The sequence below is a fragment of the Ochlerotatus camptorhynchus genome, unplaced genomic scaffold (assembly GCF_037179485.1).
Source record: "Ochlerotatus camptorhynchus isolate MF236.1 unplaced genomic scaffold, CSIRO-AGI_Acam_v1.1 ptg000596l, whole genome shotgun sequence".
Taxonomy (NCBI): Eukaryota; Metazoa; Arthropoda; class Insecta; order Diptera; family Culicidae; genus Ochlerotatus; species Ochlerotatus camptorhynchus.
In genome coordinates this window covers 126,915-271,093 of record NW_027041076.1, presented here as the reverse complement: position 1 = coordinate 271,093, position 144,179 = coordinate 126,915, and the positions used below count along the sequence as shown (strand labels likewise).

General features: G+C 42.2%; 5 protein-coding genes and 1 pseudogene across 5 annotated transcripts; 3 read left to right on the top strand and 3 right to left on the bottom strand.

Moving 5' to 3' along the window:
* Positions 1-153: 153 nt before the first annotated feature.
* LOC135713941 (uncharacterized) lies at positions 154-8,800 on the bottom strand. The gene is made up of 8 exons (XM_065237159.1): positions 8,543-8,800; positions 8,408-8,473; positions 2,480-2,578; positions 1,830-1,856; positions 1,656-1,694; positions 1,170-1,240; positions 967-1,090; positions 154-377 (listed from the first exon to the last, which is right to left on the bottom strand). The coding sequence occupies exons 1-8, from the start codon at positions 8,763-8,765 to the stop codon at positions 154-156; spliced, it is 873 nt and encodes a 290-aa protein (XP_065093231.1). The 5' UTR covers positions 8,766-8,800.
* A 22,881-nt stretch (positions 8,801-31,681) lies between these two features.
* LOC135713940 (uncharacterized) lies at positions 31,682-32,962 on the top strand. Its single transcript, XM_065237157.1, has one exon. It carries the CDS (start codon positions 31,682-31,684, stop codon positions 32,960-32,962), a length of 1,281 nt encoding a protein of 426 aa, XP_065093229.1.
* Positions 32,963-35,242: 2,280 nt separating this feature from the next.
* LOC135713943 (uncharacterized) lies at positions 35,243-59,831 on the bottom strand (annotated as a pseudogene).
* A 27,307-nt stretch (positions 59,832-87,138) lies between these two features.
* LOC135713939 (uncharacterized) lies at positions 87,139-90,564 on the top strand. Its single transcript, XM_065237156.1, has one exon. It carries the CDS (start codon positions 87,139-87,141, stop codon positions 90,562-90,564), a length of 3,426 nt encoding a protein of 1,141 aa, XP_065093228.1.
* A 716-nt stretch (positions 90,565-91,280) lies between these two features.
* On the top strand, positions 91,281-93,303 carry LOC135713935 (uncharacterized). The gene is made up of 2 exons (XM_065237152.1): positions 91,281-92,872; positions 92,934-93,303. Exon 1 carries the CDS (start codon positions 91,314-91,316, stop codon positions 92,508-92,510), a length of 1,197 nt encoding a protein of 398 aa, XP_065093224.1. The 5' UTR covers positions 91,281-91,313; the 3' UTR covers positions 92,511-92,872; positions 92,934-93,303.
* A 35,545-nt stretch (positions 93,304-128,848) lies between these two features.
* LOC135713937 (hexamerin-1.1-like) lies at positions 128,849-131,099 on the bottom strand. Its single transcript, XM_065237154.1, has one exon. The coding sequence runs from the start codon at positions 131,057-131,059 to the stop codon at positions 128,927-128,929; it is 2,133 nt and encodes a 710-aa protein (XP_065093226.1). The 5' UTR covers positions 131,060-131,099; the 3' UTR covers positions 128,849-128,926.
* Positions 131,100-144,179: the final 13,080 nt, after the last annotated feature.

Sequence of the window (144,179 nt, the reverse complement as noted above, 5' to 3'; positions counted from 1 at the left end):
CAACAAGTGCGTTGCCCTCTGGTGTTACCCCGGCTGAGATGTGGTTCGCTATCAGACCGGATCTGGACAAACTTCGTGTGTTTGGCTGCAAGAGTTTCGTGTGGATTCCGAAGCAGCAAAGGCGTAAGTTGGATGCGAAGAGCAAGGAGATGCTCATGGTTGGGTACGCTCCGAACGGCTACCGCGATGGATCGAAAGCTTACGATTGCTCGAGACGTCAAGTTTGATGAGTCGTCCTTCCCGTACGCTGTGATGCAGCAAGAAGACGATTTCCCATTGACCGTTCACTTCCCGTTCGAGCAAGAGGGGGAACGTTGCCAGCCGTCGCTTTCCCATGTTACGTTGTTGGGAAGCCCTCCCTTGCAACGACCCGTTACCTTTTTGTGAAAATCAATAACTGTTCATTCCACAATCGCACTTCGTGTAGTACAGACGCTTAAATAAACTTTTCTCCGTTTTTCCTGTTAAACCTTATACTTCGTTTGGAGTCTCCCTCCCGTTTGTACAAGCGTCAATTTTGACATAAAATTGAGTTATAACAGACGCGAAATTCAACACAATCAAACGTACTTTTCGTCGAGTAACGAACTTTTCAGTCTAAATTTTACATGAAATATTTGTTTACGTCTGATCCTTTATGTCAAAGATGGATTCTGCCACGTGTAAAATTTCGCGAGATTTTCAGCCTTAGAATGGTTCATCTCTGAAAATCTAATGGGGAAAAAGTTAAGCGTAGTGAAAAATGTAAGGAAGGGGCGAGCCTGGACTTGAGCGTACGACCTTCTGTTCGGTAAGCAGAAACCGGTAACCACTTAGTAATCGAGCCATGCTTCGAAAGTAGATTAAATCAAGTCAAAAATTATTCGTGAATCAGTAACAAGCATTCGAACAATGACACGTTCTCTGTGTAGTAGATTTCTTGATATCTATGAACGCTATCAACCAATGGCAAACGATTACACTTACCGATCGGAGTACTGAAGCGCCTGATGACATACACATACCGCAGATTGGGATCCAGCTTGTCTTCCGGTATGAATCCGAAGCAAACGTGCACAATTGGCGTCTTTATTGAGGTTGAAACGATTTTCTGTTGGGAAAGAAGATTACCAGAAGGGTTTCAGCAGAAAGTGAAAAAAATGGAAACCAACAAAAGTAACAGCACTTACAGTAACTTCAACGAGCTCATTATCGCCGGAAGCCCCGGCTCCCATGGCAGTCTCCGGACCATGGTCGGCATCTAATTAGAGAAATGGGCGGGGGTGAGGGAGTGAAACAGAAAGAGAACCATCATGGTTTTGAACAAGGATATGCAACAACTGTTTTGCTCCTGCTGGCTAACTGCGCGAAGGTCCTTACAACAACACAATACTTGTGAAACAGAAAAAGAATCTGTAATGCGCTACAATTGAAGCGGGCAAGCAAGGAAAATTGTACAAAGAACGTGCTAATTACTGGTGAGACTACGCTACCGTTTTTTGTTTTAGATTTTTCTTGTTGCCTACTTTTATTTAATATGATTACACGCCGTTTCTTTGAAGGTAGGTATTAATGGTTTCGCCTTTTAACTATAACTGTTTGAAAAGTTGTTTTGCATTTGCCAATCAGTTGTTTGCGCAATTTCTTTCAACATAAAAAAAAAAAACATTTCTCACCTCCTTTCTTCGTTCTCTTTGGTTTGGTCTTCTTCTTTCCTGTGAACGAAAATAAAAAAAACAAGCATCAGAATAGTTTTTATTTAATTTGAAGAGAATCAGTGCGTCATCAAAGGCTCTTTCTACAATGGTGTTAAAAATATCCCATTAAATCCGAACAACGAAAAATCTTACCAGCATCATCCGCATCCTCGGCAAGGCCTAGCAAATATGCAGATTACAGAGAAAAATAGGGAGGGAGAGAGACAAGAAAAAAAAAATCATGTTAAACAGCATTCCCTTTGGTAAATAAACGCCAGATTTACTCAACCAGCAGCGTGACACCCAGAACCAAAATCGCACTCGCCTAACTCTCACACTCAATGACACAATGCAGCAATTCGCGGGAAAATTTAAATTTCAAATTTGAACCACTCCAACAGAAAAGCCATTCTTCCGTTCGCTGCTCTGCTCGGTCCACACGTCGTCGTCGTCGTCGTCCTTCGGGCAAAAGTGAGTCGAGCTATTGTTTCTGGTGTCGCATTTCTGGTTTTCTTGTCAGTGTGGATTCACACCCCGTTTCCAAGAATCGCAGGAGGAAAAAAAATGCCACTTCATCATGCAAGTGGAGAACCTTCGAAATATGATAAAAAGTGTGTTTCCTTCCACGCTCAGCTAGCTAGCTGCTGCAGCATCGCGTCCGTCCTGGCGCTGGCAGTGCATTCGCCGTGTCCGCTCTCACTCACGTCCTCCTATATGGAGACGCGGCCAGGGGGCGAGTTAGGGCGGGCGACCGGTTGGTGGTCGGAGGTTGCGAAAACTGTAAATAAATCAAATTAACTTACCAGAACGTGTTGCCTCGAGGGTATCTCCAGTGGCATCCTGATCCGTTTTCCCATCCGGTGGTGGTTCATCCTCTTTTGCATCTTTGCCTTTTTTGGCTGCTGCTTCGACATTCGGTTTCGGGAGGAGGTCCGGGAGTTGTACGTGTCCCCGTGTGTGTGTATTTGTTGTTGTTGTTGTTGTTGTTGTGTGTGATAGTGGATTAGTGTGAAAGAATAACAATGAGTGAAAGGAAGTTGAGCGTTGAGTTGATAATGGATTGCATGAAATCATTATGGTAGTTTTTATAGGAAAATTAGTGCAAACAGATAACAACTACCTGATGGTGGTCTACGTTTGGTTTATCCGTAACGATAATGAGAATTATCGTTCACTTTGAAACTTATTCAATGATTAAGAAATAAAATTTTGAATAATTGTAATAGCGTACACGCTATTTCAAAACTACCCAAATTTGGGTACAATCCACCCAGATCGGTCAAAACTGAACCTACCCAAAAATGGGTAAACTGTGTTGGGAGTGACAAGTTGACAAATGAACAACATCGACATGAATCCGATCGACGTTGTTCATTTGTCATCTTGTCACTCCCAACACAGTTGACCCATTTTTGGGTAGGTTCAGTTTTGACCGATCTGGGTGGATTGTACCCAAATTTGGGTAGTTTTGAAATAGCGTGTAGAGGACTACACTGATCCAAAACATCCGCAATACTTCGAATGATTTTTGCATTGCTCGAGCCCTTTAACAATATGCATTCGAATTTCGGATGATTTTCTTATGGTTGAATTCGTCGTCAGATGATGAACATCCATATGACTGTCATCCAAATACAGGATGATTGAATAACCATTCCATTAAGGATAGAAAATTTTTCCGTGGTGGAGGAAACCTCCTCCACCACGAATTAGCCAAACATTGGTTTTCATCCTTTACCTATGTTCGTAACAGCTCTGATAGCGATGCATATACTTCCACCTCGTTGTCAGCTCAGATCGGCAAATGACATTCGATAGAATTATTTACATCATCGTTTTGAATGATTTGCGTTAAGGGACTGAACCAATACCAAATGCATTTCAATTTAAGATGACTATCATTCTGCAGAGAGCATTAGGCATTCCAACTGAAGGCTCTATTCTTTTTCATAACAATATTCATCCTGTATTCGAGAGGAAAATCATCTGATTTCAAAACAACCGTCGTTCGGTTGCAGCTTTCGTTCGAAAATGCGATTTCGATGTTTCGATTTGAATGGTCTGAGGTTTCATTCGATCAGAGGATGATGTTTGTGTACAGTGTACTTCGGCCTAATAGCACCGACGAAACGACTTACACTGAACGAAAACATCCGCAATACTTCGACTGATTATTGTATTGCTCGAGCCCTTTAACAATATGCTGTCGAATTTCGGATGATTTCCTTATGGTTGAATTCGTCATCAACTGATGAGCATCCATATGACTGTCCTCCAAATAAAGGATAATATTTATTTGAAAATTGGCTGTAAAACATACTGGGCTCAGAGGGCAACAATTTAAGGATAAGATGACTTGCAAATGCTTTAGATTAGATTATTAATTTGATTGTGAATAGCCTGTAGTGTTGGTAGAGGAAACTTCCTCCACCACGAAATAGACAATTAACGGTTTCCACGCTTTACCAATGTTCGTAACACCTCTGATAGTGATGGCTATGCTTCCACCTCGTTTGTCTACACTGGACACAAACATCATCCTCTGATCGAATGAAACCTCAGACCATTCAAAACAAAACACCGAAATCGCTTTTTCGAATGATACCTGTAACCGGATGACGGTTGTTTTGAAATCAGATGATTTTCTTATCAGATGATTTGATACTCAGAGCAGCAAATGACCTTCGACGGAATTATTTACATCGTTTTGAATGATTTGCGTTAAGGGGCTGAACCAATACCAAATGCATTTCAATTTAACATGACTATCATTTTGCAGAGAGCATTAGGCGTTCCAACTGAAGGCCCTATCCTTTTTCATAACATCCTGTATTCGAGAGGAAAATCATCTGATTTCAAAACAACCGTCATCCGGTTGCAGCTATCCTTCGAAAATGCGATTTCGATGTTTCGATTTGAATGGTCTGAGGTTTCATTCGAACAGAGGACGGTGGTTTGTTACAGTGTGACAGCTCATACAAGCTACTTTTGCTGTCGGTTTGTTTACCAACAATAGCTGACGTTTTGTTTTAACCTAACTTTTTTCCTAACCTGAACTTCAGAGCTAGGATTAATATCATTGTTGATGTTGATCAAAATGGAATCAGTTTTATCACTTAATTGTTGGGGGTCCAACTAGAAATCATGCAAGGCGGACCCAGGTACGATCCTTGTGTAGCGAGGACCGAATGGACCAGATCCCGCCAGTCAGATGATTGTCCGCAGGAAGATTGTTCAAAGGAGGATTGTCCGCATGAGGATTGTTTGAAGGAGAATTGTCTGCTACCGACGAGTCAAGGAGTACGTGGAGGAAGAAAATTATCCGGAACTCTGAAGCTCTTTATATGTTCCAGGGGGAACGATACATTCGGATGCATCCTGTATCCCCATCAAATTTATCCATAAAATTCTGCTTATATATCCAGAACATCAGTCAGAACTTTTTTTCTCCAGACATGCTTATTCGATTTTTTGTCTATTTTTCAGTATGTCCTGAATATCCCTGTTGATCCTTCTGTCTATTCCGAAAATTCTTTCAATTCCGCTCGCATGCCGTCACAGTGTTGCCATATCTTTTTTGAAGCAACATGCATCAGGATGAGTGTCGTTCCCCAACGTTTTCCTTGAACGTCATTGATTGTCTCTGAAGATCTTTCCTGGAACTATCTTCCTGCGGACAATCGTCCAGTGGACAATCTTCTTCTGATCAATCTTCCTGCGGACTAGTGTTGGAAAAGTTCGCGATATTTCACGAATTTCACCAAGGGAAAAGTTCGCGAGTCATAGGGAACATTGATGAACTTTTCCATCACTGCTGCGGACAATTCTCTTCCTCCAGATAATCTTCGTGCGGACAATCCTCTTTCGAACAATCCTTCTGCGGACAACCCTCTTTCGAACAATCTTCCTGTGGACAATCCTCCTACGGACAATCCTCTTCCGAACTATCTTCCTGCGGACAATCGTCCTGTGGACAATCTTCTTCTGAACAATCTTCCTGCGGACAATCCTCCTTCGAACAATCCTCCTGCGGACAATCCTCCTCCAAACAATCTTCCTGTCGACAATCTTCCTGCGGACAATCCTTCTTCGACAATCCTCTTTCGAACAATCCTCCCGCGGGCAATCCTCTTCCTCCGGATAATCTTTCTCCTCGACTCGTCGGTAGTGGACAATATTCCTGCGGACAATCCTGTTGATAATCCTCCTTCGAACAATCCTCCTCCGAACAATCTTCCTGCGGACAATTCTCCTTCGTACAATCTTCTCCCGAACAATCTTCTTGCGGACAATCCTCCTCCGAACAATCCTTCGAACAACCTTCTCCCGAGCAAACTTCCTGTGGACAATCCTCCTTTGAACAATCTTCCTGCGGACAATCCTTATTCGAACAATCTTCCTGGGTACAATCGTTCTTCGAACAATCCTCCTGCGGACAATCCTCCTGGGGACAATCCAAATATATGATGTTCAAGGGCCCTGGAGCTAATGAACTATTAGATTAGATAATTAACTATTTTAACTAGTTCCGCTTTTTTTTTTGTTAGCATCCATGCCTCTCACGCCAAAGTCACGAGTTCAAATCTCAAAATGGTGAAACAAAAAGAAACGTGCTAAGGGATATGACACACCTCAATCTGACTGCCACGGCAGCGGGTACCGCGCTTTTTTTTTTGCTGGCGCTTTTGCTGGCAGTTGTGCTGTCTGTGTAACTTTTGACACCTGTTCTGGTACAAATTGCTGTCTATTGCTCTAGTACCGGTTGCACCAGGTACACAAAAAAAAAAACACAGCCAGGTGACCCGCATAAACGCGAACCATAAATTGACCTTACCTAAAATGGTTAAAAATTGTTTATAATCCCTGCTAAACTTTAACTGAAATGGTTATGGAACTTTACATGAACGTTTAATGATAAAGTTTCAACCTTATGTATTATGGTTTTTTGGAACTGGACCTTACAAATAATGGGTTGTTAAGAACCATTACCATTCCAAATTCTTGTTTTCTCCATACATTTTCAGAAAGAGAACTATATAAGAACGTTTTTACTTATGATTTGAGAACATTAATGGTAATGGTTATGGTAGTCAGTAAGGTCCATTAATGGTTTTGTATTATCGCTCAACTTTACGTGGAATATATCGTGAATTGGTAATCAGTAAATTACAGGCAACCAATTCGCGATATATTCCACATAAAGTTGATCGATGTTATAAAACCATTCGTGGACCTTACTGACTACCATAACCATTACCATTAAAGTTCTCAAACCATAAGTTAAAAGGTTCTAATATAGTTCTCTTTCCGAAAATGTATGGAGAAAACAAGAATTTGGAACGGTAATGGTTCTTAACAACCCATTATTTGTAAGGTCCAGTTCCAAAAAACCATAATACATAAGGTTGAAACTTTATCATTAAACGTTCATGTAAAGTTCCATAACCATTTCAGTTAAAGTTTAGCAGGAATTATAAACAATTTTTAACCTTTTTAGGTAAGGTCAATTTATGGTTCGCGTTTATGCGGGGAACCAAAAAAAAATCGCGTGAAGGAGGTCCTTACCCTTTGGGTCCATGGTACCAGAGCTGAGCCAATAAGTTGAGCACGTTTCTTCGGGACCTACTAGTCTTAGAGTTACCTCTATGGTTATACCATAAAGGTAACTTTGAGACTAGTAGGTCCCGAAGAAACGAGCTCTAGTTTTTGGCTCAGCTTTGGTACTCTCTTCGGTCCCAAGCTAATCAATTCACCCCTCGAAACATAGAAAATTCATAGAACAAATATAGATGTAATGTCGGCCTAAATGCCCCTAATTTGGGCCCATACATAAATTCAGCAAGCGACTAAATTTTCAATAGCGACCAAAAATATCCATTAGTACCGTCCCAATGACGCGTTCATCTAGATAAAATTAATTAATAGTAGATTTTTAGCGATGGGCCCAACCTTAGATCCATAGGCCAACATAAGAGCCATTTCCCCTATATGAAACAAAAGTTTGGTGTTCCAAATGAGCTAAATTTTGGAAAGAAAATCAGGTCCTGATTTTGAACTGGTAGACAACTGTGCTGCTGTGTGACAGCAAAGTGACGTATACGCCACTATGGCGATTATTTTATTCGGGCTAGTGTTACAAAACCCCATATTCACCTATAACAATGAGTTATTGGTAGTTGCCGTGATTCCGATCAAACTTACGTCAGTTAAATCATACCAGTTTCTAAAGCAAATGTCACATGTGGTAACATCATTCGATCTCATCTCAGTAGATCCTTATAAATTACGTAAAAAGAATTGGTTTTTGGTTTAGAAGCCAGCTTCTTCACATTCCCGTTTTCTGCATACCTATGAGCTACCAGCATGTCTCAGAAGGCAAAGTAATATGGGAAAATCCTGCGAAAAATATGGAAATCCTCAGGAACGAAGAAAGATTTATGTCCTCAGAAAAACGACGACGACGACCAGCCGAGCGCGTTGAAAGAACGGAGGACGTGCAAAACTTTTGATTCATGCCAGGGGTTTACCGCCGCGTGCTGGCTGCACTAAGCTGCACCACCAAGAACAGCTTCTTTCTACTTTGAATTGAAGTGGAAACTTCCAGAACAACTTGAAATTGATATTCTTGTGGGAAGCGGAATTACTGGAGTAATATTTATGCGAGGCTAATATCTTTTCCCATCCACCGTGGTCAACTTGAATGAATTTTGAGGAAATAATTTATCATTTACCTTTCGTCTTCTTTCCCTTCTTCTCCTTCTGGCCTTGCTCCGGTTCGGCAGCCGGCGGCGGAGCGACTGCTTGGAATAGATATCAATTAATCAGTCAAGTTATTCAATCAAATCGAATCCCAAAATCCAACTCACTCGGTTCCATCGCCACGACCGCTTCCTCCACCAGTTTGTCGTAGAACGTCCGGTAGGCGAAGAAGATCCGCTTTTCGTCGTCCCGGTGGTCGTTGATTTCGTCGTCGAAAAACGCCACCAGCTCGTCGTAGAACTCGTTCAGCACCGTTTCGATGTAGCGCGGCTCGTACACTCCGAGGGTCCGGCACAGATGGTCCCGTATCCAACGGAACCGGAAGTCCATCCTCGTGAAGAGGTCAATAAATTGCTGTTGTTGAGGTAAAAATGGAACCGTTTTCAATCGACGCAAACAGACAATGAAAGACGCGGCGTCAGTAAACAAAACGAAAACAGAGGGGTCGTGCCATGGTAACGCAAACGTGGCTTGGCAACGGCTAACGGAAGGGCTGCTAAACCGAACAGCTGACTGGTGGTGGTCGAGCGCGTGAGCTCCAACTCGAAACCACGTGGTGGTTGTGGCAATCGTGTTTATATAAGTGAAGCTGCGCTCTTTATCAGCAGGAAAATATCGGGATTTAATGATTGAAGAGCGCGAGGAAGGAAACGGGAAAGACGTTGAACAGGTGTTGGAAATACCTCTTGCAGTGAATTTTCAATAATTAATGATATTAAAATTTATTGCGATCGGTTGATACCAAATATGTATATACAGTCGATGGTGGTTTGTGGGATCGTGACAGCAACTGTAAAAATAAAAATACTGGAAAATAATAACACAAACAACACCACCAATAAGTATGGGTGCTATAACGAGACTAATTATTTTTTCACGCCCCGGCGGAATTAATTTCTGCGGATTTATCGGTTGGTGGGGCGTTAAAGGTGATATCAATTGCGTGGTTGATTGCAGTTAAAGTGATATTCTACGGAAATTATAATCGGCTTTAATCTTAATGTGTGTGGATCGAAAAAGGATATATTCGGGAAAATGTATCGCCTTGTTTTCACAACGTGGTACCAACAATCAATACGAAACTAACGATTTTAAATTGGCTCACCACTTTAGTAGCCTATTGGCAAAAAAAAAACGCAGTAGGCTCTGCCCGCGAACAGTTGGTTTTGTTTTCGCTGGCGTTGATTTCATCTGTTTTCCGTTTTTTTAATTGTACCAAGTCAAAAATATTAGTTTTCGCGTGTGGATAAGCGTATATCACGTTTTAATAAGCTTTTAGTGATATTGTAATTAACGTGAAAACTCTGGGACAATTATTTGTTCCGAGTAGCTGTGTTGCTGTGGCGTCGCGTTGGTCGGTTTTTCTATTCGGTTGTTCTTGGTGCTTTGCCCCCCTTCCAAGGTGCTAGCGTTTTGCCTTCCGGAAGATGCACGCAAATGAGGTGTAAGGCAAAAATTCAGTGCAAATGAAAAAACTTTGCATGTGGTTCAATATGTTGTGTTCGGTTGTAAAAACAACGCGGAAGATTTTTTCGATTACCGCGAGTGAACAAACCGGTGCATTTCCGGAGGCAGAATTTGGTGAGATCCATCTGATTATAAATCAATCATAAATGCATATTTCCAAATATTACTAAATACGCGCCAGATTTCGAAACATCACATTTCGAAATCTGGAAGTGTGTTTGCAGTACCATTATTCATATGATAACGGTAGTGTTTACACGCGGGGCTTATTGTATGTGAAAGTAACCTCGGAATGGACGTGAATTACCAGGCATTCTGAAATGGGTTGCTGAATCTGCAGTAGAGCTATCGCTTTCTAACTCCCGGACTAAACTTGCTTTAACTTATTACATCGAGGATTGTTATAAGCAAATTTCTTCCATAATACCACTGCCGGCCAGTGGGGGTTAGATTGAATACACACACACACACACACACACACACACACACCACTTTAGTAGCCTATTGGCGTTGACGGCGACTCTGTAACTCTTTACTCCTATGAGAAAATCCATATGCAAACGTCAGACTGTGCGTGAAACATGGCGAACTTTGTACTATCCATTCACTCCACCGAAAATTCTCATAAGAAACTGTCTATATTTGCTGCAGCGTGCGTGACGAGTGCACGGATGGATTTGAGTTCACTCACTCGACAAAAAGTTACACAACAGTGGGGCCCTGTTTACTAAAAATGAACACATGAATAATACTCACGCAACATTTGAAACCGGCCTATCAACTTTCGTACACAAAACTTGTTAAGCCTTTTTCGCGCGAACCGAATACGCCCACGCAAACTAACAACACCATCGGGTAGGGGAAATTATCCCCTTCCCGATAGTGCTCTTGGTTTGCGTGGACGTACTTCGGTTCTCGTGGAAGGGACCTAGCAAATTATTTACAAAAGTTGTTAGGCCCTTTTCAAATGTTACGCGAGCATTATTCATGTGTTCATTTTTAGTAAACAGGGCCCCGCTGTTGTGTCAATTTTTTTTCAGTAGATGAACAAAAGTTCACCCGTGCACTCATCTATATGGCATTTGGTATAAGAATAATAAACGAGAATTAGGTGTCGCATGTTGCTTCTCACAGCACTCACCACCAGAGGGCGAACAGCCTTCAATAGTGGAAAATGGACTTCAAAATGTATGGCGAAATTCGATTTGAATTAAACATATCAATAGAGTTCTCTACCACCGTTAGTATTAGTGAGAAGTTTCACTAATACATGCATTTTACTGGTTGAAAATAAAAAAAACAATCCGCTGTCAAGTCGAACACTTTGACAGCTGATTTCATGGTTGAAAATAATAAACAAACCGATTTTACAGGGCTGCGCTAGCTAGGTTGTATAAGTGAGATGTTGCGTCGAGAAGTCAATAATGGTGCAATTTATTCGATATAAAGGCTGACTAAAAGTAAATTGGTACGCCCCTTGCGCGCCGCTAGCACGCCTCTAGTGTTGGGAATCGAAAATCTTTGACAGTGGTTTGTTTACATTTCTATAGAGCTTTTTGACGTTTAATCGGCGCACACTACTGCACCATTTAAATCGAACGAGTGCGAGCAAGAGGGAAACAGATTAGTGGGAAAACAAACCATGCATTCATCCATATGTGCTAGATAGAGAAATACGATTAAACGTCAAAAGGTCTATGTCTATTGACAAATCCAAGTTTCAATCGGCCACCGTGGCGCTGCAATCGCAGCGGTGATAAGTCCGAAATAATGTGTCAAACTGAATACATTTTTGAAATTTCAACAAAAAAACTATTATTTTGTATTTATTCTAGCGAGTTTCTGTGGGAGTCAAAACATGATCCGAGCAAAAAAGTAGTACTCGTAATAATGGTATATAATTCTGAATTTTATCGTGCTTTGTTTCGAAAATATCTTCCAAATAAACAAACATCATCCAGATCACCCGATTCGTCCACCGACTAAATCTATTGCCACTTAAAAATTTATTTCAGTCGGTGTATTAATCAGCAGATTAAATCGTTTTTCGTCTGGTGCTACACTGAGCAATCGGCCTATTTAATAGTTTTTCGTCGATGGATTTAGTCGGCCAACTTTGTCTGCTGTTTAATCGGCAGATAATTTCAAACCTTAACATGTTTTCTGTAATTTAACTGTCTTGAAGTAGCTTTTTATTTAGGAACAATGCATTACAAAATAATTTTATGCATTTTGTACAAGGTTCATCCATGCTGACAAGAAATTTGCATGAAATTACATTGAAATTAAACAATTTTGCAAACAATCAATGAAATTGTCAAGGGCTGTCACAGACTTATCACCGTCGGTTAGTGCTTATTCCTGCCACCAGGCGCGCAGGAGTTTAAGTTGGATTTCTCCATTAAACTGGTGCAAGTTTGATTAAAGTAGTCGATCGCATTCATAAATAACGTCAAATGGAACTCGAAAGAAGAAAAAAGTATTGTGCACAAACACCTGGAAAATCCGGAGTGGTTCGGTTCCAAGCTGGCTAAAGTGCTGACGATGCCGAAAACAACAGTTTGTCGAGTAATCAAAACCTACAAGGAAACCCTGAGTGTGGAAAGGAATCAGCGGACTTACTAAAAAACTGGAACCAGAGATCGTGCGTTAAAGCACACCCCGGTCTTTCGATCCGAGATGCGGCCAGAAGGTACAACGCCAACTTTCAAACGTTGCGGAACATCCTTGCCAGGGAAGTCGTACAAATCCAGTAAACAGCAGAATTCCGTGGCCAAAAAGCGTGCAAGGTGCTTTTTTTTTTTTTATAATTACTTTATTTGTACAGGCTCAATCGAATAAACTTTACAGAGCCGAGTTATCCTTTGCGTTATACATTATTACTGTCTTAAATTTAAAGTTAAAGGAACTGGACCGAGTACTCGCGGTTGTCTCGAGGTTAGTGGAGATTTACAATTTTTGGATGGGAAAAAGGGAAGAAGGAGGTTTGAAATGTGGTTTACGATACAACTATTTAATTAATCCTAAAGCATGAAATTATTTCTATTCATCTTGGAAACAAACATTGAAAAAAAAACCCCACACGTACAAAATACAAACTAAACACAAGGTTAATCAAACTTACAATCTAAGGTTAATATCCTTAAAGTAAACATATATGAGTTTCATAAACTCCAGATCGCGTCTAGCCAAAATATCCCGAACTGGAACATTAGGTTGTCTACCTCGAGCCCGAAGGGAATCATAAAAATGTGATCTGACTCCACGATACTCCGCACAAGACCAAAGGATGTGATCAGCGTCCTGGTAACCTTGTCCACATTCACAGAGATTGCTGTCTCCCAACCCCACACGGAACAAGTGAGCGTTTAGACAATAGTGATTGGACATGAGACGAGACATCACGCGTATGAAGTCTCGACTCAAGTCCAACCCTTTGAACCATGCAAACTTCGACACCTTAGGGATAATTGAATGTAGCCATCGTCCCAAGCTCCCTTCACTCCATTGATGTTGCCAGCTAACGAGCGACTGCTGACGATAAATAGAGAAAAATTCACTATAGGCGATCTGTCGATCATAAATGTCGCCTTCCATAGCGCCCACCTTTGCAAGTGAATCCGCCTTCTCATTGCCCAAAATTGAGCAATGCGAAGGGACCCACGCGAAGGTGATGATGAAAGAGCGCACGGATAAAGTACTAAGCAGTTCTCGTATTTTCAAGAGAAAATACGAGAAGTGCTTTACCGGCCTAATGGAACGGATAGCCTCGACAGAACTGAGACTATCCGTAAAAATAAAGTAGTGGTCTGGAAGAAGTGAAGCAATAGTTTCCAAAGTGTAGTGAATTGCTGCCAGTTCAGCCACATACACAGAACAAGGAGCTTCAAGTTTTCGAGAGGCGCTATGAAATTCATTAAATACACCAAAACCAGCGGACTCCTCTATTAGAGATCCATCTGTGAAAAACGTTCTTGCAGAATCAACATGGCCAAACTTTGCAGCGTATAATGACGGAGCAATCATAGGACGATGATGCTCTGTAATTCCGCGGATTTCCTGCGTCATAGATAAATCAAAATTCACTGAATTGCCGAAATCGGAGAAGACTACACGATTGGTAATATTTCTTGAAGGGCTGACATCCTGTGTTAAATATAGGTAGTACAAAGTCATAAAACATGTTTGAGGATTTAGCTCCAGAAGCTTCTCAAAATTTTCGATCACCAGTGGGTTCATTACTTCGCAACGGGTGAGGAGCCTCAGAGATAACTCTGAAAAACGGACGGATAGTGGCAACATGCCCGCCAGCACTTCGAGACTCATCATATGAGTCGAGTGCATGCATCCTAACGCGATACGAAGACAACGATACTGGATCCGTTCCAGCTTGATGATGTGGGTTTTAGCTGCCGACTGGAACCAAAAACTACCATATTCTAGAACCGATAAAATCGTTGTCCGGTACAACGTCAGAAGATCTTGTGGATGAGCTCCCCACCACGTTCCGGTAATTGTTCGGAGAAAATTGATCCTTTGTTGGCATTTTCGTCTCAGATACTCAATGTGGGATCTCCAGGTGCATTTGGAATCGAACCAGACCCCAAGATATTTGAAAGACATGGAATGAGTGATCGGTTTACCCAAAAGTTGAAGCTTCGGTTGTGCTGGGCTATGCTTCCTAGAAAAAACGACCAACTCAGTTTTCTCCGTGGAGAATTCGATACCTAGCTGAATAGCCCAAGTAGACAAATTGTCCAAGGTATCCTGTAAGGGTCCTTGCAGGTCAACCTCTTTTGGCCCTGTGATAGACACTACGCCATCATCTGCAAGTTGTCTCAACGTGCAATTGTCACTAAGACAATTGTCAATTTCTCTAACGTAGAAATTGTACAAAAGGGGGCTTAAACATGAGCCTTGGGGGAGACCCATGTAGCTAAATCGAAAAGCTGTAGAGTTTCCATGAGAAAAGCTCATATGTTTTTCTGACAGCAAATTGTACAAAAAAATATTCATTAATGGAGACAATCCACAAGCGTGGAGTTTCTCTGAAAGAACTTCAACGGATACTGAATCAAAAGCCCCCTTGATATCCAAGAACACAGAAGCCATTTGCTCTTTCTTAGCAAAAGCTAACTGAATTTCCGAGGAAAGCAACGCGAGACAGTCGTTCGTTCCCTTACCCCTACGGAAACCAAATTGAGTATCTGAAAGAAGGTGGTTCGTCTCAACCCATTTGTCGAGGCGAAAAAGGATCATTTTCTCCATCAATTTCCGAATACACGACAGCATCGCGATGGGCCGATACGAATTGTGATCCGACGCGGGTTTATCAGGCTTTTTAATGGCTATCACCCTCACTCGTCTCCAATCGTCGGGAACAATATTGAGCTCCAAGAGCTGATTGTACAAGTTCAACATGCGCCTCTTAGCGACGTCTGGGAGGTTTTTCAGCAAGTTGAACTTGATTCTATCAGATCCCGGGGCAGAATTGCCACACGAAAGGAGAGCGAGTGAAAGTTCGACCATTGAAAAAGGCTGACTGATTTCGTCTACCGAATTCGCGGTTTCGCGAGGAATCAACTGCGACGGCACGGAATCCGGACACACTTTTCGCGCGAATTTAAGAATCCATTGATCCGAGCATTCCTCGCTTTCGTTGTTAGTAGACCGGTTACGCATTCTTCGCGCCGTACTCCAAAGCGTATTCATAGACGTTTCGCGCGACAATCCGTCTACAAACTGCCGCCAGTAACCCCGTTTTTTGGCCTTGATGAGGCTCTTGAGTTCGCGTTCAAGAGATGTGTATGCGTCGAAATGCTCGCGTGTTCCGCGTTTCCGAAAAAGTTTAAACGCGTCGGACTTTTTACGGTAAACCTCCGTGCATTGTTGATCCCACCAGAGCGATGGTGTTTTCTTACGAATAGACGATCGCGGCACCGGTCGTGTTTGAGTTTGAAGTGCGCGTCGACGATGAGATTAGAGAGGAAATTATATTCTTCCAACGGCGGAAGCTCTTCCACTGACGATAATGTATCGTCTATCGCGGATTGGAACTTAGTCCAATCAATGTTACGGGTTAGATCATACGCGACGTTAACGGATTCTGACGAGTTGAACCCACTGGCAATCGAAATTTTGATCGGCAGATGATCACTACCGTGCGGATCCTGGATTACATGCCAAGTGCAATCCAACGAAAGTGAATTAGAGCAAAAGGTGAGGTCTAATCTGCTACCATTCGAGGATGGACCAGCCAAACGTGTTACTTCTCCATTGTTAAGTATTGTCATGTTGAAGTTGTCGCAGAGATCATAAATCAAAGTAGAACGGTTATCATCGTACAGCTCCCCCCAGCCTGTACCGTGGGAGTTAAAATCTCCCATGATCAACCATGGAGCGGGAAGTACCGCACATATGTCGAAAAGTTGTTTGCGATTAACAGAGACTCTAGGAGCAATATATACAGAAGCAATACAAAGGCTCTTACCTTTAATGGTAGCCTGACATGCGACAACTTCAATACCGGGGAATTCGGGAAGATTCACTCTATAGAAGGAATGGCACTTTTTGATCCCCAAAAGTACCCCTCCTCCACGTGAATCCTCACGATCCAATCGAATAATGTTAAAATCATAAAAAGGGAGATCAATTTCTGAAGAGAGCCATGTTTCACAGAGGGCAAATGCATCGCAATTATTGTTATGGACTAAATACTTGAACGAATCTAATTTCGGAATAAGACTTCGACAATTCCACTGTAGAACAGTGATCAAATCCCCGACCTCGTTTGGAAAATTATCCATCGAAGGAGATGATAGCTGCAAGAAGGGGCCATTTTGAAGTCAATTGCTTCAAGAAGGATTTCACAGTCGGAAGCAATGTGAGGACAATGCTTTTCAGAGGATCAGAAATGTTGAGGTATTTGAGAATACCGTCCACAATGTCATCAAATGAGAACAGCCCAGATGAAGAAGGGGTTTCTGTTCTTAAAATTGGGGCATCAGGGGTTTTGGATGTCCCCGGAAGAGGTGGAAAATCCTGGGTATAATCAGTTCTGCGGAATCCAGGAGGAGTAGAAGTCTCCTTTTTTCCACCACTCCTTGATTTAGGCAAGCTGATTTGGGGTTCTTTATTTGCAACAATCCGCGAACGGATGCGCTTTCGTTTCCGTGCAGAACCTTCCGGAAAACTGAAAGAAGTTCCCTCCTCAGCCAAGTCAGAGTCAGTCTCGTCATCTGACAAAAGAGAGAAGGGATTTTTGTCATTGGTCGATGACGTGGCTGTCTTAAGCATTTCTGCAAAAGACCGCCTGGAACGTTCCTTAAGGGAGCGTTTCATTTTGTCCCCGAGCTGTTTGTACGCCGGGCACGACGAGAGAGCATGAGGAGGAGTTCCGTTGCAGTACACGCATTTTGGTGCAGTAGCTGCGCAGGCGCCATCCTCATGCTTCTCCCCGCATTTGGAGCAGCGTGCCTTGTTGCCGCAGTGGGAGGCCGTATGTCCCAACCGCTTACAATGCTGGCAGTTCATGACCCGAGGTACAAACAACCGCACAGGAAGACGAAGTTTTCCCAGCTCGATGTATTGAGAAAGGGCAGATCCAGAAAAGGTCACCCGAAACGAGTCTGTGGGGGTAAAACTCTTTTTACCCTCGCTGAGCGATACTGACTTCATTCTATGAACGGCCAGTATCTTTACCGGAGGAAGCAAGGGGTTCTTGAATCGGCCAACCGCTTGCTTCTCCAGTATCTCGGGGTTCAGACTCGCCTCAGTGACCACGCCTTCGATCTCCACATCAGAGGCTGGAATGTACACCCTATATTCCAGTGTGAAAAACTGGGAAACAGCAATTTCATTGGCCTGTTTCAGGTTAGCGACGGTCACACGAAGTTTGTTGTGCCTAACCTTCGTTATTTCGGTCACGGCAGAGAATCGCTTTGTCAGATCATCAGATATCTGAACAACATTCAAGGGTTTGTTTTTGGGCTGAAAACAGACAACCCATGGGCCAGTCGAGTCATTCGGGTAGGCCCGCAATCTGGAGCTTTTCTCAGCCTGCCCATTGTCAGACTGAGACGACGAACCATGGATGACATCATCATTTTTCTTAGATGAATGGTCATCCATGTCGTCTTCTGACAAAACATCCATTTTGTTCAACTAGTGGGAGCGCAAAACGCTCTCCCACTGAACGCACAGACACAATACACAGAAAACACTACAAACACAGAAATACAAAATGAAAATGTAACTAATGGGGGAGTAAAAGAAACAAGAAAAAAAAAAAACAAAAACTTATCTGATAATCCTATACTACTACCACCGAGCGTTATATGTGTAGGCGTTTACACAGATGGCTGGGAAGCGACGCGCAGCGTGGATGACCTTCGCTGTGGTGCACTTGATCGAGGCGCGGCACTCAGCGCACACAGGCGCACGATGAATGATGAACGATATAGATGTAGAAACGGGTGCTCACACTCGATGATGATGATACGTGAGCGGGTACGCGTGAGCGCGTATGCGTGACCACGCAACGATGATGCCCAAATTGGTTTGCGAATTACCAATAGCACGGATTAATCGTTCCGAAAATGACACTTTCTACTACAAAAAAAACTCACTTTTCGATCAATTTACCGGGAACTATGCCAGGAGTCACTTAGTGAGAAAAAACTGATAATTTATATCAAGCGAATACCGAGAAAACTTCCAAAACAACGGAGCGCGAAACAAGTCGACCGTACTTCTTGCTAGGACGCAGTGGGATGAATGGCATAGTTCTCCTGCTGCATATAGAATTGCCGCAATGATATTAGGTTAGCTAAGGTCAGTGAACTGACTGGTGGGAAACGGGAGCTTCAGCATTGACTAATATGTACGCATTTTTATGATGTTATCTAACAAGAATGGTGTGTAGTGTTAACACGATCATGTTTCTAATTCCAATGTGTTGTAAATATAATTGAAAGCATTTGAAAAGTAAGATTCTAATGTTTTGTATATCTAAAAACATTAGTAAACATCTACGTTTGAAAACATTCAAACAACGTTTACTTTAAACGTTCTGTACATCTGAAAACATCAGAGAACAACAAACACGAGGTACAATTGAAAACATCCGAACAACGTTTAGTTCTAACGTCATGTACATCCGAAAAAAATCCCTAAAACATTTGGTTCTATTGTCAAAAGATTGAAGTTCTTGACGTCAGAACGACATAAGAATAGCAACAATTTGTTCCAAATTTTTTGATGTTTACACCATGTTACCATAGAGGTAACTTTAAGACTAGAAGATCCCGAAATAACGTGCTCAACTTTTTGGCTCAGCTCTGGTACTCTCTTCGGTCCCAAGCTAATAGATTCACCCCTCGAAACATAGGAAAAACCAATAACCCCTCATTTTATCTGTCAAACTTTCATAGCGAATCAAAACAGACATTGCATAGTACTAGAATTTCGACTAGAATGGGATACGTTAATCGTTTGCTTGGGACCAATAGGCTAGTCAAGTAGTGAGCCAATTTAAAATCGTTAGTTTCGAATTGATTGTTGATGTTACCTTGCTTAAATACAACTAAATCATAATGTTTTCTTATGTTTGACATCAGGAATACATTTGATTTTGATGCTGATATAGACATCAAACTCAAACGTTGGACTAATTTAAATTTTTATTCGGGGGTGTATTCAAATTGGCCAGATAAGACAGAATGCAAGGCTTCCATGAAGAGTTTCCTAAAAGGAAACATTAAAGGAACTTACATGAAAAACAAACAAAATTAAATACATTTAACACACCAAATTGATCCATTTACATTTCTTTGCTCCGTTTTTTATTTCAATGTACATTTCTTTCAACTCTGATCAACCCACAGGAATAAATTTCAATAAATTCATCAGAAAATAAAATCACGATCGATTGTATAATTATGTGGTTTCGATTGCTAATTGATACCGTTGAATTTTATTGTAATTCGGAGAAATGTTCCCATCGATATTTCAGTTCTACGGCACCCCAAGTCCGAATTATGGAGTGCAATAGTCGGTTACCGGCATCCCAAGGGCTTTGGGGTGGGAACATGCAATACGGTCCAATCCGACACATGCCATCAAATATTAATAATATTAAATAAAAAAAAATGCAAATAAATAAACGGAAATTCTTGAAATGAATGCTGTTTAATACCGATTAAAACAATATTCCCCCTCCATCGCTTCATGCCCCGAGTTCACACCGAGGCAGATTATTGGTGCGTCGCCTTGGGCTTCCAGAAATACCGATTTATTTTCAATTGCCATCGCATTTGCCTGATGTTTGTACAACACAAAATTCATTCCAGCTGCAGTGCCGGCAGCAGCACTCGAAAGCAATCGAATGATCGATGTGGCAAACATTTCCAACTTAATGAAATTCTCAAGAAACACGAAAATTCAACATTGATTTTATTGAGTAAATACCGCTTCGGGAAAAACGAGAAAAGGCTGTTTTCATTCGATCGCCTGCCTGCTTTTCACAAAATGCTTTGTCTCCGAGCATACACCCAATCCAGAACTTCTCCGGTGATGATGATGATGATGGCGTTCCAATGTAAAACTCGTCGTAAAATGTGAAATCGTTTTCTGTTTGATTTCGAATGTTTCCCCCGTCGCCCTCCCGCGTCGGGTCCTTGGAAAATTTAGCTTTCAAAGAATGCTTCCTGCTGCTGCTGCTGCCGGCAGCGAACGTGCGAACTAATCTTATTTCGATTTTCTTTTGGCAGCTGGGGCCCGCGTCCGGGCCTGGAAGCAGCCAGCGTCCCGAGATTTCCGGGTTTGGTTCGCGATGAACGTCGTCTTTCTCATCACGAATTGTCCCAGAATGTTGTGCTGCTGCTTGGTTCTCTTCCTTGGCCCAAACCAAACAGTCAGTAGTGCATGCCTTATCCAGGGCGGCCATTGTTTCCGTTGCATTTCCGCTGGCGGGTTCCCTCTCATGCGCTCGTGTGCTGAGCGTGTTGAGCACCCGCAGGGACGACAGCAGTGGGGTCCGTTCGGTTTGGGTGGCACGGTGAAATTTGATTCGATGGTTTTTCTCATTGGATTTGAAAAAAAAATTTGTAGTTAGGGGCGAAACGTAGAAAGGGGAAGTGCGGGTAAAATTAATGTAGAAAAAAATATATATGCAAAGTCAGGCTTTCCATTTAAGTCCACTACCTTAACTGCTTATCCTTGACAGATACGCGTATTTAATCATCAATGTGCAGCCGCTCTATTGTCATCGTATGATTCGCCCCAGCCAGTACCGTGTGAGTTCATATCGCCCAGTATTAGAACTGGAGATGGAAGGATATTAACTGAACTCCAAAGCTGACGGTGATTTATGGAAGACCTTCGAGGGACATATGCAGAAGCTATGCAATAGGCAATATGTTTACTGTTTCAGTGTCAGGTTTTTACTCTTACATCAGATCAAGGGGTAATCAACTCTGCATACTGTGCCGAAACACAGCATGGCACACTATTAGACACGTTACGGTACACGTTGACAAGTAGAATAGAAAAAAAATAATATAAAATGGCATCACTGTCGAGCGTTCACGATTTGCCAATTGTTGCTGTTGGCACAAAATAAGATGTTGGTCACCCTACACTAAATTGTTATACAGCTACACACTATCTCTGTTATCACCATTCTTATCACACACTTCACACAGCAATAGGCACTCACTCTCTATTTCTCACATCCCATGTACACGATCGCAAGCAACAGATAGGAGAAGATCGAGACGGTTTTATGACAGGTGTGCAGAAACTCACGGTCTCCCAGTGTTGGTGAGTTCTTTGCCGATAATGTTCACGAAAAGTTCACTATTGTGCTATACAGAAATTCAAAACAAAATTTTTTATCTGCGGATTTGGACTGTTTTGTGTTGAGATGGCAACCACTGCACCTTTGGTGCCCCTCTTTTTCCTACACCACTGTAGTTTCTTTTGCTGGTGTTCATTATTCATTTTTCATCACTTGTAAACAAAACACGAGAGAATACACATTAACCTTTTTATCGCTTCTTGTAAATCGCGTTGTTAATCGTTTTATTCCTCCTGGTCCATCCGAAACCCTCTTTAGGTTGTGGGCCCAGGTCGCTTCGGAAGTGTCGGGAACCGAGTAAAGTGTAACGGTGTTACGATGGTGGAGGAAATACAGAACGATCGGTATCATCTGGCGTTGTTCGACGGAAGCAATTATTCGGCGTGGAAATTCCGCGTGACGGTGCTGCTTGAGGAGTACGACTTGCTCAACTGCGTCGAGCGGGAGTTGGCTGATATTGCTGAAATCAAAGAAGAAGCCGGTGATAATGCAGAAGTGAAGAAGCAGAAGGCGGCCGCCCGTGAGAAACGGGCCAAGCAGGAGAAGAAGTGTAAATCTCTCCTGATATCGAGGATCCACGACTCCCAGCTGGAGTATGTCCAGGACAAGCGTACCCCCAAGGAGGTTTGGGACGCGCTGAAGAGAGTGTTCGAGCGGAAGAGCATTGCCAGCCGGATGCACATCAAACGGAAGATACTTGGTATGCGTTTCGAAGGTGGGCAACTCCAAGAGCATTTTTTGCGGTTCGATAGACTGGTTCGGGAGTACCGCGGCACAGGTGCTGTGATGGATGATTTGGACGTAGTGTGCCACTTGTTACTGACGCCTGGACCGAATTTCGCTACTGTTGTGACTGCTCTTGAGACGATGCCGGAGGACAATCTGACGATGGAGTTCGTCAAGTGCCGGCTGTTGGACGAAGAGACCAAGCAGAAGGGAGCAGATATGGAATTGTTTACCGCGAAAAGTGATACTGCGGCGTTTTCCGGTACGAAGTCGGGAGTGAAGCAACCGAAGAAACTGAAGTGCTTCTATTGTAAGAAGGAAGGCCACAAGATGGCCGAGTGTCCGGAAAAGAAGAAGAAGAGTTCCGGTCCGAGTGGTCACCAGAAAACGAAGGCGAACGTTGCGGAAAGCTCCGACCGAAATGGTGTCAGTTTTGTTGGCGTGAGTGGCGGGATGGAACCGCAGAAGACAAGGTGGTTCATTGATTCCGGTGCGTCTGACCACCTAGTGCGCGACCGGGAGTTATTTTCCGAGCTACGTCCGTTGAAGAAGCCGGTAGAGATCGCTGTGGCCAAGGACGGCGAATCGATCGTCGCGAAACAGTCCGGTACGGTGAAAGTGGTATCGGTGGTGGACGGGAAGTCGATCGATTGCACTGTCAACGATGTGCTGTACGTTCCGCAGCTACGGTGCAATTTGTTCTCGGTGTTGAAGGTGGAAAAAGCTGGCATGCGGGTAGTGTTCGAAGACGGCAAAGCTAAAATCTTCAACAACTCCGAACTGGTAGCTTGTGGTGCGCGCCGGGACAAGCTTTATGAACTGGATTTTTACTCGTTGGACCAAAGTGCGTGTGAGACATCGTTGGTTTCGTGCGGTCGAATCAGCAAAGACTTCAAGTTGTGGCACCGCCGGTTCGGCCACATCAGTGAGAAGAATCTCAAAGTTCTTGCTCGGAACGGATCGGTAGTGGGTTTAAAACTGAACCCGGATAAGAAAAGTGACATGATCGTGTGTGGACCCTGTGTCGAAGGGAAGCAAACCCGGCAACCGTTTTCGTCGCGCGGTGAAAAGCGTTCGTCGCGAGTGCTCGAGCTGGTCCACTCGGACGTATGTGGACCGGTTACGCCAGCAGGGCTGTATGGATCGAAATACTTCGTGACCTTCATCGACGACTGGAGCCACTTTACCGCCGTGTACTTGATGGAGTCAAAGAATGAGGTGCTGGAGTGTTTCGTGGCGTATGAAGCCATGGTGACGGCCAAGTTCGAGAGGAGGATTTCCCGCTTGAGAAGCGACAACGGCGGTGAGTACTGCGGAAAGCGTTTCAAACAGTTCTGTAGGTCGAAAGGGATCCAGCAAGAGTTCACTGTGCCGTACACCCCGGAGCAAAATGGGGTTAGCGAGCGCATGAACAGGACCCTTGTCGAGAAAGCGAGAGCGATGCTGCAGGATTCGGGAATAAGCAAGGTTTTCTGGGGTCAGGCGGTCCAGACGGCTGCGTACCTGATCAACAGGAGCCCGACCAGTGCGCTTGATTCGAACCGAACTCCGTTCGAATTGTGGGAGTCGCGAAAGCCGGATATTTCGAAACTTCGAGTATTCGGATGTCGAGTGTTTACTCACATTCCGAAAGAGCTGCGGAGGAAATTGGATCCGAAATCGTTGCAAGGCATCTTCGTTGGCTACTCTCCGAATGGCTATCGGGTATGGGACCCGAAGAAGGAAGCAATCGTTGTGGCTCGAGACGTGGTGTTTGTGGAGACCGAAGCACCATCGAAGGTTGATGGCCGGACCGAGGGCCGGGCAAACCCCGAGGGCGAATTCTTGTTTTTGCCTCGCAGCCGGAACGAAGAACTGGATGAGGATCTGGAAAGTCGGAACACTGAAACGGATGAAGATGAATTCGGAAGCTTTTCGGAAGATCCAGCTGAGGAAGATGCGAATTCGAATGCAGAAGCAGAGCCGGTGGAGGAGTCTACGCCAGTTGATGGAAATCGGCCGGTACGTAACCGGCAACCACCGAAATGGCACGACGATTTCGATGTCGAGTACGCGGGATTCGCATTGAGTGCTTTGAACTATATCGATAATATTCCGAGCACGATTGCTGATCTGCGGAAGCGCGAAGACTGGGGTCGCTGGAAAGAGGCGATTGAAGATGAGATGGATTCGTTGAAGCGCAACAACACCTGGACGCTGACGCGACTTCCTGAAGGCCGAACTGCGATTACCTGCAAATGGGTCTTTCGAGTGAAGCATGGAAGCGGCGAAGCGGGCGACCGGTACAAGGCCAGACTCGTGGCTAGGGGCTTTAGCCAGAAGAGAGGGTTCGACTATTCCGAGACGTATTCTCCAGTGGCGAAGCTGGATACCCTTCGAGCTGTTTTGGTCTTGGCGAATAAGGAACGCATGCATCTACACCAAATGGATGTCAAGACTGCGTTCTTGAACGGAGAACTCAACGAGGAGATTTACATGGCTCAGCCAGATGGGTTTGAGCAGGGGAAAGGCCTCGTTTGTCGTCTTAATCGTTCCTTGTATGGCTTGAAGCAAGCGTCCCGCGCGTGGAATGAACGGTTCCACACATTCATAGTGAAGATGGGTTTCGTCCGCAGCGAGAACGACCAGTGTCTTTACGTACGAGGCGAAGGGAAAAACAAAGTCATCGTTGTGCTCTACGTGGACGACATTTTGATGGCCAGCTCGTCTCTGAAAGTCTTGGAAGCTGTGAAGCGTGGATTTTCGGCGGAATTTGAGATGACGGATGCAGGAGAAGTAAAGCAGTTCTTGGGAATTTCCGTGGAACGAGATGCGCCGAACGGGATCATGCGGATTCATCAGCGCAACTATTTCGAAAACTTGCTGCAACGTTTCGAGATGAATGACAGCAAGCCGATATCCACGCCTTTGGAGAATCGGTTGAAGCTGACGCGAGGAATCGAAGAACAGAGGACGTCGAAGCCGTACCGCGAGCTCGTTGGCTGCTTAATGTACGCTTCGCTAACGACGAGACCGGATCTTTCAGCAGCCGTGAACTACTTTAGTCAGTTCCAGTCTTGTCCGAACGAGAATCATTGGGTTCACCTCAAACGGATGTTAAGATACGTCAAGGAGACTCTGGATGTTGGACTGATCTTCCGGGATGATGAGTGTTCGCCAGTGTTGGAAGTATATTCGGATTCAGATTGGGCTAACGATTTGGTTGATCGTCGTTCCGTAACCGGTTGCATCTTCAAGTTGTTCGGTTGCACTATAAGCTGGATAACACGGAAGCAGCACACCGTGTCATTATCATCGACCGAGGCCGAGTTGTCAGCGTTGTGCACAGCAGCTTGTCACACGCTGTGGCTGATACGCTTGCTACGGGATCTGGGCAAGAAGATCGATGAGCCGATAGTGGTTCATGAAGACAATCAGTCTACCATTCGGATCGCCGAGGACTGTCGTGATCATGGCAGACTAAAACACGTTGACACCAAATATCATTTTTTGAAGGACTTGATACACCAGGGCGTACTGAAGATTAAATTCGTCGGAACATCGGAGCAACAGGCTGATATTATGACGAAGGGACTTCCGCCCTCACCATTCAAGCATCTACGATCGTTGCTAGGACTAGGACGATGCTGTGGTTGAGCAGGGGTGTTGAGATGGCAACCACTGCACCTTTGGTGCCCCTCTTTTTCCTACACCACTGTAGTTTCTTTTGCTGGTGTTCATTATTCATTTTTCATCACTTGTAAACAAAACACGAGAGAATACACATTAACCTTTTTATCGCTTCTTGTAAATCGCGTTGTTAATCGTTTTATTCCTCCTGGTCCATCCGAAACCCTCTTTATTTTGGACCTGTTTCATACCACCGGAAGGTGTATGCTGGTCACAAATGCCGTGCCAAACTGATTTCCTACGCAATTAATCTAGCTTTGATGAGAATTTCGCTAATAAACACGAGGAGCATTTCTTATAGCAAAACTTGCCATAACAAAATGGGCGATTCATTTTAGTAAACAAACTAACACTTCTTCCGACTGTGGCACCTATGTATTAGGCGCCGAGGGAGAAGATTACCGATCAGTATTCAGTAGTTATAAATCATCCACGCGCGCAGGAACACTCTGTCCGTCTATCGATCGAAAGGCAAACAAATAAACAGTGTCCGAACAGTTGGGTATTTATTTGACCACAATAAAAGCATAGAGATAACTCTAAGACAAGTAGGTCCCGAAGAAACGTGCTCAACTTTTTGGCTCACCTCTGGTACTATCTTCGGTCCCATGTTTGTCGAATCACCCCTCGAAACATAGGAAAAACCAATAACCCCTCATTTTATCTGTCAAACTTTCATAGCGAATCAAAACAAACATTGCGTAGTACTAGAATTTCGACTAGAATAGGGTACGTTAATCGTTTGCTTGGGACCAATAGGCTACTAAAGTGGTGAGCCAATTTAAAATCGTTAGTTTCGTATTGATTGTTGATAAAAGTGTTTTTATGTTTATAATCGTCGCGTGTGCATTCCACAAAAGTACCGAAATCCGTCCGGTGATACAGTCCAACCCAGTGTCGAACATTTTTGGTCCTTCGAGCCGGATTTCGGGGACTTTTGGACTGAAAAAGTGACCAGTGATATGGACAATAAGACTCCCTGTGAAAAGACTCAGTGAAAGGTAGCCATCGAAGAGGCTGTACAAGCAACAATCAATACGAAACTAACGATTTTAAATTGGCTCACCACTTTAGTAGCCTATTGGTCCCAAGCAAACGATTAACGTACCCTATTCTAGTCGAAATTCTAGTACTACGCAATGTTTGTTTTGATTCGCTATGAAAGTTTGACAGATAAAATGAGGGGTTATTGGTTTTTCCTATGTTTCGAGGGGTGATTCGACAAGCTTGGGACCGAAGATAGTACCAGAGGTGAGCCAAAAAGTTGAGCACGTTTCTTTGGGACCTACTTGTCTTAGAGTTACCTCTATGGTACAAGTGCAGTGACCTGTAACAATCATTCGCCGACCTCGATCACCACCATCGCTGGAGGCAGACAGCTGATTTGTTCCAGTCCAGCCATCTCTAAATCAGCTGATCGTAGCAGCAGCAAAGGAACAGCGGAAAGGATCGATAGGCGCCATCGGATAAACGGGGAAGTAGATTGCATGTGTAAAAGGTTTGATGGTGGACTCTATGCATGCGAGTCACCGGTGGGAAAGTGTATTGCAGTAAATAAAAGGAGGTGCTGAATAAATCGATCCTCTAAATGCATGCGAGTATTTTTCATCCCATACGGGAATTGTAGATATCCATTTAGCCTCTGTGTTTTCTATTGCGGTTGGTCTTAAATTTCTGCTGGCTTTTCACTGGTTTATGGTTATCTGCTTGGTTGCATTCTTTCGCTGCTGTTGATGCTTTTGCTTTGCTCCCCCTGTCTCTGTCAACCGCGGGGTTGCGTGGGACGTCGAGTCGATAATTCGATTACGGGTACGGGTGCACAGTGGAGTGAATTACAGTGCAGTGTTAAATATTTCTGTGTGTGAACAGTTTGAACTTTTGTGACATTGTAAATGAACATTAACTATCAGTGGAAATGGCTAATGAATTGCGTGACTTGGTGAAACAAGAACGGAACATCTTGAAGACATTTGATTCAGTGAAATTGTTCGTTGAAGGATTCGATGTTGAAGTGCATAGTGTGCAAGTGAATGTTCGGTTGGAGCGACTGGAAATTGCCTTCAAGGAATTCCACAACGTCCGTAGGAAGATCGAACTACTGACGGATGATGTTGACGACGATGAAGAAGATGCTGCAATGGATCCCAAGAAAGATGAAGAAAATGCGAGGATTATCATGGATGCTGAAGACAAGTACTGTACCCTCAAGGCCATTCTGATGAGTCTTCGACCGAAGCTGGTAGATCCTACGGCTAACACTCAACCAGTCGCACACGGTGCCAGTGCAGGATTATCACGTGTTAAGCTTCCCGAGATTCGCTTGCCAACCTTTAGTGGACCGCTCAAGGAATGGGTAACGTTCCGAGATACATTCCGTAGCTTGATCCATAATAATCCACAGCTAACGGATATGGACAAGTTTACGTACCTTCGACCGTCGTTGAATGGAGAAGCGTTACAGGAAATCAACTCGGAGGAATTGTCTGACGTAAATTACGCAGTTGCCTGCGAAACGCTGGAGAAACGGTACGAAAGCAAAAAACTGATCGTCAAGGCTCATCTCGGTGCACTTTTTGCTGTGGAGCCAACCAGGAGGGAGAGTTACGAGTCGCTTAATCGTCTTATCAGCGAATTCGATAAAAACCTGCTGATGTTGGAGAAGGTAGGAGAAAAGACCAATGACTGGAGCACCATTCTGGTTCACATGGTGGTTCTCGTTTGGACTCAGCAACGCTTCGGAACTGGGAAGCACATCATAATTCGAAGGAGGTGCCGAAGTATGAAAACCTCATCCACTTCCTACGAGATCATTGCTCCGTGTTGCAGTCCGTCGCTCCTGCCAAATCTACGCCGATACCAGAGAAACGATCGAAGCCGTCCGTCAGCAACTCAGCAGTCAAGTCATCGAACAAGTGTCCGTTTTGTGGGGACGGATTTCATTCCGCTTTTCGCTGCGTGAAATTTTTGAAGCTGAAGGTACATGAACGCAGTGATGCTGTGAAAAGAGGCAGACTCTGCTTGAACTGTCTATCGCCAGGACATCAGGCACGATTTTGCAGCAAGGGCGTGTGCCACCATTGTAATCAGAAGCATCACTCCCTGTTGCACCCAGAATCACAGCAGTCAAGCGCTATTAGAAATATATCCTCCGTCCCACAAGAGCAAAGTAGACCTCCAGCTGGTAATCAGCAACAACGACAGACACAAATACGAAACCAGAACCAACAAACACACGCTCACAGCGCTCACCAGTCTACAAGCTCTCTTCCCGTATTACACTTGCATAACACTGCACCACTGTCCACCACAAACCAACCATGCACAACCCAGAACACTATCGCGCATCCAACCAATACCACAAACGAAGTGACAGACGACTTACTGGCGAAGAAATCCATTGAAATAATGTGGTTCACTGTAATAGAATTTTCTTGGAAGCTTGTGCCATCATCCACCAGATGGGTTAGTTTTTTTGTTTTGATTTGAACAAAGTTGATTTTGTGTACAATGATTCTTTGACAGAGTGCAAAGAGTGCGTATCATTTTGTCATTTTTTTATGCATTTCAGTTTTGAGTAGAGTGAAAGAGATAGAACCAAAATATTCTAGTACATTTGGTGAAAATGCTAGTTCAATCCAATAGTAGTGTTGCCATGTGGTACAATCCAGTAGTAGTGGTGTTGCCATGTGGTACACTGAAAAATTGCAATAGAAGGTTAGTCACCAAAGTTTTCGAGCCGCTCCGTCTGTCACTTCGTTTGTGCCAATACACTATCCACACAAGATATTCTACTGTCCACCGCCATTGTGTGTGTTAAAGATAGTTACGGTAACTCACGACTAGCTCGAGCGTTACTAGATTCGTGCTCGCAATTCTGCTTCATGACGACGAACTTCTCCAGTAAACTCAAGCTTCGGGCTTCACCTGAACACCTGTCAGTCCAAGGAATCGGTGATTCAGTCGTCGTAGCGCGGAAGGTAGTTAAGGCAGCAGTTCTACCTCGCTCTCAGGAAATATCATCGTACCGTGAGGAGATGAATTTCTACGTTTTGCCGAAGTTAACGGCAACCTTGCCTGCACGAAGAATCAACGTGAACCACTGGACGCTCCCGACTAACATCAGCTTTGCGGATCCCCAGTACCACGAACCTGGTCGCATTGATCTGATAATCGGAGCAGAACACTACTTCAATCTGCTCTCTGACGGTCGTGAGAAGGTTGGAGATGAAGGCCCTACACTGCAAAATACAGTCTTTGGATGGGTGGTTTCCGGTCGAGCAGCCGATCAACCAGGCACGATGCATCGCACATTGTCGTATTCGTGCACACTTGCAAACCTGCAAGAACAGTTGACGAAGTTCTGGGAGATAGAAACCTGTCGTTCCAGTAGTAGTCAATCGGTAGAGGAGACGGCGTGTGAAGTATTCTTCGATCAAACAACCACTCGTGATGATGCAGGCAGATTTATCCAAAGCGTGAATTCATCATCAATCAGCTCGGCGAGTCCAGAAACATAGCGACAAGGAGATTTCTGGGCTTGGAGAGGCGGTTCCAGTTGAATCCCGAGTTGAAGGCAGCGTACGCAGATTTCATCCACGAGTACGAGCGACTTGGTCACATGGTGCAAGTTCCGGACGTCGAAGAGCAGTTTCCCGTGTACTATCTTCCCCACCATGCAGTTTTCAAACTGGATAGTACAACAACGAAGCTACGTGTCGTTTTCGACGCGTCATGTAAGACCAGCAGCGGTGTATCGCTCAACGATGCGCTAATAGTTGGACCTGTACTTCAGGAGGATTTGATCGCCATCACACTCCGATTCCGTTTGTTCCGCATTGCCATTGTAGCGGATGTGGAAAAAATGTACCGGATGATACTCATCTATCTACTCGACCGATGCCTACAGCGGATCGTCTACCGAGATTCCCCTGACGAACCGATCTGAACGTACGAGTTAGCAACTGTCACTTACGGGACTGCATCTGCACCATACTTGGCGACAAAGTGCTTACAGCGACTGGCAGAAGAAGGAGCTCTCGCTTATCCTCGCGCAGCTAAGGTGTTGAAGGAAGATTTTTAAGTCGATGACATGCTGACTGGAGCGGACAACGTCGACGAAGCGAAGCAGCTGGCAAAGGAAATGATCATGCTAACTTCATCAGGTGGATTCAACCTGCGAAAGTGGAACTCCAACTGCAAGGAATTGTTAGCCGAATTGCCATCCGATCTCCTCGATGATCGTGCTACTTTAGAGCTTGATTCCTCAACTTCACCAGTGAAAACTTTGGGGTTACTGTGGGAGCCGCATTCAGACAATTTCCGATACCATTCTCCTAAGTGGGAAAACGAAGCAGTGCTCACGAAACGCGTCGTTCTCGCAGAAGCAGCTCGCCTGTTTGACCCGTTAGGATTGATGGGTCCAGTTGTCGTCATTGCCAAGATATTTCTCCAATAATTGTGGAAGCAGCAGTGCGGTTGGGATGATCAACTACTCGAAGCGATGCAGAACTTTTGGCAGGAGTATAGGATGAATTTGATAGCCCTCTCGTCGTTTTCAATTCTTCGGTGGATAGGATACACATCTGATGCAATTTCGGTCGAGTTGCACGGTTTCTGTGACGCATCAGACAAGGCATACGGTGCATGCCTCTACATGCGTTGTACACTGTCGGATGGCTCAGTAGAAGTTCGGCTGCTGATTTCCAAATCGAGAGTAGCACCACTGGAGGATCTCAAGCGCAACAAAAAGAAGTTAACCACCCCTCGCCTCGAGTTGTCATCCGCACTGCTCCTCAGTCATCTGTACTCGAAGGTCAAGCACAGCATTCGTATTCCGCACACCGCAAGCTTCTGGACAGACTCGACAATCGCAATGCATTGGTTATCTTCGCTGCCATCGAGGTGGCAGATGTTCGTAGCGAATCGCGTGTCCGAGATTCAGCACATCACGAAGGGTTTCGATTGGAATCATGTCGCTGGCTTGGAGAACCCAGCTGACATCGTGTCACGAGGGATGATACCGGCTCAGCTTCAGTACAGCACGATTTGGTTTGAAGGTCCACCATGGCTGCGTCGAGACCGCAGCACCTGGCCGGCGGGAAGTCTTGAGGAAGATTTCGAGCAATCACTGCTAGAAGAGCGAAGTGCAGTCGCAATTCCAGCACAGTCCAAGCAACACAGCGACATCTTTTCACTTCATTCCTCTCTATCTACGCTGATCCGTAAATTTGCATGGATTCGTCGCTTCATCCACAACTGCGAAGAAAGACGCAATGGGTATCTCAGCCACGCTGAACTCCAAGAAGCTATGCTATCATTAATCCGTTTGTCTCAGAGGGAATCGTTTCCGGAGGAGATTTCTGCACTCCAGAGCGGAAATGAAGTCAAGCCGTCGTCATCGATCAACAGACTCACACCAATTCTCGTTGATGGGGTACTGTACGTAGGTGGTCGGCTATCTAAGGCATCTATTCCAGCGAGCCGCAAGCATCCAGCGATTCTCAGCTATCATCATCCCCTGGGCAAACTAGTAGTCATACACTACCACCAGAAATTGTTCCACGCTGGGCAACAGCTTCTCATAAGAAGAGTACGGGAGAAGTACTGGCCCACGCAGATCAGACGATTAGCCAACACCGTAATCAACGAATGCGTGCCGTGCTTCCGCTGCAGACCGAAAGTGTTGGATCAGCTAATGGCAGATTTGCCGTCGGAACGAGTTACACCCGCGCCACCGTTCCTGAAAGTTGGTGTCGATTACTGTGGACCTTTTCTGGTTGCCTATCCTAATCCCATTCTACTGGCATAGAGTATCACGATGATCAACGAGGATCGTCGTCATCGGCGCTGTAGTCAGGCAAGTTAATCTGTATTTCTGTAATTCAGTTGAAAAAGACCCCTCTCATTTTGTAGCGCAATCAGGCACTCGTGGAGGCCAGGAGGCTCCCGAGACAGGCATCGTGGACATCCCAACATTCCGAAGTCATCCGTCATTCCGTGTGATACCCCAAGACGCAACAACATCAGTCGCTGGTAGTTGAGCCAGGAATCAAGATTCGTGGAATCAACCGGAGATGAACAAAGTGGTGCTCCTCCGATCGGACGGGTCGGAAGCGTCACTCCTAGGATTCATTCATCAAATAACCGAAGCAATCGAAATCAAGAACGACCGAAGAAGGGAAGCAGGCGACAGAACAGTTTTCCTAGGTAAATAAAAATAGTATATGTCCTACCGTAGCCAGGACTAGGAAATACTGCACCCTAATTGCTTTCTCCAACACTTCCATGGTATGTGGCATGATTTCAGCAACAGCATCCGAGCGCATCATCAGCAGTGACGCCAGAGCCTACGAAGCCAAGTGAGATGTGGACGGAATCCAGTAGATCGTGAAAAATTTATGTTAGATATAGTGATTAGTGTAGATTTAGTTAGAAACAGTAGGAGTAATCTGTCGAAATTAACATTTCAAGGTGGCCGGTATGTTGGCACAAAATAAGATGTTGGTCAACCTATCCTAATTTGTTTTACAGCTATACAACAATCAGCTCGTTTCCCATAGCACATAAGCACACTATCTCTGTTATCACACCCTAATATAACACTACACACAAACAATAGGCACTCACTCTCATTTTCTCTCATCCACTACACGATCGCAAGAAGTAGGTAGGAGAAGATCACCGATCAGTATTGAGTAGTTAATAAATCATCCGCGCGCGCAGAAGAAGTACTCTGTCCGTCTATCGAAAGACAAACAAATAAACAGTGTCCGAACAGTTGGGTATTTATTTGACCACAATAAAAGTGTTTTATGTTAATAATCGTCGCGTGTGCATTCCACAAAAGTACCGAAATCCGTCCGGTGATACAGTCCACCCCAGTGTCGAACAAATATATTATTATCCTTCTATCACTTCGATCGAGCTATGTTACAGAGCGAGTTTGTCATAGTAGTCGTAGCAACAGTTTAGCTGCAATGAAAGCACTCTGCCTACATTGGCGATACTGAAATACAATGAAACCACTGGAAGCAGCTCCCGTTCTGATGGAGATGGCTTATTGGATAGCGGAAGATAAAGTATTTATTGCGTTGTATATTCGGACTATAGTGTTAAGATGTATATAGTGAACAAGAATCCTTGGCTCTGTAAAGTTAATTCAATTGAGCCTTTTCAAATAAATTAATAAAAAAAAATGGACCACTTTAGTATTATTTGGCATCAAAATCTTTCCTTATCTATAAGAAACAAGTACGTAGAAGACACTTTTACTAATGTTTCAATTTCAAGCTCTAATGGCGGTAAGCTCCAGCTCGGATTAGCTTTTAAAACCGCGTCCCTGTTTGGATGATCTGCAAAACAATTTCTTAAAGTCACGTTGATTAACTCTGATGTCGATATCAAAGCAGCCGGACAGTCTTGATCGGGATTAAATCCAAGGATAATACCGATTGGAGCTTACCACCTTAAATGCATCGTTCCTGCTTTAATCCCATTCTGGACCACTATGCATTGAAAGAGGTTTTCAGCCCCCCTCAGGAAATTTGAACAAGTAAAAGTTGTATTCAGATGGGATGATCTTCAATTTAGATGTATCAATAATCAGAAATGGGAAACATTAGTTCATTTGTAATTCATGACATTCATGCAACATTAACGTGGGTTTCCAATGCTTAGTTGAAATCAGAAAGATTAAACTAAATTTAAAACATTTCCCTCCGTGCCAAACCAATCTTCGCAATTTTAGGCAGCTGGGATCTGTTGGGTGAGTAAGAAAAACGGCTTGCACCAAATACGTAATGTATGATTGCAGTGGCTCACGCTGACTGGTAGCCATAGTTAGTAGTAGCTGCTAGCCGATGCTGGGAGTTGGGAGTTGGGATGCTGCCGGCAATAGTTGAAGAAGTAAAAAGAAAAGGCGGCGGCACACAATTCGACTTCTGCTCAACTCGCCGTTTGTTCGTTCGCTCGTTGGCTGGTTGGTTGCTAATGGGTGTGACGGGGTCAGGGGTTCCATATTTCCGTAAGGGTCGTTCCGTTCCATTCGTTTCTCGCTGTCTCCTCCATCTACATGGCTACATTGGCCGTTGCTTATTTTTAATCCAATCAAACTGTAAATAAATTTATCTCCAACTGCCAGCTGCTAACGAGAAGAAGTGGAATAATGATGACTCCACCCGCCGAGGCTGCCAGGAGCATCGTCGTCGTCGTCGTCGTCTTCGTCGGTTTCCGGCTGTGCAGCGAGTCTGCCGCTGACGCTGTAATCAAAAAGGATAAATTAGTGCTGCATTAAGTTGGATTGCTGAGAAGGGGGTTCGTGGGAGGTTCGCTCGTGTTGTTTGCTAGATTTTTGTTTGAGCCGAGAATGGACTTGCATTGCTCTGAAGATGCAGTTGAAGGAAGTAATTCTCCGGGGACAAACATGAGGTAAGAAGATTTTGATAAATTACCTTGACATGACCACTTATCCGGCGAGAGATATCCGAATTCCCGCTTGCACGTACAGATCATTTGTCCTTTGCAGTAAGCATTCGGGATGCAGTGACTGTCGTAGAGGCAGCGCTTACCGACGGCTTGTTTTTTTTTTCGGTTTTCGGACGTTGGCGTTATCCATTGTCGCCGCATTGGTTCCAGCGGTGGCAATTTCGGGGGCGAGAATTGGGAACAAAAAAATAGATGGAGATGGATTAGTTAGTTGCTTTTTCCTGTGCAGGCTGGGGAATTCCTGTGAATTATTTCCGTAATATTTCAGAGAATTTACAACTGTTAGAAAATTCTCCGAGAGCCCCATTTAGTTAAAATTAACCAAAGATTGTCACTTGAATCGAGTGAACCGATCCTTCTACCTCAATAAATCAAACATATTTTCTTCCATTATGAAACATCACCAAAAGTGTCGGAATAATATTTGCAGATAAAATCAATTTCACAAACGACGTTTACCTCTTCCAAACTGACTCTACCGGGTTCCGTTTCAGCCTGCTCCCACGTTCCGCCTCATCAAGTCATGTTCTATAAGTGAATTTTCATCTCTCTTGTACACACACACCCAGGACTCCATACACAACACCTTCTCCGGTACTCTTGTCACACGTGCTTGCTTTCCCCGGTTCTTTGGGATCCTTTTTTTTCCCCTCGTAGGTAGGTGCCTACTCTCCTGTGTTTGGATCTGCACACAGAAAAGTGACGTCCAGAGAGTCATAAAACATTGAACGCACGTTCACTTCTCGACTCAGGGGTCCGGAATTTCGGTCCCCTTGCCATCTTTGGATGATTATCTCGAGTGAGGGGCAACATGTTCTTGGACAAGTATTGCAATCGTTGGCCGAATGCTTCGTGGGAAACTCTTCTTCCCTTCGAGATGAATTTATCTGAATTTTGGGCCGACTGAGTTAGGCTCAAACAGTGTGCTAAATGTTCGTCTCACTCACCTATAGTCTGCCATAAATTTCCTTCTTGCCAGAAAATTTAATATTCATCTCATACGATTCCGGTACATTTGTTTATCATTGCTGCATGTGTAGTTCAGCTCTTCTCCGTACATAACATGGGTACAATCCTTTTTTCCCCAGCATCATTGTTGCTCCTGTCGTTTGCATGAAGTGTTCAATGAACACAACCCAATCGGAAACGAAAACAGGACGGGACAAAATAGAGTGTGTGCGAGTGGAGAAAATGTATTTAAATTGTGTTATTTGTTTGTACGTTCACGGAATAAACGGTTCAATGTTGCTGGATTGTCACCGTGCCGTGCTTGGGGAAAGATGTGACTTCCAGCGAACGTAGCTCTTCCCGGCTCGGAATGTGTGTGTATTGAAGTGCATGTTGCCATCATCATCATCATCATCGTAGTGGCAGCAGTGAAGAAAAATGCACGCGCCAAAGGCTTTATCTATTTGCTCCACCGACTGATGGCAGAAATGATCAAACGTTTACTCATAGTTGAACTCCTCTCAGGTGGAAACAGGATTTCACGCGGCAACTTGGAGTCGTCGTTTTCCAACTGGGGGTGTTTTGCACTTTGAGTATTGATATGTTGAGTGGTATAAGTGGTAAAATCATCTTTTTGGAATACGTGATACCAACTGAAACATTACGTCTGCATTTGCTTAACGAAGTATTACTACTACCTAAAGCTACAAGAAATTGAGCAGCAAGTGCAAAATATTACCTACTTATTTTTGACCTTGTTTTATTCTTATTCCTCATCGATCCTTGTTTGGACTCTACCCGAGGTTAATCCGGCTTGGACATCGATTTGAAAATTCCTCTTCGATCCGTCGGATTCTTATAGTAATCTACTTGGAAGCAGGACTGTCATCTGAACACTCAATGTGCGCAATGTACTGATTTTCTGAAATAAACAAAGTGAGAATCAAGCAAACACAAAGTTTGCTTGTCTTGTCACCCTGCGCAAGTGTAAAGCATCGGAGAAAAGAAAACAGACACACACACCCAGAAATAAAGAAAGCTCAATGTGTAGCCATCGCTCAGACGGCTCCGCCGCAAAGAGCGCCACTCAGTGTAAGGTTGCAAATGGGAAAATTCTTCTTCGTTATGCCCTTCTTTATCTCCTATACATGCAGTCGTGATAAGCATAGTCTGCAAAGAATTCAAAGAAGACATTAGCGCTTGTTGTATTATATTCGCTCCCTGCGCCGCACGGATTGTACCGCTCATTGTGTGGATCGCTTTCTCACAGATTAGTTGGAAAAGAGTGTGCTAAGTAAATGGGAGAACCACACACTCTTAGCCGAGTGTAGTGAGATGCATGCACAAAGTTGCTTTGCTAACGCTCTGAGGTGCTTTCCAGCCCTGCTTGGAAGTCGATTTGGAGAAACTTTTCTCTGCCGCCATCTCGCCTAAACGCAAAAGAAAAGGTCAATCTCTTGATCCCCATTCTCATGAAATGCAACAGAGCTGCAAAAATTTCTGAGAACTTTTGCTAAACATTCTAGAACTTCCCAGAAAATCCAAGCACTTCTTAAAAATTCCAAAAAATATTAAAGAACTTTCCAGAAGCTTCGGTAACTACTCAGTAGCTCTGAGAATTTCACAGATGTTCCGGAGACTTCCCATAAATTTTGATAACTTCACAGAAGATCCATCAACCTCCCAGAAGTTCTGTGTCCTTCTCCGAAAATTTCGAGTACTGCTAGAGGAAGATCTTCTAGATATTGGAACGTCCCATAAATTCCGACAGTTTAGCAGAAGACCCTCGTAGACCCTAGCAGATCTGAGAACTTCCCAGAAAATCGTAGAACTTTCCAAAAGATTCGAGAATTGCCCAGAAAATCTAAAAAAAAAGAAACTTCTCAGAAATTCCAAAAACTTCCTAGAAGATCGGAGAACTTCTTAAAACTTTCCTGATTTTCCGATAGCTTCTCATAAGTTCCAAGAATTTCTCAGAAGATCTGTGAACTTCTCAAAACAATCCGTGCATATACAACAAATTCCGCAAACATCCCAAACATTCCGTGAGCTTTGCAGTTGTATACATTCTCCAGAAAATTCAAGAATATCGCAGAAATTTCGAGAATATCCCACAGTTTTCGAGAAAATCCGAGAGCTTTACAGAAGTTCTATACATTTTCCAGATAATTCAAGAACATCCCAGAATATGCGGAAGCTTTCCAAAAATTTCTAAAACATCCCATCAGTTCCGAGAGCTTTCCAGAATTTCCTAAAGCTTGCCAGAAATTCCAATAACCTCTCAGAAGATTTGAGAATTTTCCGAGTATTTCCCAGAATTTCCGACAGATTCCTTCAAGATGCGTGCTCTGAACATCCGAGAACTTCCCAAATTTTTTGTGAGCTTCCTAGAAATTTATTCCAATAACTGTTCGGAAGATCCTTAAATTTCCCAGAATTTCCGAGAACCATCCAAAAATTCCGAGAACTTCCTAGAAGAACTTCTCAAAGTTTAATTAACTTTCTAGAAATGCTGAGAACTTCGTAGAAGATCTGTAATTTTTCCAGAACTACCTAGAACTTCTTTCGAACTTTCGAAATCTTCTTAGAAGATGCGAGAACTTCCCAGAAGTTTCCAAAATTGCCCAGAAATTCCGAGAAGTTTCATAATTTTCATAATTTCCAAGATCTTCCCAAAATTTTCGAGAAGTTTCCTCAAGATAAATGTCAACATCGTGTGGTTTTGCTACTTGTGCTATTTCAAGTCGTAGTTTTATTCGTTATTTTTCGTGTCTTATCTAGTCAAAAAATATTTATTTCTTGACCAAGTTTTTCGTTTTAATCATCCGGACATTATTGTTAAAAAATTGTGCTCGTAAAGTAGTTATTCGAAGTACAATTTAACTGTTTTTTGTCCGCGCTGTGCTGTGCTATAGAGTTGTTTTTGTTCATTCTTCACCTACGTGCTATTGTTGAAACAGCACTCAATCATCCTGAGCTTGTTTGTCATCACCGTCCTACCGCCAACTTTTGTTCCTGCAAGAAGTCTAATTAAAGGCGTTTGACCGTTCAACTGCCAGCATGGAGACAAATTGTGCCAAGTGCTCGTTGGAAATTACTGGCATTGAGTATGTGACTTGCCGAGGATACTGTGGCAGTGTGTTTCACATGACGTGTTCCGGAGTGTCTCGTGCCCTGTCTGGTTACTTCACATCCCATCGGAAAAACCTCTTCGATAAATGTGCGGAACTTTTTGAGAATTCGCACCTCCGATCCATCACCAATTTGGCAGTTGAAAAATCACCGCTGCTTTCTCTCACGGAAGCTATCACGAATTTGCAGACGGAAATTAAACAGTTGTCATCAAAGCCTGTCCCGTCAATTCTGCCACCTGCTGTCAACCGATGGCCAACACTTGAAGCAACTCGACGATCAAAACGATTTCGTGGATCCGACTCTGTGGTGCCTAAAACATCTGAGTGTCAGTATGATTCAAAACTGTTGGGTCAGAACGTCATCTCTGTACCTACATGTGAAAAACCGGCGGCAAAATTCTGGCTCTACTTGTCCCGTATCCAACGTGATGTGAGCAACGAAGCAATCTCTGAAATGGTGAAAGCCAACCTGGAACTCGAAAATGAACCTGATGTTGTGAAATTGGTCGCCAAAGGAACCGACACCAGTAACATGACCTTTATTTCATTCAAAGTCGGTCTAGACCCAGCTTTGAAGAAGAGAGCTTTGGATCCGTCATCTTGGCCCGAAGGAGTTCTATTCCGTGAATTCGAAGATCACTCGGCTCAAAAATTTCGGAGACCATCTGGTGTGAATCTAACACCCACGCCAGTGACACCGCAGACGACGTTTGCAGCAAATCAACCGATGGATGGACCCCGGGACGCGCAAAAATAAGCATTTTGGAAGCCTCTTATCCACTCAGCACAGTCGCGCCGATAAATGGTGAATGCAGTCGAAGTCGTCCCGGCCCTGTGTCTGATGTGCGAGAAGAGGTCTTCCAGCTTGCTTGTCTAGGCAAGTATCAACATAATTTTCATAATTTCCTGCCTGATGATGATTCCCTCCTCAGATCACCAACTTGTTCTGCCGGGAGTACCTCCAGCCAACATGGACAACGCCTTGAACGTCCCCTATCTATGTCGGGACGCGCCGAAAATTCCTACACGCCGGCATCTCGTGACAACAGTTGTGGAATTGCTGGTGACAACGATGTTTGGCTTTACTTCCAAAACGTACGTGGTCTAAGAACCAAAATTGACGACCTGGTTGTAGCGGTATGTGATTGCAATTACGATGTCATCATATTGATAGAAACGGGCCTTGACGACAGCATCAACTCACTGCAACTTTTTGGTACTGACTTTAATGTATTTCGCTGCGATCGCAGTGCTCGTAATAGCCAGAAAGCGAAGTTTGGAGGAGTGCTTATTGCCGTGGCCAGCGTTTACAAGTCTGTTGAGATAAAGACTATTAATGGTAGTAACCTGGAACAAGTAAGTGTGTCTGCCTGTATTCGCGGAAAGCGGTTCGTGCTTTGCGCTGTATATATTCCTCCAGATCGTAGTCGGGACGTAGGTGTTATCGATGCCCATTTAGCTACTCTTCGTGAATTACGTGATGCAACTCCAGATGGTGACCTTTTGCTTGCTTGTGGTGACTACAATCAACCACGTCGGTTTGTGAAGGCTGTTATGACGACAGAAACATTGAGAACCTGGTCATAAAGAAATGCATAAATACAGCCCATTCGGTTCACTACGTTCCAAGCACGATGATTTTAGCAAAGCGGGTATAGATGCGACTGTTCTAATACAGCTTTCATTCGTTCGTGCGTGCGCTGTTACCAATACACTTCGAATTCAGATCTGAACGTACGGTAGCAAGCGGTAGTAAAGCACACAAAGCAACAGTCAATTCAGGTATAAACCAACTGTCGCGAGGAGGCTGTACTTTTTGGAAGCCTGCTCTGAACCTTTCCAAGGAGACCGTTTGTCGCTCTTCAAGAGGCTGAAGACCAGCCAGGCGGTGGACCTCAGAATTTTGGGTCCGTGGAGGACTGTTTAGGATCATCCTAAGGATCTTGTTCTGGAGTTTGAGGTAATGGCACATAGCACAACTCTCCCAGATTGGCGTTCCGTACTCAATGGTGGGGAGGATGACTTGCTTGTGGACGTCAAGCTTATTTTTAAGGGAAACGGTGGACTTTCTGTTGATAAGTGGGTAGAGCGACCTAAGCAAGATGTTGCACTTGGTGGATGTTTTGTTCACATGGGATCGGAATAGCAACTTGCTGTCAAGACGACTTCACTCGACCATTCAATGGGAGTGTTATCAAGGTGGACTTTTGAGTTACCAGGCGGAACAAGCCGAGGTGAGTTGGAGTGCGGAAATAGTATGGTCTGTGTTTTAGCTGCATTGATACAAATCTTCCAGCTTTTGAAAGAGTCGGACAGAACATCCAGGCCTGATTGGAGTTTTCTCGTCAGAGCACGGATCACTCGACCCTTATAGATGATGGCAGGGGAGGGGAGGAACGTCTGACGTGAAGATGTTGAATAGGATAGGCCCAAGCAGGCTACCCTGAGGGACCCCTGCATCAACGTTGAACATATCAGAGGGGACATTGTTCAAGTAGACCTGGAATGATCTGGCCGACAAGTAGTTTTTGATGATCTTCACGAGGTAGATCGGAAAGTTGTATCGATGCAGCTTGTACACTAGACCATCATGCCAGACATTGTCGAACGCCTTCTCGACATCCATTGCAGATGTATTGGAAACGGACTTATTCCGCTTGATGATGTTAGTAACCCGTGCGAGTTGGTGGATGGTAGAGTGGCCTTTCCTAAACCCGAATTGTTCTTTGAGAAATAACATGTCATTTGAAAACACCAGCAGACGGCTGAGTATAAGATTTTCGAATAGCTTCGAGATGGAGGACAAGAGGCTGATGGGGCGATAGCTTTTGGCACTGGTAGGGTCTTCGCCAGGCTTGTGAGTTGGAATGACTTTGGCTAACTTCCAGCATGCAGGGAAGTAGCCAAGCATCAAACTCTTATTGAAGACCACTGCAAGGTGCTTGAAGAAGTCAACATTCAAGTTTTTCAACTCGAGGTTGACCACTCCATTGACACCAGCGGCCTTCATGTTCTTGGTTGATTTAATCGCAGCTATCACCTCATCAGCCGATATTCTACTTTCGTCAGGGACAACTACGGGGGTGGCAGCAACTCTAGACATTGCCTCTGATAGTGCAGGCTCATGGGGACTCCAAAGTGTTGCCCAAGAGCATTGGCCTTTTCCACTGGGGTTATTAGCAAAGATGGATCCGAATTTTGGTTAGGAGAGGAAAGGGGAGGAATGGGCATCGGCTTATACTTCAAAATCTTTGCCATTTTCCAGAATGGCTTAGCACCATCTGGGAGTGAGTGAATTTTGTTTGCAAAGTCCGCATTTCTGAGATCCACCATCCTGGCTTGGATGATTTTGTTCAAACGGTTGCAATTGGTCTTCAGGATAGGCAGACCAGTACGCTGGTACCGGGAAATTGCTTCATCGATGGAGCGCACACACCAGTCAACGTCTTCGAACGATTCCGGTTGGACATCGTAGTCTACAGCGGTGTCGACGCAGTGTTGGAACTGACCCCAGTCGGCACGATGATAGTTGCGCCGGAAAGCTTGAAATCGGTTAACGGTGGATCCCACCACAGCCACCACCGGATAGTGGTCGGAGCTGAGTTCTTGAACGACGACTGGTTTAGAGATGTTGGCAAGGCTATCTTCTGGTTTGAGATGGGTCTCGGTAAAGATACCGACGTCAATGTTGTGTTCATTCAGGAATGAGGCTAGCTCGGTCTTTTTTGCTCGGATTGAAGTGATTGTTTTCAAAAGCAGATACGTCTTATCCAGCCTAGATTTCTTATCCAGGGGCTGGGCTTGAAAAGGTATTTTTGTGATCGAATATGTAAGAAAGGAGGGACTCCGGATGTTAATCTAGAGGTACCATACATGTTTTAACCGCACTGCCCTCTGTTAACAATTAACGGTACTAAGTGTATGCGTAATTTCCGATGCATGTCACCATTAAGAACAGCAGTGACATGGGGCGCATACATATCGAAAACCAATGAGTTGCCAGTTTTAAATTTACCACTACACCCCGATTACCATACGTTAAACTTGTCCAGTTTCCAATTACCCCATATTTCAAAATATTTCAAAATGTCATAAACCTACCTCTTTCTCAAACATGAACGGATTTCTGAGAATTGAGCCACTATTAAAAATCGTCCCAAAGCCCCAACCCATTAAACAAAAATACGCACCTCCAATGCACGACTTTCCGGCTTCGCCCGGTTGATATCCCTCGGCACACTCGCAGCTCTGCTTTCGACTGTCACACATGTAGGCATACGGCCGGCAATCCTCCAACGCCGAGCAGTATTGTCCAAGTTCTGGTCAGGAAAAAGGAGAAAAAATGCTATATCAGCCAAAAAACCAAAATACAGCCTACAGAACTAGAAGGGAAAAACCGAAACGTTCAATCATTGTCGCATCCGAAGAGAAAGTCCTGTGTGCGTCTGGGACTGAGATTTCCCTCCAGGGACTAGACTTTTTTCGTCGTCGTCCTCGTCGGTCACACACACACAGCAGTAGAATAACAGAACCAGGTGAAATGAACAAGACAAAAGTGAATTATTTCTGGCCCATAATGTCAGCAAGGTACCGCTGCTTCTTTGGCTCGTCGTACGACAACGACATTCGTTCGTTCGGGGGCTCTGTCCGAGACACGATGATTGAATCAATCATGTTGCCGGAATTGACCATTTCCATCAATCATTCCGTGCTCCCGTGGAGACGGAAATTAAACCTACCATCAACAATGGGGGCGGGATGGCGGCGTCGCAAACTTTCCAAGTTTGTCCTTGTTGTTGAAGCGTTGATACCTTGATTACGCATTCACCGCACACCCCTAATTGGAAATTATCTCCGTTCGGGAGTGCTGCTGGAGAAGAGACAGAGATCTGCGTTCAGCTCGCTAATTTCCTGTTTTAAAATTTCCTGCCCCCCCCCCCTCCCCGTTGTTAAATCGATACCCGTGTGCTTTTCTACCCACAACGAAAAAGGATTCGATCCAAGTCAATCCGGGATTAGCCTCGATGTTCGGCTTCGTATGTGCCGGTCGGTCGGTCGGTCGGTGGCGGAAGTAGCCCAAGCAACTGTCTTTCAATAAATTAAGTTGGCAGGCAGTTCGTTCGACGATGTCAGTTGAGCTGCGTGCATTCTCGACCTCACCTAATCGAAGCTTATCCTTCCGAATGACGACGATCGGATTTCGCCGACCGTAATCGATGCACGTGTCGTGTTGGCATAGGTACCTACATGCCAGTTACTTGTGGAGCATCCTTGGGCTTTGGGCGGAGAACTTTAATTAAATTTATTCAACCATTCCGCAGGCCATGTTGTTGCTTCAGTCTAGTCAGTCTCCAGAATGGGCTGCTGTCGGGAATGGGGCTGGAGACAGGATTAGACTCATGTTTGCTTGCTACCAGCTACTGAGACATTTTCGAGGAATCGGGTAATCGGAGCTTAGCCGGGTAAATTATGCTGCTGGAATCGATGGAGGGATTAAGGGCGGGTTCGAGAATTCTATGCGCTGGCTGCTGAATGGTGGTTTAGAGTAACGTGTATGTTGTGGTGTTTTTCGGGTGAAATGGAGTTCAACAACTTTGTGACTGGCTTGAATATGGATGACTGGTAAAGTCTCTAAAATGATTGCCGTTGAAGTGACCTGTCAGTAAGGGTTTTTGATTTCCCCAAGCTACCAGAATATCGATTGAACTTACCCTTGAGCAGCGATGGCATAATCATTTGCAGAATGATATTTTTGTTCTGCTCAATATCACGCGTGGTATTGGAACAAAAAACTCATGCAATATCAACCCCTTTTGGTACTGCAAGACTACTCATCCCATGTGAAATTGCAGCTGCGAGTTGACTCGACGCAAAATTGATTCCGTTGCACATCGTTATTTTAGAAGGAGATAGAAAAGTTTGCTGTCTTCCTTTACTCTTCATCCACACCAGACACGAAGTTACTGCTGCCAGCAGCGTTACCAGGTCATTTTCAGAAAAATCAGGACCAGTTAAAATATAAAATCTGGAAAAATCTGGAATGCTCTAAAAAGTCCTGTTTTCAACAAAATGCTTTTGAAATAAAATGGATGTGCCAATCTTCCGTAAAAATCAGTCAATATAATCATCTGGAATTTATTGAAAGTACCAGAATGCTTATGAATTACATGTTTAAATAAATTATGTAAAGCAAATAACTTGTTAGCATCAACAAGTTAGAAAAAGTATTGGCACAATGTGCCCAAAAAGTTTAAATATCCATTACACAGAATTTCAAAAAATAAGTTAAATTTTGATATTTAACATACTGCAGAAAATATTTTTAACCCGTAATTTTTTTTTAAAAAGCATGAGAAACAAAGAATCAAGCAACTTTGATGAACTGATTTTTTTTTTAAATAATAGTCGATGTTGCCTTTATTATTTGATGCAATACCAGAATATGTTTGAAAGATTTTATTAGTTCTGGATTATTCTAATATTACCCTGAGGTTGATTAGACTTACAATTTAATTCTTGACAACAAACAACACACAACACCAGACATTTTTTTTATGAAAAATTCACCTGGCTGAAGTGCGAACCAAAGCCTCACATCGTGATACTCACATACTCATTTTTTATAGCCGCAAACCAGCAAAGTTTTTCTGAATTTTGCCGAGCTGGAACTTCAGCAATCCATCCAGCTAAATATTATAGTTGAACGACCAGCAAAACAAACTGACGCAGAAGTGACATCTCATTACCGTTTAACCAGCAATATTTCACTGATTTTTTCAGCAAAGCTAACCAACATGTATCGGCTTTGGAAGAAAACTTGTTCAACTAGGCTCATTTATTTATTGGGCAAACATAACAGAATATTAGCAGTCAAAAATTGCAACAGTCGTATAGACAAAACCCGAGCGATTTCGCTCTTGACTAGGGTTCCTGCTCTGAAATCAAATGGTAAAGTATTGCCATATTGGTTCAATGATAAAGTTCATAAACTTACTTCATAATTGCACGATGATGCTGTTAAAAAGGCACTTCCTACCCGACTTTCTATTCTTGAATATAAAGAACACAGGAATGGGAAACGCAAATTGATCGACAGTTTGACAGATTATGCAGTTAACTGATCATCCAGCAACAGGATTGCTGTTTGTTCAGTAAACACTGCTTTTGCTGGAAGCAGTTCAGCAATTTATTTTGCTGGAACTCGATTCCATTTTTGGTGTGCACACACATCTTACCTAAACTACGGGTAACTTCACTATTTGCATCAACATTACGAATAATTTTATGCCAAAGAATAATTTTACTATATAACTCAAATCAAAGTCTGAAAGCGTCGTCTGAGGATCATGAAATGATTCTAAATTCTTGAATTTATATTTTTCTGGGTCTCAGATCATAATTTTTTTGCTAGTTTGAATTTACTTAATTTACTAAATTCACAGGATATATTCGTCATTTTTTTCAGAGTTCCATTTGTATCATCCTAGAATTCCATCATACTTCTTTTCTGGATTCCCCTATAATAATTTTGATAATCTCCAAACTTTTTCAGCATCATTCTAGAAGTTCTCAGAAAAACTCTCTTGGTACGCATCATCTCTTGTAATCTTCTAGATATCACTCTACAATTCCATAATTCCCTCAAACTGGTAATAATTTCCAACAATTCGCACTATTTGGCTCCATTTAATTTATGAAATTCCCTCAGATTATTGTTAAAAAAATCACTTTTTAGAATGATCGGCACACTCTTTCTTAAAATTTAATTAAAATGAATCTCCCTAGAATCCTTGAACAGAATTCCATTGAAATTATTTTCACGATTCCCATCAGCATACTCATTGTATTCCTCCCCGATTTTGTTACAAATGCTCCCAGCAATTCATTGAATTTGTCATCATCGTTCCTAAAGTATGATCTTAAGAATTTTCTATGATTTCTCTTCCGAGTTATATTTAATTTCTTCACAAAATCGCCCAGCAATTGTCATCAGAGTTATGGAACTCTTCTCAGAATAAACTTGAAATCCTCCTATGATTTTACAAGGAACTCACTTCACACTATACTGTCAACTATTTCCAGAATTACCTTAAAATTATGAAATTCTAGGGCAATTCAGAATTCTAAAGCAATTCAGACTGCTAACTCAATATTCACAGGTACTTCAAAAAGTGCTAAGAATTACTCTAAATTCTTTAATTAAATCTCAAAAAATCTCAACAACATACTTCAAAGTCCTGGTAGTTGTCTAGATTCAAAAGCCTTGCTAATTTGCCAAAGCTCAATTTATTGTTTTCAATCCTGAACAGAGACATCAATCTAAATTGCAAAATTATGAAAATTCCTTCATATTGAAATTTTGATTTTCTTATCCAGGATTCCACAAAATAAATCATAGCCAAAATCGAAACAAAAATTCCATGTAAAAAGAATCCAGGCCCGATATTTAAAAAAAAAAAATAAAGGGTTTTTTTCAGACAATAATCTAAAAATGTCTCAATTTTCATGATTCTGCAACCCATTAACATGCAACCATGTTGTAACAATTCCATGTACGATGTTGCAATAATTTCCAACCTTGATGGTCGTTAATAATTAAAGCAGCAAGTTTAACTTTTTATTTTTTTTTTTTGGTTGGAAAGTAAACCAATTTTAGTGATATTTTTAAAGCAATTTGTTTAAAAAGTCTGGGAAAATCTGGAACAGATTTAAAAAATCAGGATATATACGTGGTCTGTCTGTGTATCTGGCAAGACGACTGAAAAGCTGGAAAATCCAGATAAATCTGGAATACTGGTAACGCTGGCTGCCAGTGGTGATGGAAGCTTCGGGTCGCGTTCGGGTGTTTAGCAAAAAATCTTCAAACTCAAACTCATTTCTAGTTCTGGAACATCCATATTTTCCACAAATTTTAAACTTGAATTGTTTTCAAAATTCCGGGCTAAACGTTATTAAAATACAAGGAATTTTCTAGAACCTGGAGTTAAATCCTCTGCACAGTTTTAAATTCTCTTGTAATTTAATTATAATTTCTAAGGATCATTCCAAGGGAGATGGAAAACCAATATTCGAGAAAAACACCAATCTGCAATCTGCTTTTGAGATAGTTCTGAGGAATTTCAGATTTCACGTGAAAGCTGAGATAATTTTGAGTAGATATTCAAGAAAATCCTGAATTGGATTCAACGTGTATTTTAATGAACGCTCATTTAAATTTCTGGGGATTAGTTCATGATAATTCTGAGCACATTTCTCAAAGGATAAATCCAATGGCAATCTTTCAAGAAATTAGTGGGAAAAATTGAATCTGGAGCATAATTCCTTGGATATTTTAGTAAAAACACTTTTGGAGGTGGGGGTATGCTAAATGGAGGATTACAATTAAATCTGAAAAGAACTCCAGGAAAACTTCCTTCTTTATCTACTGTGTTACCTGACTTATAACGAATATACGTTGTATACGAGTACCCCGAATACGGGTGCACGACGTTAGGCATACGGTCGTTAGGCATAATGTACGATAGGCATAATGGAAGTTGGGCATAATCTACCCGATGAATTCCAGAAGGATGATAATGGGGACCGTCTATTGATTGCTGACTTCGATGACAATAATGAATGAGCCTTAATTTTTGGAACTCATGAAACTTGCGACGTCTTGGACAGGCAAAGTATTGGGTTACAGATGGTACGTTTGCCACAGTTCCTTGTTTGTTTCGGCAACTCGACACTGTTCATGGAAGTATCGCTCCCTCACATCACCAGACGGTTCCGCTAGTTTTCATTCTGATGACAACAAAAACAGAATCGTTGTATCGAAAAGTATGGCAGGAAATCCTGGAAGCAGCAGATATGTTTTTTTGTTATTGAATGAAAAACCACAGAATTCACCATTCTTCATTTCATGAGCTGTTCTTTGGCATCATATTTTATTCAACCTTAGCTGTTTTTTGTTATTGAAGGAAAAATCACAAAATTCACCATTCTTTATTTCATGAGCTGTTATTTGAGAAAAACATTTGACAATTGCAATATGTGCGTAAGAATATATTACAATAAATGTGTGATTTTTTTTATTTCTAGATGCGATTGATTTCAAGATATAGTTCAAAACTATGCTGAGTTTTCATTGCCAGATTACTTAACCGCTAGCGCTACTAATCTTGCATCTAAGTAAATATGTAGCTTAGTCACAAACGATATGATAAATAATGGATTCCAAACTGTGCTTATTAAATAAACTATGTTTGTTCACGCTTAGCCTAATTTAAGGATTGTTTACCATGCTCGAAACATGTTTCTACACCGTTCGAAAAATTCATGTAAATTTCTGCGAGATATAGCGCACATAAAATTAACGCTAGATTTGCCTTAATTTACGCAATATTTCGTGTAAATTTAAGCGCAATATCGCATAAATTAGCAATATTGTATGTAAGCTTATAAACGATTTCGCTGTTTATGCCAAGTATAGCTCAAAATTAAACGAAGGGAGAATTTACGCGATAGTTAAAATTCAGAATGTTTTTCTGTGTAGAGTTGCACAGCAGCAAGGTATTTTATGCCTAAAGTTCATTATGCCTAACGTATATTATGCCTAACATTCATTATGCCTAATGACTTTATGCCTAACGTCCATTATGCCTAACGTCCGTATGCCTAATGGGGTACACTTCCCGAATACAACGTATGACTCGTCTAATTTTGCATAGCATTTGCAATGTAAAATTAGACGAACTATACGTTGTATTCGGGGTACTCGTATACAACGTATATACGTTATAAGTTAGGTAACACAGTAGCTTTCCATGCTCGTTAATGGTGGCCTGTTTGTATGAATAAATGTTTCACTGTACTATCTGGTTCAGATTTTGATCCCTCCCTTTCCCTCTCCCAGGAACAGAAGAAAATGGAACAACATACGCCCTCCAGTTAGTGTCAAAAAGTACAGTGAGGGATACATATATTCATACAAACAGGCCGCCATTACCATGGAAAGAGCGACTCCAATTGATGAGCTATTCATTTTTGGGGACTTTAACCTAGCAGGCGTTTCGTTAAGACCATCCCATAGCGGCTTTCTCTATCGAGATCCAGAACGTTCTGTATTTCATGCAGGAGCTATCGGCCTTCTCGATAACTATAGCGTAGCAACGCTTTCTCAAATTAACTACGTAGTCAACGAGAACAACCGTAGTTTGGACCTCTGCTTCGTGAGCACTCAGGACAATGCTCCGTTCATTTTCACAGCACCTTGTCCACTAGTTAAGCTTGTTCCGCACCACCCTCCTCTGATTGTCACTGTTGAGGACAATCTCGTTCGTGATTTCGATAGTCTTCCTGCTGCGGTTTCTTATGACTTTCGAAAGGCCGACCATCGAAGCATTGTAGATGTGTTGTCAAACATGGACTGGGAGAACATTCTCGATCATGACGACGTTGAGGCCGCTGCGCAAACTTTTTCTCGTGTCTTGGCATATGTCATTGACAGACACGTCCCGAAAAGAATTCAACGCAAAGACTCTCACCCTCCCTGGCAGACGATTGAGCTGCGTAGGTTGAAGTCGATCAAGAGAGCAGCATTGAGAAGATTTACGAAGTATCGAACGCTTCCTCTGAAACATCACTACGTGAGGCTTAATCACGAGTATCAGCGAGCCAGTCGTCGATGCTTTCTGCGATTTCAACGAGGTATTCAGCGTAACCTTAAACTTCACCCGAAATCCTTCTGGAACTACGTGAACGAGCAACGCAGAGAATCTGGCCTCCCATCGTCAATGGAATTGAACAGTGAAGTCGCTTCCACTCCGCAGGATATTTGTCGCCTTTTTTCTGTCAATTTTGCCAGTGTGTTCAATGATGAGAGACTAAGTGACGACCATGTTTCCCTCGCAGCCAGGAACATCCCACTAAATGGTCAAACGCTGAGTGCAATTGATGTCAACGTTGAGATGATTTCTAACGCTGCAACGCAGCTCAAATCGTCCTTCAACCCTGGACCCGATGGAGTTCCGTCCGTGTTTTTGAAGAAACATATTGCTTGCTTGTTAACTCCACTTCACCGTCTATTCCGAATGTCTCTCTCCAGTGGTATATTTCCATCCTTCTGGAAATGTGCACACATGTTTCCTGTCCACAAAAAGGGAAGCAAACGAGCCGTGGAGAACTATCGTGGAATTACATCGCTGAGTGCTGTTTCGAAACTATTCGAGCTTGTTATTATGGCACCGTTGCTCTCTCACAGCAAGCAGTATCTGAGTGCTGATCAACACGGGTTTACTGGCGGTCGCTCTACAACCACCAATCTGCTATGCCTCACATCCTACATTACCGATAGTATGACTGAACGGGTACAGACGGACGTTATATATACCGATCTATCCGCGGCATTCGATAAGTTGAATCATGACATTGCGATTGCTAAACTTGACAGGCTTGGGGTGAGCGGTAATCTCTTGAGTTGGTTCCGTTCGTATCTTACTGGTCGCCAACTTATGGTTGCTATAGGAGATTGCAAATCAGCTAGCTTCTTTGCCACATCAGGTATACCGCAGGGAAGCCATCTGGGACCGTTGATTTTTCTACTCTACTTCAACGACGTGAACCTGGTTATCGAAGGACCTCGATTAGCATATGCAGACGACCTCAAAATATTTTTACGAATTTGCTCGATCTCTGACTGCCACAATCTTCAACATCAGCTTAATGTCTTTGCCAGTTGGTGTACTTTAAATCGAATGGTAGTGAACCCAGCAAAGTGCTCTGCCATAACGTTCTAACGAAAAAAGCAACCGATTGTATTCAGCTATGACCTGCTTGGAACGACACTCGAACGCGTGAATCAGGTGAAAGACCTGGGTGTGGTGTTGGATTCACAGCTAACATTCAGGCAACACATTTCTTATGTCATCAATAAGTCGTCTAGGACTTTAGGATTCATCTTCAGGATAGCTAAGAATTTCACCGATGTCTACTGCTTAAAATCTCTTTACTGCTCCCTCGTACGATCGACGCTTGAGTATTGTTCTGCGGTTTGGAATCCGAATTACAACAATGGTGCCGAGAGAATCGAATCTGTTCAACGTCGCTTTCTTCGTTTTGCGCTTCGTAGACTGCCCTGGAGAGATCCGCTTCGGCTGCCCAGCTACGAGAGTCGCTGCCAACTGATAAACCTTGAACCTCTCCGGATTAGAAGGGACACCAACAGAGCTTTGATTATCGTGATAGGGACGAATAGATTGTGAGGCTATCCTAAGGCAAATTGACCTAAACGTGCAACCCCGACCACTCCGTAACAACCTCATGCTGAGACTGCCACTGCGTCGCACGAACTACGGGGCATATGGTGCGATTTGCGGACTACAGCGTGTGTTCAATAGAGTCGCATCTGTATTCGACTTTCACCTCACACGTGATGCGCTTCGTCGGAGATTCTCATCTGTTTTCGCCGGCCGCAGTGACTGACAGAGAAAATTAGTGTATTCCCATTTATGTTTTTTTTACATTCTGACCATGTTGCTTTGTTTTTCTTTCTGTGATTATTTGACATGTAATTTTACTATTATTATTTTTATGATTAGTATTATTAACATCATTTGGGCTACAGCCAGCCTGTTGATGTATGGCAACAATAAACATTACCGAGCATGGAAAGCTGGATAGAATTTCTGGAATGATTCCAAGGGAACTTCGGGAGAATATAAAGTGAACGTTGAGGAGAACTCCGAGTGAATTTTCAAGAAAAAGAGATCTTCGGAACTATTTAAGTCCCTTAATTTTCCTGAAGTTAATTAAAAAGTCTTGAACTTCATTTGTAGTTTGAGAAACCAGCCTGATGCTCACAATACTTCTCTTCAAAAAAAAATTAATTCATCTGAACTTATAGAGACTTCTCTAAAGTTGCTCAATTTTCCGAACGGTCATTGATCTTATCTGAACTGCCATGACATGAGAATGTGACCTAAATCCATTAAGTGAATTGTTCAGGAAACAGATACTTTTGTTTAACCTCGCAATTATTGTGAAAATTATCAAAATTATTACTGGACCTGTTTAGATCAACGCTAAAAATAAGGACGTTGATGTTAAAAAAAGTTTTGAATTTTTCAGCACAAGCAGACAGGCATCTCGGAAAAAAATCCGTTCCCGAAAACGGGAACGGACCGTGAACTAAAAATCACGGCCAGCTATTCAGAACAAAATTTTCTCAAATATACACCGTGAACTATGGTTCACGGCTGTGGTTCACGAATATGGGAACTCTTTTTTTCCCGTGTGGAGAATCATTTACATTCATTTCGTGCATTAATTTACATTCATTTGTCTCTAACTTCTTTCATCAACAGAATTCCGTGAAATAATGTATTAAGTTTTTGTAGGTTTTATAATTAGCTACAACTTTTGGCAGCAATTCAAATCTGTATCTCTTATGCATGATGAATCAGTTCTTTCTAGAATGCTCTCTAATGTTTTTGCAGTTCTCGTCTCAAGTAACATTGCCAGTTTTATCGAGGTTTTAAAGCATTCTACAAGGCCAAATCATGGTCTACCGTATGCGTGATAATGTTTGCACAATCGTACAAATAAGATTCCCGTTTCACCTGTGCATATTGTCTGTTGCAGTGGTGACTGGATTTTTGGGAATATTTTGAGTCGCACTTTGATGGTACGCTGACGAAAAACAACGAACTTTTTGGTTATTTCACGCCTAGAACGCTATTGAGTTTAACACATTTGGAAACAAAAAAGGTGTACCATTTGAATTTAAACACGTCTCAAAATCATTTTCAATCTAATTCATACTTGAAAAACCATATAATTGTTCACAAATAAGTAATTTAGAATTGTTTGCAAGATTGTAAATATTGTGCAAAATTATTTTTACACGTGTTTCGAGTAGAATGCAATGAGAGTGTAAGATCTTGGAATCAAAACAACAACAAAAACCAAAACAGACACTCACTTCGGATAAGCATAATTGTCACTTTGACAACTCTATCTGTCATACGCATGGCCCGCACTTATTTCTTCCCCGCACTTTCAAAGTGCGGAGTCCAGTAAGGTGCAAAATGCGCAATACAATGCCTTGGTTTTCTTTGCATGCACGTAACCTATAGCTCGTACCGTAGTAGGCTGTATAAAAGAAAATGATTTACTTAGTTTGACAGTTGCACCATGACGAAGTGGCAGCGTATTCGTGATTTGTCCCACGCGGAAATGTCGCAAAAAGACATTTCAATCGCCGTGGGAGTGTCCCGGTGGACCGTCAAAAGGGTTTTATACCGAGAAAAGAAAGGACAACTATCCGCGAAAGTGGCCACAGGTCGTCCGAGGTCAGCTCGGGTTCCGCTGCTATCGCTGCTATCAAAAGGAAGATTCGGGTGAATCCAGTGCGATCAATTGCAGGGCGAAATCGAGGGCACGGAAAAAAACTCACATGTTTACCAACTGCATCAGGGAGCTACGAGTCGAACGATGCAAGAAAATCTTGAACTTCCTTAAGCGAAAAAATCCGGTAATCCTGTTCACCGACGAGAGCATGTTCACCGTCGATCCCGTATCAAATTCTAGAACCGACCGGTAGATTAGTTTTCTTCCGGTAAAAGACGTGGCCGACGAGCACAAGAACGTGTCTTCCGATGGCAAAACAAAAATGGACCCGGTGTTCATTCCAGAAGACGACAAGGTCAACACGGAGGTCTACATCTGGATTTTAAGTAAATATGTTCTTCTGTGGATCAAAGAACAGTGCGGTCCGAAGCCAAATGTTGTATTTCAACAAGATGGGGCTCCGTGTCACTCCTCAAACCGCACTCAGAAGTGGTTACAGGAACATCTTTCGTTCTGGGCGAAGGATATGTGGCCGCCACACATTTTTGGTTGAGGAGGGTATATACTCAGATAAAAAAACAACTTTTTTATGTCTTGTTAAATTTGATGAACACCAATGGAAGCATTGAAGATGAAGTCTTTTAAAGAAACTTTTTCCAAGGTGTAAACTTTCCATCTCTCAAGTGGACGAAGTTATAGGGTGAAAATGGACTACATACGGTAGTACCCCCTTAAAACATATTTTTTCACCATAACTTTTTTCTTTGAATTTTCTCGTTTTTTAAATATTGTACAAAGTTGTAAGTGATTAGACAATACACATTTTTGTAGAAGACAGTAAATCGCTATTTCCTTGTTGAAAAGATTTACGCCAGTTGTTACAATTTTTTTATACTATCTTTAAGAGGGTTGATCTTGCAGGTTAGCAGGTATTAGCAGCTAATCACAACGTCATCTCATTCAGCAACTTATACCCTACTGTTTCATATACAATTCATTGGGGGATCCAAGCGGATGCTTAATAAATGTTCAAAAAACGTACCTCAATGTTTTGTTACGTTTTGCTGTTTTCATGAAGATTTTTCTAAGTATGTACATATGTACATGAAGACACAAAACGTGTTGCTGACTGTTAATTATGACAAAAGAAATCATTATGGTGAACATTTGCCCTAGCTATCAAAAGTAAACGGCAATTAAGCAGGTGATAAAACATTTATTCAAACTCTTTTGGCTCTTGTTTGGTTACAATTTTTATTACAGTTGATCGTTCTCCTCCCAATCTTCATCGCTGGATGAACATGGCATATCGTTCTTTAAAATACTCGGTTCTTTCAAAAACTTCAATGCATCTCCTCTGAATAGAATGCTTTTCCTTCTTGGAATCTTTCGCATTGATGAAATCAATGGGTCTGAAGACACCATCAGTCGGCTTAAAATGTCTTGATTTGTGGCTACACTGTTGAATACAACAAAACAACATAAAGCTCAAATATGATTAGAAAATATAAAAAGCATATATCTGTACCGTGAACATTTCCTAGCCCGATGTTCTCGAAAGTTTTTGATGTCCTTATTGCGGCATTCTTGAGGTTCTTCTGATAGAGTACCAACAAAAAGAATAGAAGCTCTTATAATGTCTGCGCCGTGAATCAGGAAAATTCCAGGATTCGTTAGTGCCAACATCAATGACGGGATTAAACGCAAATAAGTTCAAATAAACGTGTTACCGCCTGCTGTTTTGCCATTTAATATTGATAGCTAGTGCAAATGTTCACCATAATGATTTATTTTGTCATAATTAACAGTAAGCAACCCGTTTTTTGTCTTCATTTATGTACATATTTAGAAAAATCTTCATGAAAACAGCAAAACGTAACAAAACATTGAGGTACATTTTTTGAAACTTTACTAAGCATCCCCTTGAATCCCCTTATGAATTTTATATGAAACAGTAGGGTATAAGTTGCTGAATGAAATGACGTTGTCGTTAGCTGCTAATACCTGCTAATACTTGCTAACCTGCATAGTGTAAACAAATTGTAAAAACTGGCGTAAATCCTTTCAACAAAAAGAAATCGATTTATTGTCTTCTGCAAAAATGTGCATTTTCTAAGCACATACAACTTTGTAAAATATTTAATAAACGAGAAAATTCAAAGAAAAAAGTTATGGTGAAAAATCGTTTTTTTAAGGGGGTACTACCGTATGTAGTCCCCTATAACTTCGCCCTATAACTTGGTTCACTTGAGAGATAGAAAGTTTACACCTTGGAAAAAGTTTATTAAAAAGACTTCATCTTCAATGCTTCAATAGGTGTTCATCAAATTTAACAAGACATAAAATAGTAATTTTTTTTATCTGAGTGTATACCCTCCTTAATCAACATTTTTTACTACTTCAATAAAGTACTTAAACAATAAAGAAACATTTTAGAAGACAACAAAAAGCTATACTCAATAGTTTCGTCGCAAATAGCCATGTCCCACTTTTTTTGAATTCGTCCCACTGTGCGCCATCCAGCCCCTATCTTCCGCTGGGTTACTCAATTTGACGCGTCATGAAGGCCAAGGCCTGTTCTAAATGCCACCCGAGTACAGCAAGCCTCAGACAAACATTGACCCGTACATGGAGAGAAATGGATCCAGACTACATTATTAGAACCTGCCGTGCATTCCGGAAGCGTGTGGAGGCCGTAATTGCAGCAAGTGGAAATTCGATCGATGATTAACATAGCTTGAGACTCTGAGAAACATCTCCCCTTAGAATAAATAAAAAAAAATCGAAAGCGAAATATCTGAGGATTTTTTTAAATTTTGACATTGCTTAATGGTACAAAAATTATCACGCATACGGTATATAACTCTCACAAAACCAAAGATGTTACTTAGGGTGAAGCTTGTTGTATTGTCATGAATTTAATAAAACTGTCCTTAAAATGTCTTAGCTTCCGTCAATTTTACTTAACTTATGTAAAAAACTTAAAAATGTAACAGATCTGAAATTCTTCGAAAATTTGGGAATTTCCCTTGAAATTTGGGAACTTCTCAAAAAATTTGCGGTTAATTTTCTGTAACTCACGGAACTTTCCTGGAGTTCCAGAATTTTTGAAGCTTTCGAAAAATCTTTGAAATGTGCCCACATTTTCCATGAAACATTCGTAGAGTTTTCAGATCTTCCCAAAAATTCCGATAAGTTCACAATTCTACAATATCTTGGTTCAGTTCCGAAGAAAATGGAACCCTCCTTAACGCTTTTGAACTTTCCTGCAATTTTCTGGACATTTGTAATGGTCACGACAAATTTCTGATTTTTTCATATTTTATCAGAACTTTTCAAAAGTTCTCTGAAGATCTCCATACTTCCCTGAAATACTCGGCACATATTAAGGGTTCTCTTATTTTTTCTGAAAAAAATTGAAGCTGTCTTGAATTTATCTAATCTCAGGCTTATAGACTTTTAAGCTCATCCAACAGTCAGGACTTTCGGTTCAATTTCTTTATGTCTAGATTTAAGATTAAGATCAATTATGTATAAATGAAATGATAACTTGGCTTTGTAAAGTTTATTCGATTGAACCTGAACAAATAAATTAATTTACAGCAAAAAGTCTGGACTTTCCTGCAGTTACGGGAACAGCATTAAAAATCTCGTTGGAGGCGAACCAGCCCAAGGCTGAAAGCCTCCCTAATAAAGATAAATAATAATAATAAAAATCTCTGAAATTCATAAAAAATCTCTAGATTTAAATGTAAAAATTGGAAAGAAGTTACAGTAATTTCAGAATTACGGAAACTTCATAGGAGTCCAGAGAATTTCAGTGATGTTTAAAGGTTTTCAGGACATTACCTAGAACTTCAGGGACATCTGTTAGCCTAGTCAGCATAAGCATGGTATTACCAAACCAGAGGCGGTGGATTCAATTCCCGGTACGGTCAAGGAAATCTTTTGGGTTGGAAATTTGCTCAACTTTCCACACAATATACAAATGGATGCATTGATGTTGTCATAAAAAGTTACCCAATTCTTATTTGTGAACGATTACAGTCTAAAAAGCATGGTGGGACAGAACAGTATTTAGTGGTTTGGGTTAGCAATTACAAACGATTAAAAAAGTAGCATGTAATGCAACTGTACATGTAATTTTACAGCTTTTGGCATGAAACTGTTTCAAACATGTAAATTTACCAAGAGATGAACCAGCCACTGGCTGAAACTCTCTATAATAAAGCAAAAAAAAAAAAAAAATAAAAAATGTAAATTTACCAGTTTTTCATGTAAGTCTAGATGCAAAAAATGTAATCATAAAACGTTTATTCGAACGAACGAACAAACTATTTTTCCACGTCGACTGACAGATTGCTTCATTACACTTCCCCATTGATCTCAATCATACATCCTCCCACTCAGCCACGGATTCTTTGGCTTGATCTATCTACTCACCTCCCGGTAGGTCGTACTTCTGCTTCGCGGCGGCATAACCCTTCCTGGCCGAGTTCGGGGATGACGGCTTAGTAGTGGCATTGCTTCTGCTGATTTCAACCGTGGCGCTGGTGATGGTGGTGGTGGTGGTGGTGGCAGCGGTGCTAGCTGTTGGCGTTGATGAAGTTTTCCCCGAAACTGCCACGACGGTGCAGCAGCTTTGAAACAGAACCACAAAATGCACGCAGAATACTAAATCACCGAAGATCATTTTCGGAATGCCAAATTGTTCGCAAAACAGCTCTCGAGGGTGGAGGAACTCGGTTTGGAGTTAGCTCATTTACTCTGGCCTGTGCGCGTGGTCGTCTGCCCCCTTGGTTCAGGTAGGTAGGTAGGAAGGTGTCACACTGCGTTCTCGGTTACACCGCCACGTAAGGTCTGGGACGTGCCCCAGTGTAGTTTCCGGAGGGGACAGCAGCGGGGTCGAACACTGTTTTAATTCACTTGCCGTATATTTTTGGCATTTAGCTACAGCTGTTTCCCAGCAGCAATGGAGTCAATGTCGTATGAAGAAGTGTTACTGTAGAGGTGGGCCACTTTGGACAAATGATTCCGGAGGTATGTCGAGTTGTCGCTGGAAGAACAATCGATCCCCAACGGACGGTGTTTGCACTACAAATGCTACTGTATGTTACTGATGAAACTGCTGGTTCCTATGTCGGTTTCACCATTGGCACAATCACACACAGACACACACAAACACACGTGCACTGCACACGATAATTAAAGGAGCGAATCAGCAGCAGTGGGGGGCAAAACGCTTTGCGCCACAAGCACGTAGTTTGGCCAAGTGTCTGCTTCTTCTGCTTTCCCTGTTGGGGCTAATTAGTGCTGAGTGTTTGGCGTGTTTTATTGTGCTGAAATTCGCTTTCCCAGCAGCAGCAGAAGCTCCAGAGGTTAATCTCAGCGTTTCGATTCGATGTGTGAATCTGGAAGAATTTAGAAAAATGATTACACGATCAGAAATCAGCTGACTGTATGGCAGGGAGATGATTCAGGGTTTTTGTTGAATCAGAACGCCAAAAAATACCAGCTGGGAGTGGAACATCGATTCTAATCACATAGACTTCGTCTAAATATTTTGATCGTAGCTCAGAATGGATCGAAAATCAATTTACTAATAATTGATGTTCTACAATGTTTGTCCAGTTTGATGTGCCCATTATGTCCAATATAAGGAAAAATTGGCATTTTTGATAAAATTTAAATAATTTTTGTCGAAAAAGTGTGAACGCATCCGAACATTGCATCCGACAAAATTATCGAGCAGTCCGCTCGAATCAGACCAATAAATCAGATAGTCTAAACGTACCTTTACTGAGCAGAATACCGTGGGTTCAAACCCAAGCTTCTTCACGCTATTGAATCGTTAGGACATCAATTCAGCATATCGTTTACCAAAACGGATCCTGCTGTAATCCCAAAACTTTTATTCAACATCCCAGTGAAGCGAGTTTTACGGCAACATCTTTCAACCCATTCCTTTCCTGAGTAGCATTCGGACGTGGAAGATGCTGGTATTGTCAAGGGGTAATCAACTCTGCACACTATGCCGAACACACAGTATGGCACACTGTTCGGCACGCAAGGGCACACGTTGACAAGTAGGACATACAAGTTATAGTATAAAACGGCATCACTGTCGAATGTTGACGTTTTGCCAATTGTTGCTAAGGTTGACTATTTGGTTTGCTCTATTGGGGTAACAATGGGCTCGAGGATCGTGCCTTGCCATTTTTCGAACAAATTCCAACGAAAAATCTGTAAGTATTTTATGCACCATGAATCTTCTCAAAACCAACAAATCTAATCCGATTCGTAGCGGAATTCCCAACTGGTTTCGCCCAGTACAGCTTCTATTTGGGCCTCATGCCAACATTATGGTCGGTAGAGAAGGTCTTATCGATATGGCAGTCAAGATGGCTGAAATGGGTTACCTCCAGCGACGGTTGGTCAAATGACTGGAAGATGTGTGGAAGGGTGTTCCGAGATGGTAATTTTTCGTTTTTCCTCAGATATTCTTGGCAGTCATTGGAAAAAAAACACAGGACTTTATAGAGATGTCCATAGAAGTCCCTGTACTTCTGGGGGATGTCGATACGTTAACCTCAAATATTCCATCAAATCTGGATCTATGTACAGTTCTCTTAGCGCAATAGAATAGGGCTAATAGCAACAGATCAATGAAATTGCAATTGAGTCCGACATCAGGCACATTCCCATCATCAACGATCTGGTCATAATGTCATCATCCTTCTTTTGAACTAGTTTGTCTCAAGAGGTGGCCTACCGATCAGCCCAAGTAACAATTTTGGTTTTATGAGGGTTCTGTAGACCATGTTTTGGACTTGTAGAATGCTATAAAACCTCTATAAAACTTGCAATGTTACTTGGGAGTGTCAAAGGTCTTGCTCAATCCTAAAATTTGATTCGCGCCAGAGGAGGTTTCGGTGTGGTCAACGCTTCCCGCATGACGACACTAAGTAACATGCAGATGAGAAACAACAACCACAGGGTCCTGCCTGCAGTAGAACTGCAGATCCGAAGCTTATCTGGATCACAAACAATTTCCGAAGTATGACTGATCTGGAGTGGAGAGATATTTGATGGTTTTCATCGGTGGTTCATTGGCCATTGGTTTTCATTGGTAGTATATTGCGGAAAACAACCAGTGACACGATAGGCTTATCTTCGAGGTATCGTATTTTTGAGTCGATCAGATGACCTGGTTCGAGGATGTTGTTTCTAGAGTGGGGTTGAGCGTTCACCCGTTCTGGTTTTGGTTTTGTCGGGGAGCATTTAACCGGCAGCTGGAGGAAATTTCATCCACCATCAATCAGGTCACACCTTCGTTTCCTCACACGTTTTTTTTTTTGACGGGTCGAATTTGCTGGAACACCGTATAGGTTGGATGAGTCAGATGAGAATGCAGCTTAATGTTTGCCAGAAACTATAAGAATCACAAAAGTCATAACTTCAGGGTTGCCAAACTCATGGGCTATTGACACCTTGATTGTTACACTTCGGCCTACTTCGGCACGTTCGGTACAGCGGTCGGCACAACTTTCGGCACAGCTAAAACTTGCACCATAGATTAGGGTGTGCAGAGTTGAATACCCCTTGGGTATTGTCTAGTTTTAGATCAACTGTATTTACAAATTGAGGATGATTGCTAGTCCCGAGCAACGACTATTGGCTTGGGGCAAGTCAGTTTTTGATCATGAGTCAAATCTGAGTTTATTTTGAGTAACTCTGAGTATCTCGCGTTGCTCCTCATCTAATACCCATAGCAACCCATACTGTTTTAAACGGTGCGCTTGCAATCCTTAACCGGGATATTTCGGGGCAATATCGATGGAAAATTTATGGTGACCTAACGGAACAGTTAGAGATGTTTTGCTTTACTGCCGATGCCGATCCCAAGGGGGATCCTGTACAATCCCTGGGATGAACAGGTAAATAAAAGACCGCATTCAACAATGTTCCTTTTTTGCTGAATAGGGGAAGTGTCTCTAATGTTGGCCTATGGATCTTAGATTATTGAAACCATGTATGGGCCCAAATTAGGGACACTTAGGCCGACATTACCTACATTTCCCCTATTGATCATCACAACAAGAACAGACGATGATAATTCAACCCGTTCTTGTTCACCATTCTCCACTCGTGTATATTGATGTCTTTTTGCAGGAGTATCAGGGGAAACAACGGAAGTTTTTGATCACGTTACATCATAATTATTAATATTTATTAATAACGTTGAGTTTCCTCACTTCAGGCATGTAATGCAACAAGATGAGAAACCTGTTTGATCGATTTTGTGAGATTGAATATTAATTTTCATGAGCTAAAAATAATCTTCTGAATACATTTTGGCCAAATTCCACCTTCCTTTGTAGAGAAACCACACCACCTAGTGTTTCCTTTACCCGGGAAATTTATCAGATTTATCAATTCTCGACTCCCGGGACACTAGTTCTAGTTCCATGGAAACAATTTTATTTATAATTCTAGAGAAAGTTTGACGAATCTTTAGTGCGAAGTCAGGAAAGCTTCCAGGCGAAGAATCTGCCATGTGACACCGGTTGAAGTTGAAAAAAGACCTTTCAGAATAATTCAGAAAAGTTTTCCATGGGAAGTCCGGCTGAAATGGAAAATAATTTCCACTGCCAGCGGTAACCAGTAGGACTTTTGAGGGTAATTTGAGGTTACTGTTGAAACGGAAAGTTGAAGAAACTTCCGTTCAACTATGGAAGAAATGTGCGGGAGAAGGTGGAAGATTCCTCCAGGACAAGTTTTAAAAACTTTCGGGAGATGTTGGAAGAAACCTCCATGCCAAGTCGGACGAAACCTCTCTGAGAAATCATAAGAATTCATCCGAAGAAGCCGGTCGAAATCTACAAGGGAAAGTTAGAATAAACTTTCATAAAATGTCAGAAAATTTTCCGGGGGAAATCCTGACGAAGTTCAAATTTTAATAAATAGCTTCCGAAAATTATATCACTGGATAAAAACATTTTCCGATTCCCGGGAATTCCCGGAAAAAGTCTTCAGTTATTTCCTGATTCCAGGGTAGCCATAAATAGCTGGAAAATTAAACCACTAACACCATCACATCACCAAAAGGTTCAAAGACATAACACTTCACAGCCATCGATCCCTAGAAAGCAAAAGAGCCCTCACTCAAAATAATGTTCACGTCAATGCTACGTGAAAACATACGTAGATTTTTTCCATCATACTTTTCACGTAAGAGCTACGTGATTGTCATGTAGGGGTACTCATTTTATTGAGCTCAAACGTCATTGGATTATCACGTAGAAGTTACATGAATTCGTCGATGGCATTCACTGGTGAATTCCAGTATCACATTTGTTTATAGTTGTTTACAACAGATTTACTTACAAGATAAAATCAATTCTGTATAGAAATCTGATAATATTCCTTTATTTATTGATGCACATAATTCACTGCCCGATCGTTTGCCGTCGTTCTATTGAACACAATAAAACAGCCAATGTATGTTTAATAATCATTAGTCGCCGTACTTTGCACCACTCTGAGTGTAGAACTCTTTTTTTCAGATGTGGAAATCACATAAGGTTTACGTGAATCGCACATAGAAACAGTGTATGTGAAAATCACGTAAATTGCATTGATTAAGTATGTGTGCTTAATCGGAATTCCCTTTGACATTCAAGGGGTATCACATACATTCAACGTGAGTCACGTAAAACTGACGGGAGTGGAAAAAGAGAGAACTTACGTGATTTTTCACGTAGTTTCAACGTGTCGATTATTTTGAGTGTAGCATCCCCTGACTTGGACAACAGCCTAGATGGCTAAAATTGAATCTTTTAATGAATGAAAACTAAATCTTGAAATCAAAACATACTTTGTTTGAACACCATTTGATGGCAAATATTAGACTGCTTTGTTTATTTTTGAGTAAATCTAGATAGAGCTGGAATTAGGGCGTAACAGCTTTTGTAAACAATGACTTCTCTCGATGATTTCTCGAAATACATGACTCTCTCTGGCAAATAAACATTATCATCGAATAGGGGAAGACTTCCCCTACCCGATGGATATGTTGGTTTGTGTAGGCGTGCCTTGAGTTGCTAGAAATCAAGGAGAGAAGTCATTGTTTACAAAAGCTGTTACGCCCTAATTCCAGCTCTATCTAGAAATATGTGTAACTCAAATTTACTCACTGCAAATATATTAACCCTGAGTACAGTTGTCTTGCCCCTTGACTATTGGTCTCTGTGTAAATACACTCAAAAAAGTCTACGCGTCTGATCGGAGTTTTTAAACACTTGATTTTTCGTATGCACAATCACATCTATTTTAAGTATATTACATCATGGTTTAATGTGTTCTACAAGTTGATTTCTAACGCTTGAAACTTTAAAATGTTGACAATCTTTCTCTATCAATTTAAGTGTTTTGCACATTGAATCACACTACTGTTCAAAACAGATGGATTTGAAGTGTTTTATTGAAACGGTGTAAGTCACACGATGCTTGTTCTGTAAGGTAAACATCGAAAACATGAGTTGTGAGAACAACCGTGGCCCAGGGAGATCGAACGTAGACAACGGCAGCAGCACATCCCAACAGTCCAGGATCAATTCCCAAATCAGACCATTGAAAAAAGGCATGTGTAAACTCTGCCCTCTAGCAGCTTTGTTTATATATTTGTCGATTCAATTTTAGACTTGGCAAAGTAGAAGTCGATAAAGTAGAATATTGTAGAATATTGAACTATGATGTGCAGAGCTATTGATATCACCATGTGCGTTACATAGGCTAAAAGTGTGTTAAAATTCGAATCAATAGTGTTGAGGCATGATTCACAGCATAAGATTCACACATGAAATTGATGTTTTTCACAATAAGTGTGGAGTTTTTTGAGTGTACAGCTGATCTGCAACTCCTTTCCTCGGGCGGTCAATCATGCTCATGCTCAAATGTCTGAGGGATAAATCTCGATGCTCGATGCAGCACAGAATGATTACCTCTTACTTTGTCAGTTACTGATAAGAGATTTTAAAATCCACAATCCATAAAATGCATCAAAATTTGGATTCTCTTCAAGTTGTCTATATTAAATTTTCCATCACTCGTAATTCCACCAATCTGTGACAGTATCTCAGTGTCTTTTCTTCATCCCGAAACAGCTTAACCTCCACGTCCCACTCTCCTAGAACGGGACGGGCAAAAATTTTTAATTATCATAAGATCGCTTTGCCCTCCTCAGAGGACAGCCGTCCACCAAAAGAAAAAGCTTCCCAAAAACACGCACACAAACTGTCGGTTCCAACTCCGCAAAAGTCCTTTCCGAGAGAAAGGCGGTGCACTCGTGCAAAAACTTGGGGCGAAAACTTTTCCCATAATGAAGTGGGTCTCCTCCTGCGGTGCCACCTGCTTCTCCACCGCAGTCGATGGATACGTGGATGTGATGTGTGCTTCTCACCTGAACTGAGACTGAGGGTAATCCTGCTCCGTCGGCTTCGTCGTCGTCGTCGGTTTGATGACACAGAATGTGTTGTGAACTGACTGGATGCCTGTCGATGACTGTTAACTTTACCGAATATCGCGGTGTAATGAGCGGTGTGTTTTCTTGGTCCGTACTATTTCGGTTGGGGTGAGTAAACTGAAATGTTCTTATCTTAACAAAAAAAAAAAAACGAAATGAATAAGACGATGGAAGTCGAAAGCTAGCTTCTTCTACGGAGCAGGGGTGGATAAACTGTAAAACTCGGAGGAAATTAAATGGCTAATGTGACACCTGTGTAGCAGAGGGAATGAGGCCAAAGTACCAAGTCATCGAAGGCTATGCCATACAGGATTTGGCTTGTTTAAGCATATGTGTACCGGGGTATGAAGGGATGTCCCGATGAGTTCCTTTTCAGAAGGAAACGCTTTTTCGAGAGCTACCCGAGAATTCAACCCTGGGGTACCTTACACGTTCAAAAACAATTTTCCACGCATGAAGCGCAACAATAGCTACCTGACAACCGGAAGGCAAACGCCGTTGCGAGGAGGATCTACCATCATTTGCCATCGCTCCGCTACCACCCCCCCCCCCCCTGGTTCTCAGTAGTGTCGATACACAAGAAAGCAGCACCGAAAAGTGAATTTAACGGTTCACCTGCTCCAGCACGACGAGTTCAACAAGAAAGTCAAACTGCTTCCCTTTCCCAACGGTTTTTCCCAGTCAACGATAGGAGCAAGGACAGGGCAATGGAGTGGAAAAATGGGTGGAAAATTATACACATCCTCATTGCGTTACCACCTCCGAAAATAAAATAAAAAGTAGACTTGCCGTGCCGTGCTGGGTTGCTCGGAAGTGGCAGGTCATGTGGTTCATTTTCTCACATGAGCCGACAACAAAGTTCGAAGCCTTGGAAAACCAATAAAATGTTTAGCTTTTTTTTATGCATACTCATATCGTGTTCAATATAGCAAGCCATGACGCGAGGCTTTTCCGTTTTTTTCTAATGGACGCGTGGCCTCCTACATGGATGAAATTGAAACCCAACTTGAATGCGTGAGTATAGTCGGACAAGGACCGGATAATAATACCAATTAGCGGTACTTGGAAAACGCCCCGGTTATTAAAAATGAAAAAAAAAACTAGGTCATGAACAAGCGCTCATCAACTTTAACAAAGTTGAAATTTAAATCGTCTGCACTCCATCAGTTTCCCGATCGAATTCAGAGGATGGCAAATTGCAGACTATCGAGTCATTACTAATCATCAGTCTATCTACTTTTCGGAAGACACAGAGAGCGAACATGCCCCAGATGTTTAGCTTCCCTCTCACCTACCCGGACGGTTTGTGCTAATGAAAATTTTTTTTTTTTTTTTTTTATTAATTTATTTGTACAGGCTCAATCGAATAAACTTTACAGAGCCGAGTTATCATTTGCATTATACATGATTCATGTCTTAAATCTAGAGTTAAAGGAATTGAACCGATTACTCGCGGTCGTCTCGAGGTTAGTGGAGATTTACAATTTTTTGGATGGGGAAAGGGAGAAGGAGGTTTGAAATATGATTTATTATACAAATATTTAATTAATCCTAAAACATGAACTTATTTCTATTCATCTTGAAGACAATCATAAAAAAAAAAAACTACACGCACAATACACAAACTAAACACAAGGTTAATCAAACTTACAATCTAAGGTTAGTATTCTTAAAGTAAACATATATGAGTTTCATAAACTCCAGATCACGTCTAGCCAAAATATCCCGAACTGGAACATTAGGTTGTCTACCTCGAGCCCGAAGGGAATCGCATAGCTCAGATCTGACTCCACGATGCTCAGCACAAGACCAAAGGATGTGATCGGCGTCTTGGTAACCTTGTCCACATTCACAGAGATTGCTGTCTCCCAGCCCAACACGAAACAAGTGAGCGTTTAACGAATAGTGATTGGACATGAGGCGAGACATCAGACGAATGAAGTCTCGACCCACATCCAACCCCTTGAACCAAGGACTCTTCGACACCTTAGGGATGATCGAGAATAGCCATCGTCCCAAACTTCCTTCACTCCATTTATTTTGCCAGCTGGCGAGCGACTGTTGACGATAAATGAAGAAAAATTCATTGTAGGCGATTTGTCGATCGTAAATATCGCCTTGCATAGCGCCCACCTTAGCAAGTGAGTCCGCCTTCTCATTGCCCGGAATCGAGCAATGAGATGGGACCCATGCAAAGGTGATGACAAAAGATCTTAAAGATAAAGCACTCAGAAGCTCTCGTATTTTCATGAGAAAATACGAGGAGTGCTTTACCGGCCTCATGGATCGAATAGCCTCGACAGAACTGAGACTATCCGTAAAAATAAAATAATGATCTGGTGCAAGTGAGGCGATCGTTTCTAGCGTATAATGTATTGCCGCCAGCTCAGCAACATATACGGAACAAGGAGCTTGAAGCATTCGAGAGGCGCTATGAAATTCGTTATAAATACCAAAACCAGCGGACGCCTCTATTAATGATCCATCTGTGAAGAACGATCTTGCGGAATCAACTTGGCCAAACTTTGCAGCGTAAATTGACGGAACAATCATGGAACGATGATGTTCTGGGATCCCACGAATCTCCCGCGTCATGGATAAATCAAAACTAACTGAATTGCCGAAGTCGGAGAAGCATACACGATGAGGATTATGCTGTGAAGGGCTGACATCCTGAGTTATGTACACGTAGTACAATGACATAAAACGAGTTTGAGGGTTTAGCTCAAGAAGCTTCTCAAAGTTTTCGATTACCAGTGGGTTCATAACTTCACAACGGGTGAGGAGCCTGAGGGACAATTCCGAAAACCGATCCGATAGTGGCAACATGCCCGCCAACACTTCGAGACTCATCGTATGAGTCGAGTGCATGCATCCTAACGCGATACGAAGACAACGATACTGGATACGTTCCAGTTTGATGATGTGAGTTTTAGCCGCCGACTGGAAGCAAAAACTACCGTACTCTAAAACCGATAAAATCGTTGTCCGGTACAACGTTAGAAGATCTTGCGGATGAGCTCCCCACCATGTTCCGGTAATTGTTCGGAGAAAATTGATCCTTTGTTGGCATTTCCGCTTCAGATACTCAATGTGGGATCTCCAGGTGCATTTTGAATCGAACCAGACCCCAAGATATTTGAAGGACATAGAATGAGTGATCGGTTTACCCAAAAGTTGAAGCTTTGGTTGTGCTGGGCTATGCTTCCTAGAAAAAACGACCAACTCAGTTTTCTCCGTGGAGAATTCAATACCTAGCTGGATAGCCCAAGTAGACAAATTGTCTAAGGTATCCTGTAAGGGTCCTTGCAGGTTGACCCCTTTGGGCCCTGTCGTAGACACTACGCCATCATCTGCAAGTTGTCTCAACGTGCAGTTGTCACTTAGACAATTGTCAATTTCTCTGACATAGAAATTGTACAAAAGGGGGCTTAAACATGAGCCCTGGGGGAGACCCATGTAACTAAATCGAGAAGCTGTAGAGTTTCCATGAGAAAAGCTCATGTGTTTCTCTGACAGCAAATTGTACAAAAAGTTATTAATTAATGGGGAAAGGCCACAAGCGTGGAGTTTGTCTGAAAGGACTTCAACGGATACTGAATCAAAAGCCCCCTTAATATCCAAGAACACAGAAGCCATTTGCTCTTTTTTAGCAAAAGCCAACTGGATTTCTGTGGAAAGCAACGCGAGACAGTCGTTCGTTCCCTTACCCCTACGGAAACCAAATTGAGTATCTGAGAGTAGGTGGTTCGTCTCAACCCATTTGTCGAGGCGAAAAAGGATCATTTTCTCCAACAATTTTCGAATGCACGATAACATCGCGATGGGACGATACGAGTTATGATCTGACGCGGGTTTTCCAGGCTTTTTAATGGCTATAACTCTCACTCGCCTCCAATCATCTGGAACAATATTAAACTCCAGGAACTGACAAAACAAGTTCAACATGCGCCTCTTAGCGACGTCTGGGAGGTTCTTCAACAAGTCGAACTTGATCCTATCAGCCCCCGGAGCCGAATTGCGACACGAAAGGAGCGCGAGTGAGAGCTCTAGCATTGAAAAAGGCTGGCTGATCTCGTCTACCGAATTCGTCGTTTCGCGAGGAATCATCTGTGCCGGCACGGAATCAGGACATACTTTTCGCGCGAACTTGAGAATCCACCGATCCGAGTACTCCTCGCTCTCGTTGTTTGAAGACCGGTTACGCATCCTTCGCGCCGTGTTCCAAAGCGTATTCATCGACGTTTCGCGCGATAAACCGTCCACGAATTGCCGCCAGTATCCGCGTTTCTTGGCTTTGATGAGGCTCTTGAGTTCGTGTTCAAGAGTCGAGTACGCTTCGAAATACTCGGGTGTTCCGCGTTTCCGGAAAAGCTTAAACGCGTCGGACTTTTTACGATAAACCTCAGTGCATTGCTGGTCCCACCAAGGGGTAGGAGGTTTCCTACGAAAAGACGTTCCTGGAACCGGCCGAGTTTGAGCTCGAAGCGCGCTGTCCAAGATCAGATTGGAGAGGAAGTTATATTCCTCCAACGGTGGAAGCTCTTCTACCGACGACACGGCTTCATCTATCGCGGTCTTGAACGTTGTCCAATCGATATAACGGGTGAGGTCGTACGCGACGTTAACGGATTCCGACGAATTGAACCCACTGGCAATCGAAATTTTGATCGGCAAGTGATCACTACCGTGGGGATCCTGGATCACATTCCACGTGCAATCCAACGATAATGAATTAGAGCAAAGTGTGAGGTCTAATCTACTTCCATTTGAGGATGGACCAGCCAGACGTGTTACTTCTCCATTGTTAAGAATTGTCATATTGAAGTTATCACAGAGGTCATATATCAAAGTAGAACGGTTGTCATCATACAGTTCCCCCCAGCCTGTACCGTGGGAATTAAAATCTCCCATAATCAACCGTGGAGTAGGAAGAACTGAACAGATATCTGAAAGTTGTTTTTGACTAATCGAAACTCGGGGAGGAATATACACAGAAGCAATACAAAGGCTCTTGCCTTTAACAAAAGCCTGACATGCGACAACTTCAATACCTGGAAATTGTGGAAGATTCACTCTATAGAAGGAATGGCACTTTTTTATCCCCAAAAGTACTCCTCCTCCACGCGAATCCTCACGATCCAGTCGAATAATGTTAAAATCATGAAAAGGAAGATCGATATCTGAAGAGAGCCAAGTTTCACATAGAGCAAATGCATCACAATCATTATTGTGAACCAAAAACTTAAACGATTCTATCTTAGGAATAAGACTTCGACAATTCCACTGTAGAACAGTGATCAAATCCCCGACCTCGTTTGGAAAATTATCCATCGAAGGAGATGATTGCTGCAAGGAGGGGCCACTTCAATGTCAACTGCTTCAAGAGGGTTTTCACAGTAGGAAGCATTGCCAGAACAATGCTTTTCAGAGGATCAGAAATATCGAGGTAATTGAGGATACTGTCCACAATGTTATCAAATGAGAACAACCCAGATGAAGAAGGGGCTTGTGTTCTGAAAATTGGGGCATCGGGGGTTTTGGATGTCCCCGGGAGAGGTGGAAAATCCTGGGTATAATCAGTTCTGCGGAATCCAGGAGGAGTAGAAGTCTCCTTTTTTCCACCACTCCTTGATTTGGGCAAGCTGATTTGGGGTTCTTGATCTGCAACTTTCCGCGAACGGATGCGTTTTCGTTTCCGGGCAGAACCTTCCGGAAAACTGAAAGAAACTCCCTCCTCAGCCAAGTCAGAGCCAGACTCGTCATCTGACAAAAGAGCGAAGGGATTTGTTTCGTTGGTCGATGGCTTGGCTGTCTTAAGCATTTCTGCAAAAGACCGCCTGGAACGTTCTTTAAGAGAGCGCTCTAGTTTTTCCCCGCGTTGTTTGTACACCGGGCATGACGAGAGACCATGAGGAGTTCCCTTACAGTACACGCATTTTGGTGCAGTGACTGTGCAGGCGCCATCCTCGTGCTTCTCCCCGCATTTGGAACAGCGTGCCTTGCTGCCACAGTGGGACGCCGTATGTCCCAACTGCTTACAGTTTTGGCAGTTCATGACCCGGGGAACGAACAAGCGCACAGGTAGTCGAAGTTTTCCCAGCTCGATGTAGTGAGGAAGGGCTGAACCAGAAAAGGTCACACGGAACGAGTCTGTGGGGGTAAAACTCTTTTTACCCTCGCTGACAGATACTGAGCCCAGTTTTTGGACATCCAGTATCTTCACCGGGGGGAGCAAGGGGTTCTTGAAACGGCCAACCGCCTGCTTCTCCAAGATCTCGGGGGTCAGACTCGCTTCGGTGACCACACCTTCGATTTCCACATCACGAGCTGGGATGTAAACTCTGTACTCGAGCGTGAAGAGCTGGGAGGCAGCAATCTCGTTAGCCTGCTTCAGGTTAGAGACGGAGACACGAAGTTTATTGTGCCTAACCTTCGTGATTTCAGTCACGGCCGAGTATCGCTTCGTCAGATCAGTGGAAATTTGCATCAAGTTCAAAGGTTTGTTTTTGGGCTGAAAGTAGACAACCCATGGCCCAGTCGAGTCATCTGGATAGGCTCGCGATCGGGGGCTTTTCTGAGACGAACCATGAATGACAGGACGTTTTCGTCTTTTCTTGCCATCGAGTGGCAAACTGGTGTCATCTTCCGACAAAATGTCCATATCGTCTTCTGACGAGACGTCCATTTTGCCGTACTAGTGGGAGCGGTAAACGCTCTACCACTGAAACGATGCTTAAAACCAGACAGACACAATAAACAGAAAAAAACTACAAACACAGAAACACAAAATTAAATTTAACTGATGGGCGAGAGAAAGAAACAGGAAAAAAAAAACTTATCTGCTATACTACTACCACCGAGTGATTACACAGCAGCAGCGGAGCGACGCGCAGCGTGGGTGACCTTCGATGCGCGTGTGCGGGCGATCTTTGTAGTGGTGTGCTTGTATTAGGCTCGGCACTCAGCTGGACACACGATGATGGATGACCGGTATAAATGCGGAGGCAGATGCTGACACTCGATGACGATGATCTGTGTGCAGGTATGCGTGATCACGCACCGATGAAGCGTAAATTGCTTTGCGAATATGCAATTGCAAGTGAACAATTTTCTTTCCGATGGCGCCGAAAACCACTTTCTTCTCAGAAAAACTCACTTTCAGATAATTGTTTAGCCGGGTACTATGCCAGTAATCACTAAGCGAGAAAAAACTGATAATTTAAACCAACCGAATACCGAGAAAACTTCCGAAATACCGGAGCGCGAAACAAGTCGACTGTACTTCTTGCTAGGTCGCAGTGGGATGGGTGCTAATGAAAATGGTTCCGTTCCGTTCTTCACACGGCAAGCAATTCGTTTAATCTTAGTTCGTCATGGCAATTTCGTCGGATCTTCGCCGCCGCGCGTTCATACGTCGTCGGGCGTTGGATGTGAGAGCTTGTTGCCAACAGAACGTTCGCTGCCGCTTTCCACTGTTGATTATTTCTATGTTAATAATGAACTGTATACATAGAACACAGAACGGACGGACGGATTTTCGGCTGATCCGGGCTCGTCTCCACTTAAGAAGACGAATCCAGAAGGTGCTGGGGATGTTGATGATCATTTTGACAGCGGGGAACTGAAGCAGGATGCCAGCTCGTTATGAACCTCAACAGACGAGGCAACAGCAACAAAGCATTGGTGGCGTTGTTTTGCTGGAGAGAAGGATGATAATTAAGGTTGGTAGGCAGTAGTATTCTATTTCGCATTTCAAGCTTATTGCTTATCGCATATTAGCTTATTGCGTGCTCTCAAATTAGTGTTCTACATGCACTTTTACAGATATTAATTGAGCGCTTTCGATGGCTGCACCACTTTTTTTGCATTGGTAGAATTGTGTGGCAAGTACAATACTACTCTATGCCCAGGGAAGTCGAGCAATTTTCCAACCCGAAAAATTCCTAGACCGGACCGGGAATCGAACCCAGCCACCTCCAGCATGGTCTTGCTTTGTAGCTGCGCCTTTACCGACTGAGCTAAGGGAGGCCCCTGTAATGTAATAAATTATGAAAATTCAAATGTGGGGTCCTAAACAATCCGTTATATATTTTGAAGTTGCACTCCAGTATAATCCACAATGACATCATGCATGTTGTGGAATACAACATTTCCCAAAAATACGTTATTTTTTGCAGTAGCTCCATCATTGGTGGTAAATTAGGTCTCTGAAGCAGAGAAGAGTGTGAAAGTAACATTTTATGATAACGCAGCAGGCAGTTGTGTTTTCCTTATAGCAAGCACCACACGGGCTAAAATATTGGCAATTCTCAAAAGTATTGAAAATCATATTGATGCAAATATTGACGACGAAAAAATTGATGAACATATTGACGCAACATCAAAATAGTTTGATTTCATGTTTCAATATTCCCCTCATTTTCCCCTTCTGTCTGACTAAAACAGCAGATGGACCCTGCTACTCGGTAACTTTTGTTAATGTGGTTGGGATTTTACTCCGAATATTCTATCGGATATAACAGTGTTAGTGAGGAGTGACCTTGTATTGATGTCATGTGGGGTGCACTTGTCAGAAGACGGTACTTTCAATATTGAACAAAATGTTAATTCAAATGTCAGCGTAGTAGGGGAGAAAGGGGTATAACGCTTATACGGGGTTTAAGCACCTCTTTGTTCTCCAATTTCTCAAATCAAACGTTTGGTTTCTAAAAAGTTTTGAAAAAAATAAACTTTTTCGCGTTTCGTAATATTTGACCGGGCCCAAGTCTCCTTCCACCTCATCGCTGGTTGTCAAGGTGATCACGCGGTGATCCACCTTTAACAGCTGAACTTGCTCCTGCTGAGCAGAGGCAGTAAAGGGCGAACACGAAATTATTACGACACCGAAAATGTCATGCCAACTTTCTTATAATGTTTAGAATCAAACCAAAATTTTAGGGTAGTTTTATACATATATTTACTTCAAAAATCAAAAGAAAAGTTAATCGATGGAGCCTTGAGTGTAAAATTGAACGCATTTTCGCTTGATGCCCTCCATCAAAGTCTTTACAGTGTCATCCGGTACCAGTTTCTCAGTTTATTTTCCATTTTCTTAACATGTCCTTCTCGTCTTTGACTGTCTTCTTGCTCTTCCGAAGTTCCCGCTTCATTATTGCCCAGTACTGCTCCACCGGGCGCAGCTCCGGACAGTTTGGCGGATTCATGTCCTTTGGAACAAAATGGACAGAATTGGCCTCATACCATTCCAGGACACTTTTAGAATAGTGGCATGATGCCAAATGTGGCCAAAATAGCGGAGCTTCGTCGTGCTGCTGCAAGAACGGCAAAAGGCGCTTCTCGAGGCACTCAGATTTGTAGATCCCTGTGCCCTTTGTCACGAAAGGCTCACTCCTCAGTCCGTAAGAGCAGATGGCCTGCCAAATGAGATATTTGGAGGCGAACTTCGACATTTTCTTCGAACTTGCTCTTGCCGGTGAAAAATTCCAACCCCGGAATTTGCTTAAAATCGACTTTTATATACGTTTCGTCGTCCATCACACAGCAGCCATATTTTGTCAGCATCTTCTCGTAGAGCTTCCGTGCCCGAGTTTTAGCCGTCGATTGTTGCCGCTCATCGCGGTTTGGGAAGTTCTGTACCTTGTATGTATGTAGTCCAACTCTCTTCTTTGCATTCTGGACGTAGCTCTGCGACATGCCGTGATTTTTAGCCAAATCACGGCTTGAGACGTTGGGATTTGCTTTAATCATCCGCTTCACCTTTCCCTCCGTCTTTTTGTTCTCCAGTCCCGGTTTTCTTCCAGCTCCTTTGCCGTGGTCCAACGTCAACCGCTCCTGGAACCGCTTCAACACTCTGGAGACGGTTGAATGGTGAATGTTCAACATTTTTCCCAACTGCCGGTGCGACAGGTCAGGAAATTCCAGGTGTTTGGAAAGAATTTGTTCTCTCAACTCGCGTTGGTTCACCTCCATTTTCGTTGAATCGAAAAACACGACTTCGAGTTTGACAGCATGTACACAATACACATCAATGAGAAAGTGTGCAAAATTTGGTTGATTTTTACCCAATGGTAAAAAAGTTATGCCCTGTTGAATGTGTCGCAATAATTTCGTGTTCGCCCTTTAGTAGTAACATTATGTTTATTTCTGTTGATTATGGTAGTACATTGATTTATCATTTTAATTGATTAGCCTACTTGGCTCTTCATCTTTGTTTAATTTGATATTCTAATTTAATATTTGCGTTTTTCAACTAGTTTACAGAATATCCCTTTAGGGATGCGTTTTATTTTAATTGAAAAAAGTGATAACCTACCTAACAACGATTATAACTTAACCTAACGTGCTAGATCACGTATGATCTGATGATTTGATCTCAGACAGGTGTCTCTGAACCTTTCCAGGATGAATACTCTCCGTTCTTCTAATGTTTGAATTCCAGCCAGGATGTGGATCTCAGAATTTCTAGTCCGCAGGGGACTGTTTAGGACCTTCCTAAGGATCTTGTTCTGGATCCTTTGGAGTTTAAGGTGATGACATTTTGCGCAACTCTCCCAGATTGGCATACCGTACTCGATAACAGGAAGGATGATTTGTTTGTAGACAGCAAGCTTATTTTTCAGGGACAGGGTTGACTTCCTGTTGATAAGTGGATACAACGATCTTATCAAGATGTTGCACTTGGTTTTTGTTTTGCTCCCTGAAAAGAAGCTTGCTAGGTGTTAGCCCGAGGTACACGACCTCTTTGGAGCATTCCACCACTGTGCCGTTCAGGCAGATCTCACAGACAGGACGTCCAGGCCTCTCTGAAGTTTGGCAGTCAGAGCTCCGATGACCCTACCCTTGTAGACGATGGATGTGTCATCTGCGAACAGAGACAACGATCCACCATCAGGGAGAGCTGGCATATCGGAGGTGAACAGGTTGAATAGGATGGCGCCAAGGATGCTTCCTTGTAGAACCCCGGCACCGATGTTGAAAGCATCCGATGTGATGATATTCAGAGAGACTCGGAACGCCCTGTCTGATAGATAGTTGTTTATGATCTTCACTAGTAAGATTGGAAGACCGTACTGCTGCAATTTGAACACCAGTGAGCAGAGGCACGACAGCAGCGCTCTTTTATATCTTTTCAGGTTCAAGCAGAACGATGTGCAATCAAGTGGTACTCGATTATGGCGACTGGGCTTGGGGAAAACGTTTATTTCATTAAAAAAGTCATAACATTATCATTTGAAAAATTAAAAAAAAAATATTCATGGAAAATTGGAAAAGAATTTATTTTAGCAGATTCGTAGAGTTAATTCCTACACAATAATTAATTTAAAGAAATCTGTAAAATTTTACCGAAATCTCAACAACTGAACGTTCGGTAAACAGTTTCGCAGATTTCTTGTAATTTTTCACAAATATCTGTGAATTTTTCACAGATATCTGTAAATAATTACAGGAAAACTGTAAAATTGTTTACCGAACGTTCAGCTGTTGAGATTTCGGTAAAATTTTAAAGAAATCTGTAAAATAAGCTTAGTGTGTATCGATTGACGTATTTGGATTTTAATTTCATCTGTAAATAACAAAGCATTAAGGGTTCAAAATCGAACATTAATTCTTCGAGCATTTTATGGATTTGCACCCCAGTATAGTCCACAAAGACGTAGTTCTAAGTCAAAAAATAAGTTAAGGGTTGTGTCGGATACACGACCGCATTGTTGACGTAGGACTTCGAGATTATTTTTGCTGCTCCATTCAATATAATTTTAATAACAAAATAAAAGGTGTTGAAATTTAACTCCAACTCTTTATTGAAATTTATGAAATTGGGCGGCTATTGAATTAATCCTAAAATTAAGATTAAATTTTTGAAATTACGGAATCAGTTCCTTTATGAATCATAATTATGTTCCACACATGTCCACCCAACTTGCGGAAACTTACTAATGTTAGTCATGGTCAGGGCTCTACATTTTCGAAGCTCTAAAATTAACTCGAGTTTTGTTCCTTTCATAGGGGAAATGGATGTAATGTCGGCCTAAATGCCCCTTATTTGGGCCCATATATAAATTCAGCAATCGACTAAATTTTCACTGGCTACCAAAAATATTCATTAGTACCGTCCCAATGATGCGTTCATCTAGATATAATTGATAAATAGCAGATTTTTAGCGATGGGCACAATCTTAGATCCATAGGCCAACATTTGAGCCATTTCCCCTACAACGTGTTTAACGAAAATGAAAAAGAAGCACACTTAGAACGAAAGGCTGGCTGTGGATTTTCTCGTCGTTGCTTTGAAGAGGTGACAATACAGGGGCGAAAAAAAAACCACTTTTCTGTCAAACGCGAAACACTTCCTGATTGGTCGATTTGAAGTTTTGCACCCTAAGCGTAAAATTGAACAAAATTACAACAGGGAACACAATTCAATTTCGTTCTGTTCTTCTGTTTACAAAGACAAGACAAGGAATAATTATTATTCTCTAACAGATTATTCTGTATAATTATTATTGATAACAAATATAACAATTCCAAAACTAGCAATTTTCCGATTCGGATCGATCCTGGAATCTGGAATCTGGAGACTGTTTGGAACGATTATCAACCATTTGGAAGGTTGCGAAGGCTGGACGGAGAATGTGGATACGTGATTATTTATGGTGAGGGATAGAGAAGTTTTTGGCATAGAATTATTGAATTATTGAATTTCAGAATCGAAGAGCGAGTCAAAATACTGTTGGAACTGACGCCGGAGATTTATGAAAACTACCTGACCATCTTCCTGAAGGTATACTTCAAGGTGTGCCCCGATCTAAAAGAACTGCAGCTGGTATCGTTCGAGTGTTTCTGTAAATACTGCGAACCTGGACTGGATGGATCATTTGCTCTGGACGATGTGACCAAACGATGAAGCTGGCCCTCAGTACAATCTATATGCGAATGGGGAATGTCCACCATGAAGTGCTTCGTCCACCTCTCGAATCTGCGATATCGGTCGATCAGGAACAAACCATGAAGCTGCTCACTCAGAACCTTGCACTCCTATTCTTCGCCAAGTACCTTCTGATTTCCACGTACCTGGCCAGTCATAAGAAGAATCATGGAAAGCAAAGGAAACGCCTTCAATCTGTCAATGCGAAGGTGAAGGTTTCGGAGAAGATGGCCACCCAGCTGAGACGGAAGTTATTCTTCAATTCTGCTACCGAACTACTTCTTGCGGGTTTTCATATTTTCCGATGATTCCAACGGCGTATGCTCAGAATCCATGGACAGCTATCTTCTGCTTCGTGCGAGCAATCTTATCTTCCGCGGATTTCAATCGGGGGCGTCGGTGTTCGGAGACTAATCCTGGAAGAAATAAAATTTCTGTGTGGTAAAACATTGCTAGCTTTGTCTAGCAATTAAAAAAATACCTAACTGTGATCTCGAAAGCTTTGATCGGTGAAATCAAGCAGTCAGCGCGTGACTAGTATTGGACGTTAGATGGTGACGGACGGTAGAAGAAATGATTGCCGGTCTTTAGTCAGCAAATAGGACGTGGGACAGCCGGTCAGGCGGTCGGATTCTCTTCCACTGATTCGGAACGGGGCGTCAGTTGTGGTTAGCGACTAATGTTGGACGAAAAGATGGTGACGGACGGTAGAAGCACTGACGCAATGAGATGTATACAGGTGAGGAAATGACCGTAAAATGGTATTCGTGTAGTGCAAAATATGTTATAGTGTTTGTGAAGTATACCTACCGTGACGTCAAACTCCACTTTTTCCATGCCAATTTTTTATGAGTTTTACGTCATCACCGATTGTTTACCTCTTTTTTGCTACTAATACCAACAAATACCCTCTTGTGCCACACCTGTATATACCTCATTGGCACTGACGGCCCGCGGTGACTATTGCTGGACGTTAGATGGTCACGGTGGGTGAAGCGGGCTATGGTCGAAGCAGATTTGGTGAGACAGTGAACTATGATTGCATGCTTCTGCTATCGAACTTTTTCTTTCGTGTCTTTTTAGCCTCCCCTGATTTCAACCGGAACACCACAAACTTTTTGATCAACATTTCCTTGAAATTTGAGCAGTGAAACGCTTCGCTCGGTAAAATGCTCATTTCTTGACAAAATCTGTGAGGCAAATTATTGGCATCTGGACTGAGGCTTGCTTTGAAATTTCGAAAGATGATCTCCATGGCAATGAAAAAGTTATATACCTCATCTGTCACTAAATGGTACTCGATAGTATGTTCTGGCGCGAAGAGTTGAGTAAAGTGCGGGACCACTCTCTGGAGTATTAGCGCTTATACACTTTTTGAAACATTCCGTGCAAGTCGGCACACGCTTCCGAATCTTGCCGAAAATATATCCTGCGATATGGTACAGTGTATTTTGTTCCGCACTATCCAAAACAAACTTACCATCTTCGACCAGTGAATCGTAGTCGATATCGATATTCTCGGAATATTCGTCGGTTTCCAATACGGTGACATGAGAAACATCAAAAACTTCTGATACCGCATCTGTGCTAATTGTGCTTTTGTTATGTATTTTCTCCTTTGCGCACTCTGCCCTACGCTTCGACAGTAGATCCATCATCTCGACCAAGTGTTCTTGATCATCTGTGTCATACGAAGCGTTTGGGACAGCTTGCATGTACTGGGAGAGCGTAATTAATTTTAAGTTTTGAGTAAATTGAAGAGGTGTTGGACGACGTTGCCTATAGCGAATCAAGGAAAACAAGCTTTCCAAGCAATCCTGTACGAATCTTGCGGTCAGAATTTGATTGTGTCCGTTATCGAGGAGGAAGCTTGTAAGTTGGAGGACAGCGGTTGTACACATCGCAACTCCAGTTTTCCACGGTTTCCAGCGCTGATCCTCTCCAACTTTCAGGTCGTACACTAGTCTAACCGTACTGTTCAGCTGGTCAACAATTTCAGCATCATTCCGACGCAGCGCCCTTTCATCGTTCCGGTTATTCATTCGGTCGAACCAAACTGCCAAATCCTCGATTACGCTTGCAGTAGTTTCCAGCTCCGGTCGATTTCTCCTTGCTGCTACAACCCGAAGCCCAGCAGATACTGCTAAATTACAGTACTTTGTCGAGTTGCACACCTTCATCTTGTCGACTGAAGGTACTGGCCTGTCAAAGCACACATCACGGAATGAAAGCTTGTGGCACATCCGCAGCTGGTTTCCTCCCTCATAATCAACCATAACTTTAAGATGGTCACGATGTACAATATTGGATATCAGGCCCTTCTTCTTTACATACCATTCCGGGACAGTTAGCTATTTGTTGTTGATCCAACCGTTTACCATATTCTTGAACACGTGAACGGGGTCCGGGATTATATGGATCTTGCGTGTGCTGTCGTTCGGATGAGGAATGGACAAATCGTTTTGAACGTTTTCTTTGCCAAAGTTAAATCCGAAATCGTTCCACATTTTCTGATTTTCGGAACCGGAATCAGATGTAATGAAGTGAACTTTTAGGTCAATTGCTTCTGCTCTCTCGATTAAGAGCACCACGATGGCTTTCATGTACGTTTTTGGAATTGAGCTACCTGTATACTCAAAACCAACCACTTGTTTCCACCGTGCTGACACGCCAACCGCCATAAAAACTAGGCCTTTTGATGCCAGCTCGTCTGTTATGGGGAGACTTGTAGTTCCGATTAACTGTTTTGTATTCTGGCAAAACTTCTTAGCTTCGTCCAAGCTCATTTCGTCGAGCACAATCCCACAATCTTTATCTCGTTCGCTCATCGTTGCTACTTTGCACTCCAACAACTTAAAAATATTGTCCAGAATCCCTATAGGTAATTGAAAATTGTTTATTACACACATAAAACAAAAAAGCAACGATTGTATTTTAGTATCAAGCTTACCTGGTCTAAAATGGATACCTTCAACATTCCTCAGCAACGTTCTGGTCGAGGGGAATGGAAAACCACGTTTTATAAGCTTGTCATAACCACCACGGCACATGAAACGAATTTGCAAGCTGTCGGTAACCGTTTCATCCGACCACTTCTTCACATTCAGAACTTCACCTGACAATAACTTCATTTGATCAGAACGGAAAATTTTCCGCTCAGCTCTTTTATTCTCTGTCGTCTGCTTTACCACAAGTTGTTCAAACTTTTTCTTCCAGCGCATAGCGAGTCTTGACATAATTAAGAAAATTCATACATTAATACAGCGTATATTTTGGAAAATAGGGTGATGGGTTTAGGGTTCATGGGGATCTTATTCCAGTCAAGAAAAAGACCGAGGGCGAAATTGCAATCTTTTTTTGAATATCATCGCAATGTTAACTTTCGAATATTTCCCATTAATATCTTTGAAATGTAGCTACTGGAAATATTATTTCTCCTGCTCTAGGGAAAAGGGGAAAAGGGCTCAACAAACTTTTTAAAAATTCTTCGCCAATCTCGAGATACGAACTAAAATAATGTATGATTACGCATTAGGAACTACGCAGAACATGGAGAGGTCACGGTACATTAAAGTCTCACTTACACCTCTTTCCTTTTAACCCGTTGATATTTATTTTACGCTACTGTCCCTCTGGCTACGCGCATATCTAAATCTATTCACTCGGGCAGATTATTGAAGCAGGAAATCCTCAACTTAAACTTCGGATTTCACAGCAGCAAAAACAAAATTGTCTCTGTCTTTGCCCTCGATACTTTCTTAAGAAAAGCCTAAGAAAGAAAAGCTTTCCCTCATTTTTTATGTAATAAACAGCACTACTGGAAAGTATCACTTATTTTACCTATTCAACCTGGAGACTTGTCCTCTCAGTCGCAGGATTTCACCGCAGAGATGTTTTCCTTGTTCTCCCTTACTGTCCTCGGCGCTTGATGAACAAGTTGTACTCAGCTGATTACCGGTGTCCTCAGATGCTTTCGCTTCGTTGCTATCGTTCTCAACAGTTTCCATGCGCTCCACCGACTCAGCAGTTAATCCAGGAACCTCCACTGGAATTCTAGAGATACGATCCGCATTAAGTTTTCCGTCCGGAAAATGAGCCTGTACAAAACAAGATTTAAGTATTGATTTGAAAACTAGTGCAATGTTCTACTTACGCTGCAAATTCTAGTGCTGGATTTGACAACAAAATATTCGATGTCATCTTCGTTATCTACGCACAAACGAATCCACTTCCGCCTGATATCCTGGTCTTTTGGAAACCGAAAAAAACTGGAGTTCCGGGTAGAATAATTTGCTACGACCACAATGTTTCACAAAGCACCGCATTTTATTTTACTTTTCCACCAACAAAAAGTAACAATAATTTTAGAATTTGTACGCAAACGATGAAAAAAAACCTCGAGAAAAGCAGAAGAGAGCAAAAAGCAAAAGCACTGTATGACATTTCTAATTGACAGATGCCTGTGACGACTCGTTTTCAACAGGGACATTTCTGGCAAAAGAAGAACACCTATAAAAGAGTAAGAAGCCAATTGTCACCTCTTTCTCTTGGGCTTTGCTCACCCCTTTCAATGAAATTAACTTCGATTTTCGAGTTGAAACGAGGCCTCATTATGGCTTTCAATCCCTTTCACCGACCTTGTCACCTGCTCTGTCAATTTGTTTAATATGCGTTACGTTCCACTTACGTTACCTTCTTAGATAAATATGTGTAATGAAGATAAATTAAACATATTACGTGTAGTCGTTTTTTTACGTGAGAAATGCTTTAAACATATATCGTACTTTCCCGATTTTGTCAGCTCCATCTGAAATTTTAGGCTGACAAAAACGGGAAGCTGACCATTTTAAAATTAAGATTAACCATTATCTATCCACTATTAATAGACTTACTGATACATGTTTACTATTCTTACAACAAAGGGAACACCAAACGTCTTGAAATAGCAAAGCTGTTTGCATACGCTTTGTTGAGCTGGTACGTACTGTTCAGTTTCCTAAAATTCTGCTTGGTTTCCAGCAGACGCTGCAACCCGGGCTGGACCTCCATATCTTAGTATCAACGTAGATACACTAGCCAGGAGCCTCTTGCTACTACTTGGTTCCGAGATGTTCAGAATGATTCTGGTACCACGTTGATGAGCTTCTCGCAGGCGACGTGACTACACAGCAAAAAAAAAATTATTTTGATATTACATATTACGTGATTGAAGTGCATCCTCTTGGATGTAATATTAAAATTTATTTTTTGCTGTGTCATCGAGCATCACTTCCTGGTATTTTGACATGCGCTTCGAGGCTACGGAGCGCTCCCCAACGGTGATTTCTGTCCGCTGCACCGATTGATAGTTACTGATCAATAGCACTCTCTTTTGTGGTGGGCTATCCGCAGCTTCGCTCCATGTATCCAGTTTCCAATCATGTCGCTCGCCTTGGTCGCCAACATTTCTTCCATCTATTCGAGCGTCTTGCATGTTACCGTTTGGGCAGCTTCAGTGTTAGCACGCCATTGTACATCCCGTTCCAGAGCGTTGGACCAAGGATGGAGCCTTCTGGAATTCCCACCGTGATCCTAACCGATCTCTGTCCCATGTCTGTCTCGTAGACCAGAACCCGGTTCTGGAAGTAGCTCCTTAGAATTCTACACAGGTAGTCAGGGACTCTCATTCTATGCAGTGCTTCGGCGATGTTGAACTCATTCTTGACGTCCGAATTGGATTCACCGTTGCTCTACCTTTTCGGAATCTGAACTTCTTCTCCGACAACCCGTGCTCCCTCTCCGTGCATTTTCGTTAGCTTGTTTAGGATGATCTTCTCCAAGAATTTTCCGAGTGTATCCAGCAGGCAAGGCACTGCTACGAGTTCCTCGTTGTCAAGTCCCGTTCCAGGCGATTTCGGTTCAATTTGCTGTCAAATCCGAGTCAGTTGGTGATTGGTCGATTTGACAGTAGCAATCGTGGAATAAGAAGGACAGAGGGATCACATCAATCTGACTGGCAGTGATGCCGGAATCAATGTTGACGTCAATGGCGTTTTTAATTGTTTATATTTGGGAAAGGAATGTTGGAAAATAGGGTCCACAACGTGCTTTAAGAGATGGATATTCTTGTATGTTTATGGTTGTTTTTATTTTGTTAAGCAAAAATGATGTACAATGTTTTAAACTGTGGTAGAAACTCCGAATCAAATTCAAATTTAAATCCGTCAAACACCATGCACTAATTTTCGATGGGAATTCATCAAAAACATCAGGAAGAGTGAGAAACTGGATTGTCAAGTCCCGTCCCGGGTTTAAACTTGTTCGAGCTAACTTCAATTTAGTTGGTATATCCCTGTGCTCAATTAAAATTTTAAAAAATAGCAAACATTTTAATTTAATAACTGGAACGAAAATATGATTGCTTCATTAAAGCATATTATATTCCAAATAGAATGGATTATACCCCATGTATACAATATAGTTCGAGTTATAGTTTTAGTTTTCATAACTTTCATTATTCGTTGTCCTCTTTTCTTTCGAGAAAGATTGCATATTGTCGGTTTCATGCAATACTGGCACAATTCAAAATCGGTAAATTCGGGTTCAAAAATCATTCTGCATTTCTGTGTTAAGTTTCAATTTAACGAATGTTTTCATTTCCACTAGACTTCGGAGCTTCGAGAGCATTTCAGGCGATAACGGCACAAAAGCTGTGTTAACAATAAATACGAACACCCTAGGATTAAAGTTATAACAGTTTCAAATTTGTTAGCAGAGTGTACACACTACCACGCATCTCTCTTATCACCTATCGGTCTGATAGAGTGAAAGGATATCAATAGGCTTTTTACAATTCGTGTGCAGGTCGTGTTTGCAATCGGACCCTTTGCATATTATATAACCAGTATAGAATAGCCAGGCCAGTTCAATTCAATAAAGACCGCCAACCTAAGAGCACTCCTTCACTAATAAACCGTTTTCCTAGTCTGATACCGAGCCAATCTAGTTCTTTTATTTTCGCACATTAAATGGTCCTTCGAGCCGGATGATTGGCGTCGGTATAATTGCATAGTTTTCGGTTCGCGAGAAAGGTTTCTCGTGAAGTTAGTTTCGCGTCGGTCGAAAGTATAAGTACCTCGAACGTCATCGTTGTAAGTGCCGTGGACATTAAAGTGGAGCAAGCTCACAGTGCTAGCTAGTGATAAAATCCCATCTATCGAACGTGAACAGAATTAAAAGTGACAAAGTGTTCTCCGCGTGGACCGGAAAAGGAGCTACAGTTGGGTAAAATTGGCCAAAGCGCAACCACACAGCGACCAAGGAGGGTGGCACCAAGGCTTGGCTGGAATCAACCGCGTGTGTAGCAGTTGGCGTGGCTTGGATCCATACAATAGGACCTGAAGATAATAGCCGGGTTGACAAAGGGCGATCACTCGACGTCGGGCACCACATTACCAATTGACGGTAATTGATGAGGTAAGCGAGTAGAAGCATGCGACTAACCCACCTACTGACAGATTTGATTATTTGGGAATAAATTGCGGACAAATAGTGAGCGTATTTCCGAGAATTTGAGCATATATGCTAACTGAACTAACACGAGGTGGTGGTTAAAGTCTCGTGGACTGCTGGCAATAGGAACAATTACATTTTCCGATATGCCTGCCGATTTAAGAGCATTGAGCAAACAAGAGCGTTTCTGTTTCGATACGCTAAATAACGTGGTTAAATTTGTCGATGGTTACAACGAGGATCGGGATAAAGGGCAAATCGCGGGGTGGAAGGATCGTTTGGAGGGACTTTTCGAGAACTTTTTGAAGATCCGTCTGCAGATCGATCTGCTGCAAGATGCTGATTCGGCTACCGCAGCTAATGATGAAGAAGCCAGTCGCAAAATACGTGAGCAATTCGAAAAGGGCTACGTGAAGGTGAAAGGGTTCTTGATCAATGCTGAACGCATGGCTAACGCAACGCCGTCCGTCAGTACTGAAGTAATTGCTGCTAACTCTAATCCTAGTCGCACTAATCAGATGGCTAGGATAAAGCTCCCCGAAGTTAAGCTGCCTTCGTTTGATGGATCAGTCACTGATTGGCTGACATTCCGAGACACTTTCAAAAGTCTCATTGATTCCAACCCTAACCTATCGGATGTGGATAAGTTCTCGTATCTTGTCGCATCTCTAACCAAGGAAGCTAAACGGGTTGTTGAGGCTATTGACATAACCGAAGCCAACTACCCTATAGCCTGGGAAACGCTAGCCAGGCGTTTCGATAACAAAAAGTTGGTGGTCAAAACCTACTTAGACGCTCTTCTTTCCGTGGAACCTCTGAAAAGAGAAAGCTACGAATCTCTATCTCGGCTCATAGATGATTTCGATCGGAACCTGCAAATGATTCAAAAAATGAACATTGATACGGCGGGTTGGAGTGTATTATTAGCGTACATCGTTTGCTCTTGTCTCGATGCGTCAACTTTGAAACAGTGGGAGAATCACCACAAATCCACAGAGGTTCCCCAATACGAACAGCTAATCGAGTTCTTGCGCAGTCATTGTATCGTTTTGCAGTCCATCGCTCCTGGAAAGCCACGCACCTCTGAAGCGTCACGATCGGATGTTGTAAAGGTGCAGAAATCAAAAGTTAGCAGCGTACATTCCGTCATCAGTTCTACCTTGAAGTCGTGTGGGTTTTGTAATCAGTCTATCCATTCACCTTTCAAATGTGAAATGTTCCGCAAGCTGTCCGTTCCTGAACGTTTCGATTTGGTGAAGAAAAGGTCTCTCTGCATTAACTGTCTATCAACGGATCACCAAATTAAGAACTGTTCATCTGGCGCCTGTCGTGTTTGCAATCAAAAACACCACACGATGCTCCACCAGCAAGCTCCAATTCGCAATTCGGCCCATCCAAATGTTTCTAAGCTTCACCAAAACCAACCAACCACAAGTCAGACTCAATCTCAATTCCAAACCGCTCAAACGGCTCCACCAAACGCAAATAAGACTTCCTCGCAATCTCCTCCCGCTGAAAGTCAACAGTTAGCCACTGGTTCGCTCAGTTATTGCTCCACCTCCTTGGCTGCCAACTTTCATCGAATCCCATCAACTGTGTTGCTGCAAACGGCTCTTGTAAAGGTCGTCGGATCTTCTAGGAATATTATGTGGGCTAGAGCATTGCTCGATCCTGCTTCACAGCTGAACATCATTTCGGAGAACTTAGCTCAACGATTGCAGCTGTCAAAGGTCAAAGATCATCACACCATCGGAGGTATCGGAAAGTCTACCATTGTGTCTACCCACTCCATCACAGCCGAGATCCAGTCACATTGCTGCAACTACCGTACACAGCTGAAGTTTCACGTGCTGAGTTCTGTGACACGTGAGCTGCCTTCAAACAACATCGAAGTCACTGAGTGGCATTGGCCTAATGACATCGTGCTTGCTGATCCCCAATTCAATGAACCAGGGGTAGTAGATATGATTATAGGAGTCGATAGCTACTATGACCTTCTTCTCGATGGATTTATCCGCCTCGGTGCGGGACAACCAGTGCTGCAAAATACTTTGCTGGGATGGGTTGTTTCTGGCAGGGCTGGGGTCAACCGACCCGAACCGGAGATAGTTAGTATCGTCCACGTGTGTACGCAAGATTTCGATGAGAAACTATCCAGATTTTGGGAGTTAGAAGCTTGTCAGTCCTCTAGTACCATGTCAGTAGAAGAATCCACTTGCGAGGCTCACTTTGTCGCAACGACTGCAAGGGACACCTCTGGTCGATTCATGGTAGCACTTCCGATAAAACCGTCCGTTATATCCCTGATGGGAAACTCCTACGAAATCGCCAAACGGCGCTTTCTGTCGTTGGAACGCCGTTTACAAACCAACCCTCAGCTCAAATCTGCATACTCGGCTTTTATCGAAGAATACCGTCTACTGGGACACATGAAAGAGATTACAGATATCAAGCTACCAACCCAGTATACTCCCTACTATTTTCCGCACCACTGTATCGAACGTCCTGATAGCTTGACCACTAAACTTCGTGTCGTGTTCGACGCCTCCTGCGCCACTGATACTGGCATTTCCCTGAATAACACGCTTATGGTAGGGCCAGTGGTGCAAGATGATCTTGTATCCCTAATTCTGCGATGGCGAATTCATAGGTACGTCATTATTGCGGACATAGAAAAAATGTACCGTCAAATCCTGATGAATCCTGCCTTCCAATGTCTTCAGCGGATACTCTGGCGAGATGACCCTTCGGGGCCGATTCTGATCTTCGAGCTAACGACGGTGACTTACGGAACCTCTTCGGCCCCATATCTGGCCACGCGATGTTTGTACGAACTCTCCAAGGAAGGTCATTACTCGAACCCTTACGCCGCTAAAGTTGTAGGCAAGGACTTCAACATGGATGATCTGCTTACGGGATGTAACGATGTAGAGGCTGGGAAGATCTTGTGTACCCAACTACTCCAGCTGTTGGGCTCTGCTGGATTCCAATTACGAAAATGGTCGTCAAACTCTCCAGAGATTCTTGCCCACATTCCTCAACCGCTGCGAGATGAACGCAACGTCCTAGGACTGGATCCGGGAGCTTCGATCAAAACGCTAGGTCTGAGGTGGGAACCCGCATCGGATGTCCTGGGCTTCCACGTACCGAAATGGAAGGAAAACCATCACATTACCAAACGGATTGTTGCTTCCGATACTGCCAGTCTGTTTGACCCTCCAGGCTTCCTAGGACCCATCATAGTAGTCGCTAAACTGTTCGTGCAAGAACTATGGAGAAGCAATCGTTCCTGGGACGAGCCCCTAGAAGACGAAATCCAGCAAAGATGGTTGCTGTTTCGGTCGCAGCTTGCAGTAATCGAAAACCTCACCGTTCCACGCTGGGTTATTCCGATTGTCAACCCGACCCACATCGAACTTCACGGTTTTTGTGATGCCTCTGAACGGGCATACGGGGCCTGTATATATTTACGTGCCGTATCCAGCAATGGAGACACCTCTGTTCGACTCTTGACGTCAAAGTCGAAGCTTGCACCACTGGGAAACACTCCCAAGCAAAAAAAATCTGTTTAGCTCGACTGGAGCTATCATCGGCACTATTATTAAGCCACTTGTTCCAGAAGGTCCAGAAAGCATTGAACCTCTCCATGAAGTGCTTTTTCTGGACTGATTCTATGATAGTGCTTCACTGGATATCGGCGGCTCCGTCCCGTTGGAAAACTTTTGTTGCCAACAGGGTGTCGGAAATACAGCACCTGACTGCTGATGGGTTGTGGGCTCACGTTCCAGGAAGTGAAAACCCAGCAGATATCATCTCCAGAGGAATGTTGCCAGCAGAACTCAAGGATTGTGCGACATGGTGGAATGGTCCACCCTGGCTCAGTCAACCAAACCGGTTTTGGCCGCCTCTAGTCCGCCTTCCCTCTGAAAACATCTCCGTTGAAGACCTCGAGGAACGTTCGATAGCACTTCCCATTCAAATCAGAGCTCCAAATCCTATCTTCGGTCTTCGCTCATCTTACGCTAAGCTGATCTCTCTAGTCGCATATCTCTTGAGATTTTGTCACAATTGCAAGCAACGGATGCATCGCGAACGAAGAACTGGTTTTCTCCGTACCAGTGAATACAACAAAGCACTGAAGGTCCTCGTTCGGATCGCTCAACAGGAGTCGTTAGAAGAAGATCTTCAAGCCGTAGCAGTCTGTGGTGAAGTTAACCGCAACTCAAAATTGAAGACATTGGCCCCCATTTTAGATGATGGAGTGCTCAAGGTGGGTGGCCGTCTGCATAACGCACTGGTTCCAGAAAATCGTAAGCACCCGATGATTCTTCCCGCAAACCATTTGTTCACGGAGATGGTAGTAACCTACTACCATCAGAAGCTTCTGCACGCTGGCCCACAGCTGATGATCGCTAGTCTTCGGGAACAGTTTTGGCCACTGAGAGTACGCAACTTGGCGCGGAAAGTGGTGCAAAGCTGTCTAAAGTGCTACCGTTGCAAACCGACCGTCCAAGAGCAGCTGATGGGGGACCTTCCCAGCGAACGGGTGACTCCAACGTACCCGTTTTTAAAAACCGGCGTTGATCTTTGCGGTCCGCTCTTCTATCGTCACATCGGACGCAAAACACCTCCGGTGAAATGTTATGTCGCCATCTTCGTGTGCCTGGTCACAAAAGCGGTGCACATCGAATTGGTGGCAAACTTAACTACCGATGCCTTCATATCTGCCATGAAACGGTTTATCGCACGACGCTCGAAGCCAGCAATTATCGAATGTGACAACGCGAAAAATTTCCAAGGAGCGTCCCGAGCACTGGCCGAACTTCTAACGCAATTCAGATCCCAGCAGCACCAACATGCCATCGTTTCCTATTGCGTAGAAGAAGGAATTCAGTTCAAGTTTATACCCCCTTGCTCCCCCAACTTCGGCGGGCTCTGGGAGGCCGCCGTTAAGTCATTTAAGAAACACCTCAAGTCAACCATCGGTACAACGGTCCTCTACAAGGATGAGCTGGAGACGCTACTCGTCCAGATTGAGAGTTGTCTCAACTCCAGGCCACTCACCCAACTGTCCACGGACCCTGAAGACCTTGAGGCTCTCACGCCAGGACATTTTTTGGTACATCGTCCTCTAGTTGCTGCTGCAGAACCATCATTTGAATCTATGCCACAGAACCGGCTCGATCGCTACCAGCAGACGCAGGAATTTGTAAGAAGGATATGGAAACGTTGGAGCACGGATTACCTTTCCGGTCTACTACCGCGTACTAAGTGGACTCGTCAGCGTGATAACCTTGCTGTCGGGACATTAGTGCTCCTGAAAGAAGAAAAACTGCCACCACTGAGATGGTGCCTCGGTCGTGTCGTTCGAATTTTCCATGGCGATGACGGGAATGTTCGTGTAGTCTCGGTGAAGACGAAAAATGGTGAATTCACCCGTGCAATTAGCAAGGTCTGCGTGCTTCCTATCCAGCAGCCAGCAAGTGCTGATGAGGATGATGTTCTCGCTGCAATGTAGCATCTTGCACACCCTACGGCGCCGTAGCGCCGTGTGTGTTGTCCCGTCAAACCATCAAATGCAAAACTAATATTTACTCTCGTTCCATGCTTATCCAATGCTAACTTATCCACCAAAACTGGCTACTCTGGCCGGTCATCCGTTCATTTCTGGCTTCTGGGAGGCATCGTGAAACGCTGGCAAGGCTACTCGTCGAAGACACCACAACTACCATGGTGGCGGAGGTCAACTTTCGCTTCAACCACATCGCTGACGCTTCAAATTCATTGACCTCCGTATTCAACCGTTCACAGTCCGAACACTCTCCATGGCCGCCGAACATGCTCCAGGATACCATCGTGCACAACAGATTACGTCCGAAGGTGAGTTGTTCCGGTTTACACTTTTCTCTCATTGGATACTACATCAATTCTTCGCTCCGAGGTTCAACGGCAAAAAGAAAATACTAACCATCAATGACGACCGAGGTCCAGTATCCTACCACATTGAAGCCTGCTCCTAGTAATGCTACCACCAATGAATGAAGAATCGTGCGAAGAACGAAGTCGACGTCCAACGAAATCAGATTACCATCCCGAGATCGAAGTAGATGTCAACATCCTGAAGATGCACTGTTGAGCGTACGAGTTGCGTGAAGATCAACAACGATGCAAGTCGTACCGACGTGTCACAGGGTCAGAGCCGACGTGCCACCATGCCCAACCACCGACTGCGAGAGCCGAAGACCAGGAGTGCCAGAACAACAGTTTAGAGTAGTTACATTAAACCTAATGCAGCATTTCAAATGAATTAGAATAATGAATTTTGCTGTCTCTTTGAAAATCAAATTAGCTGTAGATCAGGAATATTGAAAACCACACTTTTCAACAGAGGCCGGCTATGTTAACAATAAATACGAACACCCTAGGATTAAAGTTATAACAGTTTCAAATTTGTTAGCAGAGTGTACACACTACCACGCATCTCTCTTATCACCTATCGGTCTGATAGAGTGAAAGGATATCAATAGGCTTTTTACAATTCGTGTGCAGGTCGTGTTTGCAATCGGACCCTTTGCATATTATATAACCAGTATAGAATAGCCAGGCCAGTTCAATTCAATAAAGACCGCCAACCTAAGAGCACTCCTTCACTAATAAACCGTTTTCCTAGTCTGATACCGAGCCAATCTAGTTTCTTTTATTTTCGCACAAGCTGTTTTAAACAAACTTTGTAAGTTCCTTTGCACGTGAACCAAAGTACGCCCCCTGGGCAAAATCCTCGTTTGTTAACTGAATCTCGGCAGTTTTTTCACTGAGATCCAGCAAAATGGATTGCCGAGCTGCTCGGTGGTGCCCATCTTGGCAAAAAATCTAAGTGTCTAGATGGTGAAGAACAAAAGCTGCAAGCAAACGATGACGCTGATGACAGTGATTCTGAAATTGACGAATTTGGTGACGCCGATGATGTGCTGGTCGATCATGATCCATAACCTGCTGCGCTCCCTCCACAAACAGAGGACCCACAACAGTTGGTAAGGCGCAGTGCGAGGGACCGCGTAACTCCAGGCTAGAGTCGGTGTATAATGAGTCACGGCAAGAGAAAAACAGTTGAACTCGCATCACGGCTTTCGAAAGATTCCCTTTCTTCTCACTTGGCAACAGAGGACTTCTACATCAACTTCAAATGACTTCTAGCGAGAAAAAAAAAATAGCGGCTGTAGTAAATCATTATATCTGTGATTTTGTCAAATTATCTTATCGAAAAATAGTAGAAATTCTCATTACTGATCATTACCAAACGTATCCCATGACAATTTAATGCTCACTGCGTGATTATGATCATTTATTCGATTATATTTTATATTTTATTGCAATACCTTTCGTTGACCTCTCATAGCATCGTAATGTTTGTTTACTTTGCACGATAGGCAGCCGGTTTGACAGTTCAATAGGTAGACTTGGCTTCACTCTTGACGTGACTCATTATACACCGACTCTACTCCAGGTAAGTACCAAGATTTTTATTTGGGTCTCAGTATTATTCCGCATGATACTCCCCAAACTTCACAGTTATGCGATGTACCAGGCGATGTCGAGCCACAGACGTTCGAGGAAGCAGTTTCTTGCAAGGAAAGCGATCGCTGGAAAGATGCCATGGTTGCGGAGTATCAAGCGTTGATGAAGAATCAGACCTAGAAGCTCACCGATTTGATAGTTGGGAGGAAAGCATTTCGCTGCAAATCGGTGTATAAGCTGAAGACAAATCCCGATGGATCCATAGAGCCGAATAAAGCCCGCTTGGTTATCAAAGGCTATTCCCAGGTCAAGGGTGTCGACCACGAAGAGACCTACTCACCTGTGGTCCGGTATGCTACCATTCGTTATCTGATGTCATTAGCTGCCAGGCTAGACCTGAAAATCATCAGATGGATGCAATTACCGCCTTTCTGCAAGGTGAGCTTGAAGTGGAAGAAATATACATGGTGCAACCGGAAGGATTCGTCAACTCTGCCAGTCCAAGGAACGTCTGCAAACTGAAGAAAACGCTATACTGACTACAGTAAGCTAGCCAACCAGAAATAAATTGCATGGTGAACTGAAGAATTTTGGACTGACGCAGTCCAAGTTCGACATAGCAGTGTATGTCGATGACTTCCTGATATTTTCCAACAACCAGCGATGGGTGAACGAGCTCAAGAAGGATCTCAGATTGGTCAACAAAGTCCTTGAAATCCGAGTGATGAGGTGGAAAGACAATGTATGTTTAGATCAGGAACAATATATTGATTTGCTACTAGAATTATTTGGCATGAAGGACTGTGATCCAGTAGCAACCCTGGCGGACCACAACCAGAAGCTGACTAAACAGATGAGTCCAAGCATCAAGGATGAACGGGAGCAAATGCAGGGAGTTCCATTTCGAGAGTTGGTAGGAGGTTTACAGTTCCTATCACAATGCACCCGCCCGGACATTAGTTTTGCCGTTAATGTAGTCAACCATTTCTGTAGTGATCCGGAGAAACCACACTGGACAGCGGCGAAGCGCATTTTGCGGTACCTTAAAGGCACTAAGGATGTGAAGATAATTTACAGCAAGCATGCAGATGAAAGTTTAGCTGGCTTCAGTGATGCGGATTTTTGGAAACTACATCGAGACGCGACGGTCCTTTACTGGTTACGATTTTATGCAGTCAGATGAACCAATTTCATAGAATTTTCGAAGACAATCCACAGTAGCCTTGTCAACAACGGAAGCAGAATACATGGCGGTATCTGCAGCAGTACAGGAAGCTATCTGGTGGCGAGTTCTACGACAGGAGTTATCCGGTGTTTCTGAGAAGGTTCCGATCTTTTGTGACAATAAGAGTGCGATGCATCTAGCTGAAAGAGAGGTTGGTTACTCACCGCGCCACAAGCATATTGATATTCGTTATCACTTCGTTCATGAGAAAATTGAGGAGATCAAGATCGGTTTGCAGCACGTGGCTAGTCAACAACAAGTAGCGGATCTTCTAGCCAAAGCGATTCCGGCTCCCAAATTCGAAACCGAAAGACGTGCTATTGGAGTTAAAAGCATTCTCGGTTAAGGGGGATGTTGGCGTAGTAACCATCGAATTAGTGATGATCAAAATATGTCAGCACTATTAAGGCTGTGAACCATTTGCTGAGTTAAATTTAACTCGTGGTTAAAAGTGACATTTCGAAAGTTATTTTCTATGTTCGAAAATCCCCGTGCTGTCGATCGACCGGTTTTCAACCTACGGTTGTCAAAATTTAACTTCTTGTTTGTCAGAAATAACCATGCTCGGATAGCAGGGTTCATCGATAACTTTCCATCTGTCAAATTTTAACCAAAAGTTAAAATAATCCACCAAATGGTTCAAAGCCTAAATAAACTAGTTCATCTTTCACACCACTATCGACCAGACGTGTTTCATCAATTGTCCCATTAATTTTCTTTTGATAACGGTTCTTGCCCTTGGTGCATACCACCCTTGACTCCACATCTTGATGCTGCTAGACCAAGTGCAGCAGAGTCTTCACATGCACTGGCAAAAAGAAGCACCTACTATTTATGCTGTTAATTTCTTTGCTTGCGAACATGGTCCGGAACCCGCGAGTCAAGGTAAAGTGGGAACTCACCGGGATCAACTGGAGTGTTCGGAAAAGGAAGGGAGATGCCAGCTGCCCGGCCATCAACCAACAACGGAGCTAGCAGCCAAAGCCAACGCAGCGCAGAAGACTAATTCAAAAGCACACAGTTTTAGCTTCCGCTTCCGAGCATGGTGTGTAGCCTTATTTGCGTCGTTTCTGCCGCAGCACGGCTTCAGCATCAGCATCAGCACCAGCAGGTATGAGTAGTTGAAGGATGAAATAATCATTATAATTAGTGAAAATGACGATAATGGAGAAAGGCAAAGCGTATTCCCTTTGGAAAAAGGAAACCCCATTCTAGCCTTTCTCTCTCTCGCTGAGTCTAAATGAAGTGAGTGCTCTATTCCGACTCGTAGTGTCATCCTTTTGAAGCAAGTTTAGCTTTGTAGACCGCCATCCTGCGCTGTCGGTTGCTGCGTTTAGAGTTAATCTTTTACAAATCGGAATTACACCGTAATTATGCCGGAGCGGGTTAGTTGAAAGCACACTCGACCATAGACTCCAAGCGCGCCCGTCTATTTAGTGACTAATATTGCGGAAACGTTTTGAAAATGAATGTGGCTCTGAGACTCATTTATTCATTAACGGCACCGCATATGGTGACGGTATCATCATCCAGATCAGTTCAGTTCAGTTCATTGTGGTGGCATTCAATTCCGAATGATGAAAGAGAGAAGCGTTCTCCGTTGTTGTCGTCGTTTTTCGCTCTGTTCAAAGGATTTTTACCCCCCCCCACTTCATCCACATGTGAATGATTGTGTGTGAATAATGATACAAATTTACCAGATAAGCCGTGTGAAATCGGTGCCCCATTCATTCGGAGCGATAAGCTTTTGGCGGAGTTTGGGTGGCCTGCGGAGCGAAAGAATGGGACTTCTCCACGAAAGGATTCATGCCGAATTGGTGGTCGTAATTAACGCGGCTTCGAATAGCAGATAAATGATGAATGGTTGGATGTGTGTGTGTGTGTGGTTATGATGGGAATCAATAGAAATGCAGTTGAATCAAAGGAACCGATTTCAATTTGGAAACATGGAAGACAATTATTGAGAGTGGATTTTGGTCCATCCAAACATTGGTTAAATAACGTTAAATAAATTTATTTTAATCCCTTTGGGGGGTAAATAGAACTGGCTTTCAAAGCCCATTTCGAGATGAGAATGCGTTACATAAATTTGCACAACTGAGTGCCTGGCAACAAGGTTTAAGCTCCACAGCCAAATTTTTGCTTGTTTAGAATTTTCCGGGATTCAGCATCTAGGTGTGCGGGGCTTTTTGTTAGCTTTTGTTGTACATGGGTTTGATGCCATTCGGACCCTAAGGTAGCTCATATGTTCTTTTTGGGAGCATGTATGGCGTCTTGGGCGCGAATTGGTGTGTCGAGTTGAGCTTCGTTTCGTCCTAGTTTGGCAAACTCTTTCGTTGCCGGAAATTCCAGAATGACCAGGAATCGAACTGAATGTGTTTTTTTCTGATATCTGCGGTTTTTTCAAGCGATTGAATCCAAGGGTGTTTAGACCGATCATCACGTAGTGTATCGAGGCAGCTAGCAGAATCGGTTAATATGATTGTTTCCCGCTGTTTACATAGTTTTGAAGCAACAGCGTTAAGCGCAAAGGCTTCCGCAGAGAAGACACTACAAATGTTACTTGGTAGTTGAATTCGTCGCTACAGGTAATCACTCCAGCGCATAGATAGAACAACTACCTGCATGAATTTGAATATTGACATAAACACATTCTCTTGATCAAGGCAACCTCTGAGAATCGAAGTCAACATTTGTGTTTTGTTCATTCGTGGTTGGATGTTTATAGAGATTAGTAACGTTTAACGCACGCACACTAGCGGGAGCAACGCCGTGTAAAGTTGTTTATTATTTGCCCCTGGCTAACCTAAAAAATGTATGAAAGTAGATCTGTAAAAATGAGTTTGACATCGATTTGTTATGTATTTTCCTCGGATATTCACTAACACGCTCTCACATATCGCACCAACAGAACCGGACGTGAAAATCTCTATAGGCTGTTTCTATGCACCACCAATGTAGAGTGCGCTAGGCGATTATGCGAGGAATCGTCAACCAAAGCGTTTGTTTACATCCAAATTACAATTTTGACATATCAAATTAACGCATATTGTAATGCGTATCTTGCATATTTCCAACGGGAAGGGTCTTATTTTATTATTTTTCACATATTTGAATGGATTTACAGACCATAACCCCCGGGGTTATGGTTCCCTTATTCACCACCAGAGGCTGAAACGATCGCTTGATTTCTGTTGAATTCACCTATACACGGAAAGACGAAACAACTCAAAATTAAGTCATTTGTACTCATCTTGACAGCTAAGTGCAACCACTCAAAATTGAGTTCTTTGCAAAGTATCCAATTTTAAGTATTTTGCATACACATCGTTTTGAGTAAAATTCAACTGTTGCATTAAGAGTGAATGTTTGGTAAAATCTACTCAAAACCGGGTTTCATTTTAATAAATTATACTGGAAATTTGATTCTTCAAATATATATTTTGAATTCTTAAAATGAGAATTATAATCAACAAATTTATTTTTATTATTCGTATGAAATAGTTTAACAATTTTCAACTCATCAAACAATATTATTCTTCATTACTTTTAAATGCGGCCGTCCAGAACTTGGCGTGGTGTATTCAGTTTTTGAGTTCTTCTCAGACAAGCATTCCGGTTTGAAATGGAACACAACGACGTCCTATCACAACCGGCCAGCTGAATCTGTTATCAGTCCAACCTGCAAGTGAACTTCAAATGCTGGCTATTCGTCTCGATGGCCTATTTGGCTTGCTCTTTCGTCTTCTTGATGTTTTAGAATCTGAAAAGTTTTTAATTAAAGACATTTACAGAGTGTTTATATAAGCATTATATTTAAACATAACGGGTAGTGACATCATGTTGCTGGCTAACACCGACAGATTTTCTGATGGTACCTTTCTTTCGGCAAACTGATGATCCCATATCCTTATGAGACAACCCAAAGGATGTTAGAATCGTATTGTTTTTTTATCTATTGGTCCCCATGTGCAGATGTCCGTTTTTGGCTCTCAGGATGTTCCTCCGCAGCGGAAAACTTCTATTCCCGAAACTGCTCATCTGAATTTCATAGCGGATGATTATGCCTAAAATAAATGAAAATTCCTTTCATGTTCAATGCCTTTAAGTTCTCATGGATAACGCAAACTTACCACATCGAATAGTCCGTTGGTTCCGAGGTTTGGTCCAATTGTTTAATAGTCATCACCTCAAGAATCCTGAGCCCATCCAGTGTATGGAAAATTCACAAAACTGTTGCTTCCAACAGACGACAAAGCGAGAATAAAATAAACATGGCGCAGGCTACGATTTTTCATCCAAAATTAAGTGCAATCGCAACACTTGATTTTGGATACTTTCATAGCGCGGAAGACAAAACAACTCAAAATCTAGATACAATGTACTCAAAAATAAGAACTCTCTCAAGACTACTGGTTGAGTACAATTCACAAAAAAGTAAGAGTTCTAGTTGTACTTCAGGATTAACTTAAAAGTACTCACCAATGAGAACAAATTTTCATGCAAAACTGTGGTGATAACGGAGTACTGATTTTAAGGTACTTTATATCTCGGTTTTGAGTTGTTTCGTCTTTCCGTGTAGGCTTTTTTAATGCACCAATGATGAGTGCGCCAGGCGAGTTCGAGAGGAAACGTCAACGAAACCGTTTGTTTAGATCAAAATGAGGATTTATCACAAGGCAAATTAAAGCATTTTTCCACAAACGAAGTGACAGACGACTAACTGGCAAAGAAATCCATTTAAATAATGTGGTTCACTGTAATAGAATTTTCTTGGAAGCTTGTGCCGTCATCCACCAGATGGGTTAGTTTTTTGGTTTAGATTTGAACAAAGTTGATTTTGTGTACAATGATTCTTTGACAGTGTGCAAAGAGTGTATCATTTTGTCATTTTTTTTATGCATTTCAGTTTTGAGTAGAGTGAAAGAGATAGAACCAAAACATTCTAATACATTTGGTGAAAATGCTAGTACAATTCATAGTAGTGTTGCCATGTGGTACAATCCAGTAGTAGTGGTGTTGCCATGTGGTACACTGAAAAATTTAAATAGCAGGTTAGTCACCAAAGTTTTCGAGCCGCTCCATCTGTCACTTCGTTTGTGATTTTTCATTGAACATCTTGCCAATTTCCATCGGTAATTGTGTTACTTAACGATTTTACACCAATCTGAACTGATTTGTACTTCAACTATTCCGAAGACAACAAATCAACAGTGAAAAGGGCATACAAGCTTTTTGTAAACAAACCTCTGTAGGCCCTTTTCTCGCCAACCGAGGGTCGCCCACGCAATTCAACAGCATCATCGGGAAGGGGAAAGTTTCCTCTACCCGGTGATGTTAAAGGTTTGCGATGGTGTCGTATGGGTGGCGAGAAAAATGCATAAGAAAGTTTGTTTTTTAAAAAGCTTGTATGCCCTTTTCACATGTCGCTCTTGAAATCAAGAAGACTGGCAACTCCTCCATTTTCTCATACGAACGCTACACACTTAGAAAATAATACCGAACTCTGTTTAATTTTCTACCGAACCTCTTCGGTTACCAACGAGAAACCGAATAAAATGGTTTAAAAACATTTACGAATTCGCTACGTGAAAACCGAGAAACTCGGTAAACTGAACCGAATATTCGCTAAAACATGTTAAACGTCAAACGCTTAAACGTCTAACGTTAACCGAAAAATTGGTTCTCTTAACTGAGTCTAAAATTAGTCAGCCATTTTTTCTCGCGTGTGCTCGTCAGACGTGTGCAAAACTTTAGAAAAATGGAAAATGTTCTGCAGCTGCAGCAGGAGGATGCACATTTGAATGAAATATTTTGTAAGTATTTGAAACTAACGGTATGATTTTATTTGGAGGCATCTTGTGCTATAGTTTAGTTAGTCAGTGATATTTTTTGACTGTACTTTTCCACGCTGTAACTCGCGTTACGGAAGTTTTTATTCACAAAAAAAAAAACAAATTAAATATAAATTATACATTTCTTTGACAACACTGGTTTTATTTTTATGAAAATTCGAATCAAAATTCAAAGCAGGATTTCAAGTGGAAACCGAAGAGAACCGTATTCCGTAATCACAACAGGTGGGTCGGTTTGTTTGACAGCATTCGGTAATTCTTGAGTAAACCGATGTTCGGTTATTTCCGCTTAAATTTATTTTGCATCAACCGAGATTTTCGGTAACTTTGACAGATTGTGGGTAACAAAAAGAACTAACGACAGCTCGGTTGTTCCTCTTTGAACCGAATAGACTACCGAGCGTTCAGCAGATAAAAACTCGTTTGAAATCGAACCGAGTTCGGTAATATTTTCTAAGTGTGTACACAGCAAAAAAAAAATGTAATATCGATCAACGTAATTCAAGCTGATGTATGAAATAATGATTTAATAGCAAAAAGCAGATACAATATTACATCAGTGATGTAATTTTGTTCGCAAAATCGATGTACATCGTACAATGTGATATTACACAACCGATGGATTGACCTGGTTGCAGCAGTTTCGATGTAAGATTCAACAACTTTTTTTGCTGTGTATGCGACAGGTACAATCGCGTCATCTGCCGCTCAAAGGTAAATACTTCGAACGAATTTGAAAGCAAAGAGAACTTCCTCAGACTAAAGGTTTGTGTATTTGCTCATTTTCCTATGCATTACTTCCACCTTCACTCAAGCACAGCGCTACCATAGAGGTAACTCTAAGACTAAAAGGTCCCGAAATAACGTGCTCAACTTTTTGGCTCTGCTCTGGTACTATCTTCGGTCCCAAGCTAATCGATTCACCCCTCGAAACATAGGAAAAACCAATAACCCCTCATTTTATCTGTCAAACTTTCATAGCGAATCAAAACAAACATTGCGTAGTACTAGAATTTCGACTAGAATGGGGTACGTTAATCGTTTGCTTGGGACCAATAGGTTAGTCAAGTAGTGAGCCAATTTAAAATCGTTAGTTTCGTATTGATTGTTGGCGCTACTGTATCTGTTGTTTGGATTCTGGCAAAGTTGCCAGTCTTCTTGATTTGTTGTCATCGACTATTCATTCACTAGAAATTCGGAAGATCATAACCACTAAGGCACTATTCTAATTTTACATTTTTTCTCAACAAAAATATTCCTGAAAACCAGCAGGATCCTTGCAAAAACGATACAGAATTAAATTTTTCGACTGTAGATCAAGTTTTGGAGCATTTCGGATGAATCTATTTATGAGGGAAAGTTAAAAAGTATTCCACTCTCTATGTCTCATGGCAACAAATTCTGCTCACAGCACTCTTTTCGACGTTCTCCTATTCATAAACAGAGGTTGAATCGATCGCTTAGTTTCTATTAAAAAGGCGTATTATCATAGAGGTAACTCTAAGACCACTGGGTCCCGAAGAAAATCATTATTATTTTTGGCTCACTCAGTACCAGAACAACGGTCCCAAGCAGTCCCAAGCTATTTCACTCACCCCTGCATGTTCTGCATGAATCCACACACCCCTGATGTTATCTGTCAAACGTTCATAGCGAATCAAAACAAACATAGTGTAGTAATAGAATTTCAACTAGAATAGGGTACGTTAATCGTTTGCTTGGGACCAATAGGCTATTAAAGTGGTGAGCCAATTTAAAATCGTTAGTTTCGTATTGATTGTTGGTATTATCGCCTGTGTTGTTGTCAATAGGCTCTTTTCATGCACCATCAATGTAGAGTGCGCTAGCGGATGTGGAGTGGAAATGTCATTCAATCCATTTGTTTACATCATAATCAAGATTTTCAAAATTCAAAATAATATACATTTTATAACACAATTTGCAAATTTCCATAGGGAGTGGTCATATTTTTCGATTATCAACAGATCTGAACTGATTTACAGCTCAAATAACCACACATTAAAAATCCGGAGGATCAAACCCGCTGCCAAATTTTTAAAATATTAAATTTTCTCTTCAAAAATTTATGGAAGCACCAGCCGGATCACCGCAAAATTGATACAGGAAACAAAATATTCCACGTTGATGACGATTTCAAGCACCTGCGGTGGATATATTAATCAGGAAAGGAGAAAATATTTTCCTCCACGGTGAAAATTTCCATCCTCATCACTCTTTTGAGGGTTCCCCTATTCACCGCTAGAGGCTGAAACGATCGTTCAATTTCTATTGGAATCGCCTATATTAATTGGCAAATCAAAGTTGGCACTATAGGAGAATAGAAGAACTATGAGAGTGATGATGGTTTCAAAATTTTACACGGTGAGGTATACGAGTACAATCTTAAAATGCTTTTATTTTGCAAATGGAAAATGCTCCATTAATCTGTTTAATGCTACGTTAGTAGAAAACCTAAGAACTACTCAATAGAATAGATTTTCTACAACTGTAGCAACAGCCAGATTTAAATAAAATGCTCCATTTTTAAAATAAAAGCATTTTAAGATTGTACTCGTATACCTCACCGTGTAAAATTTTGAAACCATCATCACTCTCATAGTTCCTCTATTCTCCACTAGTGTCAACTTTGATTTACCAATATTCATCTTCATCTTGGTGAGGATGATTTTAATACCCTGGACAGACTATCGCTTATATCATGTTATATAGGCTGTCTTGAAATGAGCACTCATACATAGGATTTCCAGTGAAAACTAGATGTATGAGTGCTCATTGCAAAATAGCCTATATTACATGATATAAGCCATAGTCTGTCCAGGGTATAAGAATCAAATGCAAAATGATTATTTTCATATTACACAAATAGTGCTGTAGAACGTGTTGTGTTGGGTTTTACTCACAGATTGATGGAACATTATTGCCTCATGCTGAATTGATGATAATATCGTGGTTTTAGGCTCTGGAGCTGACAATATTCAAAATAGTAATTTTTCCCAAAATGAATTTGATTATTTTGCTTCTGATTTGACAGTGGTGAATATCAACAAAGGCGTATTCGTTGATGTGTCACACCCTCTGACAATAGACTTCTCTGACGTTTGTGAAATGCACAAGTATTAGTGTAGAACTCGGGGTAAATTATGAGTATTAGTGCAACAAAACCTTTGAATTTACCCAAAGTTCTGCACTAATACGTGTGCAATTCACAAACGTCAGAGAAGTCTATAGCTGCAATCAGTGATGCCACATATACAGATTTATCTGTATTTTTTTTTTTTAATAATTCGTTTATTTTTCCAGGCTCATTTGCTGTAGCTTTGCGGAGCCGATATTCATTGTTTAGATAACAAAATTACTTAAAACTAACGTTAGTAAAGCGGGGGCCGATTACTCGCGGCTATCTCGAGGTTAGGGGTAACAAATTGTAACAAATGGATGGCAGGGTAGGGATTGTGAACACAAGGTTTGGAGAGCAATGTGCTCTTGATCTTAAACTAGGCGACACTCTGATGAAAAAGACAAACATGGGGGTACACCGATGGGTAGCTAACAACTTGGGAGAACACAAGATGACACTAACTTCTAAATCCTCAAATCTATCCGTTATAAAAACACATAAATTAAATTCAAATAGTCAAGGTCTCGGCTCGCCAAGACATCTCTAACGGGTATCGCGGGTTGTTTTCCTCGGGCACTGAGGGATGTGGATAACTCAGATCTGGCAACACGGTGTAAGGTACACGACCAAACAACATGCTCGATATCGTGATAACCACTGCCACACGCACATAAATTGCTGCCTGAGAGCCCAATTCGATAGAAGTGCGAGTCTAACGAGCAGTGATTGGACATAAGCCTTGATATAACGCGTATAAAGTCGCGGCTCATGTCCAACCCTTTGAACCATGGTTTGTTCGACACCTGTGGGAGAATAGAATGTAACCATCTTCCCAATTCACCATCATTCCATTTTTGTTGCCAACTGATGAGGACTTGCTGGCGAGCAATGGAGAAAAATTCGTTGAAGGCGATTTGTCGCTCAAAAATATCGCCTTCCATAGCGCCCACCTTAGCCAATGAGTCCGCTTTCTCATTACCCGGAATTGAGCAATGAGATGGGACCCAAGCTAAGGTGATAGTATAGGAGCAGTTAGATAAAGCACTCAGTTTAGATCGTATTTCAGGCAGGAAATACGAGGAGTGCTAAGACTATCCGTAAAAATGAAATAATGGTCAGAAGGTAGTGAGGCAATTCGCTCTACTGCGTAAAATATAGCTGCGAGTTCCGCAACGTATACGGAGCATGGTTTCTGCAGTTTATAGGAGGCGCTATGAAATTGATTAAATACACCAAATCCAGTGGAAGCATTTATGGTTGACCCATCTGTGAAAAATCTTTTATCGTTACTTACATGGTGGTACTTGATTGCAAAAATTGAGGGAACAACCATCGACCGATGGTGATCTGGTATTACATGGATTTCTTGCATCATGGTCAGATCAAAATTTACAGAGGAACTATAGAAGGCTTGGAAGCAATCACGATTGGAGATTAATGAAGAAGGACCAACCTCCAGCGTCATGTACTCATAGTACAAACTCATGAATCTTGTTTGAGGATTTTGGTCGAGCAGCTTCTCAAAGTGTTCTATTACCAAAGGATTCAATACTTCACAACGGATGAGGAACCGGAAAGACAGCTCAGCGAAACGATCTGTCAGTGGGAGAACACCCGCGAGTACTTCGAGGCTCATCGTATGCGTCGAGTGCATACAGCCAAGCGCGATTCGGAGGCAACGGTATTGAACTCGTTGCAGCTTCAAGATATGTGTTTTCGCCGCGGATTGAAAGCAGAAGCTACCGTACTCTAGAACCGACAAGATGGTTGTTCGATACAACCTGATAAGATCTTCCGGGTGTGCTCCCCACCATGTTCCGGTAATTGTACGAAGAAAATTGATTCTTTGTTGGCATTTTTGTTTTAGATACGCAATATGTTTTCCCCATGTGCATTTGGAATCGAACCAGACACCTAAATACTTGAAAGATATACTTTGAGTGATTGTTCTACCCTTTAGTTGAAGCTGTAGCTGTGCAGGATGATGCTTCCTAGAAAAAACAACCAACTCAGTTTTCTCCGGAGAGAATTCGATACCCAGCTTCATAGCCCAAGTAGACAAATTGTCTAAGGTATCTTGCAATGGTCCTTGCAGGTCCGGTGCACTTGGCCCTATAACGGACACAACGCCGTCATCTGCAAGCTGCATTAGCGAGCAATTTTCATCAAGACAACCATCAATGTCTTTAACGTAAAAATTATAAAGAAGGGGGCTTAAACATGAGCCCTGGGGGAGACCCATGTAACTAATTCGTGAAGTTGTCGAGTTTCCATGAGAAAAGCTCATATATTTCTCAGACAACAAGTTGCTCAAATAGTTGTTCATAATTGGTGAAAGCCCACTATCGTGGAGTTTATCCGAAAGGACATCGATACAAACAGAATCAAAAGCCCCCTTAATATCCAAGAAAACTGAACCCATTTGCTGTTTTTGCGCATAGGCCAGTTGAATTTCAGTTGAAAGCAACGCAAGACAGTCGCTCGTTCCTTTGCCTCTCCGAAATCCAAATTGCGTATCTGAAAGTAAACCATTCGACTCGACCCATTTGTCTAGACGAAAAAGAATCATTTTCTCCAACAATTTCCGTATACAGGACAGCATCGCGATGGGACGGTACGAGTTATAATCCGACGCGGGTTTACCGGGTTTTCGAATGGCGATAACTCTTACTTGCCTCCAATCATCCGGAACAATGTTGTGCTCCAGAAATTGATTGAATAAGTTCAACAAGCGTCTCTTCGCGACGTCTGGGAGATTTTTGAGCAAGTTGAACTTGATTCTATCCATTCCTGGAGCTGAGTTGTTACATGAGAGGAGAGCAAGTGAGAATTCCACCATCGAAAACGGAGAATCTATTTCGTTACTACCCGACGGACTATCACGAACGTTGGTTTGAACCGACACCGAATCCGGGCAAACTTTCTGCGCGAAGCTGAATATCCAACTGTCTGAGTACTCCTTGTCTTCGTTGACCGGTGAAGACGCGTTGCGCATTCTCCTGCCGACATTCCAGAGTGTTCTCATGGAAGTCTCTCTCGACAAACCATCGACGAACCGACGCCAGTAACCGCGTTTTTTGGCTTTAATCAAGCTCTTAAAAGTTTTCTCGAGGTCGGTGTACCGCTCGAAATCCTCGACCTTACCGTGTTTGCGGAAGCGTTTAAACGCGGCGGACTTCTCGCTGTTCGCGTCGGTGCAATCCTTATCCCACCACGGAGTGAGAGGTCGTTTGCGAACGAAAACACCCGGAACGCGTTTCGTCTGTGCTTGAAGAGCGCAGTCAACGATAAGTCGCGATAAAAAGGAGTACTCATCCAGCGGAGGGAGTATCTCAACCGAATCAGTACCACCGAGAACCGCGGACGCAAATTTTTGCCAGTCGATGTTTTTCGTGAGGTCGTACGCGATGTCAACCGAGCGAGTGGAAGATGAACCATTGGTAATAGAAATTTTGATTGGCAAGTGGTCACTACCGTAGGGATCTTGAATTACTTTCCACGAGCAATCCAACGATAGTGAACTCGAACTGAGGGAGAGGTCTAATCTACTTTCTCTTGCTGGAGGTTTGGCCACTCGTGTTACTTCCCCAGTGTTTAGAATTGTCATATTGAAGTTATCGCAAAGGTCGTATATCAGGGTTGAGCGGTTGTCATCGTACAGTTCCCCCCAGCCTGTACCGTGGGAGTTAAAATCTCCTAAGAACAACCGAGGCTCAGATAAAGCTGAGCAGATATCTGAGAGACCTTGGCGGGAAATCGCAGTTCTTGGAGGAAGATATACTGAGGCAATACTGAGGCTTTTACCTCGAATATTTACCTGGCATGCGACAACTTCAATACCTGTCACGGAAGGCAGATCGATTCTATGAAAGGAATGGAGCTTATTAATCCCGAGAAGTACCCCTCCATACGAATCTGCTCGATCAAGGCGAATAATGTTAAAATCGTGGAAAGGGAGATCGGTGTCTGAAGAAAGCCATGTTTCACAAAGGGCAAATGCATCACAAAGTGAGTTGTGAACTAAAAATTTGAATGTGTCAAGTTTCGATATAAGACTTCTACAGTTCCACTGAAGAACAGAGATCATATCCATTAAAATCCATTAAAATTATCCATCAAAGGATATGATCGATGCAAGGAAGGACCACCTAGAAGCTAGTTGCTTCAAAAGAGTTTTCACGAATGGAAGCACTAAATTAATAATGTTCCGAGTTGAGTCAGGGACGTTGAATATATTGAAGATGCTCTCCACAATTCCAGAAAACGTGAGCATGGCATCATGTTCTTGCTGATTATTCAGCTGTTTTTCTGGCTGAAAAACTGGGATATCTGGGGTTTTAGATGATCCCGGAAGTGGCGGAAAGTCCTTGTTAAAATTACAAGATTTAAATCCCGGTGGTGGGGGTTTCGGTACATTTCCGCTACCTCTTAAATTTGTCAAGGTAGGTTGGTAGTCCATACGAGAGGTCTTACGCGGATTTTGAGTGACGTTTTTTTTAATCGCTTTCTCGTGTTGCCTTTAAAGACAAAGGGACTACCTTCACCAACCTCTGAGTCAGAGCCCTGATCATCATCTGGCAAAATGGAGTATGTGTTTTTGGTTTTTGGGGTGGTTTGGGAAGATGAAGCGGTGTTTGGATGGACTTGGAACCTTTCGAATGGACTTCTGATCTTTCGAATGGACTTCTGATTTGTTCAGATGTTTTGATTTCTCGTTGGAAGGAATATTAGTTTCCCTTTCTATTTGTTTAATTAACCATGTCGCATGGTGACAGATACGACGGTTAATTGAATATATTTTTGTCAATTCGGTAACCTAGCCATTTTAGAAAACCCACAAAGTGGTTGATTACAGCTTGTGAGTAGAAGAATCAACTGGATATTTTTATATTTAAAAAGCGTCATTACAGAAATAAAGAATATTGCATGCAATTCGACTAAACTTCCTGTAAAATTTCTGTGCTTTGTCCAATGTTCAGATAAAGGATTGCGTAATCTGAGGCATAAATTAATCAAATTCTAGGGAATTGGGATAGTTACTTCATTAAGGAAATTTTCAGTCGGAAACAGATTTGTCTCTTACAACTGGTACTTTATGTTTTGTATTTTCAGACAGTAGAAGAAATACAAAACACTACAAAAAATTAAGATTGTAGGATTTCAAGATTTTTTAAATAGACAAATTATTTAAGTGCACCCCACACGACAGAAGTTTTGTCAATGTTTCCATCAATAATTTCATGTCAATATTTTCTACAATATTTTCTGGGGTTCATCAATACAGGGTCGCTCCTCACTAACATTTATGTATCCGATGGAATATTGCGAGTCAAATCACAACCACCTTGACAAAAGTTGCCAAGAAACAGGCACCATCTGCTGCTGTATTCAAACAGAAGGAGAAAATGAGGGGAAATATTGAAACATGAAATCAAACTTTTCTAATTTTACATCAATATGTGCATCAATATTTCCGTCGTCAATATTTGTATCAATATGATTGTCAATACTTTTGAGTATTGACAATATTTTTGCCCGTGTGGTGCTTGCTTTAGAAAGCAAACTTTAGAAATTTTTCATGATTCTAAACATTGAACAAACTCCTTCTGAACTTTGAATTCGCTCAATGGAGATTTTCGTAAATCCGCACTGTGCGATGCAAATACAGATTGAGCTCTGAAATAATGTGGCATCACTTGCTGCAATTTCTATTGTCGGCAACTCAAAATCAGCCTGGTAAAATGCAATTGATTAGTCAAAATGATCGAAGCTGAAAGACTAAGGAATAGTTTCAATACTTTCAGCTTGCTGTTCTCTATAGAGAAAATACAGTGAAATTATCGCTCCAATTTTGGATGTCGCCGAAAGCAGTCGCTGCTTGCTGAAGCCGTCATTTACCCCGTGATGTGATTCATAAGAGGCAACTAACTTCAAGCTGTCCCATCCCGTCCTATAGCAGCGTACATTTCATTGGCTATTTGACGAGAGTGCAACTGTTCCAAGGACGAATTATATGGAAAACACATTCGGCTTTCCCTCCCGCTGCCCATGAAGTGACCAGCCCATCCGACGCTATCAGTTCGTCTGTACCCTTTCCATCCATGGTGGTGTAGGTACGTAGGTGGAACGCTGAATGCTGATTCCCACGCCTCGCCACATGTGGCGTCCGGAGCGGTTCTTCTAAAATTATAAATTGAATTTCCAACATTTCGTCACTACCGTCCGTGCAGTCGTTCCGAGAAACCGACGCTCCCGTTCGGCAACCCAATCTCGTTAGATTACATTTTCGAGTGGAACTAGACAAACCGACTGCCGCCGCCACTCCGGGAAACCACCACCGGGACGAAGCTCGGACATGAATGAATGAATGCATGGATAGGGATTCGATTCACCACATGGATCCCACCTTCCCTTGCTGTACGCCACTTGTGACGAAATGGAATAATTATGCTAAGTAAATACATACGGTTTTTCGGGATGTGATACCACATTTTTCCCCGGCACGACGGTTGTGGACACCGGATCCGAATTGTGAGGGTGGTAGAGTGGAACGGCGGTTGTGCTATTGATATAATGGATTCCTCGCACGGTTTCAGGATTGAAGTGTGTGGACTCGCAGCATGGGATCTGATTCGGTTGTTTGATCGAAACCGGGAGACTGGCCGTTCGGTGAGGCAAGGGAAAGTGGATGGCAAAGTCTATTTGTAATAACAATCTTCTGAACCGTGTTGAAATGTTAGATGTGAGCACAGCAGACAGTTACATATTGAAATTTCATGACTAAAATTAATGTTTCCCGATAGTTGTGCCTGTACGGCGGAACTGCTGTAAGCCCCCCACCATGCTAGAGGTAGTTATGGGGATGGAGGATGCCATTTTTCCTAATCCATTTGACGGGCTGTCGAAATTTGTTCTTCTCTTAGTTTGTTTTTAGATTAATGCAAATGGAAATACCGGATTAGTTCAGAGAACTGCGCTTTAGTGTGTCAATTCCATGTGATTGCTGTGCTTGGAAAGTTCTGGAGTTAGTCCATGTTCGTTGCTTGGGTTTGGCCAGCAGTTCTGTCTCCCGTAGGAATCCGAAGAGTGCAGTCATCCGCCGGATACTTCCGGGGATGCCATAGAGGACCATACGTGTTTATGAGTTAAACACTTGCCTTTCATCCGCTTCTTGTTTCTAACAAGTACAAAATATCATTATAACATCGAATGATTTCAAAATTCAGCTAATCATTTTTTTTATAGCAAGTGAGTGGAAGTAACCCTGCTTGTAAGACAGGGATTTCGTAGACCATTCGATCAATTTTGCTGATTCTTTTGTCCGCGATGTTAAAATCAATGATGTAAAATATAATATAGGATTTTTCATAAAGGAAAAATGGATGTAATGTCGCCCTATATGCCCCTAATTTGGGGCCATACATAAACTCAGCAATCGACTAAATTTTCAATAGCGACCAAAAATATCCATTAGTTCCGTCTCAATGACCCGTTCATCTAGATAAAATTGATAAATAGCAGATTTTTAGCGATGGGCCCAATCCTAGATCCATAGGCCAACATTAGAGCCATTTCCCCTATTCTATCTTTTCAATTTTTTACACTAATTTGAGTAGCAATTTTTTCACCGAAAAATTTCCGAAATTTTGATAATTTTGCGAATTTTGAAAAAAATCTTATATTAGATTTTAGATATTTTAATGAAGAAATCAAAACAATAATTATTTCTTTTCTCCGATGTTTCAGTGCTGACAACGCTGTCCCGCAAGCTACAAAAACATCGGCAGCATTTGTCTGGTTGTAGGGCTTCCAACAGCGGATAATTAATATTTTGGGCTGAAATTGTTTGAAAATAAAGCTGAAATGGTGCTTAATAATATACTGAAAACCCGAAATGATTGCATTTATTCTAATGTTCTAAAAAAGTACCCTTTTTAAAGATCTCAACAGATGTCAACATCTGAAAAATTAGTAGAACTCCTAGGAAGATTTTAGGGCTGATTGGAAGTTTGTTGGCATTGTAAGATGTTTGTGAAGCTTCTGAGAAAATCGTACAACTATAATTATTAGAATTTCTGGGAAAATTTAATAGAAAATTTTGGATGCCCGTGAAGCTTCTGAAATAGTCGTAGCAAATCTGGCCCACAGCCACTCACGAAGATCTATAATTATCGAGTAGGGGTCTTACCCTACCTGATGGTGATGTTGATTTGCGTGGGCGAGTCTTGGCTTTCAAGACATCATCGAAAGAAATCATAGTTTACAAAAGCTGTTACGCCCTATTTCAAGCTCTATCTTGATATGAGCACTGACATCCGATCGATGACCTTGACAAATGTCCAAAAAATACTCTTTTACAAATTTATGGTGGTCCTTAAAAGGACCGTTTTGTCGTGATTGTTGAGTAATGCTGAGCTATTAACATCCTCATACAGATGAGGCTGGTGAGCTGTATGTTGTTTGGAATGAGGGTGACGCGCTTGGCATAGATGGCCCACAGCGACTCACGAAGAGCTACTGATTCCGATCAATAGCGGTGCGGCTTCTTTCTCCTTCTATGTATGCTCATGTGGGCTGCAGCTCGCTGCTTGTAGGCAGCCTTTCGTTGTGTACTGGAGAACAATGTTCAACGCCACGCGCCGAAAGGCTGCTGATGCCGACGAACGGACACCATCACACACGGTGATTGGAACTGAATCCGATCAGCCTTCATTAGCTAGCTGCTTGCGGGGAGCCTTTCGTTGTGTACTAGAGAACACCATCTTTCACCACGTGGTGATTGAATAAACACCGTCTGGTGAGACCGACTGGAATTTAACTTTGAAATCTGTGTTAGGGAAGTCACTTTTCGCAGGCAATCAGTAATAATTTTAACTATCATAGCAACAGTTTCACATTCTTGAAATTTTCAATAGTGACATTTTGGAAAATGATAGCCTTAAATTTAGCAGATGCGTAGAAATATTGCTGATCGATTAGTGATAAAATCATTGAAATTGGTCCGACGGCAGCTGAGTTATAACCGTTTAAAATCTTTCATAATTTTGTTACATGTTGCATTTTCGGTTCTCTTAAAACGTTCATCTAAATCGTTTTTAACGGTCAATTTAAATGTTTATTAGTTGGTAGCACCGCCACTTGTAGCGCGCATAATAAATTCCCTAGCGTTTGACGTTTACACACTACAGCCATCTGTTGAGTGTATTGCTCATCAAAGTGTATACGACAGATGGCGGTAGGGTTAACAATGATAAATGTTCAATATGCTGTGTCTATTTGTCCGTGATATAACATTGAGGTAACGTTCGGATACAATCAAAACATTGAGAAATACTTCACTTCGCAACCGATGAACCATTCTGACGGCCATATGAGTACCCAAGTTTGCTTGAGTATGGTTAGTTGGGGAATCTGAGTCACTTCTTGAAACTGATCCCTTTCGTATTTCTTTCTTTCATTCTCTTTCCGCACACTCCCGGTGGACCAGCGACTTTGGAAGTGAGCCTCGTCCCAGATCACCATGGCAATACAGTGACAGATGGTGGACATGAAACCGATCACACCAACCAGCGAGGAAGGAGTCAACATCGAACCAGGAACGGAAATTAGTGCGGATCTATCTCCCTCGGAAAACAAGAAAAACCCGGAAAAGGTGGAATCATGTTAGAACCAACCAAGGACAATCTACGGAAGGATATTGCCGGTGAAGCACGGAATGAAATACGTAGCGTTAGAGAAAAAGTCCAACGGGATTCCAAAGGAAGCAATTAACGGCGCCGGAAGAGCAGAATATGGTGAGAGCTGTCCAATTATGTTTTACAAATTAAATATCAAAATTTTAACGAAATACATGCCAGGGTTGAAAAGAATATTTTCTAACCTGGAAGTGTGTATTTATAACCAATATCCATTTATCCATACATGTGGGGCTTATTGTGAGTGGAAGTAACCTCAGAATGGGCGTGATTCTCCAGACATTCTAAAATGGGTTGCTGGACCTGCAATAGAGCTATCACCTTCTAACACCCGGACTAAAGCTGTCTACAATGACCACAAATCCGGAGTTATTTGAGAAATTGAATTTGTTAACAAACACGACAATTACCGATTTCTCACGAATAAAAGCTCAATCTCGAAAACTAATAACACTATGAGGTAGAGGAATGATTCCTCTATCGTTTGGTACAGTTTGTTTTATGAGACTAAGCTTTAATTCAAGAGATATCGGCAATTGAATAGAGGTGGGAAAAATAGCTCACCTGGTTGAGCGAATCAGACCCGTCCAGCTCATTAAAGGGAGTCGATTCTTTCGAACAGCTCTTTAGCTCACCATGAAATTATTATTTTATTTCTGATGTTAATTCGTCAGCAGACTTTCTCTCACTATTATCGGCTTCAGCTCCAGATCATCAGCTCAGATCTGGAGATGGGCTCTCGAGCTGTTCTATAGACCCGACTCACTAAAGTCAGTCGTGGTTCATTTTTAGGAACCGCAGCTCATCAGCTCACTGATATCATAAGTCTAATGGTGTATTCAGATCTGAGCGTGCATTAGCGGAGCGGAGCAAAATTTGGGTTGTAATCAGAGAGACAACTAGTACTTCTTTCCCTCTCGTACATTCGCAAAATCTCACCCCACGTGTGAAATATCGCTCAGGACAGAATACACCTTGATTCTCCAGCACAATTGCTCTCACTATTCTTGGCTTCAGCTCCAGATCATCAGCTCAGATCCGGATCCGGAGCTGAATCGAGAGAAAAAAAGATCCGAAGTGCTGGACGGGTCCGAGAGCTGTTATGTCAGTGAATCATTCGAGCCGATGATTCGGATCCGGAGCTGAGCTGATAAGCTGGAGAGAATGATGGGAGGAGAGGTAAGAGCACATATACTGGAGGAATAACAGCAGCAATAAGAGCCGGGTACGTAAATGCATTGGATAATACCAGTAGAAATTTAAGATCCTCTAATCGTAGGTACATGTTAAATTACGGGCGCATCTTGGTTTACGTGGTGGCTGTTCAATGCGTAAAGGATCAATGCGTACTTTTTTGAAAAATTCAAGTTTAGATGGTTTAGATTTGTGATAACAGTGTGCTGATGAACTGCGGTTCCTAAAAATATGAATCGCGGGTCATCAGCTAACTTCAGTGAATCGGGTCTTTAGAACAGCTCGGGAGCGGAGCGCCCATCTCTACAATTGACGTCTTTGTTTACAAAAGCAATTGCGCCTAAATCGCAAATCACTCAGGAAATGCGAAATTGTAGAGAGAGTTCTTCCATAATAACACTGACGGCCAGTGTGGGTTAGAGGGAATACACACACACAGACGTAGTCCTACGTCAAAAAAAAAAAAAACTGCTGGGAAGTGCGTGGAACATCTTGACAGTTTCTAGAGCTTCTGGGAAAATTATTGAACTTCCGCGCAATTTGTTCCACTTCTGGGAAATTCGTAGAACTTCTGCGTATTTCGTAATACCTCTGGATAGTTGGTAGAACTTCTTGGAAGATCGTAGAACTTATTGAAAATTTGTTGAACTTCTGGGAAAATTTTAGATCAGCTGAGAAAATCGTAGAAATTGTAGAAAGTTCGTAGAACTCCCGCGAAATTCGTATTATTTCTGGGACGTTGGTAGACCTTTTGAGAGTTCGTGGAACTTTTAAGAAAACTGGAAAACTTCTGGGAAGTTCATACAAATTCTTGAAAGGTTAAGAGCTTCCAGTTATACCATAGGAAATTCATTGAATTTTTGATAAAGTTCAAAAACTTTTGATAAATTGATAGACCTTTTAAGAAGTTCTTTGAACTTCTGGGATATTTTTTAAACTTCTGGAAAATTGGAAAAAACTTTTAGGAAAATTTCACGGCTGACGGGAAGTTTGTAGGCATTGTAAGATGTTTCTGAAACTTCTGAGAAAATCGTAGAACTACTAGGAAAGTAGTCTAATTTATTAGAACATTTAATAGAAAATGTTGGGTGCTCGTGAAGCTTCTGAAATATTTGTAGAACATCTGAGAAATTCCAAAAACTACTGGTAAAGTAGTGAAAGATAGGAGAAATTCAAAAAAAAAAATCATTGAAGATCTAGGAAATTTGTACAGTTCTGCATGATTCAAATACTTATAGTAAAATTTAACAACTGCTTGAAAGTGCGTAGAAACCCTTGGAAGTTTATAGAGTACCGGTACTTGGTGGTGTAGTGGTAAGCGTGATTGCCTCTCACCCCAGCAGGCCTGGGCAAAATCCCAGTCGGCGCTGCCGTGATTTTCTGAGGCATAATATCTCTGATCACACTTTCCTTCGGAAGAAAAATAAAGCCGTTGGTCCCGGGTCCATGAGTTGATGGGTCTATAGGTAAGGTCCAGGTGTGGGATCTGCCTCCCTGGCGCCGGTAGCATTGGCACTAAGCACGGAAAAAAAGAATGACGGGAAAAAAATCAATAAGAAAAAAAAGTTTGTACAGTCTCTGGGCAATTTGTAGAACGTTAATTCAAATTTTAGAACTGTTCGTGGGAAATGATGGAAGTTCGCAGAGATTCTGGGAAAATCGTTTATTTTCGGGGAAGTTTGTAGAACTTCTGGAAATCTATTAAAACTGCGTGGAACATCTTGAAAGTTTGTAGAGCTTCTGAGAAAATCATTGAACTTCTGTGAAATTTGTACAAATTCTGGGAAATTCTCAGAACTTGTGGGAAACTTTCAGAACTCGTGGGAAATTTCTAGAACTCATGGGAAATTTCTAGAACTTCTGGGTAGTTTGAAATATTTCTGGATAATTTGTAGAATTTCTGCGAAGTTCGTAGAACTTATTGAAAATTATCTACGAATTTTCAATAAGTTCTGGGAAAATTTTAGAACTGATAGGAAATTAGTAGAACTACTGAGAAAGTTTTGGATCAGCTGAGAAAATCGTAGAGATTCTAGGGAGTTCAGAGAACTTCCAGGAAAAACGTATTACGTATTGGGACTTGGCTAAATCTTGTGAGAGTTTATTTCTTTATTTAGTATATAATCTTCATCTGACTAACAGTCTTAATGAAGTTTCGATGGGAAAAGCCTGAATGAACCAGCTACAGACGAATGCCGACCACACGCATTCACAAAAACCCCATATCTTTTCACACACTTTTTGACTGATACGGACACCAAACTCCTAGAGTTCCTAGAACATTTAGGAAGACTGATAAACTTCTGGGATGTTCATACAAATTCTTGGAAGGCTTAAAACTTCTGGTAATATCGTGGAAATTCATTGAACTTTTGGTTAATCCCAAAAACTTTTGAGAAGTTTATAGGTCTTTTTAGAAGCTCTTAGAACTTCTGAGATATTTTTACAACTTATGGAAAATTTGTATGATTTCTAGGAAAATTTCGGAAGAACTGATGAGTTGATAAATATGTACGTTACATTTACATATTTTAAGATATTTAAACCAAATTTATGATTCGGCCCAATGTCACCCCCCATTAGGTTTTACATTTGTCTATTGGTTATTTTTTTCCTTGATTTGTTTTTCGTCGATCTTGTTTTCCGTGCTGAGCACCAATGCTACCGATGCCAGGGAGGCAGCTTCCACACCTGGACCCTACCTATCGACCTATCAACTTATGAACCGGGGACCAACGGCCTTACTTCCCTTTCGAAGGAAGGCGTGATCAGAGATGTTATGCCTCAGAAAATCCAGACGGCGCCGACTAGGATTGAACCCAGGCCTACTGGGGCTATTGGTTATTTAATTTTGGTAAAATTAGATATCAATTTCAATCAACCATTCCTATGACAGTCGTTAATATATCAGTGATGAATATACTCACATGCTTAATATTGTTTTCCTTGCTGATTTCCCCCCTTGTTCAACCGTGAACAATTCTCACCCCATGAAACATGTCCAGCATTAAATCATGTGACAAATTGTTCTCCTTTTGCTCATAAAGGAGCACTCGTAAACATTCTTTCACCAGAACGGACTGGTAATTTTTCAATAACACACCCCCAACAATCAACAATAACACATTCCCATAATGGGAAAAGCAGAAGTGACACTATTTATGAAAATTATTACCTTCTGTGTGGGAAAATTGCAATTGAATTCCCCCGGCTTCGGACTCTTCTCATCATCGGTCCCTGGAAATAGCAAACCGAAGGCATCTCTCCGTATGGCGTAGCTCTCCTAATTGCCAACACATGCCAGTTCAAGCTTTTCTCTGCCCCCTCTACTTGGCCCGGCAAGACAAATGAGCTTCTGAACACAACATGACATTTTCTTTCGCACTTGCAACTCTGGGCGACTGAGCAACAAAAAATATAGGTTTGTATACAATGAAGTAGTTTCCCAGTCATTATGCTACTTATTATTTACTGAGGACCGTAACGGACAGGACAAAACATCATCGCACACAATGGAATTCTACTCAAGAAAATTTATAAGCCCGGAAGCTTCTGCCTGCCGCCTCAAAGATTGTGTTATCTTTTCTAATTTCGAATGGAAGTGTCTGCCCGCAGGTGCATCCAAAACAAACTTCTCTCAACTCGTATAATTTAATATGCACAGCAGCGTGAGCACGTCGAAAAATTGCATCCCGCACAATCGTCTTATGAAAATTAGAAAAAAAAAATAAAATAAAAAACGACACCAAAGTACCGTAGTTTCCCCAACAAATCTCGTATACCACTTGAGACTTTGACAAACATCAGGTTCGTAAATAAAAATTTCCCAGCAAGAAACTACACAAGGTAGGCAAAAGTTGCCATCTTCTTTTCCGATCGCACTCGTCTCGGTGGGAAAGTTTGGAGGCTCCATTCTCCAAGTGCCAAGGACGTACACGACCTAATGTGTGTGTGTGTGTGCCAAGGAAAAGGTGAACATGTGCGCCCGGAGAATTTTCCGTTTTCAAGTTGGAAAATAAGGAAACAGATTAAAATCTTATAATTTTTCTCCCGTCACAACCGGCCGTCGTCGTCGTCGTCGTCGTCATTCGGGTTCGTCAGAGAAAAAGACACTATGCAACATCGCAGATGCATTGCAGACGCATCGGTTTGTACGCTCGCATCGGTGAACAGGGTAATGAGTTTCAGCTGAGTTCGGTGAATGCAATTAGTTTTTTTTTCGGTTTTTGAAAATGCACACTGCGATAGTGATTTGTTTTAGTAAGTTTCCGGAAATGAAACGTTTGGTTCCTATATTCTTTTCTTTAATAAAACTACAAGGGACAGTTCTAAGCGATTGTACGCAATGGTAACGTAGGACTACGTGGTCTAATATAATAAATGTTAATTGTTAACTGCAGCAGGAGCTTGTGTTTTGTGTAGGAATAGTAATTTGAGCGGGGTTCTCTCTGTTTATACTCTTTAGTATGATGCGCTTGGCATAGATGGCCCACAGCAACTCACAAAGAGCTACTGATTCCGATCAATAGCGGTTCGGCTTCTTCCTCCTTCAATGGATGCTCATGTGGGCTGCAGCTTTCGTTGTGTACTGGAGAACAATGTTTAACGCCACGCGCCGAAAGCACTGATGCTGGTGCCGACGACCGGACACCACCACACTCGGTGATTGGAACTGAATCCGATCAGCGGTTGTGGCCAGCCTTGATAGCTAGTTGCTTCCGGGGAGCCTGTCATTGTGTACTGGAGAACTCCACCACTTACCACGTGGTGATAGAATAAACAACGTTGGTGAGACCGGATGGAATTCAACTTTGAAATCTGTGTTAGGGAAATCGCTTTTCGCAGGCAACCGGTGATAATTTTAATTATCATAGCAACAGTTGCACATTCGTGCAATTTTAAACAGTAACATTTTAAAAAATGAAAAAGTCTTAAATTCAACAGATGCGTAGAATTATTTATTATCGATTGGTGATAAAATTATTCAAATATGTCCAGTAGAGTGATGCAAAATTTGAAATTTTCGCTCCACAATACTTAAACGATTCCAAATCGGATCCTGACTAACTGAGATGGCACAAACCATTTGAAGTTTGTATGGGAATTACTATGGTAAAACCAAGATTTTTGTTCATGTCTATTTAATAATTCACCATATCGGTCTGCTTCAAAAGTTTTTAATTTTACTTGTAGGAAATTTTCCCAGCTACAACTTTGCTAAAGACCACTTTTTAATTAAATGCAAGGATCGAAAGTTATCAATGGTTCAATGCACTGATGTCTTATGATCATGCTCAATCAACTGCTCAGCAGGCAACATTGGTGTTTCTGGAGCGTTGAATAGGACACAAAAATCATGGCTACCTACTATGTCACACTGCAAAATACAGTGTTGCCTACAGAGCAGCTGCTTGATCATGTCATAAGTTTACCAATCTCTTATATAATTAATAACTTTCTCCTGTCTCGTTTTAAATAGAAACAATCTTCAGCAAAGTTGTAGCTGAGAATTTTTTTTATAAGAATGGCTATCGAACTGTTTCGCAGCTCAATATGGAAAAAGACAAGAAGGTAATGAACAAAAGGTTGAGATTTCCCATAGTAATTTACATGTAAACTTCAAATGGCTTGTGCGAAGTCTGTTTCTAACCAAATGAGTTATAACTTTGAGTGGCTAATCAGGACCCGATTTGAAACCATTTAAGCACTGTGGAGCGAAAAAGTCAAATTTTGCATCAGTCTAATGTCCAGGGGCAGCTGAGTTATTAACATTCAAAATCTTTCGTAATTTTGTTACGTCAAAATGTATCCTCTTCGACTTGAGCCTCCCATAGCTCAGTCGGTAAAGACGCAGCTACAAAGCAAGACCATGCTGGAGGTGGCTGGGTTCGATCTCCGGTCCGGTTTAGGAATTTTTCGGGTTGGAAATTTTTTTCTCACAATTATACTAATGCAAAAATGGTTCAGGCATCGAAAGCTCTCAATTAATCACTGGAAAACAATGATGGGTTCTGTTTGCTGTGGTTCGTCATGCATAAGAGATACAGATTCGAGTTAATTACAAAAGTTGTAGCTAATATCAAAACCTATGAAAGTTTCACACATCATTTTACGAAATTCTGCGGATGAAACCAGTTAGAGGTATATTAGTGCAAATTAATGCACGAAATGAACGTAAATGATTTTTCATTGCTGGTTATATCCAAGTCACCGGCAAGGTAACAACATAAGTAACATTGCAAGTTTTATGGAGGTTTTAAAGCTTGCTACAAGTATAAATCATGGTCTACAGAACCCTTATAAAATAAAAAAAATGTTACTTGGGAGATAACCTTAGTTTCACGTACCCACTTGCAAATAGTAGATGTCGCCACACGACGTCAACAAAGGGATTGTCCTTCACCGCCGCGATGTTATTTCTCTATGGAAAACCAACTTTTTGTTTCACCATATGTGGATGCCAAACAACAAACAAGAATGCCATATGAATTTATGATTTTCGTGGTGAAGTGAAATAAATCCGTACAAATTGATCTTCTTATATCATCGAATGGCAATAAGAATACAGTGCTTTCCCGATTTTGTCAGCCCCTTCTCAAATTTTTGGCTGAAAAAAACTTTTACAATATATAATAATATAATGAAATCCTAATAGGGTACGGGGTGCTATGGGATAATATGATGAACAGCGCTTATTTACGTATTTTGCAAAACAAATTTAATGGAGTTTCACCCATAATCACTAGAAGATCTGTAGAACAGTCATCTGGGAAATTGTTTATATCAATTAGTCTTTTAATAGCACGAAAAAAAAACGCTGTTGGTCATATAACGCCAGGGTGCGTTTTACCCCACCTTGTCCTACATATGGCTATTATTTGTAAAAACTCTTCTAAACCTGCCTTCAATGGATGGCAATCGATGTCCGTCGGTGATTGGCACTAGATTGCGGAACAGAGACCGATGTGAAATAAAGGAATAACAATAATGAAATATGCATCAACTTTCAAAGCAGAGAAAGGGGGGGGGGGGGGGCGTCAAAAGTCAGACCTGTATTGAAGTTGGCACGGGGTCCAGGCGAGTAAGAGAGGTGCCACAGTTGGAAGAAGTGTTAGTTTGTTTACTAAAATGAATCGCCCATTTTGTTATGGCAAGTTTTGCTATAAGAAATGATCCTCGTGTTTATTAGCGAAATTCACATCAAAGATTGATTAATTGCGTAGGAAATCAGTTTGGCACGGCATTTGTAACCAGCATACACCTTCCGGTCGTATGAAACAGGTCAAAAACTGTCCAAATCCGCAGATAAAAAATTTTGTTTTGAATTTCTGTATGGCAAAATAGTGAACTTTTCGTGAACATTAACGGCAAAGAACTCACCAACACTGGGAGACCGTGAGTTCCTGCCCACCTGTCATAAAACCGTCTCGGCACGGGGTGGTATCCACTAGTTGCCTAGTGTAGCTCCACTAAAGCCCATTCCTTACTCTCTCCTCTGCCTGGATCCCCCCGGGACCACGCTGAAGCGACTACTTCGAGGGGGCTGGCACTCCATTCCAAGTACCTTCCTCTCGACAAATTTCATCGACGACATTCTCTACGCTAAGGACAGGCATCTCACTTCGCACTGTCTCGTACCTTGGACAGTCGAAGACCACATGCTCTGGTGTTTCATCCACGTTGCCACACTCTGGACAGAGGGGTGACGCTGCGTGTCCGAACCGATGCAGGTATTTCCTGAGGCCATGACCAGACAGGAACTGCATTCGGTGGTGGTTGACTTCTCCGTGTTTTCTGTTCACCTAGGTCGAAAGAATCGGTAATAACCAATATGTCCATTTACCATTATCCACCGTGTTCCACTCCTATTGCAATTTTGCCAAAGACTCCGCTTTTACCACTTTCCGTACTCTACCGGATTCTCTCCGACTGTAGCACTCGCTGTCCTACGCCGGGTCTATGCCGATAGGGATCATTCCGGCGATAACACATACTGCTTCCGATGAGATGGTTCTGTACGCACTCACGACTGGCATGGCCATGAGCCGGAACGTACTGCTCAGTTTCCTTTGGTTCTGCTTCGTTTCCAGTGCTGCAAACCAGGCTGGACCTCCATACCTCAGTATCTAGCCAGAATACGCCTCTTGATATTGCTAGGAATAGTGTTGTTCAGCATGATTCTAGCTTCTAGCTATTGTGTTGATGACCTTCCAAGCATTCTCACAGACATATTCGACGCCGTTTAGCCGGTCATCGATCATCATTCCAGGTATTTCAACACGCGCTTCGAGTCAAAGGCGTACGTTGGACCAATGATGGAGCTTTGTGGAACTCCCGTTGTGATCGATCTCTGTCCCATACCTGTCTCGTACACCAGAACCAGGCTCTGGAAGTAGCTCCTCAGAATCCTGCACAGGTAGTCAGGGACCCTCATTCTATGCAGCGCTTTGGCATTGACTTTTTAGCTAAAACCAGGCTAAAGCCACACATCGTAGCATGCCTCTACCTGTTGGAGACTAAATTTAAGTACCTGTTATTGTACAATTGTACAATTATTGTGACATGGCAGTCATGGGCGTAGCTAGAGGGGGGAAGGGGGGGGGGAATTAAAAGGAAATAAGCCAACATACTCAAAGCTCTTCATAAAGGGATTCCGTTAAGAGGTTCGACAAATTAAAAAAAAAAATATTGTTAGGATGCTTAACAACCATAAGTGTAAATAGGATGTTTGACTGAGGGGGCTAGGGCCTAGGTGACCCGACGTAAACAATCGGCAGTAAATGTAGTCACATGTCACACTTTTACTTTTAAAATTTACAGGTGGGAAAAGGTAAACACTATTTCATCATAAAACTGAGTTTTTTTTTCAAAGACCTTCTTTCTGGCAATCCGTACAAGGCAAGACTTAACAAAAAGTTATTTGATCCCAGGAAACGCTCTAGAAGGTTGGGGAACTAGATAAAAGTTTCGGAAATGTTATAGTTATGTTATGTTATATCATGGAACTTCATACATCTTCAAAAACTTTATAGAGCTTTTGAAAACTTTTTATTTATTTATTTATTTATTTATGACTAAACATCAACAGGCATTATTGGCCCAATCTTGTAACCTAAACTAAATATGAAAAGTACTGAAACTAAACATCAATATGTACATAGACATTCATCTCGTAAAAAAGGAACATTCGTAGACAAACTAAACTGATCAAGGAAAAAACTAACTAAACCTCCGGCGAAGCAGCTGGCGAGTTAGGTCAAAGCCAAACAGTGCGGAGACCCTATTGAAGAGCTTTCTGTAAGCCACCGATTGCGCTGAACATGCTATAATTAGTTTGCTGTGTGAGCAGGCGAAATTTGCGTATAAAGCCATTGTTTACGTTTCGTTGGTCCGCCTATTTCAATTGTTGGTCTAGAACTGATTGTTTCTCTATACACAGCTAGTTTTGAGCAGGAGTTAAGGTCCAAACGCAATGTGGGCGGAAGGGACACGGAATGTTTGACAGTCGTTTTGATTATAACTAGATTTCAATCCGATAAGTAGGGTGGCTCAGATCGGGAATTTCCGCTGCCGCTGTCATTGCGCTTGGGCCTTTAGCGGTAAGGGAGAAAAAACATTTAAAAGCAACCAATGAACTTTGGAATTCTTTCAATTAGTTGACCGTTCCAAATCGCTAATTTTCTCTTTAAAAAATTTGACACATGCACATGGCACTGAAATAAATCAGTGTTGCCAGTAGCTTTAAAGATCATAAAAATTGTAACCATGGGTGTCAAACAGCGCCAATGACTGCGCCCAAGTGTGCCCAAGTTTGATTTTGGCACCCTCATTCTTCTGGGATCTTAATTTGACAAGGGAGCTAGTAAAAAAATATAAGTTTGAAGCTTAAAAGAAGTTCAGGAAACTTCTTTGACGTGAAAGCTGTTAAGTTGGCAACCACTGCATTCGGTGTTCCCCTATTTCTTTCTCAACGCCTAAGCGTTGAATCACCTTGTTGATGTTTCACTGTTTATTATTTTTCCAACCAAAAGCCAAGTTCAATCTATGCACTTTTTATTTCGTTGCTTAAATCTAAAACCGCGTTTCGTGTTTATTCTTGTTTTTTTCCCATCCGAAAATATCTTCATAAGCAACATTTCAGGTTTTCACAGAACTTTAATACAAATTCAGCAAACTTCTCAAGTAACAAGTTGTAAGCTTCATGGAGATTTTTTGAAGCATTGTACCAGTCTAAATCGTGGTCTACAGAACCCTTATAATACCAAAATTGTTACTTGAGTTCAGACTCAGAGAGCTTCCGATAAATTCAATGGATTGGGAAGAATTTCTGGGAGCTGTGTTTAAGTTCATGAAAGATTGCCAAAGTACAGCAACGTTCGTAGAAATTTTACAGCAGTTTGTGAATATTCACTGATTTTCAATAAGATATCAATTTGTTCCTCTCGATATTTTTTAATGTCTTGGTCAGAAATTGTTCAAAATATAAAATTTCTCGGGTATGCTAATCTAATCGAAGATTTTGTTAGTTGCGGCTTACCTGCCAGCCTATAGCTGGCCCGATTTACCCCGGCGGGGCGGCTACGAGCAGAGTACTTCGCCCAAAGACGTTCGGATTTTGGGCGTTAACGATAGAAAAGAGAAAGAAAAAATATGCAATTTAAGACGTCTATTGACTAATCTGACCTTCCCTTTCTTCTCGCTAATGGTGACGGGGGCGGCGGTTGTTGTTCACGTCGGCTCCAGATACGGTATATGCCGAGCTTTTTCTCCTTCAACACTTCGAGCTGCCTAACAGCGGTCTTTGCGTTTAGCCGGGGGGGGGGGGGGTGGGTGATCGCGGCTCCTTTATCGGAACCCTCCCGGCGACGATGGTGACGAATCACCGAAACAAATACTCGAAACAAATCACCGAAATCACCGAAACAAATACCTTGGTAGTCCACCAAGGCCAACACTCCTTCGGTTCGGCCTACTTCGTCGCTCCTTGGCTCTTAACTGCGGTGGCGAGACTGGCTCTACTGGCTAAGCCACCGCAGAGAGGACGGTGGGTGTTCGGAAATCCATGGTGGTGAGCCGGGAAGCGAAAGAATCATTTACGCTTAGCTTCCCTTGGCGGCGATCCAACTTTCTCCTCTTTCGTACTCTTAATCACGGACAATAACGAATATCCACAAAACCGCCATCGTTCTCCTGCTACCGCGCTCGACTTTCATGCTGCTTATGATTTTCGCATTCTTCTGCAGCGGGAGGAGAAACGGGTCCTAATTTTATTCTAGTCGCTAGACAATTTGAAACGATAATTTTTACACTATATTCTAATCCTTAAAACATGCCTACACGAATAAAATTTACTTAGAGAACAACAAATTAAAATGTTTAAAAATAAAGCAGTGTGGTCAGTATGTTGCCGAGCGTGTGACCAAAACAAATACAAATCATAACAGACAAAGCACACGCTTATGGCAAACACGTTAAAAGGGTGGGTTATTAATTGTCACCATAGACGAGGGTTACAATTTGTTTAAACTACTCTCAATTTAATTTCACGATTGCAGGTTGATCAAGTACCATTCTGGAGATTTTCGCTAGTTCTTGCATAATGTTTCGAAAGATCTGCACCTGATAATAAATTTCAGTATAGCCTTCTGGTTCCTTTTTCAAGACTTCAGATTGATAAAGCTCATTCTGAAGTTCTTAACCTTTTCAATAGTTCAAATTTCAAATTCTTCTAAGATGGCAGGTTGATCAGAAAGTACATCCAGCTGATCGAGGCGTTGCATATTTTTTAAAGGCTGATCAGTTCTTATTGAGAAAACCGTCAACTGTTGTTGCTTCGATTCAACTCTCAGCTTCAACTTTACACGGTGTGAATAGTCTCGCAATATCAAAGGAGCTTGTAAAAGCAATATCAAGCATGATGTTTTGCTTTACCGCTGTTGTTATCGGTGGCATCTATCGAAAAATAAGCATAATCTGTTTTCCGTTACTTGGTCACAGAGGACAATGCAGCCAAAAACCTATAAATCAATTTCATATACTACAAAGTAGAGTGCCTGACATTCCAAAAAATGTCTAGTATCTCTATATATGAATTCAGATTCACATAAAAAAATCCCTCCTTTTAAGCGTACTCAACACAAAAAGTACTTCTTTGGTTCCACCCCAATCAAAGAATGGAGCGAAATCCCGCTAGGGGCGGAGCTTAGAAAGTATCTTTTGTGTGTCGAGTACAGCCAGATACCGTGGACCCCCGGTAATCTGCATGCCGTGTGATCTAAAAATGACTCAAACGCAACAAAAGTGTAATATTTCAACTACCAAATTCGGTATGGGAAATTTTATGACTTTCTTCCAATTGAACAGCGCCATCTGTGTGAAAAATAGCCTTGACTAAATGGTTAATTCGTTTCACCACTTCAGATTTCTTCGGGTACACTAATGAACTTTATGAACAAAGCTGAAAATAAGAAAAATGCCACTCACAATACCATCACCATTTTCCGATCTGTACGGCTTTTGGATGATGACATATATGAGCCGCTGAAAACGCGCAAAGCTGTCAAGCGTTATCCTTAAAGCACGATGACTTAACAATTGACAGCCACCAACAAAGCTCACTGTGCACCCGTCGACAGCTAGCCCAGACCCACAGACGACGGATGATTCCGACATTTTCCACTTCGAATAATAGAGAGAATAAAGAACTAGCAAATTACCCCCCTCCCCCCACCCACCCATTTCACCCTTCGCGATCACCTCCATCATCATTATAACCAGCGCCGAGGCGAACAGGAAGACAGACCGGAAGCAAAATTCACTCGCTCTGTTCCTCATCCCGGAAAAAAAGGATAGGAAAATATTTTAATTCATGTTGTTAAATTGCAGTATGTTTGAATTTATTTTCGAAATAATTCACCCCCTCCTCTTGCCACAGCAGCCGGCACACAATTACGTGCGTTCGCGCCATGGCATTGGAAACTATTTGCATTTCGTGAAAGAACGATTTCAATTTGCTAAGTGCTTTTGGGACAACGAACCGGCGAAATGCCACACCAAACCGATCCTGGTTCGAGAAAAAAAAACGCATCAGGACCGTGGCTTGGTGCTGTGATGCAATAATTCTCACGGAAATAACGTTTCCATCAAATGGAATCGGATGGCATTGGAGAGTGATTTAATTGTTGGCATTTCAGAGGGAAGTGACTAAGGCGCAGTCGATAATGGAACGCAACATTCTACTACTAAAGCAAACTTTTCCTCATTTATTAACAGTCTTCAATTAAAGAATTTCCCAGTGGCTTAAATACGCGACTAGACGACGACCGAGTTGACCTCGGTTTCGCTCTTGTGGTAGATCATGGTGTCGTAGTACTTCATGTTCGGCGTGAACCAGGCACTTTCGTCGATTTTGCGCTCGAAGGGATAGCCGAATGGCAAATCGTCCAGGTAGCGGGCTCCGGATCCGACTCCACAGGACAGGGTGCTGTCGAAACCGGTGAACTGCTCAACCTTTGGAGTGTGGTACGGGACGACCATGAAGAAGAACTGGAACGGCATACCGCCCTTCTTGCCCTTGGGCAGCATCAGACGAGCCGGGAAGCCGCAGTGAGCTTCGGACATGTCCAGCGGGAACTTGCCTTCGCCGTTGTAGGCCTTCATGACCTGTTTGTACAGCTCGAAGTAGGTGGTGCGGTCCTTGACGAACCAGCTGAAGTCTTGCGAGTTGCGAGTGATGACGTTCTTGCCCGGGATCAGATCGACCAGGAAGTGGTCAAGCTCGAAGAAGTTCTCACGGTTGGCATCGACTCCGTAGATGTTTCCGTACTGGTCGTACTTCGGTCCCAGGTAGACGTAGATGCTGGCCTTCTGAGCCTTGTCCGAGACAGCATTCAGATTGAAGGTGAACGGAAGATGGTTCAGACGAGGCATGCGAGCATAGAGGACGAAATCTTCGCCTTGGTAGTGAGCGATCTTGCCGAACTTCTTCATGTCCGATCCCTTCATGGTCGATTCATCGAACACTTCCACATCGACGGCATTGGTGATGTCGGCATCGAACTTATCGAAATAGGTCACCAGCTTGTCCATCTCAACGGATTCAATCTTGACTCCGGGGAAGTCCAGTTCTTCCTTCTTGTACGATGGGAGCAGGTCCAGGAAGCGGTAGTAATACTCGACGATGCGCTTGTACAGCTGGTAGAACATCGGATCACGCATGGTGGTTTCGAACTTCTCCAGGACGGATGGGATCGAGCGGTATTCGTTGCGCAGCTTGATGGAGCCTCCGAGGAAGTATTTGGCCAACACTTCCAGGTATCCGTAGAAGCGAGAGTTGACGCTGTCTTCGTTCGACTGGATCAGATTGCCAAGGTATTCGATTCCGGACGGGGTGGTGATGTTGACGTAGCTTCCATCGGGCAGGACGATGAAACCGTAGTCGATGGTTTCCATGATGCGGTGTTCGAAGTCTTCGATCTGCTCGACGACTTGGCTCTTGTCAATGGAAGCGCTGTAGTAGTTGTCACGCACCGGGAACGCCATACCGTTGTAGTAGCGAAGGTAGGGGTAGTAGCCGGTGGTGATGGATTTGTGCCAGGAGAAGGGTGGAATGACTCCGAGATCGTTGGACAAACGTTCGAGGTAGTAACGAGCCAGAAGCTGTTGGTGCTGGAACAGGAAGAATTCTCCACGACGGTCCTTGTAGAGGCCGAATTCTTTGCCGCCCATCCAGAATGGATAGTCAGCGTGGAAGTAGTAGTAGTAGGAGTTCAGACCGATATCTTCGGTAAAGTATCCAACGCGCTGTTCCGGGCTAGTGTGGACGTAGTATCCGGTGTAGTTGCTGGGGATGTAGGCAGTGTAGACGTCGTTGATCTTCTTCATCTTGTAGAAGCCTTGCATCTTGTAGCGCTGGGCCTTGCTGATGACGACATCGTTGAAGAAGTAGAAGGGATAGATTTCGTACGGTGCTGGCAGGACGATTCCCTCCATGTCGTGGCGGTGCAGGACTGCAACGGTAAGGGCGTACACGAACATACCTTCGTTGACGTGGAAACGAGCCCACAGCATGGTCTTGTAGAAAGTGTCCCAGTCCTTGGCGTAGTAGAACAGATGGAACAGGGAAATCACCTCTTCGCGGTGGAACTCGTTGTGGATGGAGAAGATCTCCTCCATTGGGAGCATGCCGTGTTTGTAGAACCGCAGGAACTCCTTCACGGCTTCCACGTTGGTGTAGTGGTCCAGGTTCTGTTCAACATCGAATCCCTTGGATTCTTCCCACAGGGTAGTGTGTACCTCAGGCTGATGAATGTGCTGGAAGATCTCCAGGATGGCTTTCTGCTTCTTCAGGAACAACTCGTCACCGTACTTGACATCCTTGGTCATGTAGCTGCCACTTGCAACAGCAAGCAGGCAGACTACGGTCACTGCCAAAATGGATCGCATCGTGCTTCACCGACCGACTTCTACTGATGCCTACCGAACGGTCGGGGGTAGATTTTATAGTCCCACCGGAGCACCGGTAATAATTGATAATTTGCATTACCCAACCGCTTATCAATAACGTTGCGGTCAGCACCTATCCTATCGCTCACCTCACGACAACAGCAAAAAAAAACCGTACCTACATTATCATTTCGGCGTGGTTTGGTTTGGTCGGTTCGATGAGCACGCCAACTCTCAACAGCTGCAATTACGCGATGGATGTTCTGTTGCACTGAAACAAAAAATTAAAATTGCCTTTCCCGGAAATGACTGAAGCCCCTCGTGATGAACTTCCTTTCTCGCTGCAAGAGTTAACCATAATTCGTTCGCTTATCTTCCTGTCACCAACTCTCCGTGTGGGAAAATGGGATTCATTTGAAGCTTAGAATGGTCCTCGTCGTCGTCGTCGTTGTCGTCTTCTGGTGTGGGACAAAAGGAAGCCTTTTCGCACACATATGAGCAAGCCTGGATGTGTGATGCAGGGGCCAAGATAAGCTCGAACAAAACACTTCCCTTTGAAAGGCGGCACCAGAAGCAACACAAACTATAAATACATACACACACACACACGTTCGCATCTAGATAAAATTGAATACTCTTTCATAATTACATTTTACATCACTATCGCGATGAAACACTGAAGCCGGCGAGCAAGTCCTGAAAGCAAGCAAGCAAGCAAGGAAGGAAACGTACTGCCGGGATTTTACGGAATTTATGAGAGCAACACATGTATAGTGACATAGTGAGAGGATGCGAATGACTCTTTGTTGCATCAAGGAAGGAACTGTCTTCGTATTTATGTGTGTGTGTGTGTTCGTTTAAACTAAATTGAGTCAATTTTGCGGGATGGCATCAGACACAATGTCGGAGTGTCGGGAGCTTCCGGTTTGCTAGTGGTTCCGAGAGGGTTTTAGATGCGGAAAAATGTAATTCCATGCTGTTAGTTATAATTAGACCGAGTAAGGGGTTACGAATATTGCTTTGATCATGTCTGTAGATACGAAAAATTGGTTTGAGATTTGTCCAATCATATAAATCCCTACCAAACTGCTTTTAACTGCAACAATTAAGGACAAGATTCGCAGAATCCACAAATGGCCGCGTTAGTAAATCAGTCATGACAACGGTCACATCATTATTATTTCGATTAAAAAACAGAAACATCCACCCACGGCTAGTGCCTTTCTCTTATAATATTAAATAGCATTAACCTTCCTAGTGTGTTGGGGTCTTTTTTGACCCAGCGTCACTTTAACCTTGCATTGCGTTAGAAAAAGGTTACACATTGTGCATTAGCGGGTCAAAAAAGACCCAAACTGAAATTCGCTCCCAAAAATCAAGTTTTGAACAGATTCTTGAAGGTGCCTGGTTTTCTCCGATTTGTCCGTTTCCGTCACCTGGAACCGATTCCGGCAGGGCCCCAAAAAAGACACTTTCAAAACCTCATTTACTGGTATTTATGGTTTTTCATCCTCAAGCAAATAGAAATCATGTCATGGATCAACAAGTGTATCTGACCACAGCCAAATTCCCAGAACCAGTTTCGAAAAATGTTTAAACACTCTCAATTGAGATTCATGGCTCTAATTCAAACTTATTGACTTGATTTGATAATCAAATGTGCCACTAGTGGTGTTGAGTACTTGGCACTGATGAAGTCTGCAAGTAGTAGACGAAATACGCGTATCTGTCAAAAGATAAGCAATTATAACGGAATTTAAAGGAAATAAACCAACCCACTAAAAGCTCTTCATAATGTTTTGTAGTTGTGTTCCGCAAAAAAATGCTGAACTACAGTGTCAATTTTGACATTAAAACCAGTATTTCCAAGGGGTAGGACACTCTGCACACCAATCTTGGGTCATATTTTTTGTCAGTGTGCCACAAGTGTGCCGCAGGCGTGCCGATTGTGCCAGTCATAGAGCAAGCTGCGATTGTTTGTAAAATACCCATCTCGGCAACCCGGGATTTCGGACACCTTTAATGTTTTGGTTTGAAATCGCAAAGATAAATCGGATTGAGAATGACGCGGGAAGTGGCGGGTGTGCGAAATTTTGGTGTTTTGTGTTCATAGGATAATAAAAGTCCTGTGTTTTACGGTTTTATAATACCATCAAAGGCAGATCAGAAACCTAGCCTTTCGTGATATTAAAGCAACGGTCTATCAGCCGCCGGAGAGTAGGAACCAGTGGGGAACATCGTTGGAGATCGACTATAGAGGATGATGAATAGGCTTCTGTAGTTTGTTTTGTGTGAGTTGCAGCAGTATTTGAATTAAGGGTTCTAATGGGGTCTGATTAACTGCCTATTTCTCTTGAGCCCACTTTAGAACCTACACTCCGTATTTAGATGTATAAGTGAACTGCTGGTCTGAGTTCCTCTGGGATATTCAATTAGAGGATGTTCCTAAATAAACAGTCAAACAGCACGTAATGTTGTGAACAACTTCAATGACAGTTGTCCAGCAGTGCTCTCATTTTATTTACAACAATCAAATGCCGAGATTGTACCGAAGGTGTGCCGATGGATGTGCCCAAGCTTTGTCGAATCTAATTTTGGCACAATGTGCTGAGTGGCGTACCCCTTGAGTATTTCCCATTTTTTTTTCATATAAGCAAAAACAAATCGCCGTATATTTTTCTAGTGACATGGGCGGCTTAGGCTGCGTCTAGAATTAAAACTCGCTTTGACAACGTTAATGGACTGGTGATTTTACAGTAGTCTGGAACCAGATTACAGTATCTGCTGTTTGACTCGGACAATTTCTGCAGCAAAGCCTCAACACGATCATTGTTGGACATGCGATTCTGCTGTTCGTCTGCCTGTTGCTGTTTAACTAGCTCCTCAATCGATCCTGCGTGTGTAATGTCGTAATGTCCTCAAAATGTCCCGAATCGTCAAACAAGCTCTGCATCTCCGAGCTGGACATCTTCTCCATGAACTGCACCTGGTGGATGCCATGATTGTGCAGATAATGCCGGAGACTGGCTTTGCTACACTCGTCCGTTTGATCCACAATCGGTGAAATGCCCTGAGAGCTGGCCGTGTTTGCATCGTTAGTGGTCTTCTCCCTCATCGTTACGGCGTCACTGGAATTTGAACGTTCCTCCGGAGAACTGAGCGATGCTTTCAAGAGCCGCAGCTCAACAACCTCTTTGGTAAGCCTGTGAATTTCAGTATCACGCTGTTCCAGGTCTGTGTGAGCCTGCCAGAGCAGCTCCTTCAGTCGTCTGATCCAGCGCTGAACCCTGAACCCGCTGGGTCAGGGTAAGGTAGTCCTCACCCGTCTGTCCGGCGTGGTTCGAGCAATGTACTACTGATGGGTCACGTACTGATGGTCGCGTTCTATTTCTGTGGCCTTGCCACTGCGAGGAGACGATTTTTTGCAAATCCGTCCTCACTCGCATTCAGAACGACCGTCCCGGTCGCGTTCAAGTTTCCAATTTTTCTTGCAAGTTGGTGATTTCCCGCATAAATACAAACCATAATAGAAGGATATGCATTGCCGTTTTAAACGATTTACTACGATTACACTACGCCAACCAGAATCATCCGAAAAACGATAAACGTCTCATGCCATAGATAGTTTTCATGATTCAGTATATAGTAACTGGCAAATGTACCATATGGGGAAAGGGCGGTTAAGTATAGTTACTATACGAAAACGACGATTTTCGGGAACAAGTTTTTGGCAAAATAGCATGGGGAATGGTTACATTTTCATCCTTTAAACCTAAGGAAAAAGGAATGCCTTGTCATTTGTGAACAATTGGATGATAAGAATAAAATTGACCGTCGTATTGTGCAATGATAGATATGCTCAATTATAATATTATAAATTGATCTACTATACTTTCAAGTAAGTTAAAAGCCACTAAAAATTTAATTTCAATGTATTTTTATTCACTGAACTGTTGATTTCTACTTACTTTTGATTTTCATTTTGGATTTATAAGATCCGGCTCCATTTTGTGTTTATTAAGCCGTAGCCTCTCAAGGCAGTGAAGGTGAGGTATTGGTAGTCTAAACCTTCTGATCAAGCATCTGAAAGATTTTTTGTGGAAAGCTTAATTATAGATATTTTGTTTTATTTAAATATTTCCTAGCAAACTTACAAAAAATGGGTGGCTGCTGTTAAACAAATTCAGAAGACAACATGGCGAACGAAATGCAACAACAAAGTTTGAACACCAATCCATACACACGCCACTCAGTTATTTGTTATAGGATCTCTCCAGATATCATACAGCTATTATATGAAGATAAAAAATGATAGTGTATGTGTGTCGTCTTCCGCTATGATGTCTTGATAGTGGAAGATAAATACCTATACTAGAAGTATACACTAGATCATTATTACTTGTCTGATCGTTCAATTCAAGTTTTTAACGTTCATGGACTCAGAATTGCCATACACGGATTATAAACGAATATTATGCAACAGTATGTTGTATAATCATCATCCTTGTACAATTATTTGTCGTACGCTTTGGTGGAGTTTTATATTATTTGTATAAAATGAGGACTGTCCCAATAATAACGCTACTGCATATGTCGTCAGTAATATTACTACTATAGTGCAAATAGTTTTTGATTATGCGGGTTGTCAGTGCAACAGCTTGAATCCAAATGACCTTTCACCAACTGTCAGGAAATGTGTACGAAAAGTCATGACCTACCTAGTTATTATCCATCTCATAATATCTAGACAACACTTCAAAATTTCCATATCGAGAGAATCGCTTCCGAATTTTGATGACATGAAAATTAATCCTATTTCACGACTTTCCATTTTCTGGATGATTTTATAAGCTTGACATAAATGAAATTGAGAATAAAACATTATACACCCTAGGGGAAGGACAGCTCCAAGTATCAGTATCAATACCGATGGTGGTTTTTTGTTTGTTTTTAACTATTTTTGTTTTAAGTGTACATTTGACATTCGTTTAATCAAAAATGTATTTCACACGAGAGGCAAGTCATTCCTTTGCGATCTTGCTGGCCACCGCCACCAAAATCCGCTCCTTGTTCTCATAAATTCGGCATTTTTTGGTAGCTGTTCTCAGTGCACATAATCGGCCGCACTTCCATTCCCAGGAATTAATTTCCACGAATTCTTCATTGTCTGTGAACCAATGTGATGTTCTCATATGGAACGGGAATCGATTGACAACGCCGCCCCTGTTAACGGAAGCCCAGAGTGATGGTCCCGTAGTCCTATTGCGCTCGATTCGCCATGAGAATGCAACTTGGAGAGATTTGTTGCTGAGGGAACGTCCAGTACCGTTTTTATCATGAAAAACCGAAGTCGAAATCGATCAGAGCTATCGAAAACGAAAATCTAGGCAAAAATTATGACAAACAGAAAGCTGCAGTAAACATAAACAACAACGGTGCAACGTCATTGAGTGTATGCGTTAAAGTTACACTGTTATTTTTTACCTTGAAGCTTTCCGCTTGACAGTTAATATCATTAATATTTATACTAAAAATTATAATATCTACCAATTTGAGCAATTTTTACATCAAATATTACTTCAGATCAAGTTGTACTTCCCCTAGCATACACCCTAATAATTTCTCACATGTTAATATGGATTTTCCATCCTTTGAACTGACAACACTGGTTATATGCCGTGGAAATACACCCTCGGGATTTTTTGTTTGTTGTTCCGCCTTGGTTCTTCGTTCGCAAATTTTGTGAGAGTGGAATTACGCTCGGAGATTTTTTTTTATCTTCTTTTTGTTCGTTGTTTAGACATGAATCGGTCGTGACTAGATACTACATAATCAGTACGTTTGACATATTAAAACAATATAATTCGTAGTTTTGGTGCAAGGCTTAACAACCAGATGCATCATAGAGTTGAAAGTTGGAAATACGCCGTGTAAGAAGAAACGTTTTTGATGATTTGAAGTGAAGTTTTCTTCTACTGAGCAGACAAACTACACTGAACGAAAAAAATCGCAATAGGGGAAATGGATGTAATGTCGGCCTAAATGCCCCTAATTTGGGCACATACATAAATTCAGCAATTTACTAAATTTGTAACAGTGACCAAAAATATCCATTAGTACCGTCCAAATGACGCGTTCATCTAGATAAAATTGATAAACAGCAGATTTTTAGCGATGGGCCCAATCTTAGATACATAGGCCAACATTAGAGCCATTTCCCCTATTTCGAATGATTATTGCATTGTTCGAGCCCTTTAGCGATATGCTTTCGACTTTAGGATGATTGCCTTACACTCAAAAAAATTATCACATATCTGATAGATGAAAACCATGTGAATTTCACATAGCTTTCATGTGATCACATAGCTTAAAATCCCACCACAAAATCACATGAATATTATGGCCGATGAAATTCATATGAAAAATCATATAAAATTAACGTGATCGCATAAATGATCGCACTCCGAGGACAATAATTTAAGAATAGGATAACTTACAAATGCTTTCATTAAGATTGTAAATTAGATTGTATACATTTCCATAATGAATAGCCATGAACAGCCATTCCATCATGGATACAAACACCTTTGGTTTCCACGTTTTACCAATGTTTGTACCCAGCGAATCCAAACACATAAAGCAACCAACGATACAGACAAAACGGTTGCTACGACTACCATGACAAACTCGCTCTGTAACAAAGCTCGATCCGAGTGGTAGAAGGATAATGATATATTGCTTGCCTGCTTTGTTGCAATATACACGGATGAGGACATAGCTTGATATGAATCGGGAAAAGACATAACAAAAAAAATCCCATTAACACACGTGTATCATCTTCGGCTTTACTTCGTGAAGCAGCTTGCCAACAATTTGCTCGTTTCCTTCTACCGTCCCGAATGAGTTGGGTCGCACGAGCTGCTTGTCATGAAAAAGAACGGTGAAGATTATATCATTATTGTTTTCCACTTCTGACATAGCGTTATTATTCAGTTCGTTGATCGCTTGTTATTTTGTCATTTGGAGATATTTTTGATTCCTTGTTTGTACCACATCTGATAGCGATGACTATGTTTCCAACTCGTTTGTTAGCTCAGATCAGCAAATGACGTTCGATACGATTATTTACATCATCGTTTTGCATGATTTGCGTTCTGTAGCTGAACCAATACCATATACATTTCAATTTGGGATGACAATCATTCTACAGAGTCATAACGTATTTCAACTGAGATCCACTCGCTTCTCGTATCAATGTTCATCTTGTATTCGAAAGGAGCATCATCTGATTACAAAACAACCGTCATCCGGTTGCAGCTATCATTCGAAGAAGCGATTTCGATGTTTCGATTTGAATGGTCTAGCCCAATTTCATTCATGATTATGAATTTTTGCCCATGATGAATTAAAAAATAAACAAAATTTAGTTTGAAACAGTTGTATCGAACAAGGATACAATAATTCGAAAAAGCAAGTTTAAAAAGTTTGGGCAGGCCTGGTTTAAGGTTTAATTCGAACAGAGGATGATGTGTTGGTATAGTGTAGGTGGAAACATAGTCATCGATATCAGAGGTGGTCCGAACATTGGTAAAGCATGAGCATGAGCATGATTGACCGCCCGCGGATGCTACTCTGTTATTGCCATATCAGCTGTAATTACCAATAGACGATGCTTGGGACTAGCATTCATCCTGAATATGTAAAAACTGGTGATCTCAATCTAGGCAATACCAGCGCCGGCCGCGCTTGAACGCAGGAATTTGAAAGCATATTGTTAAAGGGCTCGGGCAATACAATAATAATTTCGTTCAGTGTATGTTTCAGTAACCGATACCCAAGGAGCGTTCGAATTCAGCATCCAGTTCAATCAACAGTCTTCCAAAAACGGGTTTCTCGTATTCCAGAGAAGCTAAATGTTGTAGTACACCCCTTCAGGATTGTCATTCATTTCTTGCTTCTTACTTCATTCACTCAAAAAATATTCAAATCTAAATAGATTGAAAGTTACGGTTAATCGCAACTCTCCTGACCGACGCATAGGTCGGTATAAAAAGAATACTAACTTAGAATAAAAATGATTTATGCCTGAATGTGTATTTTTGACCTTTTATATATCTCATGTATAAAAGAGATTTATTCATTGAGACGCTAGCAGAGGTGTTTTTGTTTTGTTTTCTTTATGGGTTGCAGATGCTGACATACAATTGCAGTGCAAATCATTCTACCATGTTATTATTTAGAACCAAATGCATCTACAAAGTTTTGCTGTAATAAAGGCTGTTTATAGGGACTGTGAAGTGCATCAGCAAAGTAACTGGAAAAGCAGCCTTCATATGGTTGAGGAAAGCTAGTTTCATTCTGGTGAATTCACGTCCTGCTTGTGCTCCTTCACGTTCTCATTTTCCTCCAATTCCAATACAAGTGCTGTAGCAGGCTGTATTCCTGAATTACGCTGGACCGCACGTTTGATGGAATTCACTGATTAACTCCGTTAATAAGGACCGAAAAATGCTTTATTTATTGTTGCTCACGGGATCGTATTGGGATTGGGTTTTTGTTTTGGTCAGGAGTTGGGGATACTAGGTTGGTGTTCGCACCCGTGAGGGTCTTTTGGTTCCCGTTGCGAGAATCGTTTAGGGTTACGATTCAAACGGTTGCCAAGCCGATGCGAAGGTAATTGGCTCACGTGTGCTAGGATGGGGAGGTTTTGTGAGCAGAGTTTTCCTTCTTGAAGGAAACGTGAAGTACCAAGTTAACCAGATGTCTTCAATCCAGACTGCTGGCCAGTTGCCACAATCTGTCATTGATTCTAATCGGTTGGGTTCCACCTAAAGAGAGTCCGGTATCACTTGCCAAATTTAGTTGGTGGCGAGTAAGGGGCTTCCGGATACAATCTTTCGGCTGGATTGCCAACCAATTCAGACTCAAGACCTGATATAACTTACCGATTGGGTTTCGGATGAGTGAGCCGCATGAACGAATAGTCAAAAAACACACTGATTTTATTTCTCTGAAATTTCCCTTATATAAGGAGTCGGGGCCCTACAACTTTGGCGTCAGTACATCGTGCGCATGTACGCTTTGCATCTATGCAAGGGTCTTATTCACCTACGCTCAAGTCCCTACGCACAAGTCCTATGGCCTTTGCTGTATCGCCTAAGTGACGATACGGATTTATTTGGGTTCCGAATTTAATTACTTTTCTTCTAATTTCGGGAGTCGGGCGACGCGTGAGATCACCCCGTTTTACAATTCTTAAACAGCGCACTTCCCAGAGTACGCACGGCCTTACCTCTAGCGGGTAATTTATTGAACCTTCCTTAACATCTCCTACCTAGTTCTATAAATGTGGCCTAGCTTTTGCGGTACCGTTCTTCTGTGGTACTCGGCCGTACCACCGCGTATCGAATCTCTTACGACCGTTCTATTCACATTTCCCTATCGAGTGGTGCCCTTCGCTCTACGCACGGTTCAAGTGCACGCTTAGCGCGCTGCATGCTATGATGCCCTTTTAAACGGAGAAGCGGCAGAGAAAGTAAAAGTCTATTCTTATCGGCAGGCATTCGTACTGTGCGTACGGTTGCCTTACTAGGCATGGGCTTGCGGCTTTGCTTGCCGGCGCAAGGCTGAGCAGTACACGTGTGTATCTATGCCGTCCTTTGGCTTGTGCTACCTCGGTCGTAACATGGATTGACTTTCGTCACCATGCGCCGTTTATTTGGGTGCAGTACCAGCAGGACCTCTTCCGAGCAGCGGCTTGCCTGTGGTTTCTTTTGCCTCTTTTGTAAATAATAATTTCCAACCGAAAATAGTTTCACTTTCCCTTGCCACTCTCATAAGGTGAATGACCTGGCAGAGGGAACCGTCCTCTCGATTAGGGAATTTCTAATAATTACAGTGTCGCGTTCGCAACACTTATCATCCATCAGTGCTAGAGATGCCTTCAACCTGTCGTTTTGTGTTGGTTGGTCTTACTTCTTGGGGGATACTAGATCTAGCTTCAATCTAGTGATACTTTTAGGAACATGTTTGTTGACTGTATACCTATAGGAGAAAGAGAGATTTTCCATACAGATGAACATAGAATATAGAATTTTATAAATCCGAAGAACATAGAATCCGAAACATAAATACTTACTTTTAAGTCATTCTTCCCAGTCCAGTGTCGTGATAAATGAACTTATTGTCTAATTGTGAGCATCACTCAACGCCTGCTCATTGCAAGACAGCCTATTTAACATGAAATAAGCCATAGTCTGTACGGGGTATAAGACAGCTTTTGATCATGAGTAAAATTTTGAGTAACTCTGAGGAGCTCGCGTTGCTCAATATCATATACACATAGAAACCTGATTAAGATTGTTATGTTGAAAACAAGGTTGAACCGGTACTGTCAAGAAAAGTAAGTTGACGAGCTTTCCAGTTCCCAATGATGAGCTTTAATGTAAATATCAATGAAAATATTAATCTTATAATCTATTCCACGATCTATTCTGCCTGCGGGTGGTACCCGTAGTATCTTGCTCAACTCCAGTCTCGAGCATCGAAAGGTTGCAAACCGCCATTTCCTGCCATGGTGGGACAGATCGTGATCATCAAGATTGAAGATCTTCCTGTTGCACAGTGACCGCTCGGAAGAATCACCCAGCTACACCCTGAGAAAGACAGATGTCATCAACGTAGTGAGACCAGTTGCAATGATCGTATATGTATTTTACATTCACTGAAAAACAGTAACATGTTCTGCCCGCTCTAGTTCGTGATGCATAAGAGATACAGATTTGAGTTATGAACAAAATTTGTAGTTAATAACAAAACCTACAAAGATTCCATACAACATTTTGCGGAATGCTGTTGATGAAAAAAGTTAGAGGCAAATGAATGTAAATGAATGTATGAAATTAATGCAAATGATTTTCCATGCCTGGCAGCAGTTTCTGAAACTACAAAGACCGGTAGAACAGTCCGAAACTCGCTCGATGCGTATCTGGAGCGCAATCAGGTGATAAGCGTTCAATTGGGTTTTTAACTTTGAAAAATATACACGCAAACCAAAAATCTATTACAATGAATGTTAGTTCCATTTCCTATCAGCCTCTGTTCATGAACATCGCAGCGAATGTTAGAAGTTGACCTTGCAGGCGATGCAATGGTTTTTTGCCTTTTTTATTTCGTGTTTTGTCTGTGCTTTCACCTACACAAGCAAGCATTTGCCTTGATTTTTATGTATAACATGGTAGAACGACGCACACCCTTGCCTCTCCAGCAGAAAAAAGCATACGAAGTCGAGTGTGAGAAGAAATGAGCGCTTCTTGTTTGCTTTTAGGCTATCCTTATTCAGAAGCATGGAGAGAGTAGTGGAGAAAGCACAGGTGTGATAATCGCAACGTTCGTTGTTCGAGTCCAGTCGGCAACCTTTTTCCAATTTTGTTTCGACATAATTAATTTACCTCACTAATACACTCTACATTTTTCGGTCTCCAATTTTCTTGCATTGGACCGCAGTTAGGTATATCGCATCCTCGGTTTATGCGGTCTCCACTTACATCCTCTGATGATGAATCCCACATAATTGTAAGCGAATCTTACATCCACCGGTTGGGTGTATCAATTTTTATACATCTACTGATAGAGCTTTGTTTTCTGAGCACAACGATATTTTTATCGATCCCGTAGACATTCATCTCGATTTTTAAATCAAAATTTAATTTTTTCATCGTTGATACTAAATCTATTCGTTGACAGCTCGCTCTCTACAAAATCCCACCAAGGGGTGCAAAGATGGTGATTTTTGCTAATGTAATCGTACTTATTTAAAATAGGTCCAGTGTACCAACATCGATGGCATTTTGGATTGCGGTTCCATTTTAAATGTAGCTAACGAATATGTACTTACCTCAATACCCCTAAACAACCCAATTCTTCTTATCCAAATCTGCTCTTTTGTTGTTCACAGATCTACACTTTGTGAAACCCCGTGCCAATCTCCATTCAGTCATCTTCAGCGAATCACCAACATCCGAATCATTGTCTGTCAATCAACTTGGCAGCGTTTAACCACAAACGAAGTGACAGACGACTAACTGGCGAAGAAATCAATTAACTTCTAGTACTACTCTATGTTTGTTTTGATTCGCTATGAAAGTTTGACAGATAAAATGAGGGGTTCGTGGATTTTCCTATGTTTCAAGGGGTGCATCGATTAGCTTCGGACCGAAGATAATACCAGAGCTGAGCCAAAAAGTTGAGCACGTTTCTTCGGGACCTTCTGGTCTTATAGTTACCTCTATGATTGTACCACATGGCAACACTAAATGTACTAGAATGTTTTGGTTCTATCTCTTTCACTTTACTCAAAACTGAAATGAATAAAAAAGGACAAAATAATACACTCTTTGCACCCTGGCAAAGATCATTGCACACAAAATCAACTTTGTTCAAATTAAAAAAAAAATACTAGCCCGTCTGGTGGCTGTTGACACAAGCTTCTAAGTAAATTCTATTACAGCAAACCACATTATTTTAATTGATTTCTTCGTCAGTTAGTCGTCTGTCACTTCGTTTGTGGTTTAACCAATTGATTCCTGGTCTAGCCAAGAGTAAGCTGCCTTGGGGCTTTTAATGCTTAAGAACTGTATTTAAATTGAAAACCATATATGCTGTCAGACGATATACTCTTTGATCAGAAAATTGAGACTTCTTTGATCATTTTAAATAAATGTGAGTTGCTCAAATTTGCTCGCTGCAAATATATTTACTTTGAGTACAGCTGTCTTGCCCCTAGCTCAACGCTACTTAATAAAAATTTCTGAATACAGACGAAAGAGGTGGAAAATGTCGATTCATGATAAAAATGACATAGCGTAGCAAGCGGCTGAATTTTTAAACACAGCGATGAATTCAAGAGCAAATTCTCATTGCGTCGAAAGTAACAAAGGTAAAAAAAGTCGAGCTATCAGTGTCAATCGATGCTCCTGCTATTACGCTATAGAGCTTTTTGACGTTTAATCGGCGCACACTACTGCACCATTTAAATCGAACGAGTGCGAGCAAGAGGGAAACAGATTAGTGGGAAAACAAACCGTCCATTGATTCATGTGTGCTAGATAGAGAAAGACGA

Bases quoted from the DNA above. Each gene is read 5' to 3' on its own strand.
- LOC135713941 (XM_065237159.1), bottom strand. From the start codon at position 8,765: ATGGACTTCCGGTTCCGTTGGATACGGGACCATCTGTGCCGGACCCTC. The intron at 1,695-1,829 runs GTAAGATTTTTC...TTTCGTTCACAG, and splicing joins CGAGGATGCGGATGATGCTG to GAAAGAAGAAGACCAAACCA. The intron at 378-966 runs GTAAGTGTAATC...TTTCACAAAAAG, and splicing joins GCGCTTCAGTACTCCGATCG to GTAACGGGTCGTTGCAAGGG.
- LOC135713940 (XM_065237157.1), top strand. From the start codon at position 31,682: ATGAATTTGATAGCCCTCTCGTCGTTTTCAATTCTTCGGTGGATAGGA.
- LOC135713939 (XM_065237156.1), top strand. From the start codon at position 87,139: ATGCCTGCCGATTTAAGAGCATTGAGCAAACAAGAGCGTTTCTGTTTC.
- LOC135713935 (XM_065237152.1), top strand. From the start codon at position 91,314: ATGATTCTTCCCGCAAACCATTTGTTCACGGAGATGGTAGTAACCTAC.
- LOC135713937 (XM_065237154.1), bottom strand. From the start codon at position 131,059: ATGCGATCCATTTTGGCAGTGACCGTAGTCTGCCTGCTTGCTGTTGCA.